This window comes from Anastrepha ludens, chromosome 4 (genome assembly GCF_028408465.1).
Source record: "Anastrepha ludens isolate Willacy chromosome 4, idAnaLude1.1, whole genome shotgun sequence".
In the NCBI taxonomy this organism is placed as follows: domain Eukaryota; kingdom Metazoa; phylum Arthropoda; class Insecta; order Diptera; family Tephritidae; genus Anastrepha; species Anastrepha ludens.
Window position 1 is genome coordinate 89,706,256 of NC_071500.1, and position 144,179 is coordinate 89,850,434.

The window sequence follows — 144,179 nt, forward strand, 5'->3', positions numbered from 1 at the left end:
AGAGTCGGGAGTGTCGTACACTCAGAATTGTTGCAACTGAGCTTAAATCTACTGCTATCTGAGTACTGCAGTGCCTTTCAAGCTGAGCTCGTAGGTAGAACGGAGGCTTTGTTGGGGATCTGCAACTCAGCTGCTGTAGCACAACCGTTCACTGTTTACTCTGACTGCTCTGTTTACTCTGCCACAAAATCTCTTCAGTGACAAAATACTTACTCCAATTGAATGTGAAGATATTCTTAATGAGCGTTGCCTCCTGTACACAGAGACATTTCAGGAAACTGCATGGCGGAAGAGCTGGCAAAGAGGGGAGCTGCTCGTAAGACAATCAATTCTACCCAATATGTGAGACTATTCAAATCGGTCTACATTACGAAGGCCGACAGTAGAAGGACCATGGAGCCCACTTGGGCAGGTTTGGTCTGGAAGGAATGAACACAAACGAGGTCCCACATCGATCTATACTGAACCTTCATTAATGCAATGGTTGGTATAATCCCAGTGGAACACATGGGGAATTTATGGGTTTATTCTTAATTGACTTCTGTCACAGCTGCAGAAAGGCGGTAAAGAGCATTGAACGTATCCTCTGCCACTGTCCCGCTTTTGCAGGAACGCGATATCGCTGTTTAAATTCTTACTACTTTGGATATCTAGCAGACCTGGAATCAACAGCCATACACAGTATTTTATGGTTCATCTGAGAGACGAAGGAGATTCACCAGACTAGGGATTAGGGAACTTGAGTCCAAACTAGTGGTATCATAAAGAGCCTACATGCTTAAGTGAAGAAGCTCACTATGGCTCTTAAGGAGTATGGCAAACACCGAAACCTGTGCTAATCTAACTTTAGTGCCATGGTGCTATTGGGCTTAGTAAAGGATTGCAAATTCACCAGGCAGTAATTGGAAGCAGGACCAAATTGCATTTCTGAGTATACTCGTATTAAGATAATTATTACAAATTTTTGATATACATTTGGACAGCTTTGGTTGTATCAATGAATGCTCCAATTTCTACAGGATGGCTAAAGTAAATAAATCAAAGCATGAAGGAAAAAACGGCACGTACATTCAAGAACTGTGCTACATACATTTTCTGGAAATATTTTGAATTTCAATTTACTCCATTCGAATGCAAAGATATCTCGGTTGTCTTCTGTTGCGGAAAATTTTTAATATATAAGTAGTTAGTTTACATTTAAAACTCGCACGTGAATCTGAGAAGACATCGAAGTTTTTATAAACTTGGCGAGACTGCTTCAGACAACGTGCAAGCGGTTCATTAATCACGAAATTGATTTTATGATAAGGTACATGAAATATGTCGCAGAATCAAGAAACCCGAGCAGGGCAATTAAAAAGAATTATCTCAAGCAAGAATTGACAGTTGATATAACTCATGACGATGTCCTTTATAAACATTGCCGATGAAATTTTCCTACACACTTCTAATGTGGGGATTGCCAACAGAAGTCACCTACTTTTATACTCAGGCATTGTACAATTCCTACGAAAGGAGTATATGGCATACCTAGTAAAGCATATCTGAACCTTTTCTACTCTTAAGGTGGAACCAGAATACATAGGATACCAAATGATGCTGCAATACTCAGGAGGCGACCTATCAAATAAAGAATACACATAAACTCTTGAGTGAGCAAAAGTCTCGGAATCCATTTGAGTTTCTCGCTAGGAAGCCGAGCAATTTTCGAAGAATGTTGAAAGTTTAAGAAGATGCTTCTATTTATTTCGATTATTGCGCTGCCAAAGGGTTTTCCAAGCTGTAAATTCTGCCGTCATTATTACTGAACAGCTGCTTGAGGTTGAAATGTTTAAAGAGAAGTCTTTTATCTTCAGGGATAGCGATGATTTGTACTCCTTTAGCTCAAAGATTTTGGTTTTTTTTTCAGAATACTAATTTTATAAGATAAAAATTAACTTTTTTTTGCTTTAATAAATATTTCTTTTTTTATTTGCTGCCTCAATGGAAAACATTTCACTGATTTAAAAGACCGCAGACCGAAATTGGAAATTTGCAATTTAGGTTCAAGCTTACTGTTCCCTGTGAAAAACGAATTGATATACCAGGGTTTTCCAGCCAACTACGTCAAGTTGGTGAAAAGTGGGAATAGAATGGAGTATAATACATTTGAGGTTTGCACTTCAACCTCATCGTATTTTATGTCCTCTACTCATCACGGTACCTCACACAAGCCTAGTTCCTTTATTGAATTTCAGATGGAGCTGGGTTGGGGGGAGCGTGCATGCCTTTCTTCTGACTGCAATTGGCCGAGATGTCTCAACCTACTCCGCACAACAGTGGGCATAGAATAGACTTTTTAGTGACTAAATATAGTATTTAATAGTCAACATCATAAAGTGCTCTTAATAAATTTTGAATTTTATAAATTCGATAAACTATCCTAGATCACTACACTTGGACGCAATTACTTGAAAGCTGATGTTACAAAGATGAGCGAATACATTGATAACATAGATTGGTCATTTTTGGACTCTTTCGATGATCCTATAACATCTTATAGTATGTTGTGTGACAAGTTACTATCAACAATTTCCCGCTTTGTTCCTCTGCGAAATTGGAAATCTCATAAGAAACCCCCCTGGTTTAACTCGAGGCTTTGCCATCTGAAAAATTTTAAAAATAAAGCATACAAGAAATTAAAAAGAACCAATAGCATAATCGATCGAGACAACTTACTCCGATTGAAAAGGGAATTCAATTATCTTCATAACTACTTGTTTAAACATTATATGTTTAGAATTGAATCAAATTTAAAATCAAATCCCTCTAGCTTTTGGCGTTATATCAACAATAAACGGAAGACCAACGGCTTCCTCACTTGTTTAAATTATGATGGCATTGTTTCGCATAATGAACAAGACTCGTGCGACCTCTTTGCAACATTTTTCCAAAAAGTTGATGAAAAATTTGACAAATTAGACACTTTTAATTTTAATGTATCCTCTTCTGAATCTTATGATGACTTTACTGTTTCAACCAATGCTGTTATACAAGCAGCTTCAAAACTGAATAATAGCTCATCTACCGATCATGAAGGTTTCTGCCCCGTATTTTTTAAACTCGTCTCCACCTCAATAGCGAAACCGATCTCAATTCTCTTTAATAAATGTTTAAACAAATCGATTTTCTTAGATGCTTGGAAAATATGCTCAATCACGCCAATTTATAAGTCAGGAAGCCGAAATGACGTATGCAACTATCGCCCAATAGTTAAACAAAGCACCATTTCGAAATTATTTGATTCTATTCTCAAAGTTAAATGTTAAGTCGTATTAGTGATCTTATCTGCGAGTACCAGCATGGCTTTGTCCCCTTAAAATCCACTTGTACTAATTTGGCACTAGTCACAAACAATATTATTAACGCTTTTATAAATCGCGCACAACTAGATGTAGTTTACACGGATTTCTCAAAGGCATTCGATAAAGTCGACCATTCTATCCTCATTAAGAAGCTAAGTGCATGCGGTATTAAGCAAACACTTTTAAAATTCTTTTTAAGCTACCTTACGGGTAGGAAATTATTCGTTAAGATAGCATCGTCTAAATCTACATTATTAATTAATGCTTAGTCTGGAATACCCCAAGGGACTCACTGTGGGCCAATTCTTTTCCTAATATTCATAAACGACTTACCTAAAATATTTGCAGATGATATTAAGTTATTTTTACAAATCAGCTGTATTGAAGATTGTTCCAATCTTCAAAAGGATCTCAAACTTCTTCAAGATTGGTGTACCATGAACCACCTACACTTGAATACCGACAAATGCTGCGTGGTTTCATACAGGAAGAAACCTAATCCATTCATCTATAATTACTTTTTGAACAATACTATACTTAGTAGGAAAGAGGAAATCAAAGACTTGGGCATAATCTTCGATTCAGGACTTATGTTCTCGAAACATATTGATTATATTATCTCTAAAGTTTTTTCTATGATTGGATTTTTACGTCGTAATACGGAAGACTTTTCAGATCCCTTGACTTTGAAAACACTCTACGTCTCCATAATTCGAAGCCGACTAGATTATTGTTCTCTAATATGGAACCCATTCTACCAATGTCATATAAATAAGGTTGAAAGAGTCCAAAAAGTCTTTACCAAATATGCGTTGTGTAAGCTGCGCTGGCCTAAAGGGCTCCCTAGTAATATAGGCAAACGCAAATTGATTGGACTGCAAAGCATTGAGGACAGACGAATCTACTTTTCGATTCTCTTCGTGTATAATCTTTTAAATTTCAATATAAATTGTTGTGAGTTACAGAGTTTAATTACATATCAAACAAAGCACCATGATTTAAGGCAGATTCGTTTATTTGTAGATCAACGGTATAGAACTAACTATGCCCTCAATGAACCAATGGTGAGATGCATTCGATTCTGAAACAATTATCCTAGCCTCGACTTTAGACTAAGTTTATATAATTTTAGGCACCAATTGTTTATAATCTTTAACTAATAATTTAAAAGTTATCTAATATAGTCTGTAAGAATTATTTGTAGACTGAATTAACGAAATAAATATGATTTTGGCGTAATGGGAAACGAATACTCTATGCAAAGGAAATATATTTCTATTTAAGACAGAGTTCTCATCTGATAACATACATTTGGAATATTGGATAAATTCCGAGGGTAAAGTAAGCTAAGCTTCTAATAATAAATGGCCAGTTATCTCTACTGTAGCTGGGTTCGCAGTAGTCATCTCAATCATCTCCCTACGAGTATACGATGACCGCCAAGTGTAAGTTGTGGCTTGCAGAATTTTGTTTAGCTGAGCTGAGCTGCTGCTGGATAAACGTGAATATTTGTTTCACATGCACTCTTTTATAAGTATTAGTGTAAATTGTTTGAAAGTATTGCCAATGCATGCACAAGTGCGATAAACGCTGGAGGGCAAATAATCGTAAGTGTCGCTTATCATTTACCATTTGCTGGTCATGCGCTTGATTACAGTTTTTTGCCTTAATTATTACATGGATGCTTTTTACTTTTTTCGTGTGTTGTTTTGATGATGATGAAACTATTTTTATTGCACTTTTATTGCTGCGCAAATGATGTGGCAGAATTCCAGCACTTGCCGCTAAGTGATATTGCAATAACTGTTGCTGCACTGGGGCTTAGGGCAAAAAAAGGGTATTAGCAGCAACTAAAGCGACAATTTGAATTACATATGACAATAATTGGAGATAGTCGACGTACTGCGAGTGAATCACGTACAGCGCGACTAGGTAGGCACATGAACGAATATAATGTATTATATTTGTTTTATAAATTTTATATTAATTTTTTATTATATAAATTTTAGATCTGAACTCAGCGTGAGCACATCTCACTCTCAGCGGTGGGGCAAGTAGGTATACAAAATTCTCGGTTGTGAGCAACCTCTACATGGTCTTCAAATAATTAAATATTTGGTTCGGTCATTCTTTTTCGAAGATAACGAAGGTTGTACTTTAATTGACCTTAGCTGGTGATTGGTATCGGTCCATGATCATCGAGGAATTCAGCCATTTAATTGGACGGTTATTGGTTCGAATATGTCACTTGGTGCGGCAAACAATACATTTACTCGAGATGATGTTTCCTCTCTGTCCAAAAATGACGATTTCGACGAGCCTCTGCATTCACTCGATTTAACAGCACCGGAATTTTACTACTCAGGCTATTCGAAGGAAGTGGTGTGCATTAAAGAAATACTCTAAAATGTTATCGGAAATGCAAAGATAGGGATAGGGACAGGAATAGAGATAGAAATGTGGAAAGAGTTAGAGATAGAAATATGAATGGAGATAGAGATAGGGATAGAGATAGAGATGGAGATAGAGATAGAGATAGAGATCGAGATAGAGATAGAGATAGAGATAGAGATAGAGATAGAGATAGAGATATGATGAGATGAGATGAGATGAGATGAGATGAGATGAGATGAGATGAGATGAGATGGGATGAGATGAGATGAGATGAGATGAGATGAGATGAGATGAGATGAGATGAGATGAGATGAGATGAGATGAGATGAGATGAGATGAGATGAGATGAGATGAGATGAGATGAGATGAGATGAGATGAGATGAGATGAGATGAGATGAGATGAGATGAGATGAGATGAGATGAGATGAGATGAGATGAGATGAGATGAGATGAGATGAGATGAGATGAGATGAGATGAGATGAGATGAGATGAGATGAGATGAGATGAGATGAGATGAGATGAGATGAGATGAGATGAGATGAGATGAGATGAGATGAGATGAGATGAGATGAGATGAGATGAGATGAGATGAGATGAGATGAGATGAGATGAGATGAGATGAGATGAGATGAGATGAGATGAGATGAGATGAGATGAGATGAGATGAGATGAGATGAGATGAGATGAGATGAGATGAGATGAGATGAGATGAGATGAGATGAGTGGTTTAAGACATGTTTGTATGTCCGCCCACCCGACGACAATTAGTATATTTCATTGAAACTTAGTTCATACATTTCTTTTTGTCCGAACTAGGTTTCTCTCAAAATCCAGTAACTTTGAAAACAATAAAAAAAAGTGACATTTCTGTTATAAATGCAAATACTCAACCTAGGAAACCAAAAACTATGCAAGTAAAAGTTCAAAAATGGGAGGTGCGTACATATGAGTTTCTCGACCCCAGAACTTATTACATGCAGATCTGAGCTCGGTTTAGATCCGATGTAACAATATTGAGATCGAAAAACAAAAATCGTGTCCACTTTTGATAAGTTAACCCCAGATTTCCGTCCGCCCGTCCGTGATAATTAATAGTTAACCTAAATGAAATCTTACTGAAATGTGCACCCTTTTAACAGGCATTTTAAATTATAAGTTCCCATACTTGAAAGTCTGGCCTAACTAAGGCCACTTTTTAATCATGGGATGCTTATAACTTACACATGGACAAGAAAGTCAGACACTGCACCATTTTTACTTTCCTGTATACATTAACTCATCTCTTTACCATATTATATACAATACTCCCATTCAACATCGATCTTTCGCCATTTCCTGTATTTCCTGCAAAAGAATTAAGTTTAAAAACTGATATTAAAAGCTTAAATATATACGCGAGTAAGGAAATAGCTTGACACTTGAGAAAAGCTAATAACGATACACCTCTCAAGCACATCACGCACAAATAACGCCATCACTATATGAATGACTAACTATACGAAAACAATAGGCGGTTAAAAATTTGCTATTTTCCACTAAAATGCTGCAGCTTGAAGTTATCCTATCATTGTTGTTATTGCTTTAACTTCCTACCGTTGTAAGCTAATGCACTCAATATTGAATTTTGCATATTACAACAAATGCGTGCACAAGCTATATATGGCTAAAGAGTACAATGATGTTCCGATGTAAGTACACACACATACACACTTACATATCTAAGTATGCCAATAACTTTGCTACAGCTGGATTTCTATACCGGCAATGTGAGCTCACAAGTACTTACACTACTATAAGCAAGAGAGTAGGCGAAAGAGATGTGTATTGTAAGCAACAATTTCAATGAGAGTTTTTTCACAAGCGACAAAATAAACTTAGTGGGGAAAAAACTTTTTCGAAATATTCAGTTTTTTTTTGTAAAAATGTAAAACTATTAGTTTTTTCACACATTTTTATTGATTGATGATACCAAGATAGAGAGGCCGAAAAATTCACTGTTCCGCATTCATGGACATAACCTTGATTTTATGACCGAATTTTTATCTTAGTTACTATAGGATTGATAAACATTTGTTGCCTTTGGTAATCGAAAAACTTACTTGTGATTGCTAAGCAGTGGATGCAAGCACTGTGAATGAGAATTTTATAATGACCTTAAATTGGATTCGGAGTTAAGATTAAACCACTGGAAATGCAATCAGGTTTACGATACCATAATTACCTTTTTTATATAAAATTTAAGTATTGAGTTTGGATGGACATTAGTTTGAGCGGAATGGGTAACCATGGCAAAAATGCATATTTCAGAAGGTACGTTCGGTAGTTTTGTTATCAGCAGTTATCATCATCCAATCTAAAGCCCCGTCTTTCTTTTTCCCTCCAGTCCATCACAATGAACGAATTTGTTTTCCAAGTGAGTCCGCGCTTGGCCAGCTATTTATCGTCTTCGAATAGTATTGACCACATCAGAGGACTCTCTCGAAGCTGTGATTTGATTCTTTTAGAATATGTGGATTCTTGTTAAAGATAAATGTTATACGGGTAATCAGAAAATAGCCAGTTTTATGAGACTAACACGAGCCAAGTTATTCGTGAGATAGTGTCAGAAGGGGGCAACTTTGCCTTAAAATTGATTTGATCGGATTATCAAGGAAGCCATTCGAGTTTTATCCCTACAACTAGCAATACCCGCCGTAGTTTTTCGCCAGAAGGGGTTTACAAATTCACCTATTCACATAATTGAGCCAATTTGTCTTTTTACTATAATCGTAATATTTTACTTTTTAAATGTTTTCCGTGCATTTTTGTATGTACAAAAACATAGTTTCCAATTAACAGAAATCTTGTTTCAAGTTTCCAAACTTAATAATTATAAAACTCACAAAAATGTAGCAAATTTCAGAAAGTGGTCATAAAATTTACCACTTCTTCCTCAAGGTTTTTACAAAACTTCTTGGTATGCAGTTTTATAGCCCATTCAATTTTTGTTAAATAAACTGATAGTTTTTAGTCGCTCAAAAATCTCATTGATTCTTTACAGTTATTTTTTTTTTTTAAACGAAAATTTTCTTCCAAATAAGTCACAAATTGGGGTTCAAATAGGATTTGTTGAAATATGTGTTTTGATCATAAACTATATCAGGCCACAGTTTAGCGTTTGGTAACAAAGATGCATGTATGACCTGGTGAAAAAAAGTCTGATTATAAAGATTAGCCAATATTCCGCTCAGAAAAGTTCTTTTCATCAGCACTTACCTTGCCTATTCATCCATTCTGGAGATTAGTTTGTTCAAATAGACAGTCAAACAGTTTTTAAAAATAGTCTTATTATATAACAAGAATAATTTTATGAGAAATGCATCTATTTAGATTCACCATCAATTCCAAGTGTTCCAAGTTGGAGCATAAGGCCACACCGAATTTATTTCAATCGGGTCTGTTTTGCTCCAATCCCTTAGCTTTATTCCAGCTAAGGCGCTTAACACGGGCTTCTAACTCCAGTAGTCGTCTCCAGATGTCAGCTGGTTTCTCTCGCCTGTGGCTTCTTGGGGGTACCTACCAGTCAATCGCAGCCCTTGTTACATCACCTCTTCCCGTCCGCAATACATGGTCGATCCAGGATCCGATTTTCTCCTTTGGACTTCTAGTTGCAGTGGCTTCTGCTGTATTCTGGCCCATAAGGTAGTATTGGAAATGATATTTGGATATAATATTTTAAGAATTTTTCGTAGGCATCTGCGTACAAAGACTTGTAGTAAGCTTTTATTGGTTATCGACGTATTTCGCGTTTAGCTCCTGTAAAGTTAAGAGGAATTTAATTTATTGTAGAATTAACCCTCCAGACTTTTTTGACTTTGTATGCGAATTTAACGTATTTCTATTATAGCTAAAGACTTGAGCTTCCAGTTTGCTTCCTGGAATTTAATTTTCTATCCATTTATGAGTATAACCTTTCAAAAATATCCTAGCACAAGACGACGAAAGGCCAGATCCGAGTGTTCTACCGCAGGTTTTAAAAAAAGGTCCAACGGAAGGATAAATATTCAAAGTTTTGTGCTCGGTGATATGTTATGATGCGTTCCAAATTGCCTGCAGAGAGCCGAATACTGCACTTGTCTTCTCTATTCGGCTTTTGATATCCGCGCTGGAACCACCAGTCATCTAACGCTGCCCAAGCAGAAATAGTTGACGTCTTCAATACCATTGAGGGGGGAGCCTGGTTTATGAGGTCTAAAAATTGCATCTCTTTGCGATTTTTGTTTTTAAGGAAAAAATTAATTTAGCACTGCAAAGCTTTTCTATCTTTTAATGAACATTTAAAAAGTATAAAAAATTTTTTTACTGGTTAAAATAAGTTGAAAAAAATGTTTAACATAGAAATTAGTAGGGCGCTGCAACGCTGGAGTTTCCAACTGGCGTACAAGATACAGCTCGTAATTATTACCTAAAGCAAAAAATTCAAATGGATTTCTAATTATCATGATTTTTTATTCTAGATGATCTAAAAAAACTGAGAGAAAGACCAAAATTTCAACTTTTTGGAGGTTTTAAAGAAAAAAATGCCTTTCTATAAAACAAAATTCACTTCAACTTGGTATACAAATCTTGAAACATTTTTTTTTATCTCTTTCGTTAGTTCAAATAGAAGAGAATTTAATACTGAAGGGAACAAGCTATGATTCATTTCAAAAGGTTCATTAGTTTTTTTTTCATTCATGTACGCCAATTCAAAGAAATCATAAAAGTGAAAAGTCGAGAAAAGAAGATAAAGTTTGTACTATAGCTGTCCGGTCACAGCGTAACTACCTAACTCTCGCCTACCTTTGGCTTTGTATCTACGGAAATATTGAGAATTAGGCTCAGTAACTATGTGTGAATATTCTGAAATAGATTAGGAATCGCTTAAAATGAGACAAAAATTTATTTTTTTGACCTTATAAACCAGGCTCCCCCCTTGAGAATTGAGAATTTTTTCCTTTTTTGTGTATTTATGGCTTTTGAGATATTGAATGCCAGACCACCGACTTTCTCAGCTGATGCTTGCACTGCTTGGCTCTTTGCCGTGTTGTCCAGGCTGTTGAGTGGCGGGTAGTTGGGCTAAGGCAGTTGTGAGACAGCAGAACATGAGGTACGCTAAGCGGCCTTCCCAACTCCAGGTAGGACCACTCCAAGATTATTTCGATTTCGTCTGGTTAAAATTTTCTTGATACAATACGAGTACAATTTCCTGGGTCAATAACCGAAATTAAAACAAGAAAAGATAGTCACCATTGTCAGTGACGCAAATTCGGCCTTTAACACTTACCTTCGATAAATCCGATTAAGAGCCAATAAAGCAAGCACAGTTGACGCTATTTCACTATTATATCTTTTTAAACCTAAAATTTGTATTAATGCATCAACTTTGCCTACATGTTTTCTGTATGAATCAGTGGCAAGTATATATATTAATATATGAAAGTATGACCGCAACTTAGCAACTGGATCAGCACACAAAAAAAAATACAAGCGCAGCAAAAACACTGTCATGCAAGTCACTAAAAATTCAGCAGAGTTCGTGATCTCAAGGCGCAAAAAGGAGATCACGTTGCACAAGGAGCGAAAGAGCTCGCACACACACATACACCCGCAACCGCATGCAAGCTGGTGTCATACATGTAACGCTTGTAGCGCTCGTATAAAGTCTTCAGTCATATTTGCATGCAGTTCGCATAATTCACACGATTTCGCTAGAAAGAATGAAATTTCGCGCATTAATAAGTCACACACAGAGTGCACGTCTGTGTGTGTGTGTGTGTATGCACTGAATATTCTACTATGGCAAATAACCATAATGTGCCACACACAAGTGATGGAGGCGATTGTGAGAGGAGCAGAGCGAACGTTGTTGCCACCAGGCGCCTGACCAGGCCAAACTGATCACACGATCATCAACGAAATCACCACCAACAGCATCGGCGGCAACAATCAGTATGCAACGCCCGGCGATCGACATCAGCCACAATGACGCAGTTACAAATATGTATAGTATACGTCGACAACAACAGCATTGTAGACTGCCGCATTTGATTTTAAACACACCACCATACCACACGATCATCGTCATCATCGTCATCATCATCATCATCATCATCATTGTAATATACTGGTGTGGTGATCGGTGCATGGCATGGTAGCGGTTACATGCATTGCCACGCTGCAGGAAAATAATTTCCATACGACACACGCTCGGGCACAAGCGTCTCAACTCGTCGCATGCATGTGGAGACAGTAGCTGCCACTGTTGCGTTGGGTTGCCACAAATATTACACGCTGCATGTTGCACGCTTTCCTTGGTGTTGTCCGTGAAGAGGAACAAAACAAAAAAGCACTTGGCGATCATAAAGAGCGAATGCGGCCGTATCTGTGTGCACGTGTGTGTGTGAGTGTGTGAGCAGTCGATTTCGTGATAATCCATTATTAATGCCAATCAGCATATAAATTTTGTATACCGCCTGCAACAACAGTAACAACAGCAATAAGTGCGCAAGCAGTGTGCTCTTTAACGGTGTGTGTGTGTGTACATGTAGATATGTAGAGTTTTCCTTTTTTCGGTGGCTCTTTGCGATTATGCGCTTGCTGCCCACTACGCTGCTGGTATTTTTCGCATTTTACACCTAGCACCTTGAGTGGGAAGGTAACATATTTAAGGTCATTTCAAAGAATCGACGGCACTGTTAATTCCGAAATTATTTAATACGAGATTGAATAAGGCAGGGTATCAGGACAACCTCGGACGAACCTCCTGTTAAGCTTTTGCCTACTGCATTTCCAAATAAATAAAAGTACTACACAGTCCCCACCTCAGCCTTAAGAGCTTCTAGCTACATACATATTTGGGCATCTTAAGCCCAAACAGTTCTTTCAGATTAACGATGTCACAATTTCAGTTCCCGACACTTCCCGTTTTCAACGCCATTAAGTTAGAAACTAATTTATTTATTTTGCTATGCATATGGATATAGAGCAGCTGGCGTAGCAGAATAGGTTGGCGCGTGATTACCCTTCGGTAGATTCCGTGCACGAAACTCCAGAATGAGAAACAATCGGTTGGTTGTAGGTAACTTTAGTGCGCATCACGATCTTCAAACCAACCAAGCAATCGTAGGGGACAGATTTTAACAGAGTAGATAGGCGATTCGATACTTTGCACAGTAGGGCGGGTCGATTTAAAAATCGCTCATTGCTCTGTAAAAATCGTATTCTAGGGATCAAAATAAGAAACTTTGCCGAAGGAACCATACCTCTAAAACCAATTCTGATGTTCCCAATTTGGGTCGAACGAAAAATCCCACTTTGACCCATTTAGAGTGCTCCAATTGAGTCCAAATGTATGACCGACCCCCACTAACTTTAGACGGTCGATCCACCCATGCCAGTGACACACCCCCTGGAACTCTCCTGGGGTGTTCCCCATACAATCATTTCAAAATATCACCATTTTTGGCCTTTACATGAGAAAAGAAACTAAAAAGTTCGACCAAAATTGGGGGACATCAGAATTGGTTTTAGAGGTATGGTTCATTCGGCAAAGTTTCTTAATTTGATCCCTAAAATATGATTTTCACAGAGCAATGGGCGATTTTTTTGCCTCCCCACAAATCGACCCGGCAGTAGGCACAGTGAACAGCCCCCACCAGGATAGTTGGCAATTGCAGCAGGTAGCCCGACATCACAATTAATAGCGCTGGTCTGATAAAAAGCAAACAACCATTTGCTTCCACGAATCACCGGTCCTATGCTAACTTTAAAAGAGCTAATCGGACCGGCTTCAAGGAGTTCACCGAGAACACCTTCGCCGCTCTTTCTATCCCCACCGATGTGCGCACACGCGCATTCCGCAAAGGTAATTACTGCTGGAAGGATCAAAGACATAGGCCCCAATTTCCCAGCTGAAGCAGTCGTTTTAGCAACCTAGCGTGACCATCCACGCCAGGCCGATTTCGAGGATCCCCGAATAAGGAATCTCAATCAGGAGATTAGGCAACTGGTCACCCAATACAAGCGGAACAAACGGGAGAAGCACCTGAAGAGCTGCAACTTCACCATTGATGTGAGTTAGCTTTGGTTCACCGTAGGGTATCTATTGAATCTGATGAAGCACAACGGTAACGGAAAAATCTGTTTTAGGTGTTTCACGTCGTCGGACCCGACGACTTGCGCGAGATTTTTTAGCTGGCAATGCATTTTGCATCGTCTGGTCGATGGGTTCAAACGAAGTGTCACCAAAAGGCTGCGTTCTTAACCGAAACAATCGTGCACCACCTACATTTTATAGCGATGTAGTTCAGGTGGCCATCAAAAAAGCAAAAGCTTCCAAAGCCATTGACCTAGAAAGATGCAGAAAAGAACCTGGCACCATTAGAAGTGGCATAACTCTCAAGGATGCTCAATCTGTCTATGGCCGTCTCATAATTCCTGACAAACAGGGCGAGTGGTCCCACTAAAGAAACCTGGAAAATCCGCCAACCAGGAAGAGCCTTATCGCACGATAACTCCCCACTCTATAATAGGAAAGACACTTGAGACCCTTCTGCTCGTACTCTAGGAACCCTTCTGCTTCTACTCTGACCCCAGCCATACATCAGCATGGATTCCGCAGAGTGCACAGTACACTATAAATACCCAGATACCGCACCTACGAGAGGAGTGCCCTCGTAGCGCTGGACCTTAAATAGGCTTTCGACACAGGCAGCCACTCCACGCTACTAGATGATATTCTATAGTCAACCCTCCCGCCGGGACTGAAGAGATGGTCCGCACACTATTTAAGTCGTCGGCAAACGTCAGTCATCTTTCGATACCAAAACTCAGAACAGATGAGGATAAAGTAAAGTGTACCGCAGGGTACTCTTTCACCCTTGCTTTTCAACTTCTACAACTCGTAGCTCCACCAACCAACAGATGGAGTCTCACTCGTCTCATATGCTGACGATTGTTCAATAATTGTGTTGGGTAATGACATTGATGGCTTGCGTTCCAAAATGAACGTTCATCTCACCAGCCTTACTCGATTTTTCATTGTGAGAAATCTCCAACTTTCCCTTACTACCATAAATCCACAGCGATCCATTTTACGACCTGCACGAAGGAGTTTAAACTACAGCTAAAGGTGAAAGTCTATGGCACAGCACTACTCTCAGTTAACAACCCTAACATTTTGGGCGTTACCTTCGGCAGTTTGCTCTCCTTTCCAGCGCACACAACCGCAATTGTCACTTAGGTCCAAAACAGCTAAAAGGTCCTCAAATCGCTAGCCGGGCAAAGACAAAGAGATGTTGCGGATAATATTTAAGGCGATTTTCCGGCCGGTTCTGAATTATGCTGCGCTTGATCTGATGATCTGGTATTAGTGATACGAAGCTTTGTCTATCCAGACATGTCAAAATACTGCAATCACGACAGCTACGAGCTAGCTCCTGTGGTCACCCCAGCAAAAACTTCGCAATGAGTCTTCCATGTCTCCAGTTAAGCAGCTCAGTACAATATTCAGTAAGCAGTTTCTACTGGGGTGATACCTTTACCGAAGGTAAAGACATTAGCTCGTTTCCATGACAGTCGGTTCTACGTTACCGAAACGACCCGACCAAGGACTGTCACGCCAGCAGCATTCCCCGTATGCAAGTATGGGGAATGTTTATGCTGCTACAACAACAAGATTAGCTAGAGCCTAAGCCACTTCCCAGGCATGTCAGGAGCCATCTCTTTAACTACATTGGCGAGATCCAGGACAAGACAAAATGGGCAAATATCATTTCAAGTAACCCTCAACCGAATATGTGCGTTGGGTACAAAAAGTGTCGATGCACTAGAACTTTGGTTCCATAATTCTTCAATATGCACTCACTTGTTGGCCATATGTTTATGCAAGTGTGTGTGTGTACATGTGTGTCATGAGATTGTTATCATGTGGCGCTTATCGTGCGCGCAATATCAGTGGTAATAGTAGCAGCGCTAAGCTGCTTTACATACAAACATATTAACGCATACACACACACATACACATGTTTTTAGAGTGGATATAGAAAGTATGAATAAAAAACAAAAACACCAACGAACTAACCAATCTTAGTGTCGGCGTCATGCGCAATTCGTCCGCTTGTCGCCTTTTGCTAGTGTTGGGACCACGAATATGCCACAGAAAAATTTGCATGTCGCCAAAGTCACCAGCTATTTTGCATTGAAACCAATTTCTTGCCATAGACTTTCTTTCCTCCATCCAGCCTGCATATATGCGAGTGTAGCTAACTTCTTGCCTCTAAAAAGCATTTCACATAGGTACATCTGAAATGAAAAACGAAAATTTTATTCGAAAATTTGTGGCAAGTTCACACACTCATATGGGCCATTTGTGGTGCACGAATTACGCGCAACAACTTCCTGCTACCGATATGCGGCTTTTATTATGTCTCAGTAGCCGCCATTTCTGCCGCAGCCAACAAACTAACTGGGTGGCCACTGCAGAGGTACGCTAAACATCGAACTGTACTGCACTGAATTGCTGGGCGAGCAATTTATGCCGCATTTATGGTTTATTGTGCATTACACTGTGTGTGTGTGTGTGCCTATTTTTGTTGTTACTGCCATTGCTGTGCATTTTATGGCACTTTGCGGTTTGCGGTTGCACCATTTGCCGCTCAGCGTTGCATTAGCATCAGGAGTAACAACAGCAGCAACAGCATAACCTTCACCACATTAGTCAAAGCGACTAAAGGTAGGACCTCCCAAATCGCCGAATTGGTGAATCGCTGAATTGGCTTGGCATTTTCTGGTCAATATGCAAAGCTGGTTTTGTTGGTTTTGCTGTTCGCTACTCAGTGACCTCTGAGCAGCATTCGCTGACTAAATTGTGTAACTAGAGTGCTTCTCTGCGCATTCTTATGCTGTTTTGTCTCCTTCTGCTTTTCTCAATTGACTGTCAGCTGGCTTTTTCTGCCTTTTTTTGTTTTTGGTATTCTTAGTTTAGTTTCATTGTCATTGCAAGTTGGTCATAATTGCATGAAATTTAGTCCGCATATATGTCATTCAGATATGCCTTAATCGGTGTTTGGTAAATGTTTGAAATAAGCCACCATTCGCAAGAATAAAAAGCATAACCGCAAAGGGGGTTTGCAGAATAAGCATCGCTGCTTTTAAGTTTACACATACAGGTACAACTACTTCGCACATATACGCGCGATCAAAGCGAGAAGCAGAAAGTGATCGCGGAGTAAATTTTCGCAGAGTGTAACAATATATAATTTATGTAGACTAAAGTAATAAGGAATAGGTTTCGCAAAATTAATCAAATTTGGTTTTTGAATACCCTTTTTACTTAATAAATAAAATAAAATGATTTAGAGTAATGGAAATCTTTACAGGGCTGCCCATATTCGACGGACCCATCTGGCAACCTTGTATCTTTTGACAGAGACGTCAGATCGCTTAATGACATACCGCGTTGGAAGCGTCAGTCCAAGCAGATTTTTATCATGGAACAGTACACGCCACGCGAGCGCTCCCAAATTGTTGAAATTGACATTCAACAAAAGAAGTCAAGAAAAAGAAGAAGAATATCGCGATATGATAACCACAAAAAGTGAAAAGGTGATGTCAACAAATCTATTTGAACCAAATAAAATGATTATTATCGTCAACATCAAAAAAATCGTGTTTTTCTTTGACTTAAAAAAAAATTATTTGCGCGCTCCATTGTTTGTCTGTTTGCATGCTGCAGCTGCTTAGTTTACAAGTCTCAAATATGATTGATGTACGACGCCATTCGCAAAAGTTATAAATTTTCCGAAAGAGTGATTAATTTTGCGCCACTTTATATTAATAATAGAGCTTAGCATTAAACTCAAGCAGATTATGTTCTTTACCCATTAAACTTGAAAAAAAAAAATGTATAAAAAATATTTCAAAATTTTTGAAGTGAAACTTCTTTAGGCGCGTCGGGGGCCCCAAAGCAGATTGAAAATATGCGAGTGAAACGGTAAGTTCGGAGCGTTACCGAAATCCGTCAAATGGGCGGGGCCAAGGAGCAGCTGCTCCTTCCCACTCTCGCCTATTCGCTCTCTCTGTCGCTCTCTAGCATCGCAAGCGCTGAACGATGTGAGGGAGCCACCGAGACACGAAATAATATGAACTGAAATGTATATAGCACACAAGTAAGCATTGAAGTAGACTGGCGACATGCAGGCAACCGACAATCGACAACCGACAATCGACAACCGACAACGGGTATTATAGATAGCCATAGCCCGTGCAAATGAGTGCTGTGTGTGAGTATCAGATAAAGCGCCGATTGAATGTATGTAAGCGGTAAAGCAATAAGAAACTGCTGTGAAGTAAATAGATGGTAGGTATGGAGGAGACGAAGCGATACAATGAGTGCGTTTGCCAAACGGGTGACGATAGTTGAAGTAGAAGGTTGTAAAATGACATTTCAACCGTTTTGGTGATCAAAGCAAATTGATTAACGCGCCAAAAGTAGGCAAAAAATACCATTGGAAGTGCAAAGAAATGTCAGCGTCAAGTGCAACACTGCACCCAAGTGTCAAATTTGAAGCTAATAAGGACAAAAATAAATAGTACAAATTTATGTGGAGTGATATAGAAAAAAAAATATGAAAACCTGAATTTAACACGAGAGAGGGGGGAGAGATCTAAACCGGGGCTCCCATGCATGGAACAACCAACTTAGAAATTTCACTTCTACCGTGCGTGAGTCTGACAGACCCTAGTTTTTTTTTTTAATTTTTCATTCGCTTCCTTTGGAGACTCACCATTGCGTGCCGTACTCTTTTTCCGGGTTTCTTCAACATGGCCTGCCATCTTATCTTATACTCAGCACAAGAAACGCTCATCAAACTGGAAGCTTGAACTCACAATAGCTTTTAGCTCACAGTAGCCTCTACTGAAAACTAGATACCATCAGATAGCATCACAAGAATGTCACTGAACTGCAACTCGTAAGGGATCAGAGCCGACCACGACGGTCAAAGATTACTTGGAGAAGGTCGATGTTGCGCGAGCTAGCAGATGCCGACATCACATGGGATGGCGCAAAAACTACAGCTCAGCTCCCTGTACGATAGAAAAGTCACTCCTGAGCGGAGTGAACAAGGATTTAAAAATAGTGAAAACTTGCAGTGGACCGCTATTGCATTCTACTCTATAGAGTGAAGATGATTTGAGATTAGAATTGAAGATTCTCAGCTTTGAGTGTTATGAAATGTGTGATCCCTTCCAAATTGGTAGTAGAGAGCCGGTTTTTGATGTCTTCGCTTAAGCCACTTGACACCGTAAATGTTACTGCCCAGATAGCATAAAGAACACTTTATTTTCCCAAAATTCCATCAGCTATAAAACAGAATACCCAGAAGATTCTAAAAGTTTTGTTTAAAAAGTTTAAAGTTTTAATAAAATTTTTTTTAATTTTTTAAAAAGTTTTCAGATTTGCGTTATATGGTTTTTGTTGAACTATGAACTTATAAAAAAAAAAAAAAAATTGTAGTGCGTTTAAAGTGACGCAATGGGTTGTTTAGGAGAAGTAATCGCAGTGGTAAGAAATAAAAGCGATTTCGGAAAATACAGAAAAGATGCACATCCTTTCTTTAGTGATTGGTCGAGCTTATTTTCCGATTAGCTCCAAACAATTTTTCCATTTCCAATTTCCATACAAATTTCATATTTTCGAAGAAGGATTTTTAGAAAATTTTCGAACATGCCGTTTTATGGCCCATTGAATTTTGGTATAATAAAATGCAAGTTTCAAGTAGTTCAAAATCAGCCTTCATTTTTTTATATATAGTTTTTTTTTGTTGACGATGCTACGGATTTTCTTGCACATAACGAACATCCAAAAATTTACAAGGACGTCAGCAAAAAAATTATCAAAAATAAACTAAATTTTTAAGTCTCTGGAAGATTACACTTCTTCCTCTTCTTCAGCGTTTCTTTATTTTTTTATATTTGATTCTATTAACGATAATAGTTATGGGCTATTTTATTTTATATAATTGGCGTTTGCCCCCTTTTTGGATATTTGGCCGAGCTTCTCCTCCTATCTGTGGCATCCGTCTTGATATTGTTTCACAAATGAAAGAACCTATAGTTTTAAGCCGACTCAGAATGGCAGAATTTTTTAATTAGGAGCTTTTTCATGACAGAAATACTCTCGGCGGTTTGCCATTGCTTGCCGGGGGTCGCCGCTAGTAGAAACATTTTTTCTATAACACTGGTGTTTAATGCATGGAGATTTGAATGTACATACTCCCGAATGGTAGTCATGCACCTACAATTTATTTATTTTTTAGTTTTGTGTATCAGCAAATCCTCACGTCCAGCGTTCATGTCACCGTTTTGGCGATCCTTCCGGTGGACTGTGTTTGTTAACTTTTTCGTACAAGGCTATCTTCACCAAGCATACGGTCCACATTCTTTGGACGTGGTCCGCCCATGGCTTTCTTGGAGTTCGGACCCATTTCTTTATTTATTCTACGTTGGAATGGTTTTTATTTCTTAGTTTTTCCTTCCGTCGTATACGGTGTATCCAGCTATGGCTCGCAGTGTTTTCATTTCAACTCTCCCCATGACTTTTTGCATTACAGCCGTTCAGCTTTGTTTCTGCAACATATGTGAGGATTGGTCGAATGCATGTCTTATACATTCTTACTCAGCTTTCGGTCTTCTTAAGCTTAGTTCTCCATACAGTAGTTCCCAGGAAGCCAAATATCGATGCTGCTTTGTTTACCGCATGCCTTTCTTCTATTCGTATATCTCTGTTGCTCGTGATTTTTGATCTGAGATAGGTAAATTCAACAACCTGCTCGGTTTGTTTCTGACTGCCAATTTGCATCTTAGGGGTTCTTTGGATACAAACAAATATTCAGTTTTTTCAGCAGAAGTCTCTGTAGCAGCAGCAGAAGTCTTCCTCGTTCTCAGCAACCCAAACTCCGTCCTTTGAGTAATATCTTAAATTCACCGGTTGTCATTCGGAATGCAGGGGCTGCTATTTTAAGTTGATCTTTTACTTCGTCCATTATAATGTTATAATTCCTGATTTTGTTTGTACTAGACCGGTCGCCCCTCGGCAGGCGTTTGCCGAGTGTATTTCTGCCATGAAAAAGCTCCTCATAAAAATATCTGCCATTCGGAGTCGGCTTGAAACTGTAGGTCCCTCCATTTGTGGAACAACATCAAGACGCACACCACAAATATGAGGAGGAGCTCGGCCAAACACCTAACAGAAGTGTACGCGCCAATTATTTATTTTTTTTTTTAGACATGTTACGTATGAGTTTACTTTGCACTTCCTAATAATTTAGTTTAATTTTCACTGCATCAAAATCGAATAGGCTAGAAAATTCATACTCGAAATTTCTCAAAAAACTCTGATTAAAAACCGTGAATTTTGATAACAAATTTCTTGATTTTTTCCTTAAATTTGGACACAGTCTGGAATCTAGATTTAAATGGTTTTTGTACACGAATGAACTTTATATTCATAAAAAATTCAATAAATTTGATTAAGTTAAAAATGGATTGACACAGCTGGTCAACAAAACCTTGTGCGATAATTATTTAAACCCCTTTGAATCAACTCGTTTAATAATTCATATGAAGAAGCTCACTTATTGGACCTACTATTGCATGAACCAGAAGTGGGAGCTCATGTTTGAAGTGAGCAAAACTAGGTCTATTTGATCTGAAGCCTTTTTTTCATTTCTCCTTATCTCCTATAAGCTTCTATTTGAAAAATGCGCATATCTACTTCCAGAAACCATTGGTCATTTGGTCTGAATCATCGAGAATTTAAAATTATTTCAAATATTACAGGTGTGTACGTACAATGCAGCACATCATAGAACGTGAAGCTCCGTGAATAATCTGCAGCTCTGATCAACAACAAATTTTCGAAATTACAACAACAAAGCAAAGTAAAGTCTTCAATTTGATGAGAACAATGGTGACAGTGATCGAAATGTGTCCCTTGTTTTAAAATTGTGCGACAAGCAGAGCAATGCCGTAGCTGCTGCCGTTGTTAGCGACAGAAATTGAACAGAATAGCAACAAAATTGGGTAAAGCAGCAGATACAGCAGAACGCCTTAACAAGAAGAAAATTGCTATAATTTTCTGCGTGAATTTCAAGTTTGCTTTCTTGTCTGTTTGCTTACTTTTATCATTGCTGCCACTTTAGCTGCCCTAAATATCAACACACATGGGCGTACTTCAAACGATTGCCTGCTGCACACAGTTGGCTAGTTTCCCATGCTGCTTATCGTTTATCTGAAGCGAAGGCTTTTTACAGCATCACTTGTGTGTGCATATGTGCGTGTGATATGTGGGTTTAACGCCGACGCCACCACCAACCTTACCTTAGGTGGTGGCCTGTTGCATGTGATGCTCTTGTTAGCTGCGCTCTTTGCTTTATTACGGGCACTTTAGTGCGCACAACTCCAGGTAATTGTGGTTGTTGTTGCCCAAAAGTGTAGTAAATTGTGTGGCACTTAAGTCAGCTGTCGCCGACAATGCTATCGCAGCCACTGCAACCGCTGCAACTCCTGCTGCTGCTGCTGATGTCACTCCTTTGCGGCTGGTCTTACAATGCGACAATTTGCATATGAGCATATCGTTGAGAGTACAACAAAAAATATGCAACAGAAAAAAGTGTTCTGCGTATTTTCAGTTGCTTGTTTTTTTTTTTTTTTTCGTTTTCCTTGCGCTGACTTTGATGAATGTTGGCGCGTTGGTTTTGTCAATTTTCCGCGAAAATGCGCGTGTATGTGCAATTGGCTGTGGCCGTGCGACGATGCGGTATACTCGAAAAAGCTACAGCCCCACATACGGCATCATACGGCCAAGCGTAGCAGATCTTGTAATGTCAACAACGAGTGCAGCATGCGAAATCCACCGCTTAACAACCAGCGTTTGCGTTTTGCTGCGATGCAAAAGGGCCGATTATGTTTATTTACGGTCACAATATGTGAAATTAATGCGTCTCCTTTCTAGGCCAGCCGACAAACAACGACAGTTGTAGGTATGTTGCAGAAGCATGCCCACTAGGGCGGGTCGATTTAAAAATCGCTCATTGCTCTGTGAAAATCGTATTCTAGGGATCAAAATAAGAAACTTTGCCCGAGGAACCATACCTCTAAAACGAATTCTGACGTCCCCCAATTTGGGTCGAACGAAAAATCCCACTTTGACCCACTTAGAGTGCTCCAATCGAGTCCAAATGTATTATCGACCCCCACTAACTTTGGACGGCAGATCCACCCATGCCAGTGGCACACCCCCTGGAATTCCCCTAGGGGGTTCCCCATACAATCATTTCAAAATATCACCATTTTTGGCCTTTACAAGAGAAAAGAAACTAAAAAGTTCGACCCAAATTGGGGGACATCAGAATTCGTTTTAGAGGTATGGTTCCTTCGGCAAAGTTTCTTATTTTGATCCCTAGAATATGATTTTCATAGAGCAATGGGCGATTTTTTTGCCTCCCCACAAATCGACCCGGCCTAATGCCCACCTATTCAAACTCTTATAAAAATGCAGCATATTCTCCTTGGCGTGTGTGTTATTGCTGTTGTTATGCTTATTAGTGTTTTAAACTATTTGCGTGCGCAATTGAGCAGGCGTTTTCATATAGAGATAATTGCTGAGCGTGGAAATCGAGTTCGTTGCTTAAGTCTTTGGTTAGAAAGATGGATTTACTTCGGATGGATTCCTATGAAATGGAAGCAACATGGATAGATTATTTGAAAATGAATAAACTGAAACTTTGTACGTGCAAAGAAAAACATTTTATATATACACATGCCCCACAAAGTCTGCGTTCACCCGAATAGCCTTCTTAAATTTATTAAAAACAATATAGAATATTATGATTAAATTGACATCTTTACAATTTGTTTATTCACTACATTCCCAGCTTTAAAGGGGGGAAAAATCAAGATTCCCCACTTCACTTTTTAGATAACGGGAAAATAGTTTCAGCAGCATGTAAATGTGGCACCAAAAAGTCTGCGTTCAGCCTGTTTTTTTTAATGATACCGTTAATTTTAAGATATTTTTCCTTGTTTATATTAATTTTTGATTACGCATTACTTCGACTGAATGTTAACAAAGCTTAGTTGAACATTTTATTTATAACTGGAGATAATTAAAGAACATCGAAGGAAAGGGGAAAAAATAAGGGTTTTTGAGAGGAAAATAATTATAAAAATGTGGAAAGACGGAACAAGTTTCCGAAATATTGGAACATGTATTGAGAGAAAGTATTCTTTATTCAGCGAGTTGTAACAAATTTTCGGCAAACTAGAATTTTTACATCTAAGCCCAGGTCAGGGCGTCCGAAAAAATTATCGACCCGGGAAGAGCGTTCTATAATCAACTTGGCAAAGGTTAACCCCCGGATTACATCCTCAAAATTAGTTAAAAACATAAATCAAACAAATTAAAAAAAAGTATTTGCGCTGAAACTGCCAGAAAAGTTCTACGTCAAGCTGGTTATCATGGTAGAGTCGCCCAAAGAAAGCCTTTAATTTCTCTTGTGAGCCGACGTAAACTCATTCAGTTTGCTAATGAGTACATAAATAAGCCTCCCGAGTTCTGGAAAAAAGTAATATTTTCAGACGAAAGTAAATTTTGTATATTCGGAATAAAAGGCCGTCAAATTGTTTGGCGTAAACCTGGAACTGCTCTTTAAAAGCAAAATTTTGTTGGCACGGTTAAGCACGGAAGTGGCGGGATTATGGTTGGAAGCTGCATGGCGGCAAATTTCAGTTAGAATTTACTGATTCGACGATGGATAAATGGAGATACTTGAACATACTAACACGGAATTTAAAGCAAAGTGCAGAAAATCTCGGCTTATCAAGAACACTTTGGTTTCAACAAGATAACGACCCGAAGCACACAGCCGAGATCGTTAAGCTTTGGCTCTTGTACAACGCCCCAAAACAGCTTAAAACACCGCCACAGTCCCCAGATCTTAGCCCCATCGAGCATCGGTGGGATCTATTGGAAAAAAGAATTCGTCAGCAAGTGATTACTTGTAAAGAGGTTTTGCGGAGTGCCATGCAGGCAGAATGGAGGAAGATAACAGCAGAGGAAAGAGATAAACTAGTAAATTCAATGCCAAATAGGCTGAGTGAAGTCCTGAAGCAACGTGGATATCCAACTAAATATTAGATTTAATTTTTGCATATCATGTTTTTGTATTAGACTTTCAGACTGAACGCAGACTTTATGGTCGCTTTATGTGCTTGTTACAGCCATTATTCACCGTTATGTAAAAACTTTTGTGAGGAATCTTGAAATTTATTTTTATTTTTGAAACTTACATTCATAAAAATTATAAAATCGGGTTGTGTGTTTCATTCACTAAAAAGTTATTGTGGGGTGCACGCAGACTTTGTGGGGCATGTGTATGTATATTGGTAAAGTGGGTAGTTTTATGTGGCGCCGATATTTTGTGGCAAACAATAAGAAGAAAATACTTTTTTCTGCTGTCAGAAGTATTTGCGTATTTTAGCTGTCAAAAGATATTAATCTGTGTTCATGTTAGGTACTTGGATCGTGAGTACATCTAAAACTAGAAGCGTGCCTTCTATCAAAGCGCAACAAGATCAATCTGGTTTCACGTTTTTCTATCAGAAGACAACCACGTAGCTTAATGTATTTTTTATGTTTGAATCTGGTGCTCAGATCACAATGTTTCGATCTACGATGTAATCGAGCTACCTCAGTCCGTTATCGGATGTTTGGTTGTACAGGCCGAATTTCCCAACTGTGAGCTAAAAATTACATCCGTGCCCACACTGGCATTAGAGTTGCCCAGAACGATTTTATGTAGTGGCAGGAGCAGGGCTCATAGAAACGTTCCAGGCTTTCATAGAAGCGGCTCGGCCATAGAGGTGAACGAAAGTACTTTGCGACGAAGTTTATTTGCTACTAACGGGTGATTTTTTAGCTATTATCTTTTTAAACAGTTGGCTTAAACAGCTGACGCACGTTTCGTGTTTTGTTTCACTGTCAGACATCTTCAGTTTGCTCTATAATTTAACCATAAATCGTCTCACAAACGAACAACGCTTGCAAATCATTGAATTTTATTATAAAAATGCGTGTTCTGTTAAGAAAGTTTATCGCGCGCTTCTTCCATTTTATGGTCAGTTTAATCGACCCACTGCAGCGGCTATTCGAGCTATTGTGACTAAATTTAGAACCAAATTTACATTATTGGACATCAAACCACCAACATGCTTACGTAGAGTGCGAACTGAAGAAAATATCGCAGCTGTATCGGCCAGTGTTAATGATGACAATCAATTATCGATTCGTCGCCGTTCGCAGCAATTGGGCCTCTGTTACTCAACAACGTGGAAAATTTTGCAAAAGGATTTAGGTGTGAAGCCTTTCAAAATACAGCTGGTGCAAGAATTGAAGCAACGCAGAATTTTTGGTGAATGCGCTCTTGGAAAGTTGGCCGAAGATCCACTTTTTTATCGAAAAATTGTGTTCAGCGACGAAGCTCATTTTTGGATCAATGGGTACGTAAATAAGCAGAATTGTCGGTTTTGGAGTGAAGATCAGCCAGAAGAATTCCAGGAGCTACCAATGTATCACAGTTTGGTGCGGTTTATGGGCGTGGAGGTATCATTCAACCGTACTTCTTCAAAGATGTTGCGAATCGTAACGTAACTGTGAATGGTGAGCGCTACCGTGAAATGATATCCAACTTTTTTTTGCCCAAAATGCAAGAACTTAACTTGCATGTCATGTGGGCTCAGCAGGATGGTGCCACATGCCACACAGCGCGCGTAACAATGGACTTGTTGAGAGGCGAGTTCGGTGAACATTTCATTTCACGTTCGGGACCTGTCAATTGGTCACCCAGATCGTGCGATATGACCCCTTTAGATTATTTTTTGTGGGGCTATGTTAAAGCTCATGTCTATTCAGACAAGTCTGCTTCAATTAACGCATTGGAAAACAACATGAAAGCATTTGTATGTGAGATACCGGCGAAACATTCGAAAGAGTATGCCAAAATTGGACTAAGCGGATGGACCATTTGAAGCGCAGTCGCGGTCAACATTTGCATGAAATAATCTTCAAACATTAAATTATATGGACTGTACTACCGATTTAAATAAAAATGTCATACATTTTTCTGAATTTTACGTGTGTTTTTTTGAAAAACTTAAAAACTCTTAAAAAATCTCCGTTTTGTATACTTTCTACGCTTATGGATGCACCTCTGTCTAAATTCTGCGATCTCCGTATGCAATGGTAATCAATCAGTGCCTTAGATACTCGAATGAGATAAGTAGTCAGCTGGCCCTTTTCTCGGAAAGTAGGACTGAACTCGAGCATAAATTAACTTCACTACTTCATAGCCAATATTGCTTTAATTAAAACCAATTAATAATCACCAGGTGGCAAAAAAAATAATAATCAAACCGACGAGAGCTGGACAGACATTTTCTACAGAAAGGGCTTGCCTTGCTCCGTTCTTTGTATCTTTGAATGGCAGTGATGTTAGCCTTTGCTCTTACGAGGACTTAAACCAGCCGGACAGACAACTTCCATATTAAGAGACCGAAAAGTCCTTAGTGCGTACGCAGCGCTCGTCATCAGAGTGAGTAACTTTCATCCGAGGCTTTGCTTTCTTTTTCCTTGGCAGAAGATTTTTGCGAGGCGGGTCTAAATTCAGGCGCTCGTCATTAAAAAAATGTATAAGAGCTTAATTTCCATAACCGAATTTTCCAACTTAAGCGCCTATGACAAAAGTTTACTGCTGTGTGGTTTTTTTCAATGCCCTATTTAAAAGACTCCTAAGCTCATAGCAAAGTTTGCTGAGCTTAGCGCTTCACCACAATATAGTTTTCTCTAGCCTACTTTGCATCAGCGGACAAATGTCTCTCTACGCAACAGTTAACTAAAGTTCTAATCACCAAACAGGTTGCAGCTTAAATTGCTTTAATGTATCTAAGTCTATGGGAGCTTCTTCAGAGAGCAACCAGAACTTTTAATAATCCATCTTTCACGCATTTCGACTTCATTTTCGCAGGGTTTAGAGTAGTAAGAAACAAGTAATCAAGACTATATATATCGCTGATTAGCAGGATATATAATTTTTTCAACCTTTTACTCTTTGGTAAGGTCCTTTGCCAAGGACAAATCAATCACTTTTTGCTCCTGTGGGTGAGAAAATTGGTTTTGTTATCGTCTTTTTTATCACTAGGCAAGAGAATTCGCGAGAATTGGAATTTGTGTTGCCCCACGTAGCATCTTGAGACTTTGCATCACAGTCTACTATTAGGCCCAGACCATTCGACTCCTACGCCCTTTCTCCTTCGAATCCAACTAAATCTCTCTATTGTTTTTCCGCTTACTCTTCATTTTTTTTTTTTTGGTTTTGTTTTGCCTTCTCCGCGACTCAGTTTCCCTCAGTGATTTAGGTTCTCAGTCACATTTCACTATTAAAGTGCACAGAGGAAATGATTTCATTTAACTTTCATGGCGACACATTTCACTTAATTTTGCTGCTAGCAAATGACCATTGAAGATGCACTTGAGGTTGTCTCACGATGGAAAAGTACAAAACTTTATAAGCAAAAAACGAAGCAAATATCCATATTTACTATTTATAATAAAATACGCGCGCTCAGGGCCATTTGCGATGTAAAAAGTAAGTTAAGCCTTATAACTGTAGGGAAATTGGTGCAAAAAGTTGTTGATTATATAGCAGAAACGGGCTCAGAATAGTGAGAAAAGTGAAACACAGAAAACAACAACACAAACTCCGCAAGTAAAATGAAGTAGAATCCTTAATCGGTATAAAAAAAAAAAAATTAAAACGAGCGACATCATTAAGCAACCTGATGACGGTCATTTACCACTTGCGGCACCATTTAAGTGATTTACTTACTTACAACTTGTCGCAACTCACTGTACTTGCCTCAACTGCGGCTGCTTTTTCATTATCCGTTGTTTTTGTTGCTTTTATGTTTCTGCTACAGTTTGTCGCGTTTAGCGCGACAGCAACTGCGTGTGCGATGTTTTTGCAGCGCGTGCACTCTCCTAAGGCGACATAACGAACATTTAATTTAGCTACATTTCACGCCTGCCAAGCGGCCACCAGGAGTGCTTCCCATGCAAGTTCACTTATGAGCTTCAATAAAGGAATACTCGTTCGCATGTGTATGTGTGTGCGACGGGTGCATGTATGCGAATCAATTAGGGTGCGTGGTAAGGACACTACACTCGAGGCTATGCACTATGCACTAGGCCTGCTCTAATTGCATAATAATTGTTTTATTTTCGCCCTGCGCTCTGTTTTCATATTGATGAGCCGCAGTAAAGGAGCCTTTGCGTCACACGCGACATAAAAACACCACATTAAATGAGCAGCAAATTTGCGTGTAGCAAAAAATTTAAGTCAGAGGCTCAAGAAAGCAAGATTTGTGTTTTTTGTGCTTAAATGTTTTTTATTATTGCGTGCATTTATGTTGTCATGCAGTAAACAAATATCCTTAATGATAATGCTTAATGGAAGCAGGGAACTTAATTGTGTGAAATGCTACGTACAGACAAATAAAGTAGGTTTAATTATGAAACAAGTTGCCATAAAAAATTATTTATTTTTGTTTTTAATATTTCAGAACCACTTCTGCTGCTTGGCCTTGAAAAAATATTCTTAATTGAAATGTGTAGCCATGGAAAATGGATCCACTACCACAAAGGCTCTGGATGTTTTTTAGCTGCATGCGAACTGCCCATATCGATAACTATGGTTTTACAGCTGAAAATGGCAAAATTTGTTGACATATCTGTTCAGTAAGGTTTGACAAGGGTCGACCGCCGTAGCCGAATGGGTTAGTGCGTGATTATATTCCGAATTCACAGAGAAGTCGTTGGTTCGAATCTCGGTGAAACACCAAAATTAAGAAAAACTTTTTTCTAGTCGAGTCGGCTTGAAACTGTAGGTCCCTCCATTTGTGGAACAACATCAAGACGCACACCACAAATAGGAGGAGGAGCTCGGCCAAACACCTAACAGAAGTGTCCGCGCCAATTATTTATTTTTTTTTAAAGTTTGACAAGTCATCAAAAATCGTTCAATGCCAGAAAAACGCTTCCAAATTGCGCAAATTTTACTTGAAACAAATAAATCTATTCGCGAAGTTCATGAGCGAAATGTTGAACAGACGCCGAAATGTTGATTCGTCGAAAATTTATTATTCAGATCTATTGGGAAAAGTAGTCGAAAATTGGACTGGCCAATGGACGATGTAGCTCGTTGCTATGGCGGACATAGACCGCAAATCATATTCAAAAACTAAGTTTCATGAAATTATCCACCAGATTGTATTAGGTGCGCAACTAAGTTCCCGCTGTTTGTCAATAGATGCCGCCAGCAGTGTGTGCTAGTCGATTCTACATAACCTAAACATCATAAACCAAGCTTAGACATATGGTAAATAAACTGCTTCGACACATAAGTGATCTTCTTTTGGTAACACATACTTTTGGTTTTGTGTAAATGTCTGATTTTGTGCCGAATAATCCTCATTTGCGGGAAGTGTTGATTTTCCTCTTTCATTCGAAAAAACCGACGGCTAAAGCGCATCGATAGCTACAAAAAGTTTATGAAGATGCCGCTTTAAGTGAAACAATATGCCGAGAGTGGTTCCGTCGCTTCAAAGACGGTGATTTTAATGTTGACGACGTCCGTGGGAAGGAAGACCAAAAACCTTTGAAGACGCTGAATTGGAGGCATTGCTAAATGAGAATCCATGTCAAGCGCAAGAAGAGCTTACTTTTGTATTAGGAGTTACCCGCGAATACATTTCCAAGTGAGTGCATGCTTTGGGAATGATTTAGAAACAGGGGACTTGGGTTCTTTAAGAGTTAAAACCAAAGGATGTTGAACGTCGTTTTTTCGCCAGTGAACAACTGCTCCAGCGGCAAAAAAGAAAGGGATTTCTGCATCGCAGCGTGACGGGTGATGAAAAATGGATTTATTACAGGAATCCAAAGTAAAGAAAGTTATGGGGACTGCCCGCTCATGCTTCTACGTCGTCGCCTCGGCCGAATATTCACGCTGCGAAGGTTATGCTATGTATTTGGTGGGACCAAGTTGATCTTATTTATTAAGAACTGTTAAACAGGCAAAACTATCACTGGGAATCGGTATCGACTCCAATTGATGCAATTGCGTCGCGCACTGCGCGAGAAGCGGCCGCAATACGCGGAGAGGCATGAAAAAGAGATTCCATAGCATGACAACGCTCGGCCTCACGTTGCCAAACCCGTGAAAACCTACCTGGAAATACTGAAATGGGAAATTCTACCCCACCCGCGATATTTATTAGATATTGCGCCGTCCGATTATCACCTGTTCCGATCGATAGTACATGGTCTAGCTGACCAGCAGTTGCATTCATATGAAGACATCAAAAAACGCCTTGATCCGTGGATATCCTCAAAAGGTGAACAGTTTTAGCGCGACGGTATATGAGATCTTTTAGAAAGATGGGAAAAAGTAGTAGCCAGCGATGGGCATTACTTTCAATGATTCACTATAACCATTTTTTCGGAATAAAGTTGTATTTTCAAAAAAAAAAAAAACAGCGAGAACTTAGTTGCACACCTAATACATATTTTTTACGATGGAAATATTTAGCTAATAAAACATCTCTGGTTTGCCTGCAATACTACAACAAAGTTTCATGAAATTCAGTTCAGTGGCTTTGGAGTCAATAACGAACACACGATTCTTATATATTCCTCATAACTTCACTCTGAGTTCTTTATCCTAATTTTCTAGTCCAATAATCTTGTTTTTCCAACTTGTTAAGCATCCGCTGTTCTTTCTTGTCCAACGGAGAATATAAAATATAAAATCCCTCAAAATTATTTAATTATTTCTACATGAGCGTCAAACATTGATCAAACATTTCCGGGTGTGCATTCGTTAGTTATCGCGTGAATGCAAAAATACTAAAAGCAACCACAAAAACTAGCAACTTATTAAGATAATACACAAAGAGCCAAGTGAAAAGAAAGAAAAAGCAAATATGCGCGCCACTCAAAGCCAGCCATTACTGGTCGTCAATGTTCAAATGCTGTTGATGAAAACATTTCATTTATGAGTATTTAAATAAATACACCTTTATTTTTTATTACCGCTCTTCAGTAGTGAACAAAAAATATATAAATATGTCTAATGGCTCGCATGATGAGTTATGATTTCCCCATTAGTTATAAGTCGCATGCAAAAAGTAGCAGTGGCTGTGGCTGAGGCCGGGGTTGTGACTAGGGCAGGTCCAATTTCAAATAGCTGCCGGTTTGTCTAGACAATGCGCTCGACAACTATTAATAAGGAAGTGGCTGGGCGCGGTGCAACAATGTTTGAAATTAGTTTTTTTTTATCTTATTTGCATACATCCATACATAATTTAGTAGCTAGCAGTAGTATGCATTTTTTATGCATATCATTTTTCTGCAATAATTACCATTTTAACTGCCATTCTCTTCTTCTTTATTTAATAAGTTATGAGTTTACAATTTTTGCGTTGATTTAAATAGGTTTTTTTTGTGCTTGTCGAGTTAATTGTTTTAATATTGTTTGGTGCGCGCTCGTTAAGCAAAGTTTTAAATGAGTTTGCATTGAATGGACATTTGCATATTTACAGCGTATGCGCATAAATTAAGTTCGCCATCGCCCATTATAGTGTTGTGTGCAAGAAAAAAAAACCAAAAAAACTGACATCCAAAATAAGGAGGTGATGTCAGTTCAATGTGTAATTACTTATACATATAATTTTTGCTTTGGAATGATAATTTTTTGTTTGCAACTTAGACAACTTAGACTAGCTGGCGTTATGTGAGAAAAATATTTTTTTTCATTTTCATATAAATGTGGTTTATAAGTGGTGTGGATATACATATGGATATGGATATGGAGGAACATAACCAGATTGATGCTTTTATAGGAAAAAAACGCATGCAGAGGCCAATATCACGCCAGCGTTTGCCAGCTGCTTAGAGTGAAGCTTTCCCTTTTCAGTGCAGTGATTCTCGCTACTGTAAACAAAAACTATGAACTATTGTTTGTTTCAGAATAAAAGAACCGATTCTTTTCTTGTAACCTCAGGATATATTCCGCTCTGATTTTTGCATATAATAGTCCCACACAAGGGCCACCACGCCAGTGGTTCTTGCTAAAAAGGGAATAGATGTGAGTTTCAACATGCGATCATATCCTACCGTTCCACATCATCAAAACCAATGCTCTCAGAAAAACACATTTAGAAACAATAAAACGAGAAAATGGCTGGCCTTCCCAGTCACCAGACGGCAACCGCATTGAAAATGTGTGTGGAACTATGAAAACGCATTTGACCTGAAGGCCAGTCCATGATTTAAGGGGTTATAAACTAGGCCGGGTCGATTTGTAGGGAGGCAAAAAAATCGCCTATTGCTCTGTAAAAATCATATTCTAGGGATCAAAATAAGAACTTTTAGTGTCTTTTGTTGGGAGGCAAAAAAATCGCCCATTGCTCTGTGAAAATCATATTCTAGGGATCAAAATAAGAAACTTTGCCGAAGGAACGATACCTCTAAAACGAATTCTGAAGTCCCCCAATTTGGGTCGAACTTTTAGTGTCTTTTGTGGGGAGACAAAAAAATCGCCTATTGCTTTGTGAAAATCGTATTCTAGGGATCAAAATAAGAAACTTTGCCGGAGGAACCATACCTCTAAAACGAATTCTGATGTCCCCCAATTTGGGTCGAACTTTTTAGTTTCTTTTCTCATGTAAAGGCCAAAAATGGTGATATTTTGAAAAGATTGTATGGGGAACCCCCCAGGGGAGTTCCAGGGGGTGTGCCACTGGCATGGGTGGATCGGCCGTCCAAAGTTAATGGGAGTCGGTCATACATTTGGACTCGATTGCAGCACTCTAAATGGGTCAAAGTGGGATTTTTCGTTCGACCCAAATTAGGGGACATCAGAACTCGTTTTAGAGGTATGGTTCCTCGGGCAAAGTTTCTTATTTTGATCCCTAAAATACAATTTTCACAGAGCAATGAGCGATTTTTAAATCGACCTGTCCTATTATACTCCTTGTGAGCCCGAAAAAATAGACGATTGTTATTATATTTTTAAATATGTTTTAGAGCTTTTATTCAAATGAGGCATATGTATATCCTACTGAAGGTAATTCTCGAAGAAATCATTTTGGCGTTTTTATTTTAAAAAATGTTATTATTTATTGTTGCTATCGCCCCTCCCCCCGAAACGCCGTTTTTTAGAAGAGGCTTGCGGTGATCCCGGTAGCGCATGAGCAGCTCAACTGAATTCAAATAAATTAAATGATTATTGTAGAAAAATGCTTTTTAGTGAATTTGAATGATTTATTTAAAACGATTTTTGAGGGCTTGAAAAATTAAAAAAAAAATTAATTCCAGCGAACTATGCAAATATTTATAAAAAGTGAACCGTTCAGATTCCCGAGGTTGTCACTTCGAATAATTAAAAAAAAAGTGTATGCAAATCGGTCGAATAGTTTTTAATAAATGATAATCACCGCGACGGTAATTTTCAAAAAATAAAAAATACGGCTTCGAGCTAATCGCGTCTAAAGTTTTGTGTGCACTTCGCGTTACAAGAAGGGTGGCGTGCTTCCACGGTCTGTAACTTTCGTTCTAATACTCAGATCTTCATGATTTTTTGAATTTATATTTTTAAGATGATCTACTTTTAGAATATGCCATAAACAATTTTTGGATTTTTTATTCCAACACAAGGTACACCAATCTATACCAGGTAGATCAATCAAATCGGTAGTATAACTACTCAAGAATATGTGGTAAAAATTTTAAAGCGAAATTCGCATTATTCCCGATTCTATGAGCACTTAAGTGACTGCCCGTCGGTTCCGCACCGTAGCGCGCGTTAGTTAGAACGACGTTTTTCTCAAAACTACTTCTACATTCTAGCTTAAAAAGTTATAGACCAATCGTTCTAAAATGCTTCGGAGTTTTTTCTTTATTCAATTCTAATCTATATGAACCTAATTCTGGGATTATATTATTATTTAAAATATGGTTTTTCAAGCAAAATAGATGGAAAAATATGGTATAAAAAACTACTTTGTGTTCAAGCGCCTCAAAAGCATGCAATTTTCAATATTTTTTTACCACAATTAGGTTCATATTCTTAGGAGATATGTTGTTAATAAAACAAATTGCTGTTGATTTCAGAGAAAAATTGCAACTTCAGGAATTCCCACCAGCAAGACACTCGGATGGCGATCGTCCATGGACAGCAAGCTCTAACGCCACTATCTCCCGCGGAAATAGCTCCAAAAAAATTTAAAGGTGTACCTAAAAATATAAATAAAATATCCTCTAAATTTAAACAATTTCTGATAATTCCTTCTTTGTTCAAAAAATTCTCGAAAAACATCAACATTTTGGCCTCCTTAACCGGTTTGCTCCCTTAAAGAAACTCGTGAGTTAAGTTCGCAAAATCTGGTCCTCTTTCCTAAATTCTCACGCCTGAAAAACAGAGAGTTTGCAAAAATATATTTTACTGACAGACTGAATTATGTTGAGAATGACTGGACCCATAGTAGTCAATTAGGCAAATAAAAAAATAAAAAATCGAATATGCACTGCACTAAATTATTGTAGCACTAAGACTCTTTGACAATTTATGTGCTTTTTATTTAAATTTATTAATATTTAACAAAAATATAGTGCATACCCTTATAAAAAAACACATAAATTCAAGTTGAAAGCTTTTTGTAAATTAAGAATTTTTTTTTTAATTTTCATTAAATCTTACACTTTTTAAACAGAGTTAAATTTAAAGCTGTGTGCAAATTCAAAAAAATTTCCAAAAATTTTAAGATGATTTTAAACTTTGTAATCAGAGCTTTTAAAAAAAACGTCGAGTACTCTCACAATATTATAGCCCATTGAATTTAGCAAAGTAAAGTGCAAGTTTAAAGTGACTCAAAAATCGTGTTGATTTTTTTTTATTTTTTTTCCGCCGAAATGTAGCGCATTTTTTTCTATATAAATAGTTCAAACATTTGTCAAACTGCATTCTTGCATAAGACCGGCAGGAAGAAAATATTACCAATAGTTAGTGCGATAACTCAGCCACTTAAAACTTGCAGTTTATTTTTTCAAAATTCAATGGGCTATAAAACTGCATGCTCGCAATTTTTCTAAAGATTCTGTCAAAAAGTGTAAAGCTTAGTGAAAATTTTTTTAATTTTTTTTTTTTAATTTTCCCAAGGTTTGAGACTCTGAGACTCTTTGCGACTGAGATTTAAATAATTTTTATAGAAGAATGAACTGTATTCTAATAAAACAAATACTATAATTTAATATAAATGAATGAATGATTGAGGTTTGCACTTCGACCTAATTGTCTTTTGTGTCCTCAACTCATCACAGTACCTCATCTAAGCCCAGTTCCCTTATTAAGCTCAGGATAGAGCTGGGTTGGATTGAGCGTGCGATGTGCCTTTAATCTGGCTGCAGTTGGCCAAGATGTCTCTAGTTCGAAATGAAACAAATGAATTGTCAAAACTTCTCAATAAGTCCTAGTGGTATGGTTATTTAACGCAATGCAAATCTGGTTTGGACGTTAATGCCTACATTTGACTTTGATCTAAAATTTCCCAAGCTCTTAAACTTTCAATTCAATTTTTCGCTTATGCACTCATGACGTAAGTGCGTGTCTTATTTTTTCAGAAAAAAATATATATTTCTGAAAAAAGTTGTTGTTTATATATACACCAGTTATTTGCACTTTTTACTTAATAAGATAGTTCCACAGACATGAGCTAACTAGAATGTGATGTCATCAACTCTTTTTTTTGCAAATTACGGAGAAAAACAAGGAACAGTTTTATTTCAATCGTGCTGAATTTCACACCTCTATCAGTTACACACTTAGCAGTTGCAAAAATACGTATGGAGACTTACATGTCGAGCGCAAATATTCAGAAAAATCAGAAATGAGAAAAAAAACGTGTTTCATGAAAGTAGCCAAGTACCGGCTAAGCTCCAAATGATGAGAATCTCAACCAAAAAAAAAATTAAATAGATAAAAAAAAATTCACTGTCGTGAACTTTTCAGTAATTTTATTTGCGCAACTCAATCATAATTAAATTGCTATTGTTTAGACCCCCTACAGTGCAAGCTAGAGCGCTTTTGCGGTTAATTTAATTTGTGTAGAGCGAGATTTGCAAGAATTAACAGACAAAAATTCGTTTCAATGATGAATAAATGAAGCCGAAAATTATTATATCTCTTAATTTTGGCAATAAGAGTTAAAAATATATGTATTTATTACTTATTGCTGCCAATTATTTATAAAAAAAAATTTAAAAAAAATTAAAATTTAAAACAAAACCAAGTTCGTTGCTTAAGTCTCTTGTGTTGGTGGCGCAAACAAATCACAAGCAGACCTCGACGGCAAACGCCATGATAAATGCTAAATTCTTATCTCACTCGTTTCAAATGTGCTAAATGTCAATAATGATGCCACTAAATAACCGAAAACAACCACAACAGCAAGCAATCTTATTGTTCATTAAGCAATCGCAGCAGCAGTAGTAGCATCCACATTTCAACATCAACACTACCAAAAGCCAAAAAAAAAGTTTAGCTGTCCGTGTGCAATGGCCATCGTTTGTGTGGATATAGAAAGAATGTAGAATTTTACGCCTGTAATGAGTGTCACTATTGTTGTTGACATTTTTTTTTTTTTTGTTGTATTTTTAGTATTTTAAGTACGTTGTCGGCCGTTTGGTGGCATCTCAGGCGTCTGTCGTAACACCTGAATGCTAGCGACCGCATGTTCGACCTTCAGCTGCATGAAAAGCCAAAGTAATTGACAATTAAAAGCGCCAAAAACTACAATAACAACAATGATACCGAATTCAGAAATAGCAAGCGAGTCTCTGCGCACTATGCAGCATTCGTTCTGCCTCGAAAGTGCGCATTTAATGAAGTAATTCACAACTTCTAATTGAATTTTTGAATTATATTTATTTGTGCGGGCCTTTTTTTTACTCTTCCGCAGCGTTGAATCTGTTATTGTTATCGTCAAAAATTGCTGCGCCTTACCGGAGAATGGACGTGATGAGTGGTTTATAAGGCGTTATTTTCTTTATCTGCCTAAAGAGCTTAGTTTTTTGCTTAAGGATTAGGCAGTAGTATAATTTCAGGACGCAATTATTGTTACAGAAGACACAGTTTATTATGGACTAATTCAATATGTTGATTATGAAATGGTAATGTTATATAGCGGTATAGTTTTTGTTTGGATTGCCTTTACTTATTCTTATTTGCTTGCTTTGTTATGCCAAACTACCCAACAAAATTTTGTGTTATTTGAAATGCTGGGTATTTTCTAGAAGCATGCGAACTATTTTTGATTTTTTTTAGAGATAACTGTTATATGATTATAGATATTAGTAAATGAGGCAGCAATTCCAATGTTACCATCAAATGCCTGGCATCACTTACAGGTAGCCATTTAATCCAGTTAGTCTACTTGCTAAGCGATTGAGATATAAAAGTGTTATTACCAACTAATAAATTCTAATAAAACGAAAAGAGATTTTCGAATGTATGTGTGTATGTATAAATAGGCGATTGAATGTAAGTTGTAACAATGATGGCCACTTGGTTAGCCACCACTAGTTTTGCCTTTGATATAGAGATTTAATCTAGTATGTCCAGGCCTAAGCATTTCTCAGCTACCGCTTGAAGATTTATGTGCTCGTTTTGTTAATTAAAACTTCTAATAACAAAATCAAAGATTAAGAAAAAGATTTATGAGCATAAAATCTACGCTTTGCTTGTTGTAGGTAATATTTATTTTACGCACCCAAATGAGAGACGAACTGAACTCAATGCGAGGCACACTGATGTAAGGAATTAACCAATTCCAAACTGGTGAAATGGTAAAATTATTTACATATTCAAATATTAAAAATCCAAACAGAAACGTGTCAACCGATATTTAACAATGGCTTAACGCTTTCAACGGGCGACCTAAATGACAATGTCAGCAGTTACATGGAGGAAGAGACCAAACTAAGCCTAACAACTTGTAAGCCAATTTGAAAGGCAGATTCAGAGCAGCCACAGCAAACGAGGTGATACAATTTTTGTAAGCGCAAGGAAAAGGAAGCCAACTTACACTGAGTTAAATAATTATGGCACTAGGGCTTAATGACAAGTTTCATAAATTTATTAAAATAAAATAAATAAATAATTGACGCGTACACTTCTGTTAGGTGTTTGGCCGAGCTCCTCCTCCTATTTGTGGTGCGCGTCTTGATGTTGTTCCACAAATGGAGGGACCTACAGTTTCAAGCCGACTCCGAACGACAGATATTTTTATGAGGCAGAATTACACTCGGAGGTTTGCCATTGCCTGCCGAGGGGCGACCGCTATTAGAAAAATGTTTTTATTAATTTTGCTTTCACCGAGATTCGAACCAACGACCTCTCTGTGAATTCCGAATGGTAATCACGCACCAACCCATTCGGCTACGGCGGTCGCCATTTATTGGTTTAATTTAATTAATTTTTTTTGTTTTTTACTTTGTGCAAATTTTAAAAATTCACAAAAATTTTCCTCAAAATTTCATTATTTAATTTAATAATTTATAGAAAAATTTCGAATATGCAGTTTTATAGCCCATTGAATCTTCGTATAAAAAAGTGCAGGGATCAAGTGGCTCAGTTATCGAATAGATTTTCTACAATTTTTTATGATGACGGTCTTCTGCATTCTCTCCACATAAAAAATGATCAAATTTCTTTTTATATAGACAAAAATGCGCAACATCTCAATGAAAAAAATCTTGGAAAATCAACCTATTTTTGAGCGGCTTCATGTTTGCATTTTATTAAATCAGAATGGGCTTAGATCAATGAGCTATGAAACTGCATATCCGAAGTTTTTCTACAAATTCTGATTAAAAAGTTTGAAATTTGTACGAAAATTTTTGAATTAACTAAAAGGATCAACCCAACTTTTGAGTGACTTCGAACTTGCACCTTGTTAGACCGAAATTTTATGGGCTATAAAGCTGCATACCCGAAATTTCTCAAAAAATGTTTATTAAAAAACAGTCAACGGGCTATAAAACTAAATACACGAAATTTTTCAAAAACTGTTTATCAAAAAAAGGTTAACGGGCTATAAAATTGCATACCCGAACATTTTCAAAAAATGTTTATTAAAAAACATTCAGTGGGCTATGAAATTGCATACCCGAAATTTTTCAAAAAATGTTTATTAAAAAACATTCAGTGGGCTATAAGGCTGCATACCCGAAATTTCTCAAAAAATGTTTATTAAAAAACAGTCAACGGGCTATAAAACTAAATACAAGAAAATTTTTCAAAAACTGTTTATCAAAAAAAGGTTAACGGGCTATAAAATTGCATACCCGAAATTTTTCAAAAAATGTTTATTAAAAAACATTCAGTGGGCTATGAAACTGCATGCCCGAAATTTTTCAAAAAAAATTTATTAAGAAGTGTGAATCTTTTGTAAACATTTTTTAATTTCCTTTTAAATTTGTCCAAAATTTAAAATTGGATTTCTACATCTTTAGTAAGAGAGTGAACTATATTTTCATAAAACAATTATCAAATTAAAAAGAAAACCAATAAGTAGTTTCAACTTATCAATAATTTGTTGTACCATTGTTTTTTATCGCAGTGTATTTGTGTGAACAGGTAGAAAAAGTAGCAGTTCAATAAGCGATGAGTTAAAAAAAATTATCTCCAATGCATGGCATACATTTATGAAATTATCTAGCGCAGTGGGAGCACTGCTGCTGTGCTGGGTATGCAAGCTGTGGTGTAAAGCAGTTGACTACTTATCTGCATATATTCTGTTAAAAAAGTATCATGAAACAAATTTATCTTTAAAAAATTAGTTAAATGGGAGTTTGAACATCTCAACAAAAAAAATTAGATGGTAGTTATAGAATATTATTTTGGCTATTATGCGGCGTTTGGGTTAGAAAATTTGTCAAGAAAGGCTAGTTTGGGTGGAAAACCTGATATATTTTGAAACTCGGTAATGCATCAATCCACAAAACTGCAATTGTGAGAACATTTTCGGAGAAGAACTCAACAAATATCACCCGATGTAGTTCCAGTGGACTTTTGCGCTTCCTACAACTCTAATTAGTACAATCGATGAAAAGCATTAAAAATGGAATGTGAAGCGAAAACTGATAGCCGTTCTGGAAAATTCATTTCAAAAATTATTACTTACTTTACTTATTAAATTATTTCGCGCAAAAATGCTTATATTAATCCATGAGGCACCTAGTTTAAAAACAACACAATGAGTTTGTATCAGAAATAAAAATTCGGTGTACTTTTTTAACCGAATGTACCCAATGCGACATTTCAATTTTAATTAAGCGTGATAAATGAGCTCACTTGACGACATAAATCTTGTCGGGCGAAAGATAAGGCAACAATCAGTAACAGCAACAGGAACGCAGTGTATCAGCGATATTCAATAATCCATAAACACAATACAAAGAATAATTTTGTTCAACCATAAATAAACTAGAAATTGTTAACAATAGCAGTGACTAACTGAATTAGGCAAGATTTTAAAATTTTGATTTTAAATTCTTTTTTTTAATTTTTTGAAAAACATTTTTAAATTTGTCGCTCGATGAGCTATTTGATAAGGTATTCAAAAAACTAAAAGAAACACAAAAACGAGCAGTATCTACTATAAAGCGAGTTTTGGTAGCAGACAATGGCAAGCGTTAGGGTGTTAAGCTGAGAGGAAAATTGATTAGAAATTAATGCAAGAATTTTTTCTTATAATTTGTGTTTACCAAAATGGCTCTAGCAAGAAGATGGATCTTATTGACATCATAATCTGCACGCCTGCGGTGGTGATATACAATGAACCGGAAAAATAATGAATTTATAAAACGCCGAGGTTTAACTAATTTTTTTGGAATTTTCAAATATATCTTCAAAATCTTGCCAAGTTAATAAAGCAAGTTAATATAATATTAATTTAAATTCGTATAATCAGCATTTGACAACTTCGAAGCTTGTCAGGCAACTAGTCGCCTTTCAGCAATTTGCTGGCTTTGTGTTACGATTTAATTCCCAAAACGCGGATGAAAATAAGGTCGTTTTGTTTTGTTTTTTGGCCTCATAAATGATTCCAACGCTTATTTGGTCTAATAGTTTAAGAGTAATCAACATATTAAAAAAAACTGTACGTATTCTTATATTTTTTAGGTACTTCAAACTACGCTAAGTAATTCCAGCGACTAATGGTTTTGTTGTAAGTTATCAATAAGCCTAAATTAGTGCCAATCTGCAGCGCCTCGTAAGTAAAGATCTTCAGTTGCACACGAAGTATGGGAGACTGATGGATGACAGCGCGAAGATGGGAGTACTGGCGTTTCCACGGCACTCGATTCTAGGTTGCGAGAATGAACCGGATTTATATTCAACCAAGAGTAGGCACTTCAGCAGTATTCCTTAAATATTTATGCAACAACAACAACAACATGTACATACTGGAGCATCACATTATAGGAAGAGGTATAATTTTTGCAAATTAAGAGGTGGCGCAAAATTAGTCACCCCATCGATGATTTGTAATTTTTGCAAAAGAAAAGGTGGCGCAAAATTAATCATCCCGTCGGAAGATTTTTAATTTTTGCAAATAGTAAGGTGGCGCAAAATCAATCACTCCATCGGAATATCTACAATCTTTCCAAATTGCAAGGTGGCGCAAAACTAATCAGCCTATCTGAGAATTTGTAATTTTTGCAAATGAAAAGGTGGCGCAAAATTAATCACCCCATTGATGATTTATAATTTTTGCAAATGGCAAGGTGGCGCAAAATTAATCACCCTATCGACGATTTATAATTATAGCAAAAGGCAAGGTGGCGCAAAATGTATCACCCTATCGACGATTTATAATTATAGCAAAAAACAAGGTGGCGCAAAATGTATCACCCTATCGATGATTTATAATTTATGCAAATGAAAAGGTGGCGCAAAATTAATCACCCTATCGATGATTTATAATTTTTGCAAATGGCAAAGTGGCGCAAAATTAGGCACCCTATCGGAAGATGTACAATTTTTTCAACTGAAAAGGTAGCACAAAATTAATCACCCCACCCACGATTTATAAATTTTGCAAATAGCAAGGTGGCGCAGAAATAATCACCCCATTGGAAGAGATGTAATCTTTCCAAATTGCAAGGTGGCGCAAAAATAATCATCCTATCGGAAGATTTCTAATTTGTGCAAATGGCAAGTGGCAGAAAATTAATCACCCTATAGGAAGATTTATAATTTTTGCAAATGGCAAAGTGCCGCAAAATTAGTCACCCCATAGGAAGATTTATAATTTTTTCAAATGGCAAGGTGGCGCAAAATTAGTCACCCTATCTAAAGATTTATAATTTTTGCAAATAAAAAGGTGGCGCAAAAATAATCACCCTACCGAAAGATTTATGATTTATGCAAATGAAAAGGTGGCGTAAAATTAGTCACCCTATCGGAAGATTTATAATTTTTGAAAACGGCAGGTGGATGTTATTCAAAAACATATATTTGGATGATTAATTTTGCGCCACCTTGTATAAACAAGAAAAAGCCACTTGCAAACCAATTCCAAGTAATTATGCACGTGCAGTTAATTATTTTGTTTTCAATTTTATTTCCAATACATTTTTTCAATCGAAATTCATCTGAAGTATGTCTTTCAACAGCTGTGATGTCCTCCAATAAAAATTGTGAGCTATGCAAGCACCATTAGCCACTATATTCCCACGCCTCCATATTGGCACACATTTTCAATAAAAGCCATTAACAGACAAACTAAAAAAGAGTTAGAAAATTGTTTTGCAAACAGATGCAAAGAAAACAAAAAAACCATAGCCAGAAAAAATTTTAAAACATGCAACAAAAGCGGATTGAAACAGTAATCGCATAAGATGGAAAATACATTACAAAAGAAAAAACGGCGACCGCAGCAAAGCATTGAAAGAAAAAATTTGCCTACAAAAGACTACAAAAAGTGAAGCATTAAGCGCAAAAATTCATAAGCAAATGCTTGCTATTCAATTCAATAAACTTAATCATCGTTAAATTTGCTCAATGACTCGCAAACATTTTTTCATGCATACTTACAGACATACAAACATACATACTTACACATCATTGTTGCCTACCCACCAAGTGTACGCCTTTTGCGGTGACTCTTAAAGAGCAAATCAATAGACACCCGCACAAATTCAATTCACCAACACACATACACACACACACTCATACACATATTGAACACAATTACTAGACATTAAAGACAGTTGTCCATCGTTGACTTCATCAGTTGCACTCGAAAGAAACAATTGTTACAAAACTCTCCCTGCCACCGTTCATCTCCCTGCACAACTTATTTATGCATGTTTGTGTGTGCTCGCAAGTGTTGAGCGTTCATCACCCAAAACGGTTGAGCTCCATTCGGGCAGCTTTTGTTCCACCAACTCTTCGATGTTACTTCATTGTTGCTACTGCCATCGGGCAACTCATTTAAAGTAGCTGCAAAAGAACAACAAGAGGGCAGCAGCTTTAGCAAAAAACAATCAGCAGTAAGAGACTGTAAGGCAGCAGCGGCAGCAAGAATAGTTGTCGTCTTTGCGATTGATGTAGCGATTTTTGAATTGTCTCTGCGCAATTTTTGCATATTTTAAGTAGTCGCATATTTTGCTGTTCTTTGGTGTTTGCTTGTATGGCATTATGCTTTTTCCCCCTTTTATGTTGCTCTTCCAACAAAAGCGCACTGTTGTTTTACAGAATTTGCTACAATAAAATCGTGATTAACCTGAATTTGTGGGGCTACTGTATTGCCAAAGTAGCGCATTGTGAAGAATAAATTTAAGAAAAACCAAAAAAAAAAAATTAGTAAATGAAGTTCAATGAGTAAAAAAATGTTTAAGTAGTTAAATGTTGGCCGTTTTTGCCAAGTAGGCTTTTGAGATGTATACCGGCTATGAGTCCGAAAGTTGTGAGTTGAATACCGATGTGTTTTTCATGTGAGAAAAAACAATATATTTTGTTGTAAGTGATATATTTTAATATGAGTGCCACTTCTTCTAGATTCATCTCTCAAAATAAAGGCAATAATTTTTCATAAAATCTGTTTTGAGAAGACAAAAAAGTGTTCTCCATATATGGGGGAAAAAAAACCAAGCCGCACATCACATAGTGGCGGCGTAGCTAACCAGACCTTTCAAGGACGGATTAATATTGGTTTCAAATTATTTAAAATTTGTCAAAAACTCAAGCAAATGTATGTATGCCTCTGCTTTATGTCGTGTAGGATGTGAATCAAGTTTGTGTCTTAAGTCTTTTGATAAGTTTAAATACTCATTAGCAGGGCAACTAAGAAAACTGCTATAAAAGAGGCCGTTTTGGCACCAAAAATTACTCTAAATTTAATAGATTAAAAACTGAAGTAAATAAAAGCTTTAGAAGAATATTTTTTGTTGAAAGAAAAGTATTTTATTTCAGTTCCTATTCTTACAACATAAAAGCAATAAAAATAACGCAAAACAAGTAAAGCAGAAGCAATGAAACTGATAAAAGTTTCATAACAGAAAAATAAGTCAATTATTTAATAAAAAAATTAGTTCGTACTTCTGTTGCAGAATACACCTCAGGTTTCAGAGGCCTCCTACCCGGTCATCGACATCCCTCTGACTGCTGTTAAAGGGGAAATGTACAACTTATTTCTCAGGAAAGTGCAGAAAAGGTGGAACACCATTTCCTCATGTGCCATTTCGAAAACTCTGTGGTCCAGTACAATAAACGGAGGACTCATAAAGTCCTGGAGACTCCATGCCATTTAATTTCCAAACTCGTGTAGTGTTTACCGGTCATTGGGCGATCAAAACACACGCGAAAAAGCTAGGGTTTCCATTTAACCCCCATTGCAGAAGCTGTTGAGACCTTTCAAAGTAGGAGACTGTTGAGCATTTTCTCTGTAAATGTCCGGGTTTGGCAGCTAGACGATTAAGATCACTGGGTGCTCCTTTCTTCGTCAGCCTGTGGCAGTGTTCCAAATAAATCACATCAATCTTCTCCATTACATCACTAGCTCTGGTTGACTCTAGGTATCTGTCAGTTGGTGGTCTCTTAATGATATCAAAACGGCGCTTTAGTGCTACTTGGGGAGTGGCAGAGTGGTACTTCAACCATTTCACGTACTTACCTATACAGCAAGTATTTCTGCCAAATTTTCGAACAGAAATCCGTATTTATTGCAAGTATTCTGAAATAGCAAAAAAGATATTTCAACGTACACGAACGTAATACACTCATATTTGAAAGTTAGCACGTTTCAAATTTCACAGCTGCAGATGACACCAACCCAAACACAAAGTTTTGAAGAGTAGTTGAAATGTGTACAACAGGTTGGATGTGCAGAATAGTTGTGCTGAGATTAAAATGTGTGCACCTATTTAACAATCCAGTGATCGAGAAGGAAGAAAATTGGAGAAGTGATCGATAAAACAGCAATTCAGAAACAATATTAAGCAACATTTTTGCCTTGTTGGGGCTACTTATTGGTTTCCCTACTTATAGGATGCACACTACTGAATACCTGCCATGCTTTGTGTACTTTTTCATTAACATTTGTAAATTTCACTTCATTTGAGTGCATAACCAATGCAAAAAATCAAGCGTTCCAAATACAATTCTAATTGGGCGAATATGAAAATTTGATACATGCAACCTCTGCAACATCTTCAACCTACTCTAATGTTGGAAGAAAAATTTTATTAAACCAAATCATTATCCATTTACCAGATTATGTGGTAAATGTCTGGAAGAGGCCCTAGATAAACAAGTTGGTACCCAGCATCATAAAGTCAACTTTAAATACGCTTTTAATAGCTCAAAGCGAAACTGCCTATATTAGACCATCTTAGAGTAGTTACTAAATTTGGTATATTCTCAAAAGTAGTATTGCCATGAAGACTGGTTTATGATGAATGAATCGGAAGAAATCTCTTTGAGCCGTTCAAAACAAGAGCGATTTGAGAAACTGAGCTGAAGCATGCATATGAAACTGACAGTGTTGACGTCACCAAGAATTCTTAGCAATATTAGTATCGGTGCATTCCAGGGCTAGAGTTATTTAGAAACACTCAATATAACGACAATTGCGATGGATACTCGCGGAGTTTTGTAATCGTAAAGACTTCTGCGACTTGAACGTGCGCTGATAAGATTTCTGCACCAACAATATAAATTTCTTCTAATTTTAATCTTCTTCTTCAAACTAGTCTAGCTTTCGTTGTCGAATTTTGAACTTACTGAGCCTTTTAAGTAGTGGGAAATCCTTGGAAATGGATCTTTCAAAAGTGATGCTTAGATGTCAATAGTGAATAATTCCTAGACGGTACCTTTTTTACATAATATTTGACACTTGTTAAGCTTACAGATGTACAATTTTACACGATAAAGCAATGCATTAAAAGTATTTAAACTATGTATGAAAATGATAGATCTTTAAGTAGCAAAACTCGTAATTTTTTTGGTGGAAATAATCATCCGAATGAGAAGCAAAAAAGTCAAAGATTGATGAAAAATGTTCACGAAACTGGTTCTGGCGACGCTAGAAGAAGGACTGGTAGTCCAAAAACTGAACGCTCTGTTGGAAATATTGCTGCTGTAGCGCAAAGTGTTACTGAACAACCGTCAACATCGAGATCTCGACGTTCTTAACAATTCGGCATTAATGATTAGACTGTTTGGCGGATTTTACCTGTAGTCGTGCGGATGGTTGGCACTTAAATGATTTCACTGTCCACATTTAATTGTTAAGAGTAATGTTTTGAATAAAACAAGTGAAAAGAATGAAATGGAATCTAAAAGGTTACATATTTCATTTTAAAACAACACCTGGGAAAGTCTTTTGAAATACCCTTTATTACTTTTGTAAAGGAAATTAGGGATAATATAGTGGATTCATCCGGATTCACTATTATCTCTTTCGTCGTTTAACAATCCCCAAAGGCCTCTAAGAGATAAACTCATATTTTATATAAAATATCATGGAACGACTTATAGTTTGAATGCACCAATTCACAACTTTACGTCGCTGTTTAATGTTATTTTGGGACAAGTGCATGTTGTGTCAATCAATCAATGGCGCAAAATGAGTCACCCCCTGAACGTTTTATAATTTTAGCAAATGGTAAGGTGGCGCAAAATTAATCACCCCATCGAAGATTTGTAATATGAAAATGACAAGGTGGCGCAAATTTAATCACCCCATTGGAAGATTTATAATTTTTCCAAATTGCAAGGTGGCGCAAAATTAATCACCCCATCGATGATTTATAATTTTCGCAAATGGTAAGGTGGCGCAGATTTAATCACCCCATCAGAAGATTTATAATTTTTCCAAATTGCAAGGTGGCGCAAAATTAGTCATCCCATCGGATGATTTATAATTTTTTCAATTGGCGTCCTACGTCAGTCAGATTTGACACTTTTGAACTAGACAGCTGCAGTATACATACAGACAATGGTTAATGGTTAATGGTAGTAAAGGGATAAGGTATGTCCCTTTAGCACTGCGACCATATTGATCTATTGTGCACCCTATGCTGTCTATTGACTGTTAAATATGCTTATGAATTGTACCAGCTCCTTCTGAGGGAGTGATTGAAGGTCTTCATCTGTAAGCATGAACTTGTTTAAAAACCTTTTCCTTGTATGCGTCAACCCCGGACATTCGATGATGAGATGTTCTATAGACTCCTCATCTTCTAATTTATGTGAAGTGACCCGTGAGGGCGCCTGTGAGAGTGCGAATGCTCTTTTTGTTTAACGTGAGGGCCATGTTAGCTCTTTTAGCGTTGAAACTTAGGAACTTTTTGGAGTGTCTAACCCCCTCTGCGTTGTTCCAATGCTGATTTAATAGAGTTTTGGCCCAGTATTTTACTTTTCGTTTTAGGCTGTTTTTGTTGAATCCGAACATAGGACCTTTTTGGCTTGAAAGTCTGCCTTTTCGTTGGCGTCATATCCCTCATGTCCTGGTACCCAAATTAATGAGTCATTGTTTTTGGATGCCAGGTTATTGAGTGCCTTGTGGCATTCTAAGAGAGTTTTTGAGTTGTAGGTATAGCTATCTAAAGCTTTTAGAACTGATTGGCTGTCCGAGAGTATTTTGATCTTTACTCACTTGTCGTTTCTACAATACAAACAGATAAGCAAGTGAGCGCGGGTAGAGCTAAAAATAAAGATTAAAGTTTTTTTGTTATTTAGTGTATTCAGAAACACAGTTGGGTGACTAATTTTGCGCCACCTTGTATACGTAAGACTTAAGTATAAGTATGTATGTATATTAGTTTTAGTTTTTATTTGAATTTGTGAGAGTCAAGCCGGGTAGATTAACTTAAATAAATAAATAAATTTCCCGAATTTAATTGCTACACCTGGTGTAGTAATATTATTTTATACTAATATTTAAATTTTCTTTAATCATACACTCTACTTTTACACATGCAAAGTTTCACCCAAATAACCGAATTTGCTCAACCCGATTGCCCAATTTCGCAGCCACCAGAGTTGTGCAGTTATTTCAAGTTACATTTCCTTTCAAAATAAGACGTGATTTACTTTAAATTAAATTATTTAGAAATTAACTGAGGCACTCTAAAGTATTGGGAATTTAATAGCAAAATAGTCCAATATATTGTAATTCACCAGGGGCGTCATTTTCAGCGGACATAATAGCAACCTGTGCGGCTGCCAAGTCACAGCACTCCACGCATGCAAGCCACGTACTTCATAGCAGAAAACAATGATTTGTAAATATCATAATTTATAATAGTTTTGCCCACAAAAAATACTAATAACAATATTTTTTCGTCCAGTCAATCAAATCGCCATTTTTGGTGGGAATATGCGCGTGCGCAAAGACTTTTATGCAGCGTGAACTGAGTACGTGTTCGAGCAAATGGGGTGCGAATGCATATAAATATAATTATTGGATAAAAAATTAATGATAACCAAATGGAAAAATAGCAAATAAACTTAGTAGAGCATAAATATGAGTATTTTGTGCGTATTATGGCTGGACAATCGATGGTCGTAGCTGGCAACAGTAGCAGCAGCCGAAATGCCAAAGTGCCAAAGTATGTCGTGGCAATAACAATAAAGCACACTTTATTGTGGCAGGCGAATTTGGATGTGTAGCAGGTCATTGCCTCACCACCGCAACAACGCATTTGTATACACACGATCTGCTTGCCCGCCTGGCTGCCTGGCTACCTAACCGCCTGCTTATTGCCTGCTGTTTGCCTTAAAGTGTCGGCCATAATGGGTTTGAATGGTTGTCGCAACAACTGTCAAATTGGCTGAGTGACTGTTTAGCTGACAGCCGGTCGGTCTATTTTGCTGCTCGACTGCCACTCTGCTCTGAATTGTGAGGCACCCAGTAAAAAAGTTGAAACAAAAAAACGCTTTAAATACCAGCAGCCACGAGAATTATGGCAACAAACAAAAGCTGGAAACAAATAGTCGCTCGCTCTGCTCCGTTTCCCGTGTGCGCAGAGTGCGTAAGCGCAGTAGAACCAATTATGGATCTTAAAAACTCAATGCGCCTGGCATACGAAATAGATACCCAACGAGGGGCTCACACACACAAATACACGCACAAATGCACATATTTTCAAACTCATCGCTATTTATGCCGTGTGGCAAGCAACTCCAAATCATTTTACTCTTTACTCCGCATGCGGTAATAAATTAAAAAATGATTTACTTTAGTTTTGTGTGGAATTATTTTATTTCATTTTATTTATTGCTCATTCAAGGTGGTTAAGCATTTTTTTGTCGCTTTTAAATTTACATTTTTTGGTCTTCTACCAAAAACAAAAACAAAAAAAAAACGTCTAAATAAAAATCCTTTTTTTCAGCAAAAGGAAATGTGGCAGACAATTTATCAGTAAGGCGCTATAAAAGAGTTGAAAAAATATAAAATATTCCCTTACTACTAAGTAATACAATTTTTTTCACGACACTTTTATTTCTATAACATTTATGCTTCTTGGCTTTGTTGTTTTTATTGTTATTGTTTTTCTTTTCTTGGGTTGAGCGTATTTTATATGGCACGCCACAAGTGAGCGGAATTTTAAAATCAGTGCAGTCAGTGCCCCCGCTGGTGATGGTGGTAGTGGTGGAGCACCGAGTCACATAACGCTTACAATAATTTTTTATTTATTTTTTATTTACTTATATTTCTCTCCTTTTTATTTTTATTATAATTTTTGTCTGATTTGATATATATCTCACTCGCTTGTTGACTGCTCTGATCAACGTATGCTACAGTTGCTGGTTGTTAATTTAAAATTTTTCAAATCAACTGTTACGATCTTGAAATGTGTCGAGCATAACTTTTGAGCTTCGATTGTATGTACATTTGCTCGTATATATGAATATATAATTTTATTTATATATACATACATACATGTGTGTGTAAGCTACTTTTCAGTCATGTGATCTAATGAAATGTGTAGTAAAATAAATTTTTCACCAAAATCAATTTTTTGAATCGAATGCATGAAAACATGAAAGCCTAGGTTCTGTATAAATTCGGAATCATTTTCAACCAAAGATTAATGTGGAGTAATCACGTAAATTTAGTCGTACATAAGTAGTATGGAATCCTTCGCGCCCTTGCTGTGTTAGGATCGAACCCTTAAATAAATAAAATAAATAAATTTTTAAAATTTTTGTGTAAAAGTATGGCTCAATGTCTAATAAAACCATATAAATCCAGTTTTCAAGTTTTATACAAAAATTTCACGATTTTCATATAGAACTACTAGATCGTTTTGCAGAAGACATTTTTATAGCTCAGTATTAAAAAGTACAAGTGAAAAACCATTTGTTCTTATCTGCACACCCTATTGGTTCGTACATAGGGGTACCCCGCAGGGCGGCATCTTCTCGCCTCTCCTTTGGTTAGTAGCTATTCATGAAGCATTAACTCGCTTAAACAGGGGTGGGGTAAAGCTGGCAGCATATGCCGATAACTTGGTCCTAATGGTCTCAGGACCCTTCCCATCATTAATGGTTCAAATTTTGGAAGGTGCACGGAGGCCAGTTGCGGTCTCAGACTCAACTCTGGCAAATCGGAGTAGATGCTATTCACCAGGAAATGCAAGCCTCCACCTTTTACGCTTCCAAGTATTTTGGTGGAATACTTGATCCCAAGCTACATTGGAAGCTGCACATAGAAAATCGAGTTAAAAAGGCCAATGTAGCCTTCTACGCCTGAAAATCTATGTTCGGCAAAAAATGGGCCCTCAAGCCACGTGTCGTACTTTGGATGTACAACTTATTGGTTCTGCCAATTTTGACATATGGTTGCCTAGTTTGGTGGGTAGCTCTTCAAAAGGGCTGCAACACCACTAAACTAGAGAGAGTGCTGAGAACTGTATGTGTGGGTATCACTGGTGCTTGTAGTACATGCCCCACTGCTGCACTCAACGTCATTCTGTATTTATTTCATGTGGATCTCCAAGTTAAATCCACTGCTGCTCAAAGCGCTATTATGTTGAAGGAGATTGGCCTCTGGAGACATAGTAGCATCTTGAAGCAGATCTACCCTTCCTTTTCTGTTCTTCGCACTGATCTCACCATCCACAAACAGGGTTTTGAGGGTTGTGCTAGGCTATGTTTCCGAGCAGGCAAGATTGGAAAGAGGGAAGAGTCGGCACGGATATAGATACCTCTGTTTTCACTGACGGATCCCAGATGGAATCTAGAGTGGGAGTGGGGCTTTTCTTTAAATCAGCCAGCATTTCGATCTCCTTTAAACTGCCGGAAACGAGCAGCGGTTTTGAAGCAGAGGTCTTCCCGATCCTGCGAGCATGCAAAATGTTTAGGGATCGGAAAGGAAACATTAATATTTTTTCCGATAGCCAGCTGCGATCAAGCCCCTGTCATCGCCGTATTGCAGCTCTCTTCTGGCAAACTCCTGTAAGGAGGAACTCAAACGTCTCGAACGTGCAGGAAACATTTCCCTTATCTGGGTTGCTGGGCACAGGAATATAGAGGGAAATGAAATTGGCGATGAGCTTGCTAGAAAGGGGTCGACAGAACCGGTTCCAGCTGTCGCCTTCTCAGATATCGGTGTCCCCTTGGCTGTCGTTAAAGGCAAACTACAAAATTTCTTTCTAAAAACGCGCCAGACAGATGGAGGTTCGTCTCATCGTGTGCTATTTCGAAAACACTATGGCTTCAATACGATATAAACCGAACGCTTAAGATGATGGGAATCCTTTGGAACTCCGTACAACCCCTATTGCAGAAGCTGTGGGGATCCTGTAGAGAAAGAGATTATTAAGCACTTCCTCTGAAAATGTCCGGCGCTGGCGGGTAAGCGCTCGAGATTACTTGTCGTGCCCTTTGGGGATGGCTTGCAGAAATTCTCCAGCCTAGATCCCTTTTCTCTCCTGCACTACATCAACAGCATTGGATGGCTATAGACGGTTTTCTCGTCCCAAAATTTTTTCGCAGGTAGTGGTCCACATTATGGTATCAAGCAAGTGCTACTTGTAGTCTACCTGGGGTACTCTTGCCAAATAACCTACCTACACACCTTAAAGCTCCTAGAAAATGTCAAGTACATCTGCAACAAAATATTTAAATAAGCCGAAGACGTTCATAAAAAAATGGGTGTAATGGTATGCCGTAGTTAAAAACGTTGAGAACTGAAAACTTGTCCAGGTGAGTCCCTAAAGCTATTCCTCCCCAAAGCAAGATCACAAGATCAGTGATTTGTTTGTGTCAAGACCCAACTTATCATTGTGTGAAGCTGAATCAATTTTAAGCAAAAGTGGTGTTAATGAATCCAAAGATACGACTCGTGAACACTAAAATGCAGAAGACTTCAAATTTAGGAGGACACTAAAAACCGCTGTTCTCATTGTCACACTTTGGAAAAACACTTCCATGAGTTAATCCAGATTCAGAACAGAATTGGACGAACGTAATATTCAAGTAAACTTTGACTCTTTCTTCATTAATTTTTTCACATAATATTCTTAATAAAAAATGAAAATACGGTGTAAATTCAAAAACAAAAAATGGTACTTTCCCTTTATTTTCCCTCAAAATGCAGAAAGGTGGAATAAATCGTTTCTTTCGAAAAAAGTTATTCATCGCAAAAAATTTCGATCAACTCCATTCACCGAACATATGACACAAGAACCCTTTGACAGTAGGTTATACTCTGTGAGAGCTATACCGTTATATACAATCAAACTCAATTCAAAGCTATCGAACCAATCAAACGCACCCCTTCAAGCCTTTTGATACTTACATTTGTCTTAGACGAGGCAGCTGCATGACGTGCTTTGATGCAAAATTGCAATTCAAGAAAAATTAAATAACCGGATATCTGTGGATATTTTGTGTGCTTTAGTCATACGATTGGTGAAGAATTAAGAGAATACAAAAACTTTTTATATTGTTGGCCACATTACAACGTTAGTGGGAAGTTTGTGGTTACTAAGCACTATTTTATGCAGGGATATCTAAAAACAGTTGGAAGTTGGGCGGCAGACAGACAGACGATCTATCGATGAATCCTCTCAAGACGGACCTCGTCTTATTTACGAGAAGATATAAAATATCCAGAGCTTTTCTTCTCTCAATAGGAGCGCTCCGTTGGTTCTTTCCGACAAGGTAAAATATTTTGGTCTAATCCTTGACAGAAAGCTAACGTTGAGAAGTTGATAAGGAAGGTAAGTCGCCTTGCATGTATGCAAGGGCGCAATTGATAAAATATGAGGTCACACGCCTAAAGTTGTACTTACTATTATAAAACCAATTGGGTTATATGGAGTCATTGTATGGTGGAACTCATTGACAAAAAGGCATCGGTGAAGAAGATAGAGAGAGTTTAAAGGTTTGTTCTCATAAGAATTAGTGAGGCGCTTCGAGTTACTCCTAATCTAGCGCTTAGTTCAATATTAAATGTGATACCTGTGGACATGTCAGGCAAAGCTACCACTACACGTGCAGCAACCAGACTAAGAGGCTCGGGCTAAAGGTTGGGCCTCAATTACGGACATACAAGTATCCTTAAAAACTTTGGGGCTGACGGCAACTGTTTGATGCACAGCCTCGCTTCGTCCAAACGGAACATGCTCAAATCACATTTCATCAAGGGAGGAGTGGGTAGTGTGCCCACTATTTGGATACAGAGCCTGGTGAATCTGTTCACAGGTGGCTCGAAGTGTGATGGATAGGTTGGCGGAGGAGAATTCTGCGAGATGATCATCATGAGACTCAAGTTCCAAGCAGTGGAAGCCACACACTTAAGTCATAACTGTAACGGAAATATCTACTCGGACAATCAAGCGGTATTCAGGGCTCTAGGCTCGATGATGGTGCAGTCGAAACTGTTTTGGTAATGTCTGACTTCACGTTCGATTACATTGGAATTCTTTGATGTAAAGCTTATCCTAGTCATAACGACATTGTAGGAGATGAGCTGGCTAGACAGAGTACCTGTGAGTTAATTTGTCGCGAAATGAAAAAACTAAGATGCCGTTGACTACCTGCAGTCTTTCTGGGGGAGTGGGCTTCGCGGCAATTCAGCGAGTGCTAGGCAAGTACAAAATTTCGTAAGGCCCCTAAATCTTTCTGGCCACGTGTGGATTGGAGGCTCTCATGAGATCTTCTGAGGTGAACAAAATCTGAGCTCTCGAACTCCGTGGGTGCCCTTATATTACGTTGTCCGCTAAGTATGCATGCTGTGAGACTCGGCATTACTTCGAATCCTCTTTGCGTCAGCTGTATGGAGGATGAGGTGGCGCCTTCTCCTTAACTGCTTAGCTCTCGCGTGTCTAAGACTTAGGCATCTTGGCTCTCATTTCTTGGCTGCGCCTTTATATTACAAACCTGATGAACTTCATCAGCAGTATAAAGCGCTTAACTCAGTAACTCAGTCATCGTGCCATCGTCATCCACACATGCAAAACCTCCCAACTCCCAACCCCCGCTCCTTCTTCCTTGTCGTTTCTTTTCGACTTATTTCCTTTGCAAGTACTAATTTGATTTCTTCGTTCATGTGTGCGCTCTCCCTCTGGACAATCACTTCAACCTAACCTAACATCACGACGAGCAATTGGCGTCCTCCGAGTACATTTCTGGCATGAGAAAAGCTTCTGATAAAGACGCCTTCTGCCAATCAGTGTCAGCATAAAAGCCTAGAGACACTTCTTTTGTAGAACATTAGCGCAATTGAATGGAAAATCCTGGCCAAATTGTTAAACAAAATACTTAATATCAATGGACAGATGTATAAAATAAAGGGGAAAGAAAAAAAAAACAAAAAAAAAATTGAATGGAATAAAAACAGTTTTTTTTTCCTTTTCATTCTAAAAAGTAGGCCTTAGCTCATTTATTTATATGATTTAATTAATTTGTATGCTTGGCTAGAGCTTTTCTTCCCCAAATTACTTCTACGCAACCGTAAACTTAAGCATAAATTATTTTCATTCATGCGCTCAAATGGATTGCTATTGAGTAACAATGCACGTCTTGGCCGTAAAACATTAATAACTAACGCTTTGGGGTCACTCGAAAAGGCAATACTGCTTTACTTCACTACATTTTCCACCCCAAATACAAAATCTAGTAAGACAAAGTCTAAACCGCAAATGTCACACGAGAGTAATAAATTCTTTATTGCATTTAACTAAGCTTTATTAACATTAACCCAAATAAAAAAGCAAAGCAACATGAATTTTTAATGCCAAAAAAAACAAAAAAATACTTAGTTAGTAGAAGTTGTCATTGCAATACAGGCGGTTAACTCCAAGAAGCAACTAAATATGTAAAATTAATAAAAATTTCATACCGACTGATATATAATATAAATATATATAAATATTTACTTTCTGTAACCATTTCCTGTCATAAATTTAATTGTTGGACACCGGTGTGCAGCATATGAAATAACGGTGACAAAACTTCACAAATACGAAATGAAAATAAGCTAAGAAGAGACCCAGAACAACAGCAAACAAATCGGAAAAAACGCACAAATTAAAATTACCAAAGAGTAGCAAGCGTTAAAGTTTGAAGCGTGCAATACCCACCCGCATGAGTGCCGCGCTGTTGTAGCGGTTCGATTGCGCTGAATTCAATTGAGTGGCACAGCTTTGGGCTGAGCAGTAGCGGAGCGGCGGAGAGACGCGCTCGAGCGCGCACATAAACGCAAAACTAATAGGTTCATTACCACTCAATAAAGTCACGTTATTACAAGCTGTCAATAGCAACTGACAGCCGAATAAAAGGCGGATGAGCGAGTGTGCATTGGGGTAATGACAGAGTGGGGCGAAGAGGCAAACGCATAAGTGAATGGACAAATGAGGCAGAGAAAATTCAGTCGGGTGATCAAAAAGGCTGTACCGATATAATTTGGTGGAAGAGTGGTTCACAAACTCACGGATTGGACGGTGGTTGTGGTGTGGTACAGTGATGCGTTTTGCATAAGTGCGCATTATTAAATGGATTACTTTTACTAAAAAAAATTTTAATCTGGCACAAGCTAGGTTTCACAACAAACTTATGGCATTTTTCTTACACAACTTCTTGCTTGTGAACTAAGCATCGCAGAAAGAGTCTGCACAATATACTCTATCGAAAAACATCGAGCAGCACCCGAAAGTGGGGTTCTGGAACTTGGTACAGTTAGGCAAAAAAGGGAAGAGAAAAAGGAAGACGTGTGACGTCATAGAAAAAGATGTTTCTAAAAGCTTTCGCCCCTCGGCAGCCAATGGAAAACTTCGGAGTGTATTTCGGTTATGAAAGAGCTTCTGCCAAGAAACCAGCTGCCGTTCAGGGGCATATAACTCTACGTCTCTTTATTTATAAAACAACATCACGACCCAAGGCACGAATTAGGGCAAGGCACGAATTAGCTCGACCAAATACCCATTAGTGGATGGCTAACTGATAAGTATTCTGCCTGTCAACGCGTTTTAGATTTAGTAGCCATAGCACGATCTCTGAGAGACTATTTTTTTCGCCCCTACAGGCCATTAGGGCTGGTGATTACTCTTGGAGTACCTACTGAACAGTGCTTAATAATTAAGTGCGCAAAAGGGCTCAGCATGCCTTTGGAAGTTGCTGTGGAAGCTGTAAAATAGATTAGGAGGAAGCTTTGGTATCCCGGGTGCCACACTGCTCTAAATCAGGTGGCCGATATCGGCTTTAGAAGCCTGATGAGGCTATTTAGCGACATCGGGTGTTTCAAAGTGTGTAGTTAAAGCAAACCTGATATCAGAAGCATGTCTGCTCTTTTGGCATAAGTGTTTTGCCAAACCCAGCAGCTGCGATCTCAATCTTACCCAATCTGGAGACGACCCAGCCACAATCAGAGCTCTCTGGTCGTTCACGTTGAAATTTAAACTTGCGTACACGGCTAATACAAGGCTTGAAATAGCCCTAGTTTATATGAAAAAGTACATCGTTAAAAAAGTATTTTATAAACTAAGTTGGGTTCACTCAAAATAAAAGAGAATTTGATTTATTTTTTCAAAGAAGAGTTTGCGAAAAACCAATTTTCAATGTCATTTTAAAGTTTTTGCCAAAAAATTCTAAAAAGCGTACGAAACTAATTTTCATGGATGCTGTTTCAAAATCATATTGTATTCTAACGCTTTAGTTTAGGTAGGTTTAAGCCATTGTCTACTGCGGGACATACTCAATTTCATAGCTCATTGTAATGCCGCTTGGAAAAGTTGACCTTATCTCTACTGAAACCAGAGATCTTCTAACTCATTCAAAATTGTTCTACTTATATTAAAAGGGTAAAGCTACGTCTGGATAGAGCAGGGCAATGGCACAGGAGGTACGAGAACGTTTCCTTTCTTCCTTTTCGTTTCTAGATAGCTACAGAAGAGGGAATGTGTTTGCACGCCGTGTGTTCTGGGCATGTTTGCCCTGTTTATATCGGGAATCATTGTAATAAAACTGTGTTCATTTCGGCTCAGCAGAGATTCTGTGCGTTTAGCATTGTAAGGGTCTGTGTATTCATCAGCCATCTAGATGTCAAGTCTCCCTAGTTCATCGGCCTTATAGTTTCGCTCAATGCCGCAATTGCCAGGAATCCAAGTTATCTTTAAGAGCATTGGCTCAAACATATCGTTAACAGATGTGTGACATTTCATGGCTATCTTGAAGGTTGTTGACAGCTTTGTGAGGTATTTTATCACCGCCTGCCTATCAATGCAAATGTAGATATCATCTTCAGGTATCGCAGCGTACCGTATCAGTATCACGGCTTTTATTGTTGCCAGCAAGAGACTGCTGTGGTTGAGAAGCCGAAAACTAAAGGAGATCTCCAGATGTTCGGAATATACACATCTGCCCAGCCCTGGACTTATCGTGTCTTAGACCATTCCGTTCCCTTGAGTGTAGGAGACTCGTGAATGTTGTAATTGTCAATTGTCGGCAATCCACCGATTTGTCTTGATACAGTTTTTTTTTTATTAATCGGAATGGCACTTTTTGACTTACAGACATTCAAATTAAATAGAAATAATGTAAATTTTCAATATTTTTAAGAATTTTTCACTTTTGTTTATTCTTTCTCGTTGTTAAACCTTGCAAAAATTATTAATATAGAAAATACTTTTTCAATGAAACACCACTTTGTAAGGAACTATTTTGTATACCAGTGTTCTTAACCATGCCCTGCATTTTATATTTAATATTATATCAATTCATTGTGTTCCATAAATGATGCCACTAGAATATTTTAGTAGTATATTTGGTTATAAATAATTTTTTTTCATACAAAGTTTGGTCAATCATTTACACTGTCCACTTGTCCATCTTGTCATCGTCATACTTTAATGCATGAAATTGGCTTAAATGGCGCAAACTTTAAAAGCTCATCAAACTGCCAAAAAAGCAACAACAAAAGTAATATGTACTTGTAACAACAAAATGACGCATAAACGTCAAACTCTTTTCTGTTCGTATAGCGAAAGACTGCATACCATGGGCCGGCCTCATGCCACAGCGTTACAAGCTGGCCAAACTCTGAATAGCCGAATGCCAGTTTACTATTACCTTGCGGGACTGTTTGCTGCGCTTTGTGAATGAGTGATGGACAAGGCAAATTAAGCATTCCAATAAAGAACGATTCTTAGGAAATTAATGCGGCGTTCAACTATTTATTTTTGTTTTTTTACTTATCAGTTCTTCTCTTCTTATCCGTTAGCTGTTCTGGCAATTGGGCAAATGAATGCATTGAGTGATAGTCGAGGCGAAGAATAATCAATGGATATTGATTTCTTGAACATTTTATGCAAAACTTGTTTTGCACATTTATCAAAAATTGAAAGAAGTCAAACGTGATCACACAAACAAACTTGAAAATAGAAAATCGAAAAGTGTCAGGTGGAAAAGAATATAAAAGCGCTGCCTCAAACATTCTTACACAGCCGAAACATTATTGTTTGATGTTGGCCGCTTAACGATTTTTGTGTTGGTGCAAAGGGTTAGAGCCCAGCAAGCAACAGCTGTGAGGCACATGAATGGCTAGCACACACACACACATGCACGCACTTGCATGCGGTTAGGCTACCTTACGGTGGCAGGCGGCCTTATTACAAGTCTACGTGTACTTGTAGTTGTTTTGATTTAGTATTAATTTTTTGTCGATAACTGTAAAAAGTGCAGCGGGTACTTACTGACTTGGCCGTATTAGTTGTCTGTTATTTTTTATTGATTCCTGTTTAATTTAAATGCACATTAAATACTGATTTTTAGTGTTTGTGTAATATTTGTATTAACAAATTTCTAGAAAAAAAATTTTATTTCTGTTTTTTCAACATTTAAATGCTATTGAACTTTATGCTTTTTACGGCAATTAATATACAATAACGTTTATTATTCTGTTGCAGTTGCAGTGGCACGAAAATTTGGAAGTGAGATTTTTTTCTTATATTATTTTTGTGCTTTTTAATATGCCCATGTAAGTGACAGGAAATGACCAAAATTAAAATTTCATTGAATCCAAATGGGCGTGGGTGAGTCAATGACTGGGCAGTGAGCTAACCAAAGTTCGCGGTTGCCCTTTATAGCTGTTAAGCTAATCTAAGGCATTAAATAGAAAAAATAAAAAAAAAATATTGAAATACTCACAAATGACGGTGCAAGGTGGCGCAAAATTAATCATCCAATTTTGCTTTTGAATAACATTTTTAGTAAATAAAAAAAAAAAAAATATTTTGAGTGATGGGGATCTTGATTTTGGCCTTTACGCTCTCTGTTTTTTGTCCGGTTTTGTATTACGGCTGCCTATACTATTAAATACCTACAGCTTAGTGCCTTATTGACAAACTTAGCCAATTTATTTGTTTCTTGCAAAATTTTAATATTTTTTTTATGGAAATATTTCATTCTCCTACGTAGGATTTAAAAAACCTATTTGCAAAATTTTTGCGAAAAAAAGAGTTTTCAAACATTTTAGTCAAATTCGAGTATACATTTTTATAGTCCAAGTTTCAAACTTGGTCCCAGGTAAAAAACAAAAAAATCAAAGCAATTCTATAAAAATTACAAACTTCCTAATCAGATTGAAAAAAAAATTCGATTACGTATTTTTATAGCCCACGTCCAAGCTTCAAGCTTTGTCCACAATTAAAAAAAAAAATTTGAAACTTTATTATCAGTATTTAAAAAATGTTCGATTACGTAATTTTATAGCCCTTATGAGTCCAAATTTCAAACCTTGCCCAAAACTAAAAAAAAAGATCAAATTAAGTTTAAAAAATTTTCATGAAAATTATATTTTTTAATTTTGGGCAAAGTTCGATACTTGGATTTCAAACTTTCGAGTACGTAATTCACAGGATGACAAAAAATAACTATATACAAACTTCTCTGTGCAATTAGATGAATGTTTTTTAGCGAATGCTCTTATTTTGTGATTGTTGTGTGTGTTCTGAAGTTAAAAAAAGTATTCGTTTCTGTTTCAGCTCTTTTTAAATACTTTGTGTAACAATGTCAAGTAGTCGCTCAGCTATTATAGCACTGCATCAGCTAGGAGCACGCAACTTCGAGATATCACGGAAGCTTGGAATTGCATGTTCATTGGTTTCTCATCCAATCAAACGATTTAAGGAGCTTGGTAATGAAGGTGATCGTCCTAGAAGAGGAAGAAAACGAACTGTTAACACTTCCAACAACCGAAAAATCATCAAAAAGAGTTCAAAGAGACAGGTATCAATCGTGAATCAGTTCGCCTTATATATTAGCATAAAAGAAACTGATATAAACTACAAAAATACCATCTGCTCACGGATGAAAACAAGAAAGTAATACTCGAAAGATGTCGCTCGCTCCAACGTCGGGTCGCAGAGATGCAGGTCGGATGAGAAGCTGTTTACCGTTGAACAAGCTAACAATCATCAAAACGACAGAAATTGATCTACCGAAGCCCCTGGACCTTTAATAGGACTCGGCACCAGCCCACAGAGCAAAACCAACCCAATAGTGGCGAAAAGTAAATTTCTCCTCTTTCATTACTTCCCAAGAATGGCCACCCTACTCACCGGATCTGAATCCGCTAGATTATAGCGTATGGCCGATTTTGGAAGCAAGGACCTGTACAAAATGCCACAAAACTTGCGAGTCCCTGAAGCAAGCGTTGCGTTGAGAGTGGGATCGCATAACGGTAGAAGAACTACGCCCTATAGCATAACATTTTCTGAAACGTTTCAGCTTGTGTATTCGTGCTACAGGTGGCCACTTCGAAACTGGCTGAATATAATGTTACTCAAACATTGTCTATTAAAATTTCACAAACCGTTTTAAGCTACTATCAATGATAAATTTTTTTCATTAAAAAATATTGTATACACTTATTTTTTGTCACCCTGTAATAGCCCATGTAAAAAAGAGTTTCAAACTTTGTCCAAAATAAAAAAAAAAAAACACAATTAAAAAAATTTCATGAAAATTCCAAACTTCTCAATCAGAATTTTTAGAAAAAATTTTAAGTAGTAATAATAGCCTACATAAATCCAAGTATCGAACTTTGCCCAAAATTAAAAAAAAAATTCAAATAAAATTTTAGCAAATTTTAATAAAAACTAAGTATCATAAAATTTATAAAATCTTATTTGAATTTTCATAAAATTTATAAAATATTATTTGAATTTTCACAATATTTATAAAATTTTATTTGAATTTTTCATAAAAATTATAAAATTTTTTAAATTTTATTTGAAATTTGTTTTTTAAATTTGGGCTAAATTCGATACTTGGATTTCAAACTGTCATAAAAATTATAAAATGTTTAAATTTTCATAAAAATTATATTGTTTGAATTATTATTATTGGATTATTTGAATTTTATTTTAAAATTATAAAATTTTATAATTTTTATAAAAGTTTTTAAAATTTTATTTGAATTTTTTTTTTAATTTCGGGCAAATTTTCATAAATCATTCATTTATAATAAAAATTTTCATAAAATTATAAAATTTTTAACTAGAATTTTTCGAACCATTTCGAGTACATAATTTTATAGCCCATATAAATCCAAGTTTCAAACTTTGCCTAAGAATAAAAAAAAAATGAAAACATTTTTTTTTAAATCAATGAAAATTCCAAACTTTTCCAACAGAATTTTCCTAAAAATTTAGAGTATGTGGTTTTTGGGTCATTAAATTTAATGCAATTGACTTTTATTTTGAACTGGCTCAAAAGTCGGTCTCATTTTTGCCATTTTTTTTTTTGCTGATGAGATTAGGTTTCTTTCCGTATATAGAAAATGTCGAAATACCCTTCATTTTAATTAACTAAGATATCGAAATCAAAATTTCCAAAAATATATGACGTCATATTTATGTAAATAATATTTTTACTTACCATTTGCTTTTTTTTTCCTGATTGCTCGTTTGTTTTGTAATAAAGGAATGTGTACTCATTCAAAGCACTGCTTGCCAGTTCATTTTCATTTAATTTAAATTTTTCTTACTATACACATTAATTCCCGTTTTATGTTATAGTAAATTTCCCAGCACTTAAGTAATTAGCCTTAGCTGCTATGCGTTTTGTAGTTAAGCCGGCATTTGTATCCAACTCACGTGATTTGTAGAAGCCAAACTTTTTCACACAGCTTTTCACACTTACAACAACACCCATCACACATTTCACAGCAAAACGCAGACCAAGGGGATGTACGTACGGATATTACGAACGACCTACAAATCACAGCATCTGCGTGATTTCGACCAATTTTATGATCACAAATCACTCATCCACAGCAACAGGCAGTAGCGGGTTGATGAGTAGCGAGACACATCAGCCGACAATGCTGCTACATATGAACTTATTTGTACTTGAGATGACAGGCACAACAACAACAAAAAAATACAATAACAATAACAAGTGTAGTAGAAGTAAACTCAACTAGCTACGGGCTTTCTAAGGCGATCAAACGTCAACGGAAGTGGACGAGTGAATTAAATTCGGTCGGCTAGTTGTGGTTTTCCTCTATTTTATTTGTGGCTATTTAATTTTGTTATTTCGTAGCAATAAAAATTAAAACTAAGTAAGTGTACTATGTGAGAATAAATGATTGTATGAATGAGAGTTGGAAATTAGCCTGCAGTTAAATAGAATTTTTATTTTATTTATTAACTTTTTTTGCTGTGTTGAAAATTGTAGCAGCAACCGTGGGAGCTTTCCAGGTTCAAGAAAAGTATGCGCATATATTCGCAGATACAAACATACAAAGCCTTGGCACAGCTACAGCGCGTGAATGTCCGCTTCGCCACTAAAAATCTCTAGCGAAACGCAATGGCCTGAGTTTCAGCGCTGTGTGGCAACTCCGGCAGTGGCTGTAGCTGCGAGCGAGTAAAGCAGAGATCATCTTCACATGATTTCGCTCAACAAACTGATTGCCGTTCTTGTTGTTATTGTTATTGTTGGTATATAAGTGATATGTGTGACACTCAAGTTGCTTGATTTTTCTTGTTTCGGCACAGCAGGCTGCTATTATGGTTGCTATTGTTGCCAATGAGTGTTGTGACATGGCGTGACCACATGTGTTGCGCCACACAGCTTAGCTGGCTGGGCGAGTTGCTGGTGAGGCGCAGCTGCCGAGGGGATAAGCTTGCAGCGCAGCGCGCGTAGTTGCACTAAATATCACAAATAACGTTGGTTATGATGGGCGATAAAAGGCTTTACATTATTGTTGTTGTTTTTGTTGTTCTTATTACCATCAACCTACCACTGCGCCAATTCGGCGTAAAGCGCACAACACTTTTGCTGCCACATTTTTTTGCGCAAAATTTATTTCCACCACTTTTATTACATTCTATTTCGATTATTTTGCTGTTGTTGTTGTTGTTGTTGGTTTTCTTGCATTTCGTTTGCGCCTTCGTTTGCGTTTCACTGATCCGAATCGCATTTTGTGCGAATTTTCATTGCTGTCTGGCAGAGTGACTGTGGCACTGCTGGTAATTGTTGCATGTGTGGCGTGAAAAGAATTATGGCTGTCATCGATGTGTTGTGCGACAAAAACAACAGCACGTCCAGTCGCGCATTTTGACAGAAAACGCAGTGGTGGCCCAGCAGCAGGAGGTCAAATGTTGCGACTGCAGTCCGCTATGCCCCAATCGCTTCGCAATGCTGAGACACAACAACAGTAATACCTGATGAGTTACAATCTAAATGGCTGTAATGTATGTGTGCATGTGTGTATGTGTGTATACTTGCAACATATTGTGTTGCATTGATGCTGCAATATTATTGGTGTTGCAAGCGTCGCAAGTGCATTTAATGCGAGTAGCCAAAAGTGAAACTCCGTTCTAGTCGTTTGTGGTGTCGATTTTAAAGGAATTGAGAATACAAATGTAGACAGGGTTACCGGGAAAGTCATATTATATAATTTATATAGAATTTAATATGGATTATTTCTGTTAAAGTTGATGATTGATATGATCTTCATCAGCTCCTTCAGCAAATTCTTCTTAATGGTCTCTATCGATTCAAAACGGCGTCCGCAGAGTGGCAATTTAAGTTTTGAGAAAATCCAAAAGTCACAGGAGGCTAAACCCCATGAGTACGGTGGTTTTTCGAATTGATTCGTGAGACACGCTAAGGTCACGAGCTACCTCTCTCAAACTTAAAGTATGGTTTTTCCAATTCCTTGACCTTGTCGACGTTTTCATACGTTACAGACATTGATGGGCGACCAGATCGGGACAAATCTTCGACGACTTCTCGGCACTCTACAAAGCCTTATAACACTAAATAATAACATTTTGAAGCATCTAGGGCGACCCTCTCGGTACCCCTATATGTCATAAAAATTCTTTAGGATGTGCCTATGAAGGTTTATTAATAACACAAAATAAATAAAAAAGTTGAAAACCTTATAACAGAAAAATATTACGAATATTGGTGGCTTAACTGCATAAACCTTCCCGTTAATTGATTGGGAATGCTGCTCGAATGGCAATCTTCCACGGGATATAAATCCGAGTCTTACCAGTAGAACTGTCTTATGACTATTTTAGTACAAGTTGGTCCAAAATTAATCACCCTAAATATTGCAAACAGACCAGCAATGGCGCACGGAAAGGTTCAAGTAAAGACTCCCATCTCTCAAAACCATTTTTTTATTTAGTAGAAAAGTAATTTAAGACCAAAAATTGTATATTTAAGTAACATTTACAATTTTAATATAAAATTTGAAAAGAAACAAACTATATAAGAAGACAAAATTGTAATGCATATTATATCGCTCCTAGTTGGAAAATAGGGCGCAAATCCGAGGCATGTTTCCGTTTCTTGAGAGTATTAATTTTCCGGTTGGCTCACTAACCCAACGCAAAGTGCTTTACGAAAGCACGAAAGTGGTGGAATTGAAGGTGACATTGCTCGCTTTACAACCATTTGGTTGTTGCCTTCTCACGTTAGTGTCATGCAGTGAAGATATCAAGCAGCTATCCAGGGAGTCGAAACTGTAGGTTGTGAGCAGATTGGACTACCCAGCGGAGAAATTCACTTCTAGCCATACCCAAATGCATAGCAATCAGAGCGCTTTCCGCAATATACGCCTCTGTGAATAGCCAAAGACCAAAATTAGATGATTAATATTGCGCTACCTTGTATATACTCCAGTAAAAACTCAAGTTTTTGATACTATCGAGAGTTTTTTTAAGAACTTGGGAACTTAAAATGTTAATGCAAAATAGAAATATTATTGGCATGCATTTTTTATAATAATTTTTACTTTTTAGATATCAAGTCTGGCATATGCACGCCATGACTACGAGTTACATAGTCCATTCGATCAGTACAATAAATCGTTTGTTAAGGGCGCTGTATGGCAAGTTGCGCTGTCCAGTGGGATGAAATGTCGACGATGTTTAGCTGATTAATTTTTCGAAACAAAATTTTTAGTACAGGCCGATAGCGCTTGCCATTCACCGTAACGGCAGCTCCGCCCGCTTCTTCCTCCATTCGAAAGGACCAATTATACCGTCAATGATCTATGAACTTCGCAAACAAATTTATTTATTAACTTTTTTCTGAAGTAAATCTCCACAATTTGGAGCATTCTTCCGGCGTTAAGCGATTCATGATGACTTGCCAAACCTAACTGAGCAGAAATGTGAACACAGTTTGCAATTCCCAAGACTATTTATTATACAACCAAATTAATCAGAAATTGCCTAGAAAATAACACATTGAAGTATCTAAACCACCGTTATCGGTAACCCGATGCGTAAGAAGAAACTGTGAAGCAACTAGAAGCAACTCACAACTGGTTAGGTTAGGTTCGACTTGGTTGATCCTCTAGGTAGGTACGTAGGTGGGGTGGTTGTCGCAATGACACACTTAGACCTTTCATAGGTCCATTGTGATACCACTGGCAGTTATCCTTACCCTTTGGGCTCCTTTTCTAACCATCAGGTAGCTTAATTAAACGAGCAAAGCTTCGTTAGTTTTAGATGAGCTATGTCCGCTACCTCAACTAAAAATGTCATGTCAAGAGTGCGGAGCCTCTTTGTCGCTAAGCTTTCACACATACATAAAAGGTGTCTAACTGTTTCCTCTTCTTCTGTATTTAGACAGCTTCTATAGAAATCGAAGTACGCAGTCCTAACCTTCTGCCTATCAGATCATGACTGGTTAATACCCCTTTCATTTGATCCTCTAGATCCCACATAGACCAGAAATTGATCCGCAGTGATACCTAGTGCTTGTATGTATAATTTATTTTGTATTTTTTCTTTGATACATAGTTTGGATAATTTAAAGAGACTGCTAGTTTTTTAATCTGTCACATTTGATACTGTTGAAAATAATGCAGAGCTTAAGCAGTTCGTTCATGTTTTACTGAGTGCAGGCCAGTGTCAGAGTAGATGTTCCAGAGTTTCTTTCGCGTTGACTTCGTTAAATTTTCCGTATATTTCGTTCTGGAGTGAGATAGTGTCCCGTCAGTATTCCCACTACAAGTTTACACTCTTTCCTGAGAAGAGATGAAATATGGTTTGTAGATCTGACGTTGTGCTTGCTTAGCATGATTTTCGCTGTCCTGCATGAGCTGGCTCGTTCCCATCTTCAATTCGAGCTTGAATCATTGAGCAACTACATATATCTAGTCGTTATTTGCAAAGATGTGGCTGTATACCGGCCGTGTTAGCTACTCGAAGATTAGTGCCTGCTTTGGCTAGCATATCCACTTTCTCGTTTTCTTCAATTCCCTTGTGTTCTGGAATCAAGTTGATGGTGGCTCATTCATCCTGTTACGGCTATATCGTACGCAGTGTGAGTTTGTTGTTGTAGCATCATAGACATTCCCTCATACACATACGAAGAATGCTGCCGAAGTCCTTGGCCGGATGTAAATCCGGGTCGTTCCGGTTACGTAGAACTGATTGTCGTGGGAACGTATGTCATTACAGCTGCTATTACCCTGATGGCTACTTGGCTGTCAATGTAAAAGTTTATTTAAGTTAAGGGAACACTTTCCCCTATGGCTAAGTCTGCTGCTTTAGTTGATGCGCAGATCTCACTTTGGAACACACTGCAGTGGTCCGGTAATTTGTATGGTCGTTCATATCCTAATTATGAACAGAATACTGCGGCTTCAACACCCCCTTCCGTTTGGTACGTTGAAAGTTGTCCCTTGATTGGGAACGCAAAGCGTTTCAGCAACAGAGAAGGCAGACAGTCCCTGACGAACAGACAACAAGCACAGACGTTTGAGTGAAACAGTCAATACAGTATCATACAGAAGACAAGACGGTAGTGAATTAAGATAACACTACTGCAAGCTTTCCGATGCCTCCTTTACTTGGGAGCACCCATAAACATAGTGGGAGTAATTGAGACTATCGGCGGTGTATAGCCTTCATACGCCTACAGGAGAGGAACCTGGACGCGGGTACCTGTTGTGTCTTCGGACATAAACGCGGTTCTACCCAGAAGTTATACTTTTGTGGTCCCAGGGTAGAACTAGCCGAGGAGGAGGATTGTTATAGTATTAGTGGGAGCGTGCCCCACATACCATTGGTCTGACGGCACCCTTGAGATGTTTCTGACATTTTGATTTCAACCTCCCCAAAAACACAAAAAAAAAAAACCAAGTTGTCCCTTCTCCCAGCCGTCCTTTTCTAATACTGCCTTGGGTTCTCTGTTAAAATTGGCTTGAGAAATAACTTAGTTCGAGTTAGCGTTTAAACTTCTACAGTTGTACTGTTGGCAATAGCCTCAATGCAGACTTTTTTATAGAACTTTCCGCTACTAAGTCTATTGGGTGAATGTCAAGTGTCTTGTCCAGTACTGCTGCTGCAGGAGTGATGCGCATTCCATCTGTTACACACAGCTCTGCTACTCTTTGGTCTTCTTGTTCCAACTTGTCCACTATACTATAATGCCATAGAACACTATTAGTCACACTATCGCCGTGTAGGTAGGTGAAAAAGTTGAAGTGACAGTCTAGCGCTCCTCAAGTAGCACTAAAGCGCCGTTTTGATACCATTATGAGACCACCAACAGGCAGATATCTACTATATATAATATCTAGAGCTGTTGATATAATAGAAAAGATTGAGGGGGCTTAGGTTGGTGCACTGCCCCAAGCTGTCGAAGGGAGGAGCCCCAGTGACTTTCATCACTTAGCTGCCAAACCCGGACATTTACAGAGAAAATGCTCCACAGTTTCCTTCTCTGAAAGGTTCCCACAGCTTCTGCAATGGGGGTTAAATGGTAAACCTAGCTTCTCCGCATTTGTGCCGATCATCCAGTGACCGGTAAATACAGCTACGAGTTTGGAAATTGAATGGCGAGTAGTCTAAAGGACTTTCTGAATCTTCCGTCTATTGTACTAGGGCCAAAGGGTTTTCGAAATAGCACATGAAGAAATGGAGTTCCATCTTTTCTGCGTTTTCCTGAAAAATAATTTGTTCAGTTCCCCTTTAACAACTATCAAGGGGATGCCAATGACTGGGTAGGAGGTCTCTGAGGCCAATTCAGTCCCCTTCCTGGCAAGCTCAGCAGCAATTTCATTTCCCTCTATGTTCCTATGTCCTGGAACCCAAATCAGAGAAATGTTACCTGCACACCCAAGAAATTTGATCTCCCGCTTACAGGAGTTTACAAGTTTCGTTCTGCACCAAGGCGTCGTCACAGCCTTGATGGCGGCTTGGCTATCGGAAAAAATGTTAATGTCTCCCTCGCTCCCGCATTCCCTAAGCATTTTGCATGCCTTCAGGATCGCAAAGACTTTTGTTTGAAAAACACTAGCAGTATTCGGAGATAGATAAATTGGCTAATTTTGAGAAGAACCCTGCTCCCACTCCCGATTCCATCTTGGAACCGTCAGTGAAGCCAGAGGTGCAAGCTTCGGTGCAGATTTTCCCCTGAATCCAATCCTGTCTATTTGGAAAGATTACCCTAGCACGACCCTCAAACTCTAGCTTGCGGATAGAGATCTGTTCAAAGTTCGGAGAAATAAGGTGTTAACTGCCTGAAAATGCTACCATGTCTCTTGAGAGATTGTCTCCAGAGGCCAATCTCCTTTATCTTGATTGCACTTTGGACTGCGTTGGAAATAACAGAAAAGTCGTTGGGAAGTAAGTGCAAAATGATATTCAGGGCAGCGCAGGGTGAAGTTTTACATGCTCCGGTGATACTAATGTATGCAGTGCTTTGCACCCTCCTCAGTTTAGTGTTATTATACCCCTTTCGAATAGCTTCCCATCAAACCAGGCATTCATGCGTTAATTGGCAAAACCAACCTCCAATGTAAATCCCATGTGAAAGTCGTGGAGGTAAGCCCTTTGTCTTATCGACGCATTTCTTGCAGGCGTATAAGCCAATTAGTGCAATCTTCCACATTGAGCTTCCACGTTAGTTTGCTATCCAATATTACTTCCAGGTACTTAGTATATGTCTTACCCTAAATTGTGAACTCACATTTAAATCAGAATACGGGTATAATTTTTCAGTTGACTTGAATTACTTCACTCCCAGTTGGAGCTATTTTTCCAGCTAGCCACGTAATTACTTGTATGTGATTTCCTTTGCCGATTCAGCCCTGAAAAGATCAGTATTTCGATCATCATCATCATCATCGAATTCCTTTTGTCCCTAATGGTACATAGGGTTTTCTACTATATACATATAAATAAATTTATTTATTTATTTATTTCTTGTAATTTTTCACTCAACTTATTTTCTACTTGCCACTACTTTTCTCGTTTTTCCGATTTTAATAAATGCAAATGTTATGCAAATAACAAAAGTGTACCCACTGCGCGTAACTCGATTATTTGTGCAAATTGTAGCAGATCGCTTATATAGATGGTGTCACTGCCGCAGCCTACATGCGCAGGCAAACATACAAACACTCTGTACATTCTGTCCAATAATAACAATTTAACACTGCTGTTGTTATTTTTGCAATTTTTTCTCATTTTGTTTTTTTTGCTGCTGGTTGGACTTACTCACCAACGCCCCTACACTTGGTCGAGCCAATTTGACTACGCCGATATTTTTACATGGCGCGATCTCTACATGTGTTACAATGTATTTATCTATATTTGAAAATATGCTTTTTTCTACTACACCTCGAGTGCTCCACATCAGTTTGTGCCAACAAATTTGTTACGTGTGCAGTTTTTGCTTTTGCTGCGTGGCTGCAGTGTATGCATTTTAGATTTATGGTGATAAATCAGTGACAGCCGCGCGTATTTTACATAAATTGAGTTGCTCGCTTTTCTAATTTAATTTAACATTTTTTTTTTGTAGCAGAAAATTTATGCGGTGTGCAAAGCGTGTGATTGCAAGTCCGCGAAGTGTTTTTGTGGCAGCTTAGGTGACTTTGCTGTCAGCTAGGCGCTGGTGGCAGGCATATCGATTTACATGCAACTGATTGGCGTTCAACACATTTAGTGGCGTTGATTGCTGATCTATTTTTGCCATTGTGGTGCAAACTAGATTTCAACTGATTTTTCTATGCAGCTTAATTTTTGTCATTTTCATATATACTTTTTTGTTTTTGTTTTTCTTTTATATATATTTTTATAAGTACTTTGTATTTAACTTGCGCTCACATTTTCCCCTCTTAAAGCTTTTCATTTTACTCACTTTGCCTGCTGCCTACTCTTGATTTTATTTGCCTTTTATCACTTGAAGTTACAATTTCAGTTTGCATATGTCAGTCCATTTAATTTTTTGATTTACGTTGCGATTTTATTCGAATTATGTCCGCCGTTGTCAACAAAATTCAACTTGCCATTTGCTTTAAGTACTCGACTTTGATTTATAAGCCTTATTCACGCCAGCTAGTTAGCGTTTATTGGTCAATTATATGACATTTTGATTTATGTGTTTTTTTGTGCTTTAAGATCCGGATTCGAAGCTAATCTGAATTGCATTAAAAGTTATATAAGCATGCAAGATCTTGCGTATATTTGCAGTGCCGCAAGTAATAGCCACCTAAGTCGCAAATCAAGATTAAAAAATGTCGGTTTTTACATGTTAAACAGAAGTAAAGCCACTATCTTTGTATTAATAACTTTGTTAAAAATATTAATTGATAAAAAGGTGGGAATTTCGCAGTTCCGTCTTAAGTCGATTTAGGTGTTTATTGCTTGAGCCTAGAGAATCAACTTTTCGCAAAATTGATGCCACTTGGCGCCACTTAACCTTAAGGTCGGGGGAAATTGTCTAGGTGCCAAACTATAAAAACTTCCTGTAGAACTTTCCATTCTTCGAAGCCTTCAGAGTATTTAACTGAATATATTTTTTTTCCTGACTGCTTATATCGGGCGTTTTTAAGATTCATTAGAACCCTTTACAGTTTCGAAAGGCAAACTTTGTGGATATTTCTGCTCACTAAGGTTTGGTTTTGGTTTGTCATGCATCGTTTAAGGCCAGAACAATGCTGTCAAATTGTGGAAATTTACTTTGAAAAAACTAAATCTATTCGCGAAGTTCATAGATCATTGGTGGCATAATCGGTTCTTATTTCTTTCAAACTGAGGAAGAAGCTACGTTGTGGTGAATGGCGAGCGCAATCGAGCTATGCTGACCTTATTTTTTTTCGTTTTGACTTAAAATATTAATCGCCTAAATATCGGCGACATTTGGTTTGCACAAAATGGCGCAAATTGCCATACAACGCCGTTAACAATCGATTTGTCGCAATATTACATTCAAGCCATGATTGACCCCACATGATTAGATTTTTAGAAAATGTAGTCAACAATTGGACTGATCGAATTGACCTTGTAACTCCTAGCCTTGGTGGACATACCTATGATGGATTTTATATTCAGAAAATAAGTGGCATGAAATTATCTACCATATTATAATAAAAAAAATCATTCCAATAACATTTCTATTTTGTATTTTCATTTTGTATACTTAAGCTTTTAAAAAAATACCCGCTATTATCACAAATTTAACTGTTTTCGATATATTAGATTTTAAAGATTATTTTAAAACCCTTTTTTTTTTGTTGCGCGTTCACTTTTTCTCAATTTTAGTTCAAAGTTAGACCAGTTCCTGGGTAAGACCTGGTTCCTGCACAAAGCGGAATTCCTGGAATTGATCATGAATCAGTCAATTCAGCCCAAATGCGCGCATTCTTTTATCCTCAAACAGGCTCTGGCTTAGATCGAATCGGTCTACCTTGCGCAAGCCAACAGTAGATGGACGAAGAAGCCCACTTGAGAGATAACTATTCTAAATCAGAACAAATGAGCACAGAACTAGGCCACTCATCAATATAGCTCAACCTTGAATTAATACAGTCGTTGGTTTTATCCCCTGCACAGCCTAAAGCGACCATACGGCAAGCTCACGCGGTCTTTCCTTAAATGATTTCTGTCACAGCTGCAGCAACGAGGAGTTGGCGATGGCTGTTTTGGAGACTTCATCTGTCACTCCCCCCTCTTGCCAAAACGCGATTTCGCTGAGTAAACTCTTAACTCTTTGGATGTCATCCTCTAATCCAAGGCCCCTTCTTCCTTGATCTCGCCTGTCTGGTTCCTTCCCTTCTCCTTATCCCCTCCCTCTGTACGGTATCACAACGGACACATTTTGAATATTTGTCCAAGTGGACCGCTCGCAAGGGCAGCCATTTATTCTAAACTGACCTAACCTTGGATGTTTAGAAGGCCTGAAAGCAGCAGCTGTCCATAGTGTCTTATTGTTCATCCTAGAGTCGAAAATTTTTTTAAATTAAGTATTTGAAAAAAATTGTCGTTTAGTAAATGAAGAAATTGTAAGAATTATTCAAATTCAAGTGAAAATCTATGAGCGAAAAATCGAAATGCACAAACAAAAATCTTAAATTATATCCTATCCTTATTTCTTATGTCTACTTCCTAAGCCACTGGAAAGGATTCAGCGACTCGCTGCTCTGTGCAAACAGGAGCGATGGAAACCACTCCAACGACGGCGCTGGAAATGATACTCAGCATGCAACCCATTGACCTTATGGCGGAAAACCTGGCAGCGAAATCCGCGAGGAGGCTAATGGCTGTGGGGGTATTCACCTGCAGAACCTTCGGTAACAGCTCAATAGGAAAGTGGAGCTCAGGTGGCACGGACTACATGACTCCGTACTTTAATTGGTAGAGAAGGTTTCGTACTATAATTGAAGAGGAGGGATGGCACAAAGGCATGAAGCCTGTCCATAGAGCTTTTCACATCTATACCGACGACTCTAAAGCTTTGGACGGAGTGGAAGCGGGCATTTACAGCCGAAATCTAGGGATAACCTATCAAGCTGCCAGACCACAGCAGTATTTTCCAAGCAGAAGTTTTTGCTGTGGAAGATCTAGAAAGAACTCAACAATTAATATATAAATAATAAAAGCAATAAACTGATATTGTATTAAGTCCAAAAATGTTCAACGGAGCAGGGAGGCCATAGAAAGGCTAGCCGGAAACAGTAAGCTGCATATCTATTGGGTACCTGGTCACAAAGACATTATGGGGAACGAAATAATAGATGAGATAGCAAAAAGTGTCAAAACCGCTAAATACAATATACAATGAAATGGACGACTACATGGAAAGGCGAGTGGAAGCTAGGTGGACTAATCTGAACACATGCAAAACAGCAGATGTCATTGGTAGAACTAACGACAAAAAACTGACTCAATTCTTACTGACGCTCTCGCGAAAGGACTACAGAACTATCATAGGTATGCTAACAGGTCATAATCTATTGGCTGCACAGGCGTACAAGATAGAGATTGCTAACGCGGACAAATGCAGGAAATGCAGAGATCGTGTTGAGGAAACTTTAGAACACCTTCTGTGCGGCATTATTAAAAATGCGTTTAAAATGCTGGCAGCCCCACTGTTTGAGGGTCTAGCGAACGTCTCAAAGCGGATCTCCCAGCTCTGCTCAAAAGAGCTGACATCCTACATGATGTCTACTTTCAGTATTCATAGAGGTCGGGCCCCATCTGGTGTCGCAAGGGAGCAAAAGGTCTATAATTAATGCGCTGATGATTGATAAAAAGCGTAGATGGTGTAGATGGCAATTAATAAAATATTCAAATAAACGGTTTTCAAAGGTGCGTATAACTAACGGCGCAGAAGTTTTCATGCTTTAGCCAATTAAATAATGTTTCTGTTTTCTTTTTTCTTGGTTTTTTCTTCATAATGATTCACTGCTTTTGATAATTCAAGAAGAATGAATGTGCAATAATCTATAAATTTATATTAAAATATTACATGACCTTTTATATAGACATAACTAACCTTCAGCGACCTTCTTCGATCGAAATCAATAAGTCGAACAAATGAAAAAATGCTCTGAAACTGATAGCCACAGTTATTTAACTAAAAAAATATCAATAATAATAATGCAAAAATAAATACAACCTTCAATATGCAATCTAAACACTGAGCGGCTTACACACTCACACTGGCGCTAAAATAGCCGCACTCTGCTTGAACACAAAGGAAGCCAGACATGATAAATGGCAACAGGTGCTCTAAAGTGTTGCACAAAACACATTTTACGCTCAGATAATGCCGCAGAGCCGAGTTGGACTGTGCGAAAGTAAACCCAAAAATACCAACAGTAAATGGGCAGAAAATGAAAAATTGGTCAATTTAAGTGAATTGCTACCCTCAACATCAAATGCCAAAAAAACACAGGAGAAAGAAAAAAGAAAAAAAAAATGTAGAGATAAAAACATCAGTCAAAATCATCAAGAAAAAAGGTGGAAGCTGCGAAAATGGTACGCTCGTTTTGAGCGGTGAGCGGCGAAATGCCACACAAGACGTTCGTAAGGCTGGTCAGTTCAGTAGGGCAACCAATGCAGACAGCAGCAAGTCAAGTAGCCTGTGGGAAGGCAGACAGAGAGGTCGGTCAGCAGTTTGCTAGCTGGCTGGTTGGCTGTCAGGCATCAAAGACAGGTAACACCTACTACGGCCACAAATTGATCACTCTTCCTTTTCTTGTGTCGCCTCGCAGGCAGTGCAGGCATTTCGCTACATACTAACCACTACTGTTGTTGCATTTCGTTGTGTTCTTACTGCAGCGCCTAAGGCTAATTGAGATACAAATGCACAGTTAAACATTAGAAGTCCACACACACACTATAATTATGTTATTTAGTAGTGCAAATTTTGAGCTCAGCATTAATTCTTATTGCCTTAACGCTATTAAGCTGCCCCAAATCACATTCTATGAGCAATAGAATTACAACAAATGCTTTCCCTTTTTCAATTAATCTGTGCCTTTGTGTGTGGCATGCTATATTTCCGGCGGAATTATGTGATTTCCGTGTGTAAAAATTTACTTTATTATATACGAAAAAAAGTTATAGAAGAAAAGTATTCGTAATCCTTAAAAAGGACACCTTACGCATTCAGGATTAGTTTCTAATTGAGAGATCTTTTTTAGTTATTTTTTCTACATCATCCAATAACTACTTTCTTTTCTTTCTTATACGCCTTTCACTCGTTTTTTCTGACTTTTTGCCTTTTCGTGTCAGCGGAAGTGCGCTGGAAATTTCTTCAAATGCGCCGCTGATTTGCTTCTAATAGAAATATTAATGTCAGCTTAGTGGCGCTTCTTTGTGTGCTGGCAAGTGATGGATGGCAAAGTGGTTGCTAGAGGATTACATCATTTAAAGGAGCATTTTCCTCTCATTTTGCTGGCCAATGGGGGTTTTTAGGGTTTAATTGATGGAAGTAATTAATTTACCTCGCCAATGGTAGCTTAGTCAGCAACCTGGTTCAAATATTAGGGTTTTTATGCAGACGGCAGAATATACATATCGAAATTAGGTTAGCTCAAATAACAAAAATAGTATTAATGAACTGGATATGAAAGAGAGGAAGACGTCTATTAGCAGTTATCACGACGGCTTTTGCATACAAATGATAAACCAAATTTCCACACATTTGCACTGAGTTAAATTATTATATTTTAGTGACTTATTGGTAACATTTTACAATTGTCTGTTTCTTATTTAATTCTAATAACATTTTTGAAAATCAACTCCATTTTTCAACAAAACCCATTTAAATCAAATTTCCAAACTTTGTGCAAATTATATTAAAAAAAAACTTTCAATCATCAAAATTGCATCCCTTTTAATGAGAATCTTTGGACAAATTTCTTTTATATTGAATTTTCGTATTTCTTTTTTTTTTGTGTTTGTGGGACAAACTAGCACGTACAACACTCAGACACCATTAAGTCTACTGCACTGCAATCGGGTTCCCTTTTTAATTTTCATTAAATCCACCCGACCTCCAAATAGATCTTAGTAGATTTGGTGGTGCAAAGAAGTCAAGATGATCGCTTCTTAACACATCAGTGCCAAAGACCTCAAGCATGATTCGAGCGTAGGCAGGACAGGCGCACAGAAAGTGATCCACCATCCCATCCTCCTCTCCATATGCTGGGTAGAGTGCACTATCTGAGATGCCTACCTTTTTCATGTGCTTCGCCAATACATAGTGGCCCATCATCAGTCCAACCAGCTCCCTATAGTACCTTCTGCTTAATCACTGGAGGATCTGGCGTAGTCAGTTGGACATGACAGCTAACATCAGTTTTGCCCATCTGCAGCCTCTCTCTCAGCCTGCCAAGCTCATTTGTTGGTTGAAGTAACCCGTTTGCTAACCGTGGCTTTGATGGCTGCAGAAGGGAGTGGCAGAACGAACCCCGGGCCAAAGAAGTTGGCCTCAGAGCCCATCATAGCTAAAGAGTCAGAGGTCTTGTTGCCCGCGATATCCCAGGACCCTTGTCAACATCAGAATATTATGTCTACCAACATGGTTGAGCCTGGATTTACAGGATTCAACTACCCTTGAAGTGGTTGGAGGGCTGTCTAAAGCTATGAGCGTAACTTTGCTATCGCTGCAGACACAAACAGATCAGCTTCTTCATCTGTTTTCCACAACAAAGATCTTTGCTTCTTGAATTTTGTTATACTAAAGTGAAATTGGCTGAAAAATTGCATTCGTTTTTGACAATTTTTTCTGCTGAGGGCGCTGGGTGTTTTCATCCATACAAAAAAAGTTTCGAGCACCCGTGACATCCCCTTTCTAGTAAAATGGAATTTATTGAAAAATATTGAACAGTATTTATTGTAGTATTTTCTAAAAGAAAGTAGCCGATCTCCCAGTCATGCATCTCTTAGGGTAGGTAAGCGAAAAGCATATTGACGATACATCGACTGGAAATCGTAATCCCGTATTTCATATTCAACTCGATCGGCTTTCAAAGACCTATCAGAAGAAAGACAAAGCGAAAATAAAAGAAAGTCTGATTAGTTTAAGTTCCTTGGAGAATTCATGAGAGCTATTGGCCGCCTTGGAATGTGTGTTAATACAGTAATTGCAGCATGCGTAGATACGGAACAGCCAGCTACAATACACCTCCATAGATTTCCGCGGCTGTGCAGATAGGATATCCACGGGTTGTGGTGATATAAGAGGCTTAAAATAGTTGAGTGCTCAAATAAGGTGACGCTTATCCATCAAGCAAGCTTCGTTCCCAGTAAGTTTAAGTTTTAAACAAGCAACGGAGGTTGCTTGATTGGTATGTCGATCGGGTCAACAATGATGTCCCACACGGTATGGAATTTGAAGTGAAATGTGCATTGAGAAAATGCATTGCATTGCTCATTTCCCTAACTCTAAATTCGTCCCTCATGCATTCCAAAGGAATAAAATACGTAAATATATCGATGGCAAACGTCTGAATCCAGACCACTCGAGGTACGATTTCGCGAAGAATCCTCCCTGTTTGCCTTTTCAAGTATCAAAGTTTCCAATATTAGCATGAAGAGATTCCTATCTGTTCGAAGCCTTAAATGTCGAGAGTTCTTCTGTTCATCAATGCACTTTATATATATATATATAATTGGCGCGTACACCCTTTTTGGTTGTTTGGCCGAGCTCCTCCTCCTATTTGTGGTGTGCGCCTTGATGTTGTTCCACAAATGTTATTCCATCAATGCACTTTATCTTTACCAAATTGCGACCTTATGGGATAAGAAATTTCAGGGTTGTTACGATCACATACGGGTGCGAAGTTTGGGCTCTGAAATCCAATGAAGCTGATCAGTTAAATTGTTTGGGATGGTACTTACCACATTCGGTACAACGGCGGATTAGACACATGTCTTATATTAGGGGTGCAAATGTAATCAGGTACATCAAAGCGCAAAAGATTCGATGGTGCGGCCCTATTATATGAATGATCACCGATAGAGCCTTAAAAAAGATCTTCGAAACAAATCCTCAAGATGACAGATGAAGAGGCCGGCCGAGATAACGATAGAGAGATCAAATTAAAGGCGTCTTTGGAGTTGTGGACATATCGAATATTAAACAAAAATCTGATGGCCAAGTGACGTGGAGGCGAATGGAAGCGTGCTTTACCCCAAACTGTGATGCTATGATGATGATTAAGTTACGAGCCGAGATGAATTCATTCACCAATTTAACAATCAAGTCCCAAACTGTTCGTATTTATCTCATTAAATATTTCCTCCGACTTTCTTCAGTAAAACTTCCAATACATACTTCTCGCGTTCCGACAAAATGATCTTGTAGACTGATGCAAAGCAAAGTATGGCGATGAGCTGAAAAAAAGTGAACTTTAAAAATCTTTTATTCAGAGATATGAGGTCAAATGGAGGACCTCCTTGCTGGCTGCGGCTTAATACGTGGAATAACGTGCTCTTTTGCGTTGGTAAAGTCTTCGCTTAAAATAAAATCACAAAGTGGCTCAACTCGAGTATTGACACCGAGCTTCCACAGTAGTTGTGATCGAAGTTTGCATAGCCAGGCTGATTTTTCTGTGTTACGCTCCAGGTAGGATGTCAATCGACAGCAAAGATGGTAGATTTACTTCGTATTCTTGACGCTTGTAAGAGCACTTTGTAAAAAGTTTCCAGCACCGCGTATTCCAGTGTATTCATTATTGAAATTAGTGCAAATCAATACGTTTTTTCGCGTTCATTAATATGTATAACAATTAAATAAGCATAGATAGCGGTAAGTAGAAGTAATGCAGAGAGTGCCGAACAGAGTCTACCTAGAAGCGGAAGATGGATTGCTTTAGTGCCCGCACCACTGAGCGCAGTAGACCGACGGTCGCTATACGAACAAAGAAATTTTGAACCCAACCTCACCTAGCAAAAAAAAAAAAAAAACAAAAGGTAGCGATTTAGGTGCATCTCTCTTTATCACCAGCTGTCACAGGTCACGGGTATTCAAATTATAATTTCACCCACACTAACTACGCTGCTTATTTCTCTTAAAATTTTTTATTTTTTTTTTAAGCAACTAAAGGGTTTTCCAATAACAGGTGTTATTGGTGAATGGATTGCGCTATCGAGAGATGATTAACAACTTTTTATGGCCGGAATTGGATGCTATTGATTTGGAAATCGTTTATTTTCAACAAGACGACGCTACGTGTCACACGAGCAACGAACCCATTGATCTTTTACGGGAAAAGAGGTGATCACAATTGGCCACCGAGATCTTGTGATTTAACACCTTGTGGCTTTTTTCTTTGGGGCCACGTGAAAGAGAAGGTCTACGCCAACCGCCCAGGGTCAATTCAAGACCTCAAAGAAGGAAATCGTGAAGCTATCGAGGACATAGGGCAGCCACTTTGCAATTCGATTATTGAAAATTTCATGAAAGGGATATTGTCCTGTAAGCGTGGTCGTGGTGGTCATTTGCCTGATGTTATTTTCAACTATTAACGGCATACCTTCCTCTTTATAATGAAATAAACATCCGATCATTTATACTAAAAAATAGCATTTTTCTTTGACTATCAAAAAAACACCTCTTATTGGAAAACCTTTTATATGATTGATCTATTTTCCCATAAATTTGTGATTAAGTAACGTTTTCTTTTTACAATTCAACTGCCCAGCTTATCGCCTCTTTCTCACCCCATTTCCATTCAACCGTCACCTGAAATTCTCCCACACTTTGGTTGGTAGTAATTTTCGCTGCAGCATCCCAACCCTCGCCAACATTGAACTTGTTCATTTTTTGAGCACAGGAAAGCAACAAAAAAATTCCAGTAGCATTTTAGTGCTCACGAAATTGGCGGCAGCGTAAAGTTGTTGGCCAACATAACCGAAAACTCCACCACAAACTTTCATCGCTGCAGCTGAGCCGGCAGAGTAGATATGCCGCAATTCGATTATTTGCCAGTCGCGAATATGTAAGTAAAAATGTATTTGTTTCTTCTTCTTCTTCTACTGAACAATCGTTTTCGCGTAAGTACTTAAAACAAATTTTAAAATTCAGTAGCAAATTGTTGCATTCATCGACAACCACAACGACAACGACAACAATGGAGTAATGCAGAACATTACGCGAAAGTGCTACCACGCTTTGGTGGTGAAACACCAAAACGACCGGCCACATTATGAGCGAAAAAACTTAAGAGTTGAATAACAAAAAAAAAACCTTGCAAAAATACAAAACGAAATTACAGCAGCAATTTCGTGATGTTATTGTTCTTTTATTTGATTGCTGTTTTTAGTTTTCTATTATCGCTTTTTGCGCTTTTTATAAAAATTAAAAAAAAAAAATTTTGTAATTTTTCTGTAAAGATTTTTCCTGCTACTACTTCGTTCTACCGCCATTGCGTAGTGCGGGAGTTGCTGCGGTGTTTAGCGTAAAACTAAGCATTCGTTGGTGCGAGACTGCGGCCGCCAGCATTTGCCGCATTGATTTGTTCGCAATAGCAATTCAATTGCTGCACACGCCGCACAAAATCACTGCCATTGCGGCCAATAGTGGAATGGTAAAAAAAGTTAAAAAAATGTAAAAAAGTCAAAATTAAATACCAATTCATTGAGCGAGCGTGCGGCAGTTTTGCTGGCACACTACATAGGTTGCCTACAGTGGCAAAAACGCCGGTCAAAGGATGCCACCTAAACCGTTTTTTTTGTTCTTTTTTTTCGTTAGTTGTTTGTGTTTTTGTATTTGTTAGCTATTGACGGCATACGCTTACCACTGCCGCTGTAATTGTTTGGTATTATTGTTTTTGCTATTTCTTGCTGCTTAACTACTTTTCCACTTCGGTTGATGTTTTTGTTCTTGTTTTTGCAGTGTTGTTATTTGGCAAATTTTATGCGTTACATTAACATAAAACAAATTATTCCAACGTGACTCCTCCATAAATGAATGCGGCAATTGTTTTACTGTTGCTAAATGCTTCTTCCTTTTCCTTCACAATGTTTCCCCCCCCCTCCAACTATTTATGTACTTTTGAAGTAAGTCTTCGTTTGGGCTTTATAAGTTTCATGAAGTGGGCCTTTTTAAAAATACCTAGCAGTGGGGCGCTTTAGTTCAGGGTGCATTTAGAAGCTATTTTGAAAATCTAGGGCCTGTATTTGAATTTAAAAATTTATCATTTGTTTGCCTACTGCCGTCAAACTCATAAAGTAGTTTATAAACTCTACTTTCTTTTTTGTATTGCCTATTAACCATAAAATATGTCTACTTAGTCTATAAGAATCCACTAGTAGTAGTGGTAGTAATTCTTTATTTATTTATAAATATTTCATCTTACATTTCAATAATTTTTACAATTATTCGTTTAAATAGGTATATAAATACATAAAGAAAGAAATAATAAATTTGTGGAAATAACAACGTTGTCTGTCCCAACTCAAAAATTAATCAAAAATGAAACTCTGCAATAAGAAAATTTCTATAGCGTAAGGCTGAGTATAAAAAGGAAGTTAGTTTTTTTCCAATTGTGGCCATTAGGTATATCTATTACTTCTGCTTCATTTAGCTTCGCTGCGTTTAGCTATTTTGTTCTGCTCGCCTTCAGTACCATCTTCCTAAGAAGTGCTGCATATTTTCTTCCTCGTTTAAATTGCAGAGGATGCATATTTTCTGAGCATTTCAAACGTAGTTGCATTTAGCTTCAGTAAACCACATCTTGCTTTGAAAATTGTCGTAATATCAGCTAGCCGCATATCTTCTTTAATATATGATTCCCCTTTCGTGTAGTCTAAATGTTTATAAATTCGCGTCGCTCTTGACTGTGCTTTTTGCCTTGCCAGGTTGATATCTTTTATTTTCATTTCGGTAAGAAGTTGCACACAGCGATCTTGCCAATCTATAGCGGTGATGTTTTCTTCAAACTTCAGACCGAACTTCATTCCCATGTCATTCAGATGCTTAACCCAAAACACATTTTTACTTAAGATGCCTTGTGTTAGTTTGTGTGGGAGTCTGTTGCAATTATATTTATAAATAGTTTTCAGATATATTTCATGTTTAGTTCTAAAGAATACATGTGGCTATCTTCTAGATTAGTTTCTAATGTTATTGCATAATTTGGAGGGAACTCGGGAAGTTTGAGGATTCTTTTAATATAGTAACGTTGAAGTTTATTTAGCTCATCGAATAACGCATATATATCCCCCAACTTGCGCTGCGTAGGTTTGCATCGCTCTGCATACCGCTTGGAACAACTTCCATTTTGATTTCAATGAAATGAATGGCTTCGCTAAAAAATCGTTCCATGTGCAATGAATACTAGCTTTTGCTGAGGTATTTCTGGTTTCTAAGTGATTGCCGAATGCCATTTTGGGTGTGAGAATGACACCAAGATATTTATATTCGGCGACCAATTTAATTTCTTCACCTTGGTACCACCATTTCTCAGCCTCTTCTAAAGACCGTCATCTTCGATTTATTTGGGCTTACTTCCATAAGAATCCACTATATTCATTGGCTTAATAAAAAAAAGAAAATTATTGTATAATATTCATATTTCATTACACTCCCACTTTCATAATTTTGAAATTCCAAACAAGTTCATAATTTCCATGCAAATTGATGTAAAAAACCCCTGCATGGCTGATTAAACCCAATTACAATTAAACTAACGCATTCTCAGGAAATTGGAAATTAAAATGCTAGAGAAAAAAATGAATCCATTAAATGTTTATCTTTATAGTGTTGCTGCAGTTTAATTAATTGAATTAGTAGTTTTGTGGTTTATCACATCGAATACGAGCGCTTCGTCAGCTGAACGCATTGCATAGGCGATGATGCTCTTGCCAATCTTTATGTCGCTGCTGACAATCAAACTGATTTATGATCGCCCATTAAGAGCTACTGTTCAATACATATTAAGTGATGTTATTTTGCGATGATGATTCATGCGTGCATGCCAACTCATTCGCTCATTCATGCACTGATTCTTGCACCACATCGCACGAGAACTATTCCAGTGTTATTGTCAATTGTTTATTACACTTTTCATTGCAATCGAAGTGATAATTGCTGCCGACACTGCTCCAATGCTTTGAAATTAATTACCAGCGGAAACAATAATCGAGTGCTGCAAATGCATAGCAACAACACTTCTAGACTTAGCAGCTGATTTAATTGGTAGCTGGGGTTTTCGCAACATTCTACAACATTTCATCGATCCCCTGCCGCCGAATGTTCTATGAGTACTTCACTACACTAGCGAACACTACAACGCTTTGCTCACCCTGGAATTATATAGGAAAATCGCATTGATTGACTGCACTGATTGCATAACTGATTGACCAACTGGCTGAGTAACGAATTACGTCTACTTGAGAGTGGGAAGGTGTTGAGCGGTGGAAGGGTGGCATTTAAGCTACTTGGTGCCAGACTGTTCCCCATGCTGAATAATGAATAAATGTGGAGTATTTAGTTTCGTGTGTATATAAGTATATTAGAGTGTTTATGTAGAAATGTTGAAGGTGCTGCTCTCGAATAATGCGAGAAAAATTGAAATTGTGCAGCAGTCCGAAAGCAATTTCACAGCTAATAATAATTTTTCACAGAAGCGTGAAAAATTCACCAAATAAGCTGTACTAAAAACAGAAAAATATATAAATAAGTAGGTGTGTATGTGTAGGTAGCTGCTATTAATACGCTGAAAAATATGAAAAATTCAGCACAGTTTAGGTTTTAGTATGAACGCCAAATGGAGATAAGCTTTGGTAGAACAGCAACGCACAGATTGCTTAGATTTTTTTCGGAAATTTTTAAAAACTTATTTATATATATATATATATAATTGGCGCATACACCCTTTTTTAGTGTTTGGCCGAGCTCCTCCTTTGTGGCGTGCGTATAGATGTTGCTGTTCCACAAATGGAGGGATCTACAGTTTCAAGCCGACTGCGAACGGCAGATATTTTTGTAAGGAGTTTTTTCATGGCAGAAATACACTCGGACGTTTGCCATTGCCTGCCGAGGGGCAACCGCTATTAGAAAAATGTTTTTCTTAATTTTTGGTGTTAGAAAAATGTTTTTCTTAATTTTGGTGTTTCACCGAGATTCGAACCAACGTTCTCTCTGTGAATTCCGAATGGTAGTCACGCACCAACCCATTCGGTTACGACGGCCGCCAAACTTATTTAAGGTTTGCAAATATCAACTCTTAAAAATTTAGCCTTTGAAGTTAAAAAAAAAAAAAGTTTAATAAATAAAATAAAAAGTCATATCTTTCGGATGCAGCAACCGATTTCGGTAAAATTTTTATTAAAAAATTTTGAGCATTCGAGCATACACTTTGTACAGAAGAAAAGGCGTGACACCTAGATGAAAAGAAAGTACTTTGTATGGACGAAAAGGCATTACTCTTCAGCGAAAGAAACATTTTAAAATATGAACGGTAGTTTGCAGTCACTTGAATTTTACACTTTTTTTGACTAAAATTCAATCTGCTATAAAACAGCATAGGTTAGGTTAGGTTTGGCAGCCACGAAATGGGTCCGTAGTGAGCCGCAGCATACCTAGATAAATTTTTAAAAATTTTGTTTAAAAGTTGATAGTTTTGATGAAGATTTCTTGATTGTTTTTTAATTTTGTAAAAAATTTAAAATTTTTTTGTTATATGATTTTTGCTAGGGTATGAACTTTATTTTTATGAAAAAGGCAAAGATTTTGCCGTTCAATCCTTAGTTAGTCCTATCAACCTTTGTAGCTCATGATTCTATGGCTGTGCAGAAATTTTGCTGCCACTCTGCCAGGCTTATTCAGGAAACAATTGCTTGTTTTTTTGGTTTGATGGGTTACTGGTTTTGGAATTAATTTTGGAATATATTTCATGTTCCATGTGTCTTAAGCCGGAGTATTCACATTCGATTATTTACTATAATATTAGTACTACACCCAGAAAGGAGGCATTGTATTTTCGAGATATATAAAATGGTCAACCTTCACATACTCTTTATTATAGTTCTGATTATTTTTACTTAAAATGCAATGCATTTTTCCAATAGCCAAGCTGCGATGAAGGCTCTGACAATGCCATGGTGCAGATCAAAACTGGTAAGCTCCTGCAGGGAGGAGATCAAATATTACCTGACCTGGGCTCCAGCGCATATAAACATAGAGGAAAATGAATTTGCTCATGAGCTTGCCAGGCAGGAGTCGACTTAATTAGTCACAGAGATCTCCCACTCAGTCATTGACATCGCCCTGGCTGTTGTTAAAGGGAAATTGCACAACTTATTTACCAGAAAAGTGCAGATGACATGGAGCTCCATTTCTTCGTGTGCTATTTCGAAAATGCTTTAGCCACAGTAAAATGGACACAGCACATAGATAGTCTTGAATAATTCACGCCATTCAAATTTGTGGCTTTTCTTACCGATCACTGGAGGCTCGGTAGTCACGCAGAAAAGCTGCGTTTACCATTTAATCCCTTTTAGAGAAGGAACCTGTTAGTAGTAGACGATTAAAGTCTGGGTGCTCATTTCATCAACAACCTATGGCAGTGCTTCAATCTAAATCCCATCCACCATCTCCGTTACATCAACAGCTCCGTTGGTATCAAAACGGCGCTTTAGTGCTACTTGGTGAGTGCCACCCTGGTGCTTCATCCATTTCACCTACATATAAGGATTCCAAGAACAATGAAAATCGTATAGCATTGGTGGAGATTAGTAAGTAATATTCTTGTATGTAGCAGGCTATCGAGGTGAATCCGTAAATCATTTAGGGAAGTCTGGAGCAGTGGCACTAGGCCTTAAACTGCTGCTAAAGAGGCATATTTTTACTGAATTACTCTTTGATGGATGGACAGCAGATTGGGGCAATAGGAAAGATTCTCGATACGGTAATAGCTTCGCGCCGTCATAAACCTCTGGGTGATTTGTTTCATATGTGCTTTCACAGCACTTCGCATTTACTCGGAAGACAAGAACGAGTCAGGCTTAGCTTAGCAATAATAATTCTTGCATCTGGTCATCAGATTTATAACCACCTTAAGGCTCAAATCTTATTTATATATTAACTAGGCCTAGATGGAGGAAGATCATCATCATGGAAATGAAGGCCCAAAGGGCAAAGAAAATAGTTGGCTCTTATATTTAGGCGCTTCGGATTTTTCTTTTGTCAGCCAAATTACCGCAATAACCCCGTTGGCCTGAACTTGAACTAACAGCAAGAGGTATTCACTTGATATGCGAGTATGCACACTTTGGCTACCTCTGCTGGCCGGACTGCTGAAATGCACTCAGTTTGTATTAGAATCGCATATATACAAAAATGTTTACGATTTTGTACTAACAGCTTTGATGCACTTGCGAAATTAGTCATACAAATACACACACACTCACACACTGCAATTTAAATATAAACTAATGTTGATCTTATGTGCTTACATACTCACATGGAACAAATATGTGGAGTAGGTACGTATGTATGTGGGCATGTGTGCGCAAATAAGTGTGTGGTATATATATTTAGAATCTATAATAAATAGCAAATAAATGCACATGAAAGGTGAAAAGCCGCCACTTCTGGAACATTAACTGGCATCGCCACTGTTTGCTCATAAGTGCCTCACATATACATACATGCATACATACTCACACAGCCGCTGCGCATTCGAGTGGCGCATTGTTGCGCGCCGCCAAAGTGGCAAGCAACAAAAAAGTGTTGATGAGTTGCTGGCCGCAGAGTGTCAACAAATCTTTTTCCAGGCGCTGAAGTGCTACTACATATTTGCTTCCTTTTCCTTACAAATTCTTTTTCGAATTTTTTGCTATTTTTTATTTTTTTTTTCTAAACACTTCGCACTTCAGCTTCTGCAGTCGTACAATTGAGGTGGTAGTTGCTGTTTTTCCACCGCACACATTGCAACTAATGTTTACACAACTATTAGGTAGCGAGCGGCAAGCAAGCGCAGTGGAGTTTGTGCGGCACACACTTTCCGCTAACTTGTTGTTGGTGGCAACAGGGCCAACAACACTTCTGTGCTGGCTATTGCCACCGTGAAGTTGCTTCCCTTGTTGGCTGTGTGTTTGCGCAAACTCGGCGGCAGGCCACAATGACACTTGCCACAGCTGCCACATTGCTGTCATTCGCCCTGCTAATGCTTTTAGCTTTTAGTTAGCCGCTTCGATTGCCATTCAATGTCATTGCCGTCACTTCAGCGCTGGGTGCTGCTTCTTAGGTGGCAGTTATTACTATTGTATTTTGCTTAGCCATTGTAGCCAACTTGGCTGCCGTCAATAGCGAAAATACTTTGTTGCGTAGTACATATTCTGAGTGCGAATGCGAGTACGAATGTGAATTCATGTACGAATACGAACACGAGTAGGAATACGAATGCGAATACGTAGAACTTATCTGTCGGAAAGAGTACTTCTATACGATCCAGACGTAAGTCCTATAAGATATGCCGTGACGGGCGGAGTACCGCAGGGATCTGTACTGGGCTCGATCCTATGGCATCTCTTTTACGATAGAGCATCGCGACTCCAAGTGCCGAGAGCAGTGCAAATAATTGGATACACAGATGACATTGCGTTGGTGACAGTTCGCAAAATAATTCCTCAGATTCAGAACATCTGCAGCGAGGCAACAGCAAACGTCAAAACGTGGCTATCGGCGGTTGAACTTCAGCTAGTAAGACAAAAAACAGAAGCAGTACTTATCGCGAGCGAAAAAAAGAAATGGCCACATTCAGCATCGATGAGTATAACGAAGATAAGCGGCGCTAAGATATCTGGGCGTTATGATCGATGCCGGATTAAGTTTCAAGGAGTACATTAAAAAAGCATGTGGAAAGGCAGCAATAGTAGCGGCGGTACTGACAAAGATTACGTTCAGCATTGATGGCCCCACTCAGGCCAGGAGAGCACTGATGGCTAAAGGACTCATAGGAGGAAATGCTTTGCTGCAGAAAACATACGCGAAGAAGGCGGAAATAGTTTTTAGACTAAGCACACTTAGAGTTGCGTATGCTTTCAGGACAAGGCCGTATGAAATGGTGTGTGTCATACTGGGTAGCATGCCACTAGATATAATGGCCGCTGAACTGGATAGTGTGTACGACAAAGCCTAAAAAGGCAACTAAGGGCGCACGGACGAAAGACATAAGAGCATGAATGAGTGGCAAAATTGCTGGGAGTTAGCGACAAAAGGTAGGTGGACACATACACTTATCAGAAATATACAGGCATCGGTTGAAGACGAAGAAGAACACATGGCGACACGGATTGCTAAATTACACAATTCCTAATAGGACTTGGCTGCTACAGAGAGTACCTTCAAAGATTCGGCTACGGTGACTGGACTGCTCGTTCTGCGGCAGTTGCAATGAGAATGCGGCAAATATTTTCTTCTCTTGCTCGAGATTTGTGTCCGAAAGGACGACTATAGCAACTATGCTTCAAGAAAGAGTTACGCCAGGCAATATTGTGAAGCTCATATTGTAATCTAGGTTGGTGTGGGCCAAAATGAGAGACTGACCCGCGAATACGCTACAGGAGCTGGGTAAAAAAAATCGCAACGCAGTAAAGAAAAAAGACAAGCAAGTGACGCAGAGTAGACAGAAGCATATATGAAGAGCCATACTGGCCTGCGAAGCAATGCACGGCAAGGCAAAATTAAAGGCAACAGAGGTTGGAGCTTAGTCGGTAGGTTTCCTGTTTCGCAAGTTCAGTTTAGTAACCACCATCGGATAAAAAAGACGAGTAGGAAGACGAATAGGAATACGAATACGAACAAAAATGCGAATATGAATACGAATATAAATAAGAATACGAATACGAATACGAATACGATTACGAATACGAATACGAATACGAATACGAATACGAATACGAATACGAATACGAATACGAATACGAATACGAATACGAATACGAATAGGAATACGAATAGGAATACGAATACGAATACGATTACGAATACGAATACGAATACGAATACGAATACGAATACGAATACGGATACGAATACGAATACGAATACGAATACGAATACGAATACGAATACGAATACGAATACGAATACGAATACGAATACGAATACGAATACGAATACGAATACGAATACGAATACGAATACGAATACGAATACGAATACGAATACGAATACGAATACGAATACGAATACGAATACGAATACGAATACGAATACGAATACGAATACGAATGCAAATACGAATACGAATATGAATACGAATACGAATAGAAATATGAGTACGAATACGAGGTCGAATGTGAATTTGAATGCCAATAATAATTCGAATATGAAAATTAGTACGAATAGAAATGAACATATAATTACAAATACGAATAATAATACGAATATTTTTGTGAAGAGCCTCCTAATGTTGACAAGTTAATTCTACTTATATAATATAACAGGACAACATTAGCCGATATACGAGAATCGTTTGAAAAGACCGTGCAAAGTCAGAGAGATGGCACTACTGGCGCATATCTAGGTTAAATTGGTTAGCAGCATCTCTTGGAAGAATACATACCAAATTTCCGGTAGATCGGCCTATTTTTTGTGTTTGACATTCATTTGAATTGAGGAAGTCTATTCAGTTTCCTTTTCCATCAGGACAACGCACCAGTTTACTGCTGAGGAACAGTTGTGGTCACAAAGTTAATGGAAATAGAGCTCCAACTCGTTTCACATCCCTTCTTATTATCTAGGCTTCGCTCTCTGGGATCCCTTGGACTACTATTCCGAAGAAATGGTTGGTGGGAGAAATACTTTATTCAATTGAAGAGCTGACCGCAGAAATGAATGGCTATTTTTCAAACGTAGACATATCCTATTATTCTGAAGGCATCAGAAAAATAAAAGAGCGTTTCACGAAGTGTACCCCAACAATTAAGTAATATAGTTTTTATTTGTGCACCGACTTTTCAAACGAGCTTCGTATAGCGGCCTACTAACTTTTCGTTTTTGAATGTCAAAAGCATGTCCCAAGAAATTCGTATCGCAATTCTTTCGCTGCCGATGAGTGTTAGCGATTATTAAATTGCGAAAAGAAATATTCAGCAGATAAATGAGGCATTTACTGAGTAGGAAAGTTCAGGCCGGTATACGCCTTGGCCATGGTTTTTCATTTGTATTTGCACAATTACTCCTTTATTTGTATTCACTGCCATGTAGCAATATTTATTTTATTTTTCCTCCAATACATCTTCCTTTACCATTTGCTCTCCTCAGTTTATGCACGAACGTACAACTAATTCCAATTGGTTAAACAAACAAGAAACGACTGCGCTTTAAGAGCCATTAGGCCACACTAGCAAACACATACACACACACACACGCACGCATGTATGCACTTACTTGACTCCATGCAGCCCAGCTAAATAGGGATGGATATTCGCAGGGCAGCTGCCGTTGAACTGCCACATAACATATCCACTGTCAGTGTCGATAAAAACAGTTATTGTTATGCAGTAGCTTCATCCATTTTACCGCAAAGCAGTCAGTTAAGGTGACCAGGTCGCTCTCGAAAAACAACAGTTACACACAGGCTCGTACTTGTGCTTGTTTCCTTCCTCATTTGGTTTTGTGTATTTTACTTTGCATTTATTTGCTATTCATTTTATTGAAAATGCAGCAAATCGAATATTTTTAGTTGGTTTCTTTTGCAAAATTAATAAATATTCGTTTGACGTATTTGCATTGTAGTTCTGCAGCGCATTACTGGCACTATTTGTGGCATGCCTCATGTGCATTTGCATGTGTGTATATGTGTATATGCATATTTTCCGAAGCTCACATCGTGACGTACGTGCTGTTGGTTAATATGTCGCAAGGTGATATAACAGTGATCATAGAGACATGACTCTTTCAGAAGACAATTTTTTGCTCTCATTGTTTTCGTAATTTATTTATTATTTATTTTTTGCATCAATACATTTTTCTTGAATGGTTTTTGTTTTTTTTTTTTTTTGTGGTGGGGAGGGGTTATGGACATGACTCAATAGAAAAGCGAACTTATTAAAAATCGGTGAGCAGAGCATTACCAAGGGAAAAATAGCCTTTGTATTTAAAAGTCTCAGCTTTGTCAAGTAGCGAATGGCGAATGAAAATAAGAGAAAATATTATGGCTCTCTTTTGATGTACATATGTATACATGGAAACCGTTAAGTAGTCAGAGATACTTGGGGACATTTTTATTTAAGTCCACTTGTAAGGAGGATGACGGAAATTATGGAAATTAGAGGGTAGCAGAGAACAGGAGCCCTGCTTTGTAAAAAGCATTTCGATCCTCAGTAATGCGATTCTTAGTCTGCTTCCTTGAGATACAGTTACCCCTTCTAGCTTCGAAAAAAAAATTTTTGAAATTTGTAGGCTAATTGACAGCACCGCATAGGGACATTAACTTCGACATCGTTTATCTACACGGAAGAGCCTTGTATTAGCTTGTAAAGGAAGGCAATTTTTTGCTAAAAAATTTTCTTTTCGAACGAGTCAGATTTTCACTGTGGTGGCTGTTTTAAGCTCAAAATTACGACACTTGATACTCTAACATAAAAAGCGTAGCTTTCAGAAAGTCAGTGCATCCTGAACGTGTGCCTGTTTCTTGTAGTTACATTACATTTGTTGTTGTTATTATTCCATTTTTCTGCCAAAATGAGGTCTACAGTCATGTTAAACTCAACGAAAACCATTACAGTACCAACTAAATAAGCCAAATTAATAATATATATTTTGCGAATTGTATCCTTCGTATGTCTCCACTAAATCAGGGCTAGAAGCCCTGAAAAAGCTGTCGAGATATCAAGCCATTGGCCGATTTGTATGAAATTTCACTTACAAGAGTTTTTGGGGTCGCTGATAACAAATCTAAAACTAGTTTTAGAAATAATCACTGTATGGGGGGTGTGCCCATGGGTAGACGGTGTCTTAGTTCGGCTTGTAGAAGCAGTGCTTGCAGTTAAACTCAATATCATGTGTACTTTCCAGGTGGAAGAATGCGTCCTTCATCTGATCCCTATATTATGCATGACATAATGGTATGATTGAGCGAATTCAAAAATTATATTTATTCCATGTATTCCTTATTACTTATGCTTTCCCGATCCCATCTATAAAATAAAATAAAATAATAAAAATAAAATTAATTATTCTGTCTTTATTTTTCTGCTCCGATAGTCCGTGGTGTTTTAAGCTATTGGGTAGTCGAAAAAGTCTTTTCGTATTTTATCAATAGATCTCGTTGGAGTCATATACGAGGGGTGCCTTTTATATGTCGGGATTTGGCAACCCTGGTGTTGCAATCTGGCAACTGACAGCTGTATCGCAAAGTTTGATATTTTTTGGCTTTTACGTACTCAGAACGTTTTGAAATACCAGCGCTATTTGTGTTGTTTACAGTAACTTCAAAGATTCATCTCGGTCCAAAAATGGAATTAAATCGTGAACATTTTCGTGCGATTATTTTTTACAACTTTCGACGTGGATTAACTCAGCAACATTGCATGGATGAACTTAATTCATTTTTTGGCGATGAAGCTCCATCAAGGTCCAGTGTTTATCGATGGTATGGTGAATTCAATCGTGGTCGTAGTTCACTCCAAGACGAATTTCGTGAAGGTCGTCCTAAATCAGTTGTTGTTCCGAAAACCATTGATGCTGTGCGCGAACTGATATTGCAAGATCGTCATGTGACCTATTGTGAGATTGAGACAATCTTAGGCATTAGTGGGACCAGCATACATTCAATATTGCATAAACATTTGATTGTCAAAAAAATTTGTTCGCGTTGGATCACACACAATTTGTCAATCGCTCAAAAAAAGGCCCGTGTCGATTGGTCGAAGGAAATGCTCAAAAAATATGATCGCGGGGCTTCGAAACACTTCTATGACATCGTGACAGGTGATGAATCACGGATTTACGCGTATGAGCCCGAAAGTAAACAGCAGTCGACTGTGTGGGTATTTCTAGATGAGCCAAATCCAACAAAAGTTGTTCGCGCACGAAGCACTTCCAAGTAAATGGTCGCCTGTTTTTTCGGAAAAACTGGACATGTCGCAACCGTACCACTAGAACTAGAACAACGCAGAACAGTAAATTCTGAGTGGTACACAACCATTTGTTTGCCAGTTGTCTTCCAAGAAATTAGGAAAACCAATCGCCAAAGACGAGTCACTCCTCTCCAGGACAATGCGAGCTCTCACACATCGGCTCAAACAACTGCATTTTTGAGCACCCAAAACATCAAATTAATGGGTCATCCACCGTATAGTCCTGACTTGACACCGAATGACTTCTTTTTATTCCCGAACGTAAAAAACAAACCGCCGAAGCCGAATGGGTTGGTGGGTGATTACCATTCGGAATTCACAGAGAGGTCGTTGGTTCGAATCTCGGTGAAAGCAAAATTAATAAAAATATTTTTCTAATAGCGGTCGCCCCTCGGCAGGCAATGGCAAACCTCCGAGTGTATTTCTGCCATGAAAAAGCTCCTCATAAAAATATCTGCCGTTCGGAGTCGGCTTGAAACTTTAGGTCCCTCCCAGAGTGGCAAAAGTTCTTCGACAATTGGTTCAAACGCATGCAAAAGTGTATAGATCTTCATGGAGAATATTTTGAAAAACAATAAAGTGATTTTCGATCATTAAAATTTGTTTTTGTTCTCTAATCCCGACATATAAAAAGCCCCCCTCGTATCTCCAGTGCTACCAATCACATTGTGTCCTATCATATGGTGTTAGAAAGGTGACATTTTAAGCTTCCTTTAACAAAAAACAAAAATTAAACTCGGAGAAGTTGAAAAGTGTTCAAAAATGAGTTAAAATAATGAAGAAATTCGCTACATTTTGAAATTTTTGTATAAAAAAGGGAAGAATGCCACGCAAGCCACCAATAAAATTTGTGAAGTTTACGGAGACGATGCTGTATCAGTTCCTGTAGCACAACAGTGGTTCGCTCGCTTCCGTTCCGGAAATTTCGATGTGAAAGATGCACCTCGCTCCGGTCGACCTATCGTTGAAAAAGTCGATGAAATTATGAAAAAGATTGACCAGGACCGTCACATAAGCTGCCATGACGTCGCCAAGGCACTACACATTCATCATCAAACGGTTTTGAACCATTAAAAAAAGGCTGGTTACAAAAAGAAGCTCGATGTTTGGGTACCACATGAATTGTCTATGAAAAAATTTAATGGGCCGAATTAACATCTGCGATTCTTTGCTGAAACGAAAAGAAATCGAACCATTTCTGAAGCGAATGGTAACAGGAGACGAAAAGTGAATCAAATACGACAATAATGTGCGAAAAAAATTTGTAGCAGTGGAATATTAATAAGTGCAACATTTTTAATTTCCTCTTATTTACGCTTTTCAAAATCAGTGGAAATGAGTTTCACAGATGAGCGCAAAAATGATTTTTCAGTCAAAACAAAACAGCTTACTCTGCAAATGCCGTCCATTTTTGTCGATCTGCGTATGCAGGCAACTCATTTACTGGACTATTTTCCAACTTTTACTACACAGAATTTCTTACGAACCTCGGCTTGCAAGCCAGCTATGTAAAGTTTTTCTTACCCGCCACTCTAAGCGATTTTTCGTGTTTTTGTTGTATAACTTTCGTTGTTGCTGTTGTTGTTCATAACTAATTGCATCTCTAGATCCGGCTCGATTACTGCTGCATTTTTGCTGCTGCAACTTTAATTGTTGCTGTTATTGTTGTTGTCCTCATTATAGTTGTTGCTGTAATCGCCTCAATTGCACTTCGCTATTGACCCTTCGATGAGTTTCGCCGCATTTCGCTACACTCTTTTAATTATCTCTGCCACTTTTGTTTTTCAATCAAGATAGATATTTTCTTATTGGCGTCTACTTGCAAGTGCATGTGTGTGTGTGCATGTGTATGTGTTTTTAATTTTTATCTTAACTTATAAACTTGTATACCCTCCTTTTGTGCTTATTAGTTTTTACCATTATTTTAGTGGTTTTTGTTGCTTTTGTCATAATTAAATGAGTGTGCGAGATTTGCTATTATTAGAAGGATGATGAGCGCCACATTGAGGCAATGAAACAGCGAAGTAACGAAGTAATATTAACTCAATGGTGCATGCAAATGCGGTAAAAAGATTACAAAAAAATATCTATATTGTATGAAAATTGCGGTTGAAACAAAAAGGTTCGGAAAAAATCAAACACAAGCTGGCACAAAATGAATTGCAAGCGGAACAAAAATCGCTGATGAGCAGATGAGTGCATGCAAATTTATATTTAAATGCAATTGATCGGTACATATGTACGTGCATGTGCTTCTGCGCGCATACCTACATACCTACATGCATACTTTGCACATTTTACTATTGTCTAAAGTCATGTATGCATGCATTTTTCAAGTGTATTTAAATGAGCATCTTCTTGGCAAATGCATATTCATGAGCTTTTGAAAATCTTCACGGCTATCATGAAATTCATAGACATTGAGTTCGGTTTCTAGTTTATGACGCTGAGCAATTAAAAAAACATAGTGACTAATACCACTTGCCGGTGATGGAGTGTATAACTTACGGTAACAACAAAAATATTACTAGCAAAAATCATGCTGTAACAACAACAACCACGAGATAATACAAAATTATTGTATACCTTCAAATATAAGGTGCAATGGTCAAATATTTATTGCAATAGCCTTAACCCAGTGAACCCGAGAGGGAAAAGTAAAGCCCCTTTAGAAATTTCAACATTGAAAGTTAAAAAATTAAAAAATTATTTTGCTTAAAAGATGCCTTTTACCTTAAAATTGGCACACTCATGGAATTAAGATGCACCAGTCCCTGGCAAAAATTTCCTCAAAGAAAAAGGAGAACGGTACGCTGTAGAAAAGGTCAAGTCCATCCATGTATACAGAGATGACTCAAAGCTCGAGAGCAGAGTGAGCGAAGGTGTATATTACGAACATATCCTTTAGTTTCCGGCTTCCCGACTACTGCAGTGTCTTACAGGCTGTACTGATGGCAATAATAAAAACCATGATACGGTACCTGCATTTGATACCTCTATTTTCACTGATAGCCAGGTGGCGATAAAATTGCTCACAAAGCAGTCAACAACCTTCAAGGTAGCCATGAAATATTGCACATCTCTTAGCAAAATGGTTGAATCATTTCACCCAAAAGGTAATATGAACTCCTGGACATTGCGACATTACGACATTGAAAGGAACTGTAGAGCCTATGAACTAGGGAGACTTGACTTCTTAATGATCGATGAGTACACAGGTTTATTTATTTATACTCTTGCAGACTTTTAAGCTACTAATTACGAGGGAATTCAGCAGCATTCCCCGTATATGTATGGGGAATATTTATGCTGCTACAACAACAACAAAGGGAATTGTAAGTGCTGCGAATTAAAGATGGCGTAATGGAACCACCTACAGATTCGCCTAACAACTGTAACCGACCCTCTGTTAAGCCAATATAAGCACAGTCTTAGTACACTGATTGCAGTTATAACGAGACATATTCTAATAAGCAGACACGCCCAGAGGATGGGCGTGCAAACACATGACTTCTGCAAAAGCTATTTAGAAGAGATAGAGCAAGAGGCCATAACGCGATGTAGGTATAATATTTAAGGTAGATCACTTTTTAAATGTATTCGAAGATCTCAGTTCTGCAGAACTTGGGATCTTTGAAAATTTTTTGTAAAGTACACACTGGTTTTAGAAGAGTTAAGAAGAAGTTCGTCATGTGACATCACAATGGGACCTACAGTTTTAAGCAACCTACGAAGGGCAGACAATTTTTCATGACAAGCTTTTTCATGGCAGAAATACACTCGGAGGTTCGCCATTGCTTACTGAAAGGCGGCCGTCATTACTTTTTCCAACAAGACTACATAAAAAATAAATTCCAAAAACTATCTATCAGATTATAATAAAAAAAAAAAATCATTCCATAATTTCTGTTTGGTATTATCATTTCAAATTCTCAAGCTGCAACAATAAACAACCCAATATCCATCAAGAATAATCCAACTCTTATAAAAGTATACGACTTGATGGAAAGTGCTGTCAAGTTCAATTATGGCACTATCGTGATTGTTCATAATATAACCTAGAAAATTTCCATTGAAACGTCTTTTTTTGGGTTTTATTTGTTTAATTTTGTAGACGAATGACTATTAATAAAGGTACGCTCACTGTTTAGTTAACCGAGTTGGAATGTTCTTTCGCAAATCGCGTACAAAAGAATACGGCAATTATAGCCGCGAAACATACCCAAAATCTCTAAGCGGACCCGCGAGAAATAAAAGTACTTTCCATTAAATTATTATTTTTTTTTTGAATTTAGAAGTTATAATAAAACGTTTAGTCATTTTTTGAATAAATACCCTTGAAAATTTGAAATTTGAAAAGGTCGAGCCAAGGAGCACCAGGAGATTTGGTGGCTCCTAAAACACTCAGGCTAAAAAGCCCATTATATTTAAAGCCCTGGAAATAGGGTAGATAGCCGAGGAGGAAGGGGGAAAGTATCAGAGAAATGGATAGGAAAGAATAAAGACAGAGATAAATACCATTTCTCTAAAGTAAAATTACCAATTTTTTTAAGTGAACAAATTTTAGTATTTTGGAACTAAGGGATGGATATTTTAGTCGTTTTCGCAGTCGAATTCAAACGGCCCTTATCTTAATTTAAGGTAGGTAGATCTTTTAGCTGCGCTGGTTTAAATAAAATTTTACAATTTTAATTTTTATATTGTATATTATTATTATTATTATTTTTCAAACATCCCATTCATTGGGAGCGACTTACACTACTTGGCGGCAGCTTTGCTACAAGTCAAACATTCATGCCTTTATATGTAGCATAGTTTTGATTAAAATATTCACGTAGACATTATTTATCGACAGACTCTGTTGATGTGCTATTGCATGTTCCTTAGTTCTGCATGTTTTTCCCTCCTAGCTGCATCAGCGCATCGTCATTTGAAATTTCATTTTTAGCGCTGATTCTAGAGTCACGTGTTGATTAGTCTCTCATCGTCTTCCAATGGTTCAATTGATTCTTGTGGCTCAAGAGCCACTTCCTGCCTTATTTGATCTTTTCTTGCTTCATTAACGTAATCGTTTCTAGGAGGGGTGCCTTTTATATGTCAGGATTAGAGAACAAAAACAAATTTTAATCATCGAAAATCACTTTATTGTTTTTCAAAGTATTCTCCATGAAGATCTATACACTTTTGCATGCGTTTGAACCAATTGGCGAAGCACTTTTGCCACTCTGAATGAGGTACCTCCAAAACATGCATTCTGAATGCCGCAACCGCTTCTTCAGGTGTCGAAAAACGTTGACCTCTCAGTTTGGTTTTTACGTACGGGAATAAAAAGAAGTCATTCGGTGCCAAGTCAGGACTATACGGTGGATGACCCATTAATTCGATGTTTTGGGTGCTCAAAAATGCAGTTGTTTGAGCCGATGTGTGAGAGCTCGCATTGTCCTGGTGAAGAGTGATCCGTCTTTGCCGATTGGTTTTCCTAATTTCTTGGAAGACAACTGGCAAACAAATGGTTGTGTACCACTCAGAATTTACTGTTCTGCGTTGTTCTAGTGGTACGGTTGCGACATGTCCAGTTTTTCCGAAAAAACAGGCGACCATTTACTTGGAAGTGCTTCGTGCGCGAACAACTTTTGTTGGATTTGGCTTATCTTGAAACACCCATACAGTCGACTGCTGTTTACTTTCGGGCTCATACGCGTAAATACGTGATTCATCACCTGTCACGATGTCATAGACGTGTTTCGAAGCCCCGCGATCGTATTTTTTGAGCATTTCCTTCGACCAATGAACACGAGCCTTTTTTTGAGCGATTGACAAATTGTGTGGGATCCAACGCGAACAAATTTTTTTGACAGTCAAATGTTTATGCAATATTGAATGTATGCTGATCCCACTAATGCCTAAGATTGTCTCAGTCTCACAATAGGTCACATGAGGATCTTGCAATAACAGTTCGCGCACAGCATCAATGGTTTTCGGAACAACAACTGATTTAGGACGACCTTCACGAAATTCGTCTTGGAGTGAACTACGACCACGATTGAATTCACCATACCATCGATAAACACTGGTCCTTGATGGAGCTTCATCGCCAAAAAATGAATTAAGTTCATCCATGCAATGTTGCTGAGTTAATCCACGTCGAAAGTTGTAAAAAATAATCGCACGAAAATGTTCACGATTTAATTCCATTTTTGGACCGAAATGAATCTTTCAAGTTACTGTGAACAACACAAATAGCGCTGGTATTTCAAAACGTTCTGAGTACGTAAAAGCCAAAAAATGTCAAACTTTGCGATACAGCTGTCAGTTGCCAGATTGCAACACCAGGGTTGCCATAAGACTTGCACGAATAGCTCTAACTTGATCAGAGATGCTTTGTTCTGTTGCCACAATCTGTGGATATTTTTCAATAAACTTCTGTAGTACACGTTTTCTGAATAATGTGCGATGTGTTCCTAGCTTTGCGTTTTGTACATACGTACGCGATAAATATTCATTCATTTCTAGTGTCCATTTTTTGCGCGGTCTTGGTGATACAGCCATATTGGTCGCCGCATTCGATGCTTGTGAAGCAATTTGTAACTGCAATAATTGTTGATTATTATTATCCCCAGAGGTATGTGCTATATCTAAAGTATGGTCAGTCTGGGGTCTAGCTGTTCCATGCTCCAGAAGATTATGAGTTGAGTTAATATATTTATTATCCGAGGGTTCATTAGTTCTTCTCAGTTTGTAAAAAAATTCCATTTTTTACCTACTGGCAGGTCCGGTTTCCCAGTATTTTTTTCAACTGGTCCTAACATGGAATCTGCCACTGACCGAGAAGCCGCTCACTCTGAGACAGACGCTTTAGGGTTTAAATCTCCATTCTGGTCCGCGGGTGGTATTTTATTTCCTACCTACTTCTACCCCGCACGGGTTATTATTTTTATTATTTTGGCCTTTACATTTTCGTATTTTCCAGTACCCAACACTTTTGCTCGCTGTGATACCAGCTTTTAGCGTTTTCGCGCTCATATTTACTTGATCATCCACATCAACGCGCCATTAAGGCTCATTTGCTTTTTGCGGTTTTCGGTTGACTCCGTAATGCACTGCACACCTCCCACTCTACAAGCGTCGGTCTGTCCTAACACCTCAGCGTGAATTTACATATGTTCTCCAACACGCACAAAAATCATGTAAAATTATTTGCACTTACATTTTAATAAGAAATAATAATTTAATTTTTCGTTATTCATTAATAAATGAATTTCCCCCGCTGATTGCAATAATTTCTCAATAAAAATAGAATTCTTACAATTTTGTATAATTGCTTGGCTATTTGAAATTATGGCGATAGTTGTGTTGTTGTCTTCACTGTTGCGGTTGCAGCGATTTCCGGCTGCTGTGTTGAAGCAAGTGACGTCGTCAACAATGTCAGTCATTTGTGATAATTGTTGTTGTTGTTGTGACAATAATTGAAGCTGGCGTTGCTGGCGATTTTTCCTTTTGTTTTTATAGCAAATGGCAATGCCCATACAACTGCAAACGCGATTCGATTATTTCATTCACGTTGCTTACAGAGATGTAAATATGTAAATATGTTTGTAGGTAAGTGCTTGGCGTGTATGTAAATAAAATTGAATGTGTATATTTGCATGGGTGTATGTTTGTATGTATTTGTATAAAATTGTAAAATTAAGCGTGAGAAAATTCATTATTGGCATTAACTGCATAGCATTGAACTTGCCAACGTCTGCCTGAGCTCAGCCGCCGCCACCTCTACCGCCGCCACCTCTACCGCCGCCACCTCTACCGCCGCCTTCGCCCCAAACCCAGCCACAACTCAGCTATTGAAGTGACGATTGTAATTATTTTCGTTCGTTGATCCAATCGTTAAAAAAGTAGCTAAGCAACTGAAGTTAGTCGTGAGCTGGTTGAGATTTTGGAGCGCAAGGGTGGGGCTAAAGCTGTTGGCAGCGTTAGACGGAACTAAGTTAATTAGCTGGGTAACGAACGAGTCATCAATTCGTTGATCAAAAGGGGTAAAAAATAATATGAAATTAAAAATTGATTACTGAGGTATCGAAGGCAGATATTTTATTTTTAAGCAAAGTTAAATTTTATGTAAATATATAAGACCTTTTGATAAATAGTTAGAAATTCTGATAATAAATTAGGAAAAGTGGTAGACGTGGTTTTGCATATTTGGGTGTAAGACTCGAGGTATACGACTTAAGCTCACCCCAGAAGTTTTTCATAGAAACCATCTTCCTTTCAAAACAAAAAAAATAAAATAAATTCTTTCGGCTTACACTTCTGTTAGGTATTTGGCCGGCTCTGCCCTTTAGATTCGACATAAACTGTAGGGTCTTCCGTTTGCGTGACATTAAGGGGTGCACAATAAATTTGAGCAAAAGCTTTGTGAAATACTTTAAAAGGAATAGATGTGGCAACTAAATATTCCCATGTATATCAATTTTTCTGTTTTTTCTGTTCCCGAAATTTCGGGATTTGTACTGTAATCCATTTTGGGATTAGTCCCAGATTATATTTTTCTTAAATTTAGTAAAAATTTAGTAAGCCCAATATTTTTTATAAAAACTCGAACTTTTTTCGCTTACTACTTCTTGCTATTAAGTAAACTTGGCTGAAAATAGGAGATAAATGATTCTGAGCATTTTTTATTTAGTTCAAACCAAAACAGAAACGAAGTCTTGAAGCAAACACATGGCAGATTCAAGGATTGGCATATTTTTAAAGAGTTGCATACCGATTTTTAATGAAAATTTGCTCACTCGAGCTACAATAAAAAGGACAACCATCAAGGCAAGGGCAATCCCTTCCTCAAATTTTTATTTTCGACTGATACTTGATTTGAATTTAAGGGGTTACATACGTCCAAGAGCGCCAAAACTCCGCTAAAGGAAAACTGTTTTAGAAAGGAAAACAATAGAAATAAATATAAAAAAATGTTTACCTCGTTTATTAGTACCTAAACTTTATAAAAAAAATTATTTTAATTTTTCTTTACAAAAATTAGTACATAAAAAATCACGTGACCTAAAAGCACAATGAAAAAAAAATTGCTCCACGGTCTGCACCATTTCTCCTTGAAATGTTGATGGATCTGTAAAAGGTAAAAAAATTCTTTTAAGATAAAGTTGTAGGATAGTCTGTTGAGCCAGATTTTTGAATTTCGAAAAATGTTGCACTATACGGCATGTTAATAATTATGCGTTTACGTCAAAAATGTCACACTTTTATTATTTTCATGAAATTTTTTAATAAAAATATCAAAAATACGGCTCAACATACTATAGAGAAATTACTTTCGAATATTAAAAAAAACATCATAAAAAAATATTAATAATATTAAAATATGTATGAGTTCTCATGCAGACCGTGCCGGAAAAAGTAGTTACGAGAAAATACTTTCCAGTAACTTTGGGGGAATTTTTGCAAACGACTTCCCCAGAAATACGCCTAAGACTATAAAAAATAATAATCTGTGAAAAAAAAAAATGGTTTTATTGAAAGTTCTGGACATATGTAACCCATTAAATGAAAAACTTTTTTTTTTTTTTTTCAAAATGAATATTGAAAGTCATGTCAAGACACCATTTCAGTTGATCGGCCATTCTATTGGTTATTAATCTAATAACTTGTACAGGCAAGGTTTTACATGCGGCAATTTTCAAATCTTCTTGCAATTTATTTACAAATCCTTTATTTAGTAAAAAATGTTAACAAAGTGCTTCGCGCAATTTTCTTCTGATTTGGTGGTTTTGAGAATGGGAATGGGATGATGCGCTTCAGAAATTATTGGAGTAGTATCGAAAACTCCGCTTCCAAATCAAAGTTTTGATACAACTTAATGCGTATTCCCTTAAACATTTTGGGTCGCTTTTCTAGACCACAGCGGCTTGTTAATCAAACAAAAATAAAAAAAAACATGAAAAAAAAACAAAAAATAAGAAGGAAATAAAAAAAAAATTATGTAACACTCTCGAATAAAATAAAAAATATGTAAAATTTAGTTAAGATGCGGTTATAATGAATATTAGGAAAAATGATTTACTTCTCGTATTCCAAAAATTATTCCAAATTTCATTTCACTAATTCGCTTTTTTCAATACCAGCTAACAAAACCATATGGGCTAACAATTGGAAGCATATGGATGTTTACTAGAAAATATGATGGAGATGGTTCCGTAGAGAAGTATAAAGCGGGGCGAATGCCTTGTTTGGTGGGAGGCTCTTCGAAAGGGCTGTAATAACACTAAACTAGGGAGGGTGCAAAGTACTGTTTTTTATTGACATCACAGCAGGAGCATGTGGAACTTGTCCAAGTGCTGCCCTTAATGTTGTTTTGTAATTACTTCACATCGACTTTTACGTTGCTTCTATCGCTGTTCAAAGGTTAATCAGGTTAAAGGAGGTTGGTGCTGGTGGCACTATTTCAAGGGACATGGTCGCATTTCTAACCAGTTAACACCGCATATTCTGAACTTCGTACAGATTTCTCTATCTGCAAACTGGAGTGCGAGGATCGTGCCAGGACAATCTTTCCAAGTAGACAGGATTGAAACAAGAAGAAAATCTGCCGAGGCAGGTACTTTTGTTTTCACCGTCGGCTCCAAGATGAAATCGGGAGTGGGAGCAGGGGTTTTCTCTAAATTTGCTAATTTAACTATTTGCTTAAAACTACCGAATACTGCTGGTGTTTCTTCAGGCGGAAGTCATTGCAATCCTGCAGGCATGCAGAATGTTTTTGGAGCCTGGGAGCGATTAAGATATCAACATTTTTTCCGATGGTGTTGCTGCGGTCAAGGCTCTGATGATGCCATGGTGCTGATTCAAACAGGTAAACTGCTGCACAGACGAGATCAAATTTTTTTGGTGTGCAGGTAACATTTCTTGGATCTGGCTTCCAGGATATTGGAATTTAGAAGGAAATGAAATTGCTGAAGAGCTTGCCAGGAAGGGGTCGACTGAATTTGTTTCAGATGTCTTCCACCCTTGAGAGACCCCTTGATTGTTGTTAAAGGGAAATCCCATAACTTTTTTATCAGGAAATCATAGATCAGACTGAGCTCCATTTTTTCGTGTGCTATTTCGAAAACCCTTTGGCCCCAGTACAATAGACGCAAGACGCAGATGGTCCAGGCGACTAAACGTCATTCGATTCCCAAGCCTGCAGCTGTACTTACCAGTCATTGGACGATTGGCGCGCACGCAGGAAAGCTAGGTTTACTTTTAAGCCCAATTGCAGAAGCTGTAAGAACCTTCCTGAGAAGCAAACTGTTGAGTACTTTCTCTGTAAATGTCCGGGTTGGGCGTCTAGACGAATAAGGTCGATAGGTGACATTTTCTTTGCCTTTCTGAGGCAGTGCTCCAACCTAAATCCCATTAAGGGGTAACACCACTCTACACGCGTAAAATAAACACGATTTTTAAAGAGTTTTTTTGTGTAGAAAGAAAAGGAAAACAATCACTCTGATTTGGGAAGTTATTACTTATATACTAAAATACAAAACTACAAAGTTTGATCGAAAAATTTTACAAAATGGCGGCATTGGAGACTTTTTTGTAATGTGGTTTCTCTTGAAGGAACCCCGCGGCACGCAGCACAGAGGGTGCAAATTTTAATCTGGAACAAGGAAATTTTTTTTTTTTAATCTAGATAAGAATAGCTAGAGAAACAGGTAGGGGATTTAAAAAATATTTATTTTTGTGGAATTAGCAAGCATTTGAAGGAAAATACTCTATTTTGGACTAAAAAAACGGCACTTAAATAATTATAACAATCGTTTAAATTAATCTATCGAAAATCCCCTACGCTCTTCTCTTAAGAAGGTTATTATACAGACGTAGTGAAAAACCTGATTAAAAATATTTAAAATTGTTTGAGTTATGCCGCGTGCCAATTTCAGAAACGTGTTTTGAGAAAAACGCGTTTAAAGTTTGGAAATTTGGAGAAATCGTTAGGTAGCAGTCACTAATGCTTGGTTAAAAGCTTAAAATATTTATGAAATAAACTTCGGTAACGTATACAACTTTTTGTTCTGTATTTTAAAAGGTTCAAAGAATTTTTTAAGCTTATAAAAAAAAAAAAATTTTTTTGAAATTTCTACAGTGGTGTTACCCCTTAACCCTCCGCTTTACATCAACAACTCTGGTTGGCTGTAGATAACTGCCCGTTGAAAATCTCGTAGTGGCAGAGTTGTACTTCAACCATTTCCTCTACCTACCTATAAAACGAGGTTCGTGGCGAAAGGTTGTTCCCAATGACATGGAGTCGAATTTTTTGACACGTGCGCGCCTGTTTCCAGATTATCGACTATTCGTCTTAAACTTGCTCTCGCAGCGAGATATAAACTATTTGTGAACCACACTGACGTGGTTGCTGCTTACTTGAACGGCAATAGAAATACAGAGGTGTATATGCGCCAACCTTAAGGATTCAAAGGTAACAAATATTCGGAACATGCAAATTAAATAAGTCGCTCTACGGTCTGAAGTAATCCGGAAGACACTAAAATAAAAAAATCAGTGCAGTCTTATGCAATATCGGATTTAATCAATGAAAATCGGACAACTGCGTATACATCATTTCTAAGAACGACGAGTTGAACATCCTAAGCTTGTATGTTGATGATGCAGTCTCAAGAGGCTTAACGAAGAGGGGGAAGCTGTAGACCGAGTATGTAGAAAATTACAAAAATGCACGAAGTCTTAGCATACGCATGTACTTGTATGTAAAACAATTCTACTTTGAGTTCATAGGCAATATAAAACTTTTTACTTAGTCTAGTCGCTCTATTCTGTAGTTATTTTGACTAAAGAAAATAATTCCAAAGTAAACTGATTTTTAATAGCACAGGTAATATAAGTTCAGTAGCAGATAATCAATAAAAATAAGTAGTTAAATTATACTAATTATTTACTTTCAGAAAACCCGAGAGCCACTCGTACGTAGGCTGAGCAGCAATAAAGCTAAGCACAAGCAACTAACTTGAAAACAGCTAATTAAATAACAAGTGGGGTTTTCCAAATTATTTCCAAGCAAAATGAGGCGCAAAATTATTAGCATCGGATTTTCATTCACACGCCGCTTGAAAGCAGCGCAGTGCATGAATGAATCACTTGCCATAACTTACAGCCTTTAGCAAAGCAAAAAAAAAAAACAGTTTTTGTTGCCAGCACTTAAATGTCAAACACACCACCGTACGCTAGATTTTAGTAAATGTTAAATGCAGGTGAAAAATAGTGCTCAAATGCGCTTATGAACTATTAAATGGCAACGAGAAAAATACTAGTGGAAAAAAGCGCTGCTGCCGCTGAAAATTTGTCAACTACTACGTTGTAGCTATCAAATGTTGCTGCTGGCTAAGTTGCTCTCATAATAAATGCACCACTCATACACAAACGGAAATACATAAATGCATGAATACGTAAATATATATACAAATGTATGTGTGTGTGGATGCGTAAGTTAATACCAAAAGCTGCAACGACTTTCCTGCATCCTCTGCCTTGGGGGCGAGCAGTTACATTTGTGTCCATTAAAATCAGCTTTGGCTTTTCTGCCACACTAAGCGATCATTTGAAATAATAATTTTTGTTATTTTTCTTTTTTTTTTTTTTTTTTGCTATCTCTCCATTCGCTACGCTCTCATCCTTGACTAGTTGGCGGCTTGGTTAATGATTTTACTCGTTCAATTGTCGTTTGATCTGACCTGAAAGTCAAGATGAAATTGTTTTTTAAAAGCCCTCATTTTTATTGCACACTGATAAGTGATCTAAGAAGTCTCAGTAACTGCGAGGGTTGACAGTTTTAATAGGATCACAGTAGGAAAGCGTTTGCTGTATGAAATATGTATTTGAATATGTATTTGTGTGGGAATGTGTGGTGTGAGAAAAGTGTTAATGCACGGTGAAAAACATGTTTGGAGTTCAGCTCAAAAAAAGGATTGCAAAATTATGTTATAAAATATTGCAACAAATTCTGTTTATTTATAAAACTGTAAAAATGTTGAATAGCTGTTGTAGGTATATAAAAAAGAAGGGGGGAAAACAAGAACAACGCATTAATTTTTACTACTTCGTTTTCCTACATTTTGCTGACGGCTTTGGCACTTAATTCCATATACAAATAAATTGTTTGTAGAAGAAAATGCGTAAGATAAAAAAATAATAATAATAAAAATCTAGGCTCGCTTCACAAATTTCCCTTGTTATATGAAAAAATCGAAAAACTAGTCAGAAATAAAAATTATTGAAAATCAAGACAATTCTTAATGCCCTTAAAACTTCCATATATTTTATTAGAACAAACCAACTGCATCTATCCCATGAAATTGAAATTTTAAAAGGTCGGCCCAAGGAGCCAGGAGGTCTGGTGGCTCCTAAAACACTCAGGCTAAAGAGCCCATTGTATTTACAGCTCTGGAAAGGGGATGGATAGTCAAGGAGGGAAGGAGAAAAGTGTCAGAGAAAGAGGCAGGAAATAATAGAGACAGAGATAGAGATAGTTGGTCCTGTGAGAATTTTCCCGATTCTTTGGCAAATCTGTAAATATCCTCCAGTTTAAGAGAACGAATATTACTCATTCTCATCACATCAGAACTCAAAACTCGTAGCCTTGCTTTAGCAAAGGCAGGACACTCACAGATAAAGTGCTCAGTGGTGTCCGCCTCTTCCATCAAGATAGGCACATTGGGTCCTCAATGATTCCAGTGGTTTGTGTCAATATGCCATGGGTTATGTCCTGTAATAATAGCGGCCATCAACTGAACATCTTTACTTTCAAGTACTACTGCAGTGGCATAGATATATACGAGTAAAAAAGAGCGCAATAAAACAAGTAAATATGTTTTTGTTGCTGTGGTAAAAAATAGTTCCCATAGATTTTTGGGTTATGCGGATGAAGTGCCTGTCTTTGAGCGGACTAAAATCCAAGTCGTTCTGGTAACGCAGATGAGTAGTGTTTAAGTAAAGAAGTAGAGATCGAGAGAACAAGCAGAGATCGACCAAACTTCATATTCGGCCACCACAAAAATTTGTTTCGGTCTCGTTTTTTGGCTTTGACTAAAACTCTTAAAATTTGTATAAGCAAAAATTACTTAAACTATTAGTGTTTGTAGCATTACTGAACACCGACTGCATAGTTAGCTTTTTGTATAAAAAAAGCGTCGTTCAAATACCTAACTGCTCTGCCAACGAGTTTGGCGAGCAGCGATCAGCGATCAGCTGAACTCTATGCACCGATCTCATTGCCTTTCCTTGGCGACTTTTAGCGAACTGGGTATACGATAAACCAGAGTGGGCACTAAAATCTGAATTTGAAATGTAAAACTACAATCTACTTCTGGATTCCGAATTTGCGTATATTAAAATAAAAAACGTCACACGATTATTATTGCCTTCGTTTATAACTGAAATACCTGTGATGTATTTTTTTACACTTCAATAAAAAGTTACTGAACCAGGCGTGGTTTCCTGTCAACTACTAAATAAAAGCTTTCACTGACGGCTTTTGTGCCTTCGGTGGTGGGTAGGTAGGTAGGTCTGGTGGCTGCTAACATGACACTCTGAGAGCTGGCGTAGGTCCGTTGAGATACCACTCTAACTTCTTCCTTACACTATAGGACCCTTTTTAAACCATCCTGCAGCTTTTATAGGTGAGCTTAACTTCGTTAGTTTAAGATGCGCTATATTCGCTACATCTGTTAAAAATGCACTACCAAGCGTGTAAAATCTTCTTCTAGCTAATCCTTAATACTCGCAAAGGAGGTGAAAATAGTTGCTTCCTTTTCTGTATTATAGTAGCTTCTGTAATAATCGTAGTATGGAGCTCCAAGCTTTCTAGCATCGTTACCTATTAGGCAATGATCGGTTAATACACCCATCAAAGTTCTTGTATTCTCTCTGTTGAGTTTTAGCAGGCATTTTGAACGACCACTGTTGAGTTTCGGCCATGTCAATTAGCTTAATTTGCATGTTGTTAGGATTTGCCGTTTTGCATTTACTATTTCAATATTTTTTCTGGCTATCAGTAATTTCCAATTGACTTTGGGCGTGTATTAGTATCAGCCCTTTATCCGATTGTATAGCTTGGGTTGTACGGTTTCTGCAAGTTCAGCGCCTTCGGTAACACGCAATGCAATTTTATACCAAAAAGTTTCTTACTTTCTATTTTTCTAAACTTTAGTGCTCAAATATACTACCAAAAACAACTTTCTGGAATTTTCAGAGGGCAAGCCGGTCCGTCAAAATGGAAGCTAGGGGGCTAAAATATTCCACAAAAATGTGAATCGTTAAATTTTGCCATAGAAGATTGGCAATAATATTTCAAACGGAAATTGTCTTTCAAAACTTTTTATAAATAACTAATATAATATAAACATTTCTATAGCAAGAAGTGGTAAATTTTACCCACTGTGAGAAAGAATTAAGATGCACTGGAATTTTACTTTAGTCGACAAAGGAATCTAATCATTATGCATTTTGATGATTATATGTTGGCTTGTCTATTAGACGATGTAATTGCACTATTTAAGATTTGCTTTTTCGCCAAAAAAATGTCAGTGGATTTCTGTAGATTTTCTTATGACAAATCGGAATACGGTAGTGATAATAATATACATTGCCACACATTTTATGTGTAAAATTTCTCCGTTTTTTCATAATTAATTGTGGGCGAAAAAATTGTGGATGAATTTAAAGATTTTTTGAAAATTATTTTGAAAACTTTAATTCATTGGCGCCAACCTTTGAAGAAGCCGATAGGCCGCACTAAACGATTGTTTTCATGTGGACGTAACGGCTATTCTTGAATGGCTTCGGGTTGCCTGAATACAGCAATTTGGTTGTTGACGTAAACATTAAGCTAAAAATAGACCCCAAGTCTAAATAAAAATTCGGGTCTAAGCGCGCGACGAACACTTATCACAGATCGTCGATTTTCGTAATACATGTGGACGATTTGTAAACGTTGTTGAGGCGCAAGTCTTTCCTTGGTAAAATGTCAATGAATACTCGTACTGAAAAAAGTATATATTTGACTGGATAGTAGTCACGTGCGATATGTCAAAAACGCCCTATTGAAAAAAGTACTTTCAATATAATTACCCTTTAGAATCGAAATTTCCTCAGTGTAACATCCTTCCTCCTACATTACTTACAAGCACACACTTCAGTCCACCAAAATACTAATTCCGGTTTCTTTTTGTTACTTATAAACTCAGTCAGTCACACTAGATGTCGCATTCAACAGGCAGTTGCCGACATAATGCAACAGCCGCGAAAAAAGAAACGTTTATTGTATGTGTTTATACTACTAAGTATGTGTGTGAGCGTGTGTGTATGTGTCACTAGCTAAGCGTTAATAAAATTGCATTGAATCGCATTTGAATTGCTTTGGGCATATTTATTGTCGCCAAGCAGCTACAACAAAAACAATAAATAGACAAATAGTCACCAAAGCTCCTATAGACAATATCACGGTGGTCTTACGTCGAAAGAAGGAAAGAAAAACTCTACCAGCTGGCCGCTGTTCAGCACTCGACTACACATGCACCTACCACTCACTGATCCTTTGCTGCGTTAGTTTGTGCTACTCTCTCTTCATCACTTGTCCGCTGGTCGCATTATTAATAATGCAAAATGTTGCAAATGTTGCGCGGCACATTTGTCAGTGTGGATTTACTGCAGTAAAAAATTTGCTTTTATTGTTAATGTTTAGCTTGTTGTTGTTGTTGCTGCTGCTGCTGCTGGTGACGTTGCTTTTCCATAGGTCACAGACAAAATGTTGCCAATAAAATAGATACATTTTTTATTATTGTGGATTTTTCTTTGCCATTTTTTCTTGACGACTTTGCCAACTCGCTACACACAATATAATGAAGCATGCGACTTACTACATACTTACATATACATATGTATATGTGCTGGTGTGTATTTATATGTTCTATGCTATGCTAGCGCAAAACTGTTGAAATTATCAGCGAAACGCTTTTATTGCCGCACAGTGACAAAGCTGTTGTTGTTGGTGTTGTGGTTATTAGTGTTGTTACCCGCAGCAACATCTACAATAATTTGTCATTGCAACAAAACAGTGCAACCACCCGCTTTGGCCGCATTGTGATCAGCGCTCGATTCGCTCTTTCGATTCTTGGGTATCAGGTGTGCGCGCGCAAGTTCATGCAATGGCCATTTGGCCAGGTCGGGAAGGCCGTCTAACACTCTTTTTTGTGCTTTGCTTTTGTATTGTGTTGCTAGCTTGCAATTGGCTGTCTTGCTGTAGAATTTCAACTGCACTTAGCGTAATGGTGTTAATCTGCTTTGACAAATTTGCCAAATTGTTGTTAGGCAAAAGCTAGGAATATGGAAACGAGCGAGTAGAAGAAGGAGCATCAGACTGGCGGTCGGTCATGCACTTCTAGTTGGTAGTTAGAGTTTCTAGAATTTTTTCAAGTACGCAGTTTGATAGTCCATTGATTTTTGTTATAACAAAACGCAAGTTTTTAATGCTTACAAAATACCGTTGGTTTTTGACAAGGATTTTTTGCTGAGGTGTCACTCCTTTTCTATGGAAAAAATTGCCTAGCAGTGTCAACAAAAATTTGCCAAAAATCAATGGTAAAAGGTGGCGCAAAAGTAACCTTCCGATGTTTTTTGGCTGTAATTTAGAAAAAAATGAAAAACTTTGATTCTTCTTGTGGATTATTTTTATTTGGTCTTTTAATTTTTCTTACATAAAGTCGAGAATATGATGTCATGTAAATGGCCGCCGCCACAGTTGATTGCCATTTGAGTCCTTTTTATGGCATTTTCCATTACTTTGGCCAAAACTTCCGGCGATAGGTCCTCACATTCTTGACGGATATTGTCTTTAAGAGCTGCAAGAGTCTGAGGCTTATTGACATAAACCCGCGACTTCAAAAAGCCCCACAAAAAGAAGTATGGAGCGGTCAATTCAGGCGATCTTGCTGGCCAGTGCAAATTGCCAAAACGGGAGATTAGGCGCCCGGGAAATGCATCCTCCAGCATATCGGTTGTGGCACGTGCAGTGTGTGCCGTTGCACCGTCCTGTTGGAACCACATGTTTTCCAATCCCAATTCATCAAGTTGCGGCAAAAAGAACTCGTTGATCATTGCTCTGTAGCGCTTCCCATTCACAGTAACCGTTTGGCCCGCGACGTCTTCAAAGAAAAAAGGTCCGATGACTCCTCCAGCGAAAACAGCACACCATACTCGTACAGTGACTTTGAGCGGGTGTAATGGCTCTTCGTGGGTTACACGCGGATTTTCAGTGCCCCAGATGGGTAAATTTTGCTTATTTACGTACCTGCTAAGATGGAAATGGTCATCATGATTATTTTTGATGAAAAATCATCTTCCTCTTGGTGGTGACTAAGGATGGCTTGAGCGTATGTTAGACGCGATTGGCGGTTAGCAGCTAACAGCTGATGCACCGTCTGGACTTTGTACGGAAACATCTTCAAATCTTGTACCAAAATTCGCTGTAAAGACCGTCGACTGATACCCATTTGCGTGGCACGTCGTCTGGTCGATGTCGACGGCGCTTCCATGACATCCTCTGCTACAGCAGCAATATTCTCTGCAGAACGGATACTGCGGGGTTTGCCACGCCTGGCAGCATCTCGTGTTGTGCCAGTCTCTTCGAGGTGAGCGGCTAAACGTCGCAGTGTTTCACCAGTAGGCGTTGGACGGCGAGGAAATCTGCGGCGAAATTCGCGTTGTGCCAAAGTCACCGACCGATTATTGGTCAAATAAATAGTCAGCAATATTCCGCGTTCTGGAGCAGTGTAGCGTAACATTGTTTATTAACGTGTATTTCGCATGTGTTTACTACACAAATGTCAAAACAGAACTGTCATTAGGGGCCAATCGCAAAATTTATAGCATTTTCTGATAGGAGGATTACTTTAGCGCCACCTGTTATTTTGAATTCACTTGAAACTTACATATTTTTAGACTAAATTTCAATGGACTTTAAAATTGCGTACCCGGAAAAATTCTATAAATTCTGTTTAAAAAGTAGAGAGGTTTGAAGCGATTTTCAAAAATTTTTTTAAATTTTGCACAAGGCTTGAAACTTTGTGTTATATGGTTTTTGTTGTTGTATGAACTTTATTTTTATGAAAATTGGTGAAATGTTTAAACTTTTGCAACTTGGTTGTTAGGGCAAGTATGATATGAATGAACACTAGGGCGGGTCGATTCAAAAATAGCTTATTGCTCTGTGAAAATCGTATTCTAGGGATCAAAACAATATACTTTGCCGAAGGAACCATACCTCTAAAACGAATTCTGATGTCCCCCAATTTGGGTCGAACGAAAAATCCTACTTTGACCCATTTAAAGTGCTCTAATCGAGTCCAAATGTATGACCGACCCCTACTAACTTTGGACGGCCGATCCACTTATGCCAGTGACACACCCCTTAGAACTCCCCTGGGGGTTTCCCTATACAATCATTTCAAAATATCGCCATTTTTGGCCTTTACATGAGAAAAGAAACTAAAAAGTTCGACCGAAGTTGAGGGACATCAGGTTATGGTTCCTTCGGCAAATTTTCTTATTTTGATCCCTAGAATATGATTTTCACAGAGCAATGGGCGATTTTTTTGCTTCCCCACAAATCGACCCGGCTTAATGAACACTCATTCTCTATGGCAAGTTCGTTTCTTAAGTCTTTTATTACTTTCACAGTAGGCACAGTGGAGTGCAGGCGCAATTATATGGCACATTTACTGCGCTGGTGGTAATTTCTGCAAATTTATCAAAACAAAAATTTTTTTCTATGACCCCCTAAAGAAATTGAGCGATATATACAAAGTGCAGATAAATCCGAAGTTTTTTTCAGTAATATATTAATTGTAATAATCAATAGCTTTAATTCCCGTAAATATCCTGATCTATATGTAATTGGCACTTGCACCCTTTTTGCGTGTTTAGCCGAGCACCTCCTCCTATTCGTGACGTGCGTCTTGATATTGCCCCACAAATTTCCTCATACATTTCTTTTTTTTTCTTATATTCTATATTTTTCATATAAATTATGTAAATAGTATGCACATTTAAAATTAATTATTTTTATTGCAGCATTGACCTTTGTGAACGGCAGTGTTTTATGAATGTACATAAATATTTATTGCTCGAGCTCATTCAGTTCAACCAGAATAAATTTGACTTTCAATTGCCTTTTTCTATTTAATAAAATGTACAAATCGTAATGTGATGGCAAATAATTTATGGCAGTAATAAATGCTTAATTACAAGTTAAAAAGGGGACTTAATTGATTCAGAGCAAAAGTTCATAAATACATTCTTTAATTTTTTTGTAAGTGTATGTGCATGTAAAAACAATAGAGGGAATAAATGATTTTACAAATGCTAACAAATATGTGGCAAGCATAATGAGAGCAAGGAGATTTTTTTGGATAGTTATCCCTTTTTTGAGGTTTAAATTACTTATATTTTATTTAGTTTTTTTTTTTTCTTCTCATTTTCATTTTATTCAATACTTAATCAAAATCATATAAATAAAGCTCTCAAATATACTTTAAAACTAAAAACAAAAAAAATTATATATTAATAAAAAAAATTTAATTTTGGTTTGTTATTTCTAGAAAATATTTTTAGTACATAGAAGATCGTAATATTTTTTAATAATTTTTTTCTGACGTCTTTTTGCAATTCATTCAGTATACAAATTAATTTCTTTTAGAGGATAACAGAGCCGAAAATCAAATGCAACGTGCTACTGCCAAGCTTTATTATAAACGACTCATTGACTACTCTAAAAATATGTAGCAACAGGAAAATAGGCAAATTCAAAGAACCGAAATATTAGGGCTGCGTTTGCAGTGCTTACTATGTTAGCTTTTTTTACGCAATTTCGCGTAAGATCGTTTGTAAAAAAAGACCAGATCTTAAGCGATAATAGGCGATAAACTACTAAGGCCCATAATGATATTCACAATAGGTTCCCATCTAGTCTAAATAAAAAATCTTCACTTGGACCAGCAAAGAGACATCTTCAAGTTGCTATCTGAGCAGTAGCCACTGTTTCTGGCTCCTAAGACGACCTGATACCCATAGTTTCATGTGGAAGGAAATTTGATGTCAGATTTCCATTGCGTGAGCAATGGAGCAATCCAGCATGCATTTAGGGAGGTTTGGCGGATATTTTCTTTGCCGATGAGTCCAAGAATGAAATAGGGTCAGGAGTCATATGGTACTTAAACGGTAGTAATAAGTATCACTATGCTATGGGGGAAATGGCAACTGTTTTCCGAATGGAAGTTTTTTCCATCCTGAAAGTAACCGAATGGATAATCGAGAGGAGATGGAGCGAGAAACAGATTGGAGTTTCCAGAGACAGTCAGGCTGCACTGAAGGCTCTGGAGAATGCGAAGTAAACCTCAAAGATCGTTCAAGAATGTAAGAAGAAGCTTAATTCTGTCGCAAGACAAAACAGGCTAGTACTTATATAGGTTCCAGAACACCCCGGTGTTCAAGGAAACGAAATTGCCGATGAATTGGCCAACCGTGCATCAGCGGTTCCCCCACAAGGGCCAGAGCCAATAATCAGAATAAGTTCCCTAGGAATCATGAATTGGATCTGCGATTATGTATCCAATCTACATAAAGAGTGATGGTCCGGTCTAGAACTGCAAAGCGTTTTGTGACAAGTCCGAACAGAAAACTGTCAAACTTTCTACTAAAACTTAGAAGGAAAAACATCGTCGGCTGGCCGCTGCAAAACAGGTGTTGCTTTCGCTCGCGCAGCTTAGCTTACTAAACGCATTTGTTTTTAGTTTTTTCGCGTTTTTATTATAGTTAAAAATACAAAAGTTATATTTTATAATGAATTAAATTATATTTTATAAATAATAAAACAAATACACCTTTACAAATTTCACTTTCAAAAAAATACTTTATGGAAAAAGTTTTTTTTTTTGTAATATTGTTGTCATTAAAAAAGTTGTACATAATTTTTAATATTTTTTGTAATAAAAATTTGTTTAATTATTTCTCAATATTTTTTAATGAAAAGATATTTTTACTTATTTTTTAACATTTTTGATTAAACCTTTTTCAACGTTTTATTAATTAAAAAATTTGTTGACTTATTTTTAATATTTATTTAATTAAAATATTTGTTTACTTGTTTTTTTTTATTAAAATTTTTTGCTTATTTTTTAGCTAAACATTTTTTTCTTACTTAGTTTTTTATTTTTTTCTAACTCAAAGCTTTTTATTTATTTTTTAATTAAACATTTTGTTTACTTAAACGTTAATATTATTTAGTAAAACATTTTGGTATTTATCCTTAAATTTTTTTTACTTAACCTTTTTTATTTTTTTTTGTGACACTTTTCTTATTAAAAGTTTATTTCCTAATTTTCATATATTTTTATTAAACATTTCTGGAATTTTTCTAATTTTCTTTTAACTAAGAAAGTTATTTACTTATTTTTTAATATTTTTTATTACAAAATTTGTTTACTGATATTCTCGTATTTTTAATTAAACATTCCTGTATTTATTTTAAAAAAAATGTGTTTGAATTAAAAATTATCTAAACAATTTCGTTAGTTATTTTTAAGAATTTTTTAATTAAAAATTTTTCTATTTATTTTTCAATGTTTTATTTATTAAAAAATTTGTTGACTTATTTTTAATATTTATGTAATTAAAAGATATTTTACTTGTTTTTTTATACAAATTTGTTTACTCATCTTAAGCTAAACATTTTTTTCTTATTTATTTTTTTATTTTTTTCTAATTCAAAGTTTTTTATTTATTTTTTAATTAAACATTTTTGTATTTATTTTTAAATTGTTTTAAAACTTAAAAATTTTTTACACTTTTTTTTGACACTTTTTTAATTAAAAATTTATTAACTAATTTTGTTGATTTTTTTTATTAAACTTTTCTAGTATTTTTTTTAGTTTTTTGTTTTTTTAATTAAGACATTTCTTTAATTACCTTTTAATATTTTTTATTAAAAAATGTGTTTCCTCATATTTGAATATTTTTTAATTAAACATTTCTGTATTTATTTGAAGAAAAGTATTTAAATTAAAAATTATCTAAACATTTTCGTTACTTATTTTTAAGAATTTTTTAATTAAACTGTTTTATTAGTATTTTATTTAATTAAAACTTTTTTAATATACTTCTATTAAGGCTTTTTTTCTAATTTCGTTTAATATTTTCTTGACTAAGAATTTTTTAACTTATTTTTTAATATTTTTTTATATAAAACTTTAAATTGAAAAATGTTTAAAATACGTCCAAATTCTATTATATTTTTAATTAAACAATATTCTATTTACTTTTTTTTTTTTTGTTAAATTAAACATTATGTAAAAATTTCTGTTAATTATTTTTAATAATTTTTTAACTACCATTTCTTCATTTGTTTTTATTGTACATTTTTCTGTTAAACCTTTTTTTCTAATTTTTTTAAATCGTTTTTTTTTTAATTATATTTAAATTTATATTTTTTTAATTAAACATTATGTAAATATTTTTATTAAGTATTTTTAATAATTTTTCAATTGAAACGATTTTATTTTATATTTATTTAATTTTTAATATTTTTTAATCAAGAATTTGTTTACCTATTTTTGAATATTTTTTAAATAAATATTTTGTTCTTCTTTTTCGAAAAAACACAGACAAAAACATTTGTGTAAAATGCACAAACTCGTCCTTATAAGCTTCATGTGGCACGCTTTGGGTAACTTCGGAATATTGCTAAGTCGGTAACTTAAAGCTTCACATTTCTTTTTTTTTAAGCTCTCATGCGACCATTTGTAACTGACAACTTATTTGAATGTAACAACTATTTAAAAAATCGTTAAAAATTGGGAAATTTTGTTTTGAGTCCTTAACTTCCTTAATCCATCATTAAATTTTGGCAGGAAATACGCCTTTCAGGTCCTACAAATTAAGTCACCGAAGCTGGTTAAAATATGAATTGTATGTGTAAGTATAGCAAACTCATCCTGAGCGCTAAAACGCAAAGTTTATTCACCGTAAAAGCAAATAGTCATCTTAAAGGTGTACGTATTTTACAGCTAACAAAAAAAAATTTTTAATACATATCGATTTTTTTCAGGATATTTTACTAAAAACTTCAATAGAGCATTATTTCCTTAGCACACCAAGATAAGAGATAAGCATTGAAAAGTTAAAAATATATATGCGCCTCGAAAAGAATTGTAGCAACAAAGTAAGTGATGTCAGTTACCAGTAACTGCCTGCCAATGGCCACCAGAATACATTTGCTCAGCAGCATTGACCGGAAGTGGCACATAACTCCGCAGAGGAAATGCGTATCCTTCAAAAGTCAAAGGCTTTACATGGACACAAACAGCGCTGGTGTAGCTGCTGCTGTGGCTGCGTGCAACGTTTTCATAATTCAATAAATTCGTGCACGACTACTGCCACATAAAATGTTATAAAATATAAGCAACTGCACTCACGTACCCCTACACTCGCACATACACATGAGCGCAACTCATTTTATTGAGTTCAAATAAAATATTTGTTGTTTTGTTCGTTTTGTGGTTCCTTACAATTCCTTCGCTGCATTTCATCATAAATTTGATTTATCCGCCAAGTGAACTGGAGTTGCAACTGACGACCACAACTGCCACTGGTTTCCTTTCACGCATATTGTGTACGTGATTTGCGTGCAAGGCACTTGAATATGAAATGGTTCTGGTGCAGGCAGTGGCTTGGAAATGTGTTTCAATAATTTTTTTTCTCTGCTTGCTTTCATATTAAATTTGTTTTATGCCCGCAGTTGGTTTAATATTTTTCTGTTTTTTCTTATTATTTGATTTTCTTTTGTTTTTTTGTTTTGTTATGAACCCTAGCTAGTCAATTGCTTTTATGTAACTGCTGTAAGTCATATTTTTTATATATCGTTTTTTTTTCTTACTTTTTGCTTTTACTGCATATCCTTTTCTTTGCTTATCTGTGTATCTGCTGCTTTGATATGCCTCGACACGTTCTTCCTTTGCTGGTCGTACAATATGTGCGCGCGCTGATATCTTGATTCCATTTGTGATTTGTACTGTGGCACCCACATGTGGCTCATGTGGCTTATGTGGCAAGTGGCACTTGCTGCTTGCCATTTAACTTTCAAAATGCTCGAATGCGCGCATAAATCACAGCTCCTTGTTGCAGGTAGCAAAGAATGCGCTTGAAGTGCAGTATTGAATTGAAATTATTTACATACATACACACGTACATACATATATTTGATATTTCACGTGCATTTACAGGTATTTTACTGTGCTCCTGCTCTGGCTTCATGCTAGTTTGATTTTTATTGTCGTTTGTGTTGCAAGTTTTATGCGCTGCTGCGTCATCAATGTTGCATACTAATTGCAAGGCTCTTCCGCTGTTTGATTCACTCACTGAAGCAGTGCACTTCTCTATTTCGTTGTATGCGTGACCAGGATTATGCTTTATGTTGCGCATGTTTATATGTAGCATAGCCACACAAAGTATTTTTATCAACGGATGCATGCAATAATCTTGAATTGATTTTGAGATTTCCTGAAAATCTGACGAGTTATTAAATACAAATCAATGCTTGAAAATTATTTCATTCAAACTTTTTATAGCAAACTTTGTAATTGATGTCCAACTAATGCTTTAAATTTCTGGCTGAATGTTATATAGTACTAAAGGTCTTCACCTCAATCACCTGACAGCTTATCACTGGGGAGTGGGAGTGAAACTCTTTGAATGCAGAGCCAACATCAGTTGAATCCAATAGAGTATCGTTTAGACCTAAGTTTGAGCTAACCAAGCAAAGCAAGATGAAACTGAGGAACAATCATAGTAAAATTGAAGCCGACTCTGAATAACTTAAGGAATACTTTAACCGATCCCATTTTCCATTTCTTGGGTGATTTTGTCTATCTGGCGAGGGTACCAGCCAACTCAGGGACATCAGTCGGATACGTGCTAGAAATTTCAGAACATCTAGCACTGACTAATTTAAGAGCACATTTATATACCGAGCCGCATGCTGTACTTGCGACGTCCACTTCCAGCCGATGCGGTTGGTGAACACACGCTGGAATAGTTCAACTCTCTCGTTTCTTTCCCCGCTTCGTTTACTACACAAAGGTTGCGTCTTGATGTTATACCACAAATGGAGGGACCTACAGTTTCAAGCCGGCTCAGAACGGCAGATATTTTTATGAGGAGTTTTTTCATGGCAGAAATACAATCGGAGGTTTGCCATTTGCTTGCCGAGGGGCGACCGCTATTAGAAAAATGTTTTTATTAAATTTGGTTTCACCAAGATTCGAACCAACGTTCTATCTGTGAATTCCGTATGGTAATCACACAGAAACCCATTCGGCTACGGCGGCAGCATTAAAAATAAAAAAAATAAATAATTGGCGCGTACACTTCTGTTAGGTGTTTGGTCGAGCTCCTCCTCCTATTTGTGATGTGCGTGTTGACGTTGTTCCACAAATGGAGGGACCTACAGTTTCAAGCCGACTCCGAACGGCAGATATTTTTATGAGGAGCTTTTTCATGGCAGAAATACACTCGGAGGTTTGCCATTGCCTGCCGAGGGGCGACCGCTATTAGAAAAATGTTTTTATTAATTTTGCTTTCACCGAGATTCGAACCAACGACCTCTCTGTGAATTCCGAATGGTAATCACGCACCTACCCATTCGGCTACGGCGGCCGCATTACTACCATTTAAATCCAGTATTCAAAGCAAGGCATTCTAAGGAATAAATAATGTTATATTACTTTAACTAGAAGTGTTGTTGTTGTTGGAGTGGTTGAATGTTTCTACTGAAATAACCCTTCTTAGCGAACAGCGCCGTTTTACTATCACTGTTCTCGAGTGATGATGTCTTTTTTTTAATTTTCTTTTTTTGGGTTTTTGAAGTCAGATCCATTTTTTGAGTTCCAAGTATAGCAGCCAATTATTTATCTCGTCGTCTGAGATCTCATTAATTTGCAGTAAGAAAGGCTTACCGAAAGAGCGAAGTCTTATTCTGGCTAAGCCTGGACATTCACATAAGTAGTGGAAAACTCTGACTTTCCTTCATCCCTTCCTCTTAACAGCTTCTGGTGAGATTGAAAGGAACGGTGAGTCTGGTTGTATGATCCTCTGTCTTCCAATGGCCTGTAATGGTTGCAGTGATGCGTGAAATGTTTGGTCGAGAACATCCTAATAGATAATTCGTCCTTTGGATTTTGTACGACGGCCATTCATTTTTTGTAATGTTGTAAACATAAAGTTTATGCTTCTTTCGGCTAAAACATGATAGAGTGAAGCGCCTGGATACTTTAATTGTGTTGTGTGGGGTGGCGACTGCCACCGGCAACTAAAAATGTACTTAATTTACGTCACAATCGAGATAGGGTCGAGGTTTTAGCTCTGCGCCCACTCTAAAGTTACAGTGAAGAAAAACTTTCACTAAAGCTGCTAATAAACTAGGCAAATTGAAGAAAATGCCAATTTCTGTGTCGTGTGATTTTTATGAAAAAAAAGCGCGGGGATGTTTACTATTTTGGAAAATGGAAAGGTTCTTCGTTATTACAAATAATTCGCGATTATTTAGAATGCGAAAAATATTTAAAGAACTATTGGATTATTTTGATTTCGATGAAGAAGACTTCTATAACCGCTGTAAACTAGACAAAGTCGCTGAATAAAAATATTTTTCTTGCTGTGAAAGTATCGTAATCCGAAAAACAAATGTCAAGAAAAATGGTGTCAAAGCTTTTAATTTTCTATGCCACCCTATAAAAAGTAAAATCCAATTTTTATTTTTATATTCTCATTCACTTTGCTCGGTAGCATAGGGTCTTGACAAGACTCTTCCATCTTACACGGTTCTGGGCTATTGTTTTTGATCCGTTTCAAGCGATACCAGCATCTGCTTGCTCGCGCAACATTGACCTTCTCCAAGTTATCTTTGACCGACCGCGACCTCTGCTCCCTTGCAGATTCCAGTCCAGTGCCATTCTCGTGATGCATTTAGTCACTAATCTAATTTTAATAATCCAATAACCTTATGAGTTGTTGGTAGTTGTCGCCATTAATTTTTTAAACAGTATTTTTACATATTTTTTCTAAAAATAATGTTTTATGTCGATTAACACCCTAAAAATAGTTTAGTCTTATTCTAAATTTAAAAATTATACAAGGTGGCGCAAAATTAATCTTCTATCGAAAGATTTTTAATGTCGGCGTACGCCAATTACATTTGACACGTGTGACCTAGACAGCTGCAGTATACAAACAGACAAGCATAGGAGCGCATAAAGGTTAAAATAAAGATTTCCGTTACTCAAAATCACTCTTTTTATTTATTTAGTAAAAAAGTACTAGTTTTAGTTTAGTAAAACAGTTATTCAAAAACAAATTTCTATGAATAATTTTCCGTTGTGTTGTATTAAAACTTATAAAGAGATAATTCTTTTTGTTGTCGCTCCCACTGGTCTTATTTCGAACTGATTTGGTTGCTTGTAGCAATAAATATTGGAGCATTAATTTTTTGGACTAAAAATGTGGCAATAAATTTCTACGGAACTTGCGTTCAATTAATAATTTAATAATTTTCACACCTATGCATCACTGTTTGCAGTAAAAAAAATTTATACAGTTTATGTGGATTTCTTATTTATGTGAATGAAAGTGTGAGACTAAATGGCTTAATAACGTCAAAAGTGGTCATCGTTTCTACCTCAATATAAAGGGTGTTTTTTTTAGAGGTTGGGTTTTCAAGTTGGCACTACTTTTTTCGTAGATGGTCTTTTTGACAGCTGCCACTTGATTTATGCTCAGTTTGGTTTGCCATTTCATAATGAATAGACTTACACCTGAACAACGTTTGCAAATCGTGCAAATTTATTACGAAAATAATGGTTCGGTTCGCGCGACGCATCGCGCCCTGCGCCCAATATTCGGTCGACATAATCGTCCATCAGAGTCACTAATTCGATTAACCATGGATCGGTTTCGCACCACGTTTGCTCTAGTGGATAATACGCATCCTCAGAGACGTCGTACAGTGCGCACCGAAGACGCTATTGCTGCTGTGGAGCAGAGTATCGAAGAAGACCCGAATGAGTTCATCCGCCATCGCGCGCAGCAATTGGAGATGTGCCCATCCACTTTATGGAAGATTATGCGGAAGGATCTTGGTTTGCGGGCTTACAAAATCCAACTCGTGCAAGAATTGAAGCCGAACGACCATCAAGCGCGTCGCACGTTCGGTGAATGGGCCCAAAACGAGATGGCCACCGATTCCGATTTTCACAAGAAAATTTTGTTCACTGTTTGGTGTGCTCTATGGGCAGAGGGAATCATTGGTCCGTATTTCTTTAAAAATGAAGCCGGCCATAATGTTACAGTCAATAGAGAGCGCTATAGAGCCATGATTTATGACTTTTTCGTGCCTGAATTGGACGATGTTGATGTGGACGACCTTTGGTTCCAACAAGACGGCGCTACATGCCATACAGCCAACGCAACAATCGATTTATTGAAGGAAACTTTTGGTGAGCGCATTATCTCGCGCCGTGGACCTGTGGCGTGACCTCCAAGATCGTGCGATATAACACCGCTGGACTATTTCTTGTGGGGCTATGTGAAGTCGCTTGTCTACGCAGATAAGCCCGAGACGATTGACGTCTTGGAAGAGAATATTCGGCGCGTTATTGCTGACATACGGCCCCAATTGCTGCAAAAAGTGGTCGAAAATTGGGCCTCTCGGCTGGAATTTATCGAGCCAGCCGCGGCGGCCACTTGCCCGAAATCATTTTTAAAACATAATGGCAAACCCTTATCTTTATAATATAATAAAGCTAAATTCTTGGCCATAACATTAAATTATATACGTTTTATTTCATCTTGAAAACCTAACCTCTAAAAAAAACACCCTATATTTTTATCATGGCTTCAGCTATTAATGAAAAACAGAAACAAATCTGAGAGAGTGCGTTTTTCAAAAATGACAAAAAAAAGCAATGGTTTTCAAAGAAATTGAAAAACATGTCGTGTGAATTTTCAAAAAATTGTTTCTTAAAATTTTCAAAAAAACATTTTTTTATTTAAATTAAACCAAAATAAATTTAAAAAATTTTAATTAAATTTAAAATAATTTTTTTTATTTAAATTTAGTAAAAATACTTTTAAATACATTTTATCTTAAATATGATAAATATATTCTTTTCCAAAAATGACAAAAACACAATGGTTTTTACAAAAAATTATAATTTCACAAAAATTGTTCACAAATGAAAACTTTTTTCCCAAACTTTTATAAAAAAAAATTTTCCCAAAAGTTTATAAAAAAAATTTGTTTCCCAAAATTAAAAAAAAATAGATTTAATTTTATTTTAGATAAATATAATTTTATAAAAAAAAATTTTTTTCCCAACATTTTATAATAAAAAAAAGCATGTTCCCAAAATTTTATAAAAAAGAAATTTTTCCCAAAATTTTATAAAAAAAACAAATTCCCTAAATTAAAAAAAATATATATTTTATTGAAATAAATGAATAAAAAAAAAGTTTTGTGAAAAAAAGTTTTTCACGATGGTTTTCACAAAAAATTATCATTTCACAAAATTTTTCACTAATGGAAAATTTTTTCCCAAAATTTTATAAAGACAGAAAATTTTCCCAAAATTTAAAAAAAAAATGTTTCCCACTTTTTCATAAAAATTGTTCGCCAAAATTTTATAAAAAAAAATTGTTTTCTAAAATTAGAAAAATATATATTTTATTGAAATAAATAAATCAAAAAAAAATTTTTACAATGGTTTCCACAAAAAATTATCATCTCACAAAAATTGTTCACAAATGAAAATTTTTTTCTCAAAATTTTATAAAAAAAAATTCTTCGCCAGAATTAAATAAAAAAACACAATTTCCCAAAACTATAAAAAAAAACTTTTTCGGAAAATTTTATACAAAAAATTGTTTGCCAAAACTTTATAAGAAAAAATTTTTTCCCAAAATTAAAAAAAAACATATATTTTATTGAAATATATTATATAAATAAAAAAAAAAATTGTCAAAAAAAAAAAATTTTAAGTATATTTTATCTTAAAAACTAAATGAAGAATTAAGAAAATGTTGGAAAGAAACGACCATGTTTTACTTTAAAAACTCTGTTTCAAAATTTAGAATATTAAATAATACTCGTAGTTATAAAATGTATCCCAAAATTCTTCTTAGCTTATTATACTCCAGCCAATGGATAAACAAAAATTTTCAGACGAAATTGGCGATAATGGGAAAAATATTTGGATCAATTGTCTTGGAGTCGCTCAGCTCAAGCAAATGAATCTGGTTGAGGTGAACTTGAGTCTAATCTAAATGCCACGCGGTGGTGGTGTGTTGTCTGAATGATACAACTTAGATCCAATTAGCACAAAAGAGGCCATTTTGATAAACCACTACTTTTTATTAGACGAACCATCTGGATTTGACTAAGAATCTGTCTATGTCGCCTATTTTCTTTTCTGCAATTTCATTGAAGTTAACCATCGAGAATTTTCCCAGCATTTTATGTCGTAGAGCACGCATAGCTCCTATGCTATGCTAAGCTATGCTATCGAAGCCACGATATTGTAGATAAAGCCTAAAATGGATGAATATTCTGCTAAACTACGATAAACCTATATAAAGGGGTTAACGGTGAACTCTGCCTCGAATAACTTCTATCCCAGAGGATCTATTGAAAACAAGTCAACGAAATTGTTTTTACTTATCACGCGTTCATGGAGACAAATATGATATTTCCTTCCAATATTTTATATACTTATTTGTACTCAAAGTTTCTGCACCCATAAAGTATGAAAATTTTGGCACTGTCTTTATTTCTCACAAAACTGAAATACTTCAATTCTTTGTGATTCGAAGTACGAACATCTTCTGCCACATTAATTGCAAATGGAACACATGTGAATACGTCATTAATTTTCAAATATTTCACACATTTTTTCGCAATAATCTCACCTTTGTTGTACGATATTCCTGGCCACCAGAGAAGTTACAGGAGAACGACAAATAGTTACAAAGAATTCTGTAGGTTTATATCGGTATTTATGTATAAGCAAAAAATTAGACACATAAACACACACGCAATTTAAGCCACTTGCACTCACGCACACAAACATACATCACTGATTTACAATATTAGTCCTAATCCTGCCCTCCGCTTATAGCCTCCTAAATTTGATGTAGGTCACGTCGCAGCACTGAGTGTGTGGCCTTATTTTTCTATGAACAGCTCCCGCATGCGATGTGTGTTCTTTCCTTCTTACACACATACAAATGCACGCAAACTTTTGTTGCATAACAGACACACTGCTGGCGCCATGCATTGAAATCATATTGTAAATGTAATAAAGAAATATGTGGCATGCCACTGTGAGTGTTTGACAGCGCTGTGGTTACAAATAGAGACAAAAACCAGTGTGAGCAATGAAGTTGTCGAAGGAGCAAAAAACCAAAAAACAAAACAATTAAACGAAAGAAAAAACTGATTGGTAGGCGGTGGACAATACCAATGGAAATCAAAAAATAATTCTGCGAATTGGAAAATTTTATAAATGATATACAGAGCATGTATGTATGTACGTATGTATGCACAAAGAATAAATATATGTTGCATAAGCAAGCAAGTAATATACTAATAAGTAGTAAAAAAAAGTGTGTTTGTCGTTGTGCTGGTTTTCAGTAGGCAACACACACATCCACTTGAATTTTTTCACTGCAAACCTCTTTATAATTCGTTACTCTGTTACTCAGCTGAAGTTTGCTGCTTCAGTCTTTTGTTTAGTTATTATTTTTTATTTTTTCTTCTTTTCCGCCTGTTATTTTGTCTCATATGAATGCATTGTTTTGTGGATTTCGCAATCGCCCCTAACCAGCGTCAGGGCTGCAAGTGGCGCTCATGCGTGTATCACATCAATTTTCCGCTAACTTTTGGCTGTTCATAGCTGCTTAGCAAACTTTTATTTGTTTTTCTTTAGCTTTTTTTTCTGCATTTTTCATTTAATTTGTGTGCGTTTCTTCAATTGTTTCTGTGATTTGTTTTAGAAATTATTCTAACCTTGGCTGCAAAGTACGCTGCTGCACACAAAAGTTCAGAAGAATTAAGCGATTACGTGAGCGTGGGGCAACTCTTCGAAGTGCGCCACTGCAACAATAAAAACATATGTAAGTATATACATAAAAGCAATGGTAACCCAGAAAATGTACAATTTTAGTTTTATTTGGTGCTAAAAAATCATGAGGTGCAGTTAATTGTAGGAAAATCGTCGTACTGAGAGCGGCAAAACAATGATTCAATGCTAGTTAGTATGCGAAAATGTTCCAAAGAAACAATATGAACATTTTGTAGTCGCATGCCCATACCGCGCAGAGTGGTCCAAATACGAGTATGTTCTTCAAGCATTCGTTTATTTGGAACTAGCAACGTCTTACGTCTCAAAATCTTGGCACTCTGTAGAGTATCAGTACGCTTTATGATGCTTACTTACTCACTGACTTAGATGGCACTACAACCGTATGTCGGTTTGGGCCGAATCTGAAACACCTAGCTCGGTTTGCTGCTTGCTGGCGCCAGTTGGTGACACCGAGTGGTACCAGGTTATTCCTCACTTGGTCTTCCCAACGTAGATTAAGTCTTCCTCGTTCTCGGGTTTCACCAGTGGGTTCTTTCTGGCCACGCCAGCATTTCCGCAGTATTTTAATACGCCACGCTACGTCCATATCGCTCGGTATAGCTCATATAGCTCGCTGTTTCATCGGATACGGAGCTAATTCTCACCTATGCGAAGAAGACCAACGGAGAATTTTTCTCTCGAACGTTTGTCTTCATAACGCTTGCTTTCATCAGTTGCCGTCATAATTCAAGCCATATCCAAGGACGTGGATGATTTTGTTCAGCGCTGTTTCTGTTTTTCGGGAAAGGGCTCTACTCCTCATTTGCCTACTGAGCACAAAGTAGCACCTGTTGGAAAGGGTTATCCTTCGTTTAATCTTTAGGCTGACGTTGTGCTGCCTTTTAATACTGGTCCCGAGATAAACAAAGTCCTTCACCACTTAAAAGTTATGATATTTATTAGAAAATTTCAAGGTAGAACAAAAAGAGTCACTCCATCAGAAGATTTATGTATTGCAAATGGTGTCGCACGTCAATCATATTTGACACTTGTGAACTAAACAACTGCAGTATACAAAAAAAAAAACAAGTAATGAAGCGCGTAAAGGTCAAGAAAAGATTTCCATCACTCCAAATCATTTTTTTTATTTATTGATGGCAACCGAACAATGACTGAGTTATGGAGGTATTAACCACTTCGCATCAATTTTTTAATATAAAGATTTGCTTTATCAGCAATCTTAGCATAGAAATTAGAAATAGAATTATTAAATCATAACCTCGCGAAAGCAGACGGCTAACGAGAAAGGCTGAGATGACTCCGCTCATCCCTTCATACAGCTGATGCAAAAAGAACTCGAATTAATGCCGAGTCTCACAGCATGCATACTTCACCGATAATGTCCTGTAAGAGCACACACGAAATAGGAGATTTTGTTATCCTCAGAAGATCTTTCAAGCTCCTCTGTTACTCACATGGCCAGAAATATTTCGCCACATTACAAGTTTATGTACTCACCCATCCCTTACTGAGTCGACGCGAACCCCAACTCTCCAATGGCAGACCGCAGATATTCAACTGGGTCCCAATCCTCTCATCTCACGGGGAAACAACCTCACCGGTCCCATGCCTAACCAGTTCATTCGCCTCGTAGTTTTCTGCAATGTCGTTATGACCAGATATCCGGATGAACTTTGTATCAAAGAATTCAGATGCGCTTGAAAGTGAAGTCAGGTATTCCCCAACAAGTTTCGAGTACACCATCAGGGAGCACAGGACATGAATTGCCACTTCATAGTCGGAAGAGACAATTACCCCCTGCTTCTTTGATTGCGGCTGTTTGCTGCTTGAAATGCACTGCAGTGGTCTGGTAACCTCAACTTGAGTCTTTACTGATTTAAACGACCTTCCTATTCATTAAGTTCAACCACTACTCGTCAATCGTCTACTTCAATCTGGTCAATATAGTTTCGCTAGCTGTGTTTCGAATTGGATGTTTGGCCTGATAGAGATAGCTCATCGTTAAAGATTTTTTTCCCTATCTCATTAATCACACAGAAAAATTAGTTTGACCTTTAAATCGGGTTTGACGATAACATAGACCGGCTAAACGCGATTTGACCGCGCTCTTTTTCAGCTGGTTTTTTTTTGTAGGTGAACGCTGAAAATTGTCATATCTGATGACCAGAAAATCCACACGTGATTATTGAACGTTAAATTCCATTTCATTGAATGTTGAAGTGATCATTTTCATTTTTCTCATATCTTCCCATTCTTAGTTAAACTAACAGCCGCACTACTAACTAATTTTAAGACATATTAAAAGTATTTTATTTCAATAACAGCCGAATTTTTGCCGGAATTAGTATAATTTTCCAATGGCTGCCTGAATTGAAGGAAAACAGTAAAAAAAAAATAATGGAATAACGGCACACTGACATACAAAAATATGTGTCTATGATAATTTAATACAAACAAAAACTGTGCATTTTTGCATTCGTCGTCATGTCAGTCGAGTTCGCAATGGAGTCGTGCAAAATTATACACGTGCGCATGACAAAACCTTTTAAGTGTGACAGACACATACACGCACTCATATGTTCAGAAGGTTTGAATGGGTGCTTAAATATGCTGGTGTGGTTTCAATTCAAATGTACGTCAAGGTCGCAAGGTCGATTGCGTTAATGTGATTTTAATCATTTGTTATGAAGACTTTGAGAAAATTGCAAAATTTGTAGATGTGTATATGTGTATGTATCTATAACTACATACAGCTAAGTTGCAACAGAAAGACAATAGAATACGTGTAAAAAATTATATAAATTTAATAAATGCAAAGAAGCAGAATTATGTGACGTTTTTCTCTGACATAATTGAGACTTGTATGTAAAATGTATAGCATAAATATTTGGCATAAATTCTATTGCTGTGCATTTGTATGCTTTTGTTGTGAAAGACGTCTATTCAAACTTCGTTTGAATGAAACATCGTCACATAGAAAAAATGTGTCTTCACTAGAAACAATAATATGTAGAAATACTCATGGAGTTTTGAAGCAAGTTTACTACAAAGAACACAAAAGTGAGCTATATGGTAACTTCTATCAATTGGATTTCTGTGGGGGTCTACTGATTCCTTTTAGATCGATTTTTTTAGCAGCAAATATTTATAGAGAAAGATGGTCAGACCAACCGAGTCTAATCAAACCTTCGCTATCATCAATAGTGAGCGTTCTTTACGCGACACTGTGTCGGAATCAACAATCAAAGTATCACCGCAATCACAAGCCTATTTTATAGATGTTGGAAAGGAATCATCTCAAAACCTTTTCCGCAGTCAAGGCTTTCGCAAAATCATTTAGGTGCGGAAATCAGTTCGATGTGTATTTTAAAAACTTGCGCAGAGCTAATACCTAATAAAGCAGGTACCCATTTTCATTGTTTCTTCTTTTGAATTACTCCTATTACAATGAATCTACATTCTTTATGAGGCGAGCATTGTCTCAGCTGTTACTGAAAAAAATATGAAAAGAATCTGAGGCGGTTTTTTTTTTTCAAAGTAACAAAAAAATTGTTTCCCCAATATTTTGAACAATGCATAAAATTTTTTCTAAAAATTCTTGCAAACCAAAATTCCACACAAAACAATCCAAAAAATTTGAACACGAATTTTCCAAAAACAAATTTTTTTCCAAAATAAAAAAAAAAATATTTTTCCAAAATAAAAAAAATTACCAACTAAATTTTCTTTTCCGAAAAAATATGTTTACAAGAAAACAAAATTACAAAACTTTTTAACAAAAAAGTTTTCTTACGAAAAAAGTTTTTTAAGCAGTATATTTTATCATAAAATTATTTTTCAAAAAGCCTAAATAAAGTAAAAAGAACAGAGGATATAAAAATATTGATAAATCTTAAAATTATAAGATTTTTTTCTTTCTTTCTTTCTTTTCCCAATTTTTTGAGAAACTAAAAAAAATTTAATAACCATACATATTTTTCGAACAAAAAATGGATTTAGATAAAAAAAATGTATATAAAAGCTAAAATTATTTTTCCCGACAAAAACAAGTTTCTAAAAATTTTTGCCAAAAATAAAATTTTCTTTCCACACAAAAAAAACATTTTTTTTAATTTTTAACAAAGAGAAAATATTATTTGAAAAAAAAAATTCTCCAATACAAAATTTCCAAAAAAAGTTATTTTTCATATAAAATTATTTCTGACACAAAACAAAGTTTCTGAAAACAAACAAAAACATTTTATACCATAAAAATTTGTTTTTTGGAAAAATTTTGATTTTGATAAAATATTTTCTCTTTGCTCAAATTTATTTCTCCACACAAAAAAATAAATTCCAAAAAATTTTAAACACGAATTTTCCGTAAACAAATTTTTTTTTCGAAAATAAAAAATGTACCAACTAAATTTTATTTAACGATGGATATTCAAGTTGAACAAAGAATTTGTTTGAAATTTTGTTATTCCAACAAAATTTCGGCTTCAGACGCCTTAAAAATGTTGCAGACAACCTATGGGGACTCTGCTCTATCGCGTGCATGTGTTTTCCAGTGGTACAAAAGTGGCTCCCCGGAGGAGCCGAAACCCAAAAAACCACGCCAAAGTCGCTCAAAAATTAAGGTTATGCTGACTGTTTTTTTCGATTACGAAGGTGTGGTGCACTCGGAGTTCCTTCCACAAGGCCGATCGGTTAACGCTGAATATTATTTAGATGTTTTAAAGCGTTTGCGCGAGAACATTCGTCTTAAAAGGAAGGAATTGTGGGACAACAAGTCATGGTTCTTGCATCACGATAATGCACCAGCTCACACATCACGTCTTGTTCGCGATTATTTCAACAAAAATAATGTTAATATCGTTCCGCAAGCACCGTATTCGCCTGATATGGCTCCATGTGACTTTTTCCTGTTTCCCAAGCTCAAGTTGCCGCTCCGTGGAAAACATTTTGAGACAATTGAAGTCATAAAAGAGAATTCGAAGAACACACTCGAGCTTGACTTGTTTACAGTAGCACAGAATGACATATCACGCTGAAATTTGCCATGTAAGCTTATAACAGTCCTACCAAAAAACAAAAAAATTATTTTTGCCGTATGTCATCCGCGGACCGTTTTATTGATAACGTCTCGTTCATATTTGAGCAGAAGGTATGTTTAAAAAATTTACAAAACTTTTTTTAAACAAAATTTGTAAGTAGTATATTTTATCGTAAAAAATTATAAAAATGCATAAACATAGAAAAAAAAACCGAGGATATAACAACACTTAATAAATCTTGAAATTATTCTTTTTTTTTTTTATTTTTGAGTTAACTTCTTATCTCACCATCTTCCGTTTTCTATATTTGTCCACAAACCTTGGATTACTAGACATGGAACCGCTCAACTGCCAACAATTATTTACATTTTTCAATATTATTTGGAACGTATTGTGTAAAGTAAAGCAGAGGAATTTATTTACTTTTCTTCGGAGGTTTTTACCTTTTTTCATCCTACCTCATCACACCTCACCTGCGGTACTAATACCTTCGATATTTTTTTGCTATTTTACTTTCCCTGTCAAAAATTCAATACTCTCGCCAGAAGCCTCACTTCGACTCCTGCCATTTGTCATGCATAGCACTCTGCTCTGAACGAAACCAGATCATGCTGCTCACACTGCGGACTTCGGTCACAATTTCTTAACTCTTTCGATATCGTCAGTCATAGGCATGGATTGGCGATCCGAACAGGCAAATCATTAACCGGCCGCTTTAAACTCGTTGCACCATTCGTATTTAAAGGTTTTCGATAGTGTCAAATTATCAACAATCGTTGCCAACTTTAACTGAATAAATTCAGTGCCCCGAGACTCCCAGTAAACAGCCAATAGTGACTTCTTTACAAATCATCCATACTCAGATACTAATTTACAGCCCTTGAAGCTTTTAATAGTAATAAAGGGTTTGTAGGCTTAAAAATTGGTCTCCTCCCGTCTAATAAAAACGGGACGCATATTTCGATTGGTGCTAATGAAAGGGAGGAGTTTCCTAGGCGCGGAAATTTGCATCTGATCAGCAACAGAAAAATTCATCAGCTGAATGAAACTAATATATATGTAGAGATAAATCATCATCAATAAATTACTAGGAAAGGATGTTATCGTAAGCGGGTGCAACACCTAAAAGGTGCTAAAATGAGAGTTAAAATCTTGGATAAGGATTGAGGAAGCTAAGTATGTTCAAATTTTTTTTCACACCGCTAGAATTTTTTGATACTCGGAAAGAATCTCTAAGATTAACTTAGGTTAGAAGAAATGAGCCATAAATCGACGGCAGCTTAACTATAAACATTATTTTTCTACAGCTCGGCAAAGTCAGAAGGGTGAACAGCTTCAGATTACTCTTGTATTCGGGAGGATAATATAGTGAGCTTCATCAAAAATCTCTTATGGAAAAACCTATTCTGTCATGGATTCTAGGTTCTAAGAAATGGAGATATACTGTACTTCTTTCAATTTCAATAGGCTATACGAGCATAGGATTATTTCGATGTAAAATATTTTCTAATTCTCAGACAGACCATCACTGCCGAATGTGAAGTCCAAGAAAATTATATATTATAAAAATTGGCTGTCATAAATTCTGGGTTTTCTACCAAAGTGCAGTACTTGCAGTTAGCCACAGTCTCATTAAGTTATAATTTTTTTTCGCCATACTCGTGGTAATTCATTTATTTATTTGTTGTTGTCACTGTAAATTGTCTGCGAATTGCTGTGACACAGAAAATGCAATTGTTGTTAGTTCAAATTGTTGTGTTACTATTATTATTAATTTTTTTCCAGTTTGTATTTTTGTTTTGGTCGTTTTTTCTGTTTCTGTTTCAGTTTCAGTTTCAGTTTCTATCTAATATTTTTTTTTTTTTGCAACAAGCATTGTTAGCTGTATTTTCGCTATCCGCTGGCAACTCACTAGCACACCAATATAAAGTTGGTTGAATGAAAATGATTATTTGCTCCCCCGCACATGAAAATTCAAGGTCAAAAGCGACAGTGGAAGTTCACAGTGTAACGCCAAAGACCGAACGGCTAAATACTTAGCTGCCGGCAGCAGTGGAGCGGCGGTACGCTTCAGTAATTGTTTGAGACGCTGCAAATTGGAAAAACAAATAAATAAAAATAAAATTGAAGTAAGTGCAAAGTTAATGGCATTTATACAGACATACAAGCGAAACATACATTTTTAGCTACACAAGCATGAGTACAATTGAGTATTCGTTTGCAAACAATTAAATGCTGCGCTTCACGTTTACTTACCACATAAGCCTGTACATAAATAAAGCTTGCATACACACATACATATATTTAATTTTGTCATTCATTCAACAAAAGCTTTTTTCGTTTTTTTTTTGCTTTGTAATTTTCAACAACAAATTTCTAAGGTTATGTGCGATGAAGCTAAGAATTGTGTCTGCTTACGGAAAATGAAAATCTTATTATTGTTAGTTCATTGAAATTAAAGCTTGTCATTGTGATTTTTGCTGGTGTTGTTGTTGAAAATTGCTGGAGCATTGCAATTTAATGATACGCCTGAGAACGAGATCGCATTCGATATGATTATACTGGCATATCGCAAAACTTAATTACGTACATACAAACACGCACATATATAAGTGGCATGCAAACAAAGTATTCTGCATACATACATAGGTATAATATATAGTCATAAGTACGTATATATGCACAGTTTCAGATATAGGAAATATGAAATATTCCCAAAACGTCAAATCTGGTATTTTGTAGTCTCCTTTGCTTCCTTTAACTTGATGCAAAAATTATAATTTGATTCTCCTTTGCTATAATTTCAAAAATGGTGTTGAAAAATACATTAAAAAAATTATAAAATTAAATAACTCTTTTCATGTTTCAAAAATGACAACTGCAGCCACCTAACTTCAGAATTTAAATCAATTTCGGCTTTTTTATGTCATTTTGCTTTACGTTGCTGGAGATATCCAGCGTTAGATTGTCGATTTCTTGACGAATGTTGAAGGCCTGGGATAGAGATATAATTTTTTTTTTATAATCCTGGGATGCCTGGAGTCTCATTTTTATAATCTCGAAAATAGTCCCGAAATTTCGGGATTGTAAAAATAAGATTCCAGGAATCTCAGGATCGTAAAAATCGAAAAAAATTACATCCCTACTTCTAGTCCGAAATTTTAGGACTAGTTCCAGGATGAGATATCCCTTTGTCGTAAAATAACTTAACTCGAAAAAACATTACATCAAACTTGTTTGAGAAGCTCTCCTACTATGTTATAAATAATGCATAAATGGGTTTAAATATACTTTTTATAACAAGTGACAAATATTGCATTTATGCAAACTATAGTTAAATTTAAGGACATTAAATAATACTTAAGCGTGTACATATCTGATAAAGTACAATACGTTAAGGAATGTCCTAGAAAGAGCGACGAGAGAAATTAAAAAAGTATTGGGTATGGGAATACATTTCCGTCTTTTATTAGGCAAAGTTACGAACTATTTAAGCAATTAAATAATACATGATATTATGTGAAGTATGTGGCATTGGCATCTTTCAGGTAGAATACGGATCTCTCTGACTAACAATTCGAGTCCTTTTGACTTGGGTCATTCAATGAGCCAGTTTGCGATGCTCTTGTAAAAGTTAACCGCTCTTCAATAAGGGCTGACTGTATTGGAAGGAACAGATAGTAGTTCGAAGGTGCTATGTATGGTGAAAACAGCAGGTGGGGCAAGATTTTCCAATTCCGTCCCTCTAAATTTTTCTGTACCGATTTAGCAACATGTGGTCTGGCGTTGTTGTGTAGAAAAATCAGTTTATCATGTCTGCCGTCCCATTCCGGCCACTTTTCTTTAAGAGCTCGATCAGAACTCATTAACTGTAGTCGGTAATGATCGCCAGTAATGGTTTTAGATGATTTAATTAGTTCATAATAGATGACACCCTTGTGATCTTCTCATCCCACCAGATGGACCAGATAACCTTTGAAGCATGCATTTTTTTTCGCTGTGGATGTACCTGGTTTACTTGGCAGGTTTCAACATTTTCGACGCTTTGGGTTATCACAATAGATCCATTTTTTATCGCCAGTAATAATGCGATGCAGAAAACCTTTTCGTTTCTGCCATTCAAGAAGCCTCTCATACGTCACCAAGCGCTTCTGGATATCTCTCTTCATGATGTGGCACCCAGTTACTTGCTTTAATGATGTGGCACCCAGTTACTTGCTTTACCGACGGTTGATCTGTCAACATCCAACACTTAAGATATATCATCGACATGCTTCTTCATCCAATAATTGTTGCAGTTGAGTATCTTTGAATGTTTTCTGTTCTTCTTCGCGATCTTTATCACTCACGTCGAAATTGCCACTTTGGAAGCGTCGCAATAACTTTTTACGTGTTGGACCTTATGGAGCGTGAGTCCCGTAAATATTTATCAATATACGAAAAGTTTCAGCTGAACTTTCCTTTGAAAGGTAATAATGAAGCAGGACTTCCCGCAAATGCTGTTTTTTCGGGATGAACGTAGACATTTTCGACGTCAGATCAGAAATGATCTTTACGCTTCAAACGAATGTCAACTACTGCGATCGAGACCTCACATATACCTTCACAATACCAGTATATTACTACAGCGAACACAAAAATAATATCAGCAGCCACAGTTAATTTTCGAGAACGGAAAATTATTCCCATACCCAATAAATAATAAATAAATCTACTCCTTGGATAGTTGAAAAAAAGGAATATGATTTTTTTTTAAATTTGGACAATTTAAGCGAAATAAGCGGTGAGTTGCTTTTTTGCTATAGAAAGGTATGTTTTGTTTCCCTTCATATGCTTCGTAAGAAACTCTTTGTTTTTCTTGTTAATTGGCGTGATTCTGACCGAGTTTAACAAAGCGCGCCAGTAGTTTCTTTCTCGTGCTAACTAACGCCAGTTGGACACGCCAAGTGGAGCCAAGTCATTTGCCACCTGATATTTCCAAGGCAGAGAAGGAACAGCTCATTGTTACATCACCTACGATACTCGCCATCACCAACGTGTAAAGTTCCAAAAATCTTCCGCAACATTTTTCTGCCAAACACTCCAAAAGACGCCTTATTGGATATTGTCAGCGTCCAATCTTCTATGCTATGATTTAGGACGCCCATGATGAGAGCCTTTTAGAGTGTTAGTTTTGTTCTTCTGTAAGAAATTACAAATCATGAAAATCCTGGAACCGATAATCCAGAATTTTCGTGACTTAAAAGATACAGAAATTCTCGAAAAAATGCTTAAATCCTTAAACTGGAGTGTCTGTCGCTTACATACATTGGCTATACATACAGCCATTTGTCCGCCTCGAATTTTCAAGCCACTACATCACCCTCCTGTATAGTTTGTACCACCAACTGTGTAGTGCACATTTTACTTATTTAGTGTTGGACTCTTTGTCCACATCTTCTTCACATACGAAAATTTGAATGTGCGTGCCAAACAAATTGCTTGCAACAAATTATTCACATTGATCACGTTTTAATTGTTAAAGACAATACTCAACGCCGGCGCTCCAATGCCATAAAAGTGCAATTGAAAAACGTTAACAAAAAAAATCACCAAAAAAAAAAATTTAAAACAACAGTGAATTCTGAAACAAAAATTGAGGAAATCTAAAAAGGTCCAAAAATCGAGTAAACCACCACCAACAACAATAAACGATCGTCAGCCAAGGCAATAAAAAGTGTTCTATGCGCCAGGCGCTGTGGCACGTTTCCGCTGCGACATTTATGGGCAAAAACAAGCAATCACCCGCCCCAGACGCTAGAGAATCATGAACTATGTATGTACAACCAGGTACTGCTCTAGGTAAAGTCAAGCAAGTAGAATGTTTCAACAAGTGAATACAGCAGATGTGCTTTTTAATGCTGAAGTTGTTTGGAGTTTTTTTGTTGCTTGCTTTGAGAATTGGTTGCACGTGAAGGCGGTGGCGTTGGCGTTGGCGTCTACAGTGGCGCCTTTAGGCTGAGCTAATTAGCATTGAAATGTCCAGTTTAAATGTGGGAAAGCGCCAACGCGAGCAGGGTGAATGCGCTGGAGTAGAGGATAGAGGTAAAGGCTAAAGGAAACCGCTGACATTAAAAATATACAAATAAGGCGCTTAGAGGATTACTTTACATCCGCACCGAATCTGCTAGCAGGTATAGTTGAGAGGTCCAGAGAGACGGGAGGAATGTTTCAATGGTCATGAGGCACGCATGAAATGTTGTTGCTTCAAATGCTCTAAATTTGAAATGGAATTGAGTGGCTGTGGTTGGGACGCATAGTAACTGTGTATTTTTTAATTTCTTCCACCAGACTGTTCCACAAGAGATGAACCATAACTGAGGTGAATAACATTCAGGTGTCATTGAGAAGTGAAACACCAAATGATAGAAAAATAGTTTTCTAATATTGGCCATGCATTCCTGCTATGAGAGAACTTTCTCTTAATTCTTAGAACTCGATATATGTAGCTCTGACGCACACCATAAATTGGGGAAGAAGCTAGGCCAAACATCTCGTAAAGGATATAAGCGACATATACGCGGATTACCTCTGAAGGAACGCTGTGAAATATTTTATTTTTGATTTCTTATTCTCACTTCAATATAACCCGTCAATATTGGATGTTCGAAAAAGTGCTACCAGCTATCGTTTGATAAAAAAAGCAACTACTGGTGATACGAATATATACAGGGTTTGATTGAATGGGCCTTATTTTTTTAAGCAGTTTTATTAAACCTTTTGGCTTATACAACTAATATTTTTCAAAATATTGAGCGTCACTACACCCCTGGTTGCGGTCCTTCCACTGCAGAAAACATTTTTTAAACTCATCCGCCGGAATCGCGTTCAATTCGGCTGTCACAGTTTTTTGGATCGCCTCGATGGAGTCGAAACGCCTCCCCTTCAGCTTTCTTTTCTGGCGCGGGAGCAAGAAGATGTCCAGAGGGGACAGGTCTGGGCTGTAGGGAGGGTGGAGAAGCACCGGAACCTCCATCTTGGCCAATGCAGAGCTGCAGAGGAAATCGGTGTGCGCCGGCGCATTGTCGTGATGAAGGGTCCAATTGTTGACGAGGTCGTGCCGAACCCGAGCGACGCGGTTTTGCAGCCGAAGGAGCACTTCTTTGTAAAATGCCGCGTTTACAGTGCTTCCTGGAGGTACAAACTCCTTGTGGACGATGCCTTGAGAGTCGAAAAAGATGATCAGCTGCATTTTCGCCACTGCAAAATCCTAACACTCTTTTAAAACACCTTTCACGGGCGGAGCGATGTTGACTGCACCGCTGTTGCCAGCGCGCTGGGACCGATTTCTAGAGGAAGGGGAAGGTCCAACGATCATTTTCCCCCACCAGCCGATTCGGTTGATCGCTTGGCAGACGCTCCGCGCGGGAAGGCTCATTACTTTTCAATCAAACCCTATACTTTTTGCCTCGTTTTAAAGTTGCTTAATTTTGAATAATTTGTTTTTAACTCTCCATTTCACAGATCATTACTATCTATTTAGAGGGGATAAGTAGAGTGGAGTAATAATTTATTAAACAAAATTAATATAAGTAAAAACTAAATACTGTGCTATGCATTTCAAAGTACGGCCTTTAAAAAAAAACAAGAATCCGAAACCAATTTTTGGAAGCGTTGCCTTGTAGTTGTTGTCGTCAGAGGAGATAATTAAGGCTGAATAGCTGAATTAAATACTAAAATGATTTTCGCTTTATTTGGAAGCTACTTGAAGGCGTAAGCTTGTTCGTAAGACCTCTTTTGTTCGACAGACCTATTTTATTAGAGGGCTGCCATCTTTTTCCAATTTAAAGCGAGCAATTTATCAAAGAACAGAAGTAAATATTACAAGAAATATATCAGAGCAAGAGTACTTGACAAATTATGCATCAAAAACCATTTTTTATGGCGTTGCCACCTAAATTGTTTTACAAAAATAAGAATTTGTGGCAAATTAAATTCAATATGTAGAAAGCTTTCGCCTTGCTTGGAAGTTTCTTAGTTTTTAATCAGTTGTGCATAACACTCCTTAAAGCAGAGTGGTGCCACCTATTATTTATTTAAAAAAACACTAATCTGTTAAACAACTAAAATAAATATTGCAACAAGTTTATCAGAGCAAGGTACTTAAGAAATATTAATCAAAAAGCATTTTTTTGATAGCGTTGCCACTAAATTTTTTTTACAAAAATAAGAAATTGTGGCAATTAAATCCAATAAAGAGATAATTTTCAGCTTGTGCGGAAGCTTCGTGGTTTTAAATGATTTGTGCATAACACTGATTTAGCAGAGTGGTGCCACCTGTTACTAATTACAATAAAAAAGAAAATATTTTGATAAAAATATAAAAATTAATGGTTACTAGAAAAAGGATATTTAAAAAATATAAACAAATTTTGTTGGCGTTGCCACCTAATTTTTTTTGTTGTAAATGTGAACATTTTTGTCTGATTTTAATTAAATATTAACAAATATGAAGTAAGGAGTTTAAAAGTGATTTAAAACAAAATTCGGTTAAAGGTGTTGCCACCTAGTTTTTAACAGAAATAAAAGACTTATCTTTGCAAAATCATAGAATATGAGTATAAAGCTAAAATAAACTTAAATAAAAATATTTTTTACGCAACGTTGCCACCCAACTTTCAATATAAAAAAGAAAATTAAAGTTAAAAACAAAATTTAGTTAAATTTTTAAAGCTCAAAAGGGCAAATCTGCTTATGGTGAATTTTTAACGCATCACCTTTATTATCTTATCCGTGTTTGTTTTATACAGGGTTACCGAGAAAAACGCCCTTAGTATTTAAGGACATTATTATATAGCGAAAAGGATACACTAGTTTTAAAAATATTTTCCAGAGTATTTTCCATACAAAATATTTTTTTTTGTAATGATGTGAAGTAGGCAACTCATAATGGAGGAACATAAATTCAAAGCTTTATCAAGCAGCCGCTTTTAACTGTCGGGATTTGCTTAAATCTTGAATAATAAGTTTAATAAGTTGGTATACCCTTTAACTAAAATCAGATCCTAAATTCGGATTCTTGAACTAATATTTGAAAAAAATTAGACTTACTAGCAAATACAAACAATTTTTTTAGATAATCTTTAACATTGAATATCTAGGAAATAGGTTTCGATATAATGCCAAACAACTCAGTTAATCACAAATGTTCTCCGTAATAACGCCCCTTAAATATTTAGGACGAATTTTCCCTGTATTCGAAATATTTTTTTCTTTTTTTTGTGGCGGTGAGGTAGGGTTTTAAATGCCTTCGCACCATATAGTGACCAACGTCTCACCATGAGTGGTGTGCCACTAAAATTATCCTTCCTCTCAGTCTTCTTGATGTTTCCTCTGCCCCAGAACTAAGCATTTCATCGAAGATGGAAAAGTTCCAAGTAATTCTGATAAAGACTGACTCTTCTACTCTTCCTGCGTCAACGGTGGTCAGTTTTGGAGCTAGTATCAGGCTATTGGCTAATCTTCTAATTGGATAGATAGGTTAGCATGCCGGTTAAGCATCTTTGTCCATGTCAACTTTTTTTGCCCCGCAGGACTCGCTCTGTGTACGCGCCACTAAATTGCCAATTTCCAGCGCTTTTTACTATTTTTTCGATGGTGTTGTCTGC